This window comes from Hemibagrus wyckioides, linkage group LG16 (genome assembly GCF_019097595.1).
Source record: "Hemibagrus wyckioides isolate EC202008001 linkage group LG16, SWU_Hwy_1.0, whole genome shotgun sequence".
Classification (NCBI taxonomy): Eukaryota; Metazoa; Chordata; class Actinopteri; order Siluriformes; family Bagridae; genus Hemibagrus; species Hemibagrus wyckioides.
The window spans coordinates 19,042,389-19,167,500 of record NC_080725.1 but is presented as its reverse complement, the minus strand read 5'-3'; the positions used below and the strand labels follow the sequence as shown (position 1 = coordinate 19,167,500).

The following is a 125,112-nucleotide window of genomic DNA, read 5'->3' as shown; positions in this document are numbered from 1 at the left end:
GCCATCCATCCATTCATTCATAAGGTCATCTGTCCAGACATCTATATGTCTAGAAACCTTTTTTCTAGTATTTTTCTACCCATCCATCCATCCATCCATCAATCCATCAATTAAGGCATCATTCAGCCATTCAATTAGCTGTTTAGAACATTTTTGTCAAATACCTAGTCATCCATACATCCATCCAAAATGTCATACCATCAACAATGGACAATGCCAGCCATCCAACTACCTGTTTTAAACATTTGTCCTAATATCCATCCATCCATCTGTCCATCCATCCATCCATCCATCCAATCTATCCATCTATCCATCCAACCATCCACCCATCTATCCATCTATCCATCCAACCATCCATCCATCCATCCATCAATTAAGGCATCATTCAGCCATCCATCCTTGCTTCCTTCAATTAAGGAATCATTCAGGCATCCAATTAGCTGTTTAGAACATTTTGTTCAAATACCTAGTCATCCATCCATCATCTTATCCAACATCCATTCAACTATCTGTCTTGAACATTTTTCCTAATATCCATCCATTCATCACTGTCCATCCATCCACCCATCCATCCATCATTTCATCCAACATCCATCCAACTACCTGTCTAGAACCTTTTTTCTAATACCTGTCTGTCTGTCCGTCCACCAATCCACAATGTCATCCAAGTCAAGTCAAGAAGCTTTTATTGTCATTTCAACCACATATAGCTGATGCAGTACAGTGGAATGAAACAACGTTTCTTCAGGACCTGGTGCTACATAAACAACATATAACTACAACAGACAACAACACAGAGCTAGGACAGAAGTTTGTCTTATCTGACTAGCTGTCCAGAATTTTTTTGTCCTATAATTTATTAATTCTACAGATGTCATCCATTCTTTCTTCTATCCATCCACCTATCCATCCATCCATTCCTTTAGCTGTCCGTCCATCTGCCCATGTCCGTCATGTCCTCCACATGGGATTTATAATGCTATTCATCCAATCTTACATCTATCTGATTAGAATCTGTTATCTCCAGGGCATCAGGAAACAAGGACGCATGTGAATGTGTTGCGGAAAATCTACAAAAACATGGAACAGCAGCTGAGAAAAAGTGAATTTAAAGCATAAGTTATAAATAATAAATATATAAAATTAAACATTAAGTACGACGTTTTGCTCTCATTGGCTCAGGGACCTTTCCAGAGACCTTGTATTATTCATCCAGCTATAGCCTTCACTCATCCATCCCTCCATCCATCCATCCATCCATCCATCCAGTTTAATCTTTCCATCTCCAGCCTACATCCATGCATTTATTTATAATACCTACTATCTATCAACCCTTCTGCCTTCCTTTTCCGTCCATCTCCTACGTAATCATCATCACTACTTCTTCCAGTCAGTAAGAACTCACTATCTGGAGTTATAGTGAAATGGAATGGAGGTGGAATGGTGGAATTAGGACAGTTCTCAGCAATGGACTATGACGTCTGGACCTGACTGTGTCTGTGTGTGTGTGTGTGTGTGAGTGTGTGTGTTCAGAGAGAGCAGCATGTTTTCCATACTGCAGTGATGATTAAAGTTCACGAAGAGCTGTACTCCTGTGTACGGGGAAAAATTGGAATTTAAACTGCAGCAATTTATCATGACTGACAGTCCGGCAAAAACGGGGAGAAATCTGACAAACGCAGTACACATCTTATCGAGAAAAAAAAACCTGGCTTATGAAGAGTGATTACATCAAACATACTTTTCTTATTTCACATAAAATGCACACAGGCTCTGTCGACACTGAAAAGTGCACTGAAAAACTGCACTCAGGTAATAAAAACACTTCTCGATACTCCACTTGAGCTCGAGAGTGGCTGGCTCTTTTCTGATTTCTGCATTGCTTTGGTCCAAAAGTTCCATAGAAATGACTAAAATTCTAAAAAAAAAGAAAAATTATACAAATTCTACTTTTTCTCCCCCCAAAAAAACGAACTCTGAATGACCTTTTAAACGATGTATTTATGTTAATATTAAGTGCAAAGGTTTACACGCCCCTTGTTTCATGGAATATAAAACACCAACTTCTTTTTGACTTTTTATCTACAAAATTAATGTTCACTTTAATTATTTTTAAGCCTGTTCCTGTATTTTCTTCTGCAACCGAAAACCTTCACATCACACAACCTAAATATTACAGCAACAAAGTCTGAAGTCTAGCTTTTTTTCCCCTTCTTAGCAAGCTCCGAAGCTTCCTTATCAACATTCTCCAGTTAGTTTATTTGAACGAGCTTCATTAAGGTGTCTAACGGCTTAAGACAGTCAACACTTTGTTGATCGCACTTTTTTAAGGCATGAAAAGTTCAAATAAGCTCAAACTGGCATGTGATCTTCTGTACAATTATACAGGGAAAAAAAAAAAACGACAAATGATAATTAAAACAATCACAGAGGTGGAAAATAACTGAAAAGAAAATTGCTGGCAATATGGCAGAAATTCTGTCACATTTAGAGATAAATTTTGATTGTTTGACTTCAACACAACACTAAACATGACACATACAGATTTTCCTGAAATGTGTTTGGAGTAGAAATTGAAAATACAGTAGTACAATTTGCATAATTTATCATTTACATATACAATTTACATAAAATGACAATTGTTTTGTTTGTTTTTTTGCTCTGAATGACAGAGTCGCAGCTTTCCTGTCGTTTGGTATTTAAAGGAAACAGTACAGGAAAGCTAGTAGAGCAGAAACAGATTAGATCCTAAGGGGAAAAAAAAGAAAGAAGTCATGAAAGCTGCTGTCTATTTTTAAACGTGTAAAATTTACCGCTTATCATTTTTATTATGCCGTTAATGAGACTTCATGATATAATCTATTGCTCAACACTAATAGTCCCATTGCTGAGCTACTGATAGATATTGATAGAATGAGGGACTCTTAGCTTCCTATCTAATTTCTGCATCAAGCCAGCACTGGTCGTTAGGTATAAGAGGCTACGTAGATAGACGTCATGATGATCTTTCACCTTCTAGATTCTGGACAGATCTCGAGGCCATATATGTCCTTCGGGGCTTTATTATTTATTATTAAATTGGTTTTAGTGCAAAGAGGTCTCTGTGTGTGTGTTGTGTGTTTGGGAGGGATTGTTGTAATAGCCACATTCTCAATGAAATGTGTATCGCTTTTGTCTCTGATTGTCTAATTAAGATACACTTCAAGTTCTAACTCCTTTTGCTATTTATGAGGTCTTTTATACTATTGATTTCAGTGTGATGTATCTGTCGAGTAGACCCGGTAATAAAGAGAAGATTGCTTAGATGGTCATTTTATTACCAAAACTTAAGGCTATTTTTGTAGTTTTATTTTTTTATTTATTTTTTGTACTTTTAAATGCTTGCGGTTTTTAATATTCCTTTAAGTATGTTCTAAATGTTACTTTGTCTAAGCTTTATCTTTCTTTTCTACACCAACTCTATTGGATAAGCAAAGAACTGGTTCTTGTCTGTCGGAGGTTTCTTCCCTGGGCTACAGTTATGTTCATCACTTGCACCTCAAATGGCTAAGAGGTTTAGTGGCTCAACTGGCTGATGTAGTTTATGATGCTTTTTATAAGACATCCAGCCTCAGTTCAAATCACAGCTGCTGGTTGTACATGTTGAGAGAGCAGGTTTGCTCGAATCACCACCAGTGTGTAAAGCTGAGTTGCTGATGTGCGATCCAAGCAGTGAACTCCTTTGTTCCTTACAACCAATCACTGATTACGATTCTTACTGATTACTAATCACTGATTACCCATTTTTCCAGGCATCTAATCATTGAGCACTACTCTTCCGAAAGACGAATGTCTGATCACCATTCTTCCTAACAAACAATCACTGGTCACCACTGTTCCGACTGACTGATCACTGATCATCACTGTTCCCAAAGACCAATCGCTGATCACTACTGTTCCCAACAACCAATCGCCATTATTTTCAACAACCAATCACCATCCTTCCCAAAAACCATTCACTTATCACCATTATTCCAAACAACCAATCACTTATCACCATTATTCCCAACAACCAATCACCATTATTCCCAACAACCAATCACCATTATTCCCAACAACCAATCACCATCATTCCTAACAACCAATCACTTATCACCATTATTCCCAACAGCCAATCAAAATGATTCCCAACATCAAATCACTTATCACCATTATTCCAAACAACCAACCAATTCAATTCAATTCAATTTATTTTGTATAGCGCCTTTTACAATGAACATTGTCTCAAAGCAGCTTTACAAAAGAAGAGAAACGGAGAAAGGGGAGGGGGAAAAAATGAAAATAAAAAATATAAAAAATAACTAAATACCTAGAAATAAGAATTAATTATTAAACTGTTTTATTTTATCCCTAATGAGCAAGCCTGTGGCAACGGTGGCAAGGAAAAACTCCCTGGGATGATATGAGGAAGAAACCTTGAGAGGAACCAGGCTCAGAAGGGAACCCATCCTCATTTGGGTGACACTAAACAGTAAAAAATGTAACTGTAACTGATTAATGTCCTTTCTACAACAGCAATCAATGGCCCATGGGGAACTATTAGGTCAGTGTAGTTTCTGAGGTTATTATAGACATTAGTTCTTTGCTTTCAGAAGCTGACAGATGAAATGGCAGATCTGTGATGGTGTGAAAGTCCCCAAGTGGCTCTGTCCATGGCTGTCACCTGGTCCACACAGATCCATCCACAGCATCAGTGGGCACCACCAAGCGACGAGACTCCGACCAGGGGTAGGGCAGTGGTCACAATGGAAACTGGCAAACACTGGGAGCTCAGGAGTGTGTAGCTCGACAGAGAGTAGACAGAGAGAGAAAGAGAAAGATATGAAGTATGATTCTGATCATGTGATGTTTAAGGACAATGCAGATTATGTGTAAAGTGCAGGCAGGGACTGCGGTAAGACTAGCTATGACAGCATAACTAAAAGGGAGAGCCAGAAGGTGACAGACATGAAGGCTTCCTGGGACATAAGGTGTCGAACCACTTCACAGTCAGCAAACCTGAGCGACTTGTGAGGGTGGTAAGGTGACAGCATCCAAATAGGATAGTGTGGTCAATGGTGTCAAAAGCTGCACTAAGATCCAGTAGTACCAGTAAGGAGACACAACCCTGATCAGAACCATTATTCCCAACAACCAATCACCATTATTTTCAACAACCAAACACATATCACCATTATTCCTAACAACCAATCACCAATCACCATTCCCAACAACCAATTACCATTTGTTATGAAGTGCTTTGAGAAGCTGGTTCTAAGTCGCCTCAGGGCATGTCTCCCACCTACACTGGACCCACACCAGTTTGCCTATTGCCCAAATAGGTCTACAGTGGATGCTATTTCCACTGATCTTCATCTTGCTCTCTCCCACCTGGACAATAACAATACATACATTCGGATGTTGTTCATTGACTTCAGCTTTGCTTTTAATATAGTTGTCCCTAGTAAACTGATCACTAAACTCAGTGACCTGGGTATCTGCACATCCATATGCAGCTGGATTATGGACTTTTTAACAAGAGGTTTTTAACATAAGGTTGGGTAATCACATATCCTCAACCCTCATCCTGAACACTGGTGTCCCACAAGGCTGTGTGCTGAGCCCACTGCTCTACTCCCTGTTCACCCATGACTGTGTTCCACCGCATAACTCCAATGTTTTCATCAAATATGCAGATGATACCACAGTTGTTGGCCGAATCAGCAACAACGATGAATCGGCCTACAGGGAGGAGATCCATAGACTGTCAGCATGGTGTTCCATGAACCTCACCCTCAATGCCACAAAGACCAAAGAGCTCATCGTGGAGTTCCGGAAATCTAACAGCAGCAGACACTCCCCTATTTACATCAACGGGTCTGGAGTAGATTGTGTCTCCAAGCTTTAAGTTGCTGGGCGTCCACATCTCTGAGGATCTGTCCTGGCATCTGAACACCTCAACTCTGGTTCAGAAGGCGCAACAGCATCTTTACTTCCTAAGGAGACTGAAGAAAGTTCACCTATCCCCCAAGATCCTGACCAACGTTTACCGCTGCATCATTGAGAGCATCTTGACGAGCTCCATCACAGTGTGGAATGGCAGCTCCACAGTGTGTGAAAAGAAATCACTGCAAAGGGTGGTGAAAACCGCCCAAGGGATCATCGGCACCCAACTACCTGCCATTGAGTCTCTTCACCACAATAGTTGTCTGCACATAAAATAATCAAATCACATAAAATAATCAAAGACTCCTCCCACCCGAGTCACAAACATTTCATAGATTACACCTAGTTTTTTTTATCTATTTGTCTATCTATTTATATACATTTATATATACTATATTTATACATACTATATACTTTCTGTATATTCACTGTATATTATCTGTTACTGTTGTACATACATTGTACATAATGCACACATTTTTAGCACAATTATAATTTTACACTTTATCTGCTGTAAATACTACCTGCACATACTTCTCTATACACACTCTGACATAGCCTTTTTTATCGATGTACATATTTACATATTTATCTGCACTTGTTCACTTGCACAATTTCTACTATTTGCACTTCTGGTAGATGCTAAACAGCATTTCGTTGCTATGTACCTGTACTCTGCAATGACAATAAAGTTGTATCTATTATTCCCAACAACCAAACACTTATCACCATTATTCCTAACAACCAATCACCATCATTCCCAACAACCAATCACCATAATTCCCAACAACCAATCACCATCATTCCTAACAACCAAATCACTTATCACCATTATTCCCTGCAACTAACCACTATCATTCCCAACAACCAATCACCATTATTTTCAACAACCAATCACCATTATTCCCAACAACCAATCACCATCATTCCCAACAACCAATCGCCATTATTCCCAACAACCAATCACTTATCACCGTTATTCCCAACAACCAATCACCATTATTCCAAACAACCAATCACTTATCACCATTATTCCCAACAACCAATCACCATTATTCCCAACAACCAATCACCATTATTCCCAACAGCAAATCACTTATCACCATTATTCCCTGCAACTAACCACTATCATTCCCAACAACCAATCACCATTATTTTCAACAACCAATCACCATTATTCCCAACAACCAATCACCATCATTCCCAACAACCAATCACCATTATTTTCAACAACCAATCAGCATTATTCCCAACAACCAATCACCATCATTCCCAACAACCAATTGCCATTATTCCCAACAACCAATCACTTATCACCATTATTCCCAACAACCAATCACCATTATTCCCAACAACCAATCACCATCATTCCCAACAACCAATCACCATTATTCCAAACAACCAATCACTTATCACCATTATTCCCAACAACCAATCACCATTATTCCCAACAACCAATCACCATCATTCCCAACAACCAATCACCATTATTCCAAACAACCAATCACTTAGCACCATTATTCCCAACAACCAATCACCATTATTCCCAACAACCAATCACCATCATTCCCAACAACCAATCACCATTATTCCAAACAACCAATCACTTAGCACCATTATTCCAATCAACCAATCACCATTATTCCCAAAAAACAATCACCATTATTCCCTACAAACAATCACCATTATTCCCAGTAACCAATCACTTATCACCATTATTCCCTACAACCAATCACTATTATTTCCAATAACCAATCACTTATCACCATTATTCCCAACAACCAATCACCATTATTCCCAACAACCAATCACCATCATTCCCAACAACCAATCACCATTATTCCAAACAACCAATCACTTATCACCATTATTCCAAACAACCAATCACCATTATTCCCTACAACCAATCACCATTATTCCCAACAACCAATCACCATTATTCCCAACAACCAATCACCATCATTCCCAACAACCAATCACTTATCACCATTATTCCCAACAACCAATCACCATTATTCCCTACAACTAATCACCATTATTCCCAACAACCAATCACCATTATTCCCAACAACCAATCACCATTATTCCCAACAACCAATCACCATTATTCCCAACAACCAATCACCATTATTCCCTACAACCAATCACCATTATTCCCTACAACTAATCACCATTATTCCCTACAACCAATCACCATTATTCCTCATAACGAATCACTTATCACTATTATTTCCAACAACTAATCACATGAATTGATATTTTTCTGCAAAGCTGCTTTGTGACAGTGTCGATTGTTAAAACTGCTGTATAACTAAAATCAAATTAAATGAAACATTGATACCTGTGCTGTTGAAAAAATGTATCATCATCCTCTCTCACATATCCCGCTGGAACATTTAACTAGGACTGGATGCAAGTCACAAAGAACTTGGTACAATATTCCTCACCTCCGTGTTTCCTCAAGCTACCAATCGAAAGCTCATCGCTGTGCCGTTATCACGTGTGTGCCCGTGTCCTAAATTTCCCCGTCCTTCCTTCCTCGGGCTGCGGCTGCATTACGTCCACGTTAATGATGGCAATTTCCTCAGCACCGAAGATTCCCTATTTCCCTTGTCAGGAGGAGTGATATGTTCAGACCATTTCTTTGAAAGTCGTCGATATGAATACGAGGAGAAGCAGATATTTGGGTTGCTACTTCAGATGATGTATAATGAGATAGAAAAGTTCTAATTAACGAGCTTTCCTAACACACTGCCTCTGAGTCTGAGATTTAATTGAATTTAGTTCATCTCTCCACTGGGAAAAGAAGATAAAGTTAATTAATTTTTGCATTTCTATGCATTTTTTTTTTTATGTTGAATATCTCTGTTGATTTTTTTTCTAACAACAGGAAGCATATTATAAGTTTTATAGATGTCTATTATTTTTTCATCTGTGATAAAGTAGTTTGAACGTTTCAGCCCAGAACTGATGATCACAATATACTCAATCTACTACGCTCCCATTTCTATAGTAACAAATCATTCTGAAAATAAACCAGTTCTACTCGATATTTAACAAATTTGTAGATTGAGTAAAATTTCCTTTAAGGGAAAAAGTTGAATCTTTTCTAAGTTTCTCAGAAAAAAAAAAAAACAGGAAATGTAACAGGAAATGGATAAAAGGTATAAAGTGTGGTTTATGTAAGGAATCACACACGACAGGCCATGCTGTGACTGTGCTGCAGTATTTCTGCAGGGTCTGGAGTGTGTTGTTGCACTTATACCACAGCCTTTTGTCTGTGATTACAATGTTTCATGTATTAATGAATGACGTTTAATTTATTTTAGTAGATTATAATTCGATTTAATGTTGTGGAATGCCTGAGAGGCAAATTAGCCCCTTTTCTCACTTATGTTATAGCTACAATAAAAACTGTTATTCCCTCACCAGCCTCCTCCTCCTCCTCTCTCTCTCTCTCTCTCTCTCTCAGACACACACACTTTCTCTCTCTAATTCTCACTCTTTCATACAGTGTGATCACACACACACACACACACTCTCTCTCTCCCTCGCTCCCTCTCTCTCTCAAACACACACACTTTCTCTCTCTAATTCTCACTCTCTCATACAGTGTGATCACACACACACACTCTCTCTCCCTCGCTCTCTCTCTCTCTCTCTCTCCCTCGCTCTCTCTCTCTCTCTCTCTCTCTCTCTCTCTCTCTCAAACACACACACTTTCTCTCTCTAATTCTCACTCTCTCATACAGTGTGATCACACACACACACACACTCTCTCTCTCTCTCTCTCTCTCTCTCTCAAACACACACACTTTCTCTCTCTAATTCTCACTCTCTCATACAGTGTGATCACACACACACACACACTCTCTCTCTCTCTCTCTCTCAAACACACACACACTTTCTCTCTGTCTCATTCTCACTCTCTCATTCACACAATCTAATCACACACACACACACACACACATTCTCTCTCTCTCTCTTTCTCTCTCTCTCACACACACACACACACACACACACAAACACACACACACACACTAAAAAACTGAGTTAAAGTGTTACTGAGACTGACTGAAAGCACTTAAATCACAGCTTACATAATTGTCTCCTAACAAAGAAAAACTCTTTTTTAGCTTTTGCATTTTTTTTGCTTTAATCTTTGTTAAACCAAAGCATCAAATCTTATTATATTATTATCAAAGTATATTATTACTCTTATGAAGTGTCTATAACACTTTACAATAACTGTCCATGAATAATCATGTGCTGATACCTGAATTAATTTATTTTCACACACACACACACACACACACACACACACACACATATATATATGAACTAATGTTGATTAAGACATGGACTAATCACTATCTACTGAAGAGCCTTCAGTACCTTAACCTTCAAGTACCTTTCTATTCTACTCTTGTTTTTTTTTTTATTCGATTTTTATTTTTATATATTGTATAATGATAGTTTATATTATATTTTGTATTATATTCTTATATTCTTTTTATACTTATTTATTTTAGATTCTTCTAGTGCATCTTTTATACATTATATTTTAGTTGCATTTCTTATATTTTATACTCTACGTTTACATTTTTACTTCCATTATACTGTAGGACAGTCGAAAAAAACATTTCACATAAATGAATTCCACCTTAAATACATTCCACCTTAAATACACCTTATTTAATATATTCTTTAACTTGTAGAGCTAAAATAAATCAAACATGCTCTATGAGTAAGAATATGAGTTAACCTGCCCTATGCAGCTGCGTACATAATCATCACTGTATGGTGCTGGATTACTTATTACACTGATGATCTCCTCAGCATGGCACCTGTTAGTGGGTGGGATATATTAGACAGCAAGTGAACATTTTGTCCTCAAAGTTTAAGTGTTAGAAGCAGGAAAAATGGGCAAGTGTAAGGATTTGACCACGGAGCAATGGAAGAAGGTGTCCTGGTCTGATGAATCACGTTTTCTTTTACATCACGTGGATGGCCGTGTGCTTCACTTACCCGGGGAACACATGGCACCAGGATGCACTATGGGAAGACGGCAACCCAGCGGAGGCAGTGTCATGCTTTGGGCAATGTTCTGCTGGGAAACCTTGCATCCTGCCGTCCATGTGGATGTTACTTTGACACACACCACCTACTTAAGCACTGTTGCAGACCATGTACACCCTTTCACGGAAACGGTATTCCCTGATGGCTGTGGCCTCTTTCAGCAGGATAATACGCCGTGCCACAAAGCAAAAATGGTTGAGGAATGGAGTGATGAGCACAACAATGAGTTTGAGGTCTTGACTTGGCTTCCAAAGTCCCCAGATGTTCTGGACAAACAAGTTCGATCCATGGAGGCTTCACCTGGCAACTTACAGGATTTAAAGGATCTACTGCTAACATTTTGGTGCCAGATACCACAGCACACCTTCAGGGTCCATGCCTCCACATATCAGGGCTGTTTTGGCAGCAAAAGGGGGACCAACACAATATTAGGCAGGTGATCATAAAGTTATGCTTGATTGGTGTACGTGTGCACAATAATCTGAGTTGTTAGGTGGCGATGTTTCCGAGATGAAACCCACTATAAAGTGTTCAATCTTAATGTTTAGCAATGTTTAGAAAGCAACAGCCTCCTTTGCACCAGTGTTGTTTCAACCAGAACTTCATGCTATTAAAAAAAAAAAAGACTTTCAGCTCATTATCCAAAGCACATCCATGTCCTTGAGTTTGTTGTGAAGATGAACTCACTCGAGTGCTTCACATCTATTTCTCTGTGTGCCCTTGCTTATGTGTGGATTTTACACTCTTCATTTCATTCAGCACTATTTTATTGCCACTATATTTATGCACAAGTGCACAGTGTAATTAGCTTCTCGCTACTGTTTTGCAGCAGTAAATGAAGTACGAAGTGAGCATCAGATATCTAGTTAATGAGCTGAGTGTGTGACGGTATAGCAGTGTCAGAGAAATAATTTATGGTGCAAGAGTTTAACTCTGAACATGTAGGATGTACCAGCAGGTGATATCATGTGGAAATGTTTAGGATGTCATCTGTGGTGTACTGACACGTAAGTGCTTAAAAAATGGAGCTACTAGCTACTTAATAACGTAGCTATTATACTACTAGCAAAGATGTAGCTACAGTCATTTTCCTCGGGGCTCTCCTGAAATTTGACACTAGAAAATGTCAAAATCTCCAAAAAAACCGAACTCCCCTAAAACCTGTCATGATACGAAATGTGGCATGTTGTTCATATGCTTTCCCATAGAACATATTCACCCCACGTGTTAATTATACGTTAATTTTACATTAACTAACGTGCTTAAAGTGGTATAGGAAAGTAAAATAAAATATAATAGATTATTGCCATTGTATAAAGTACTAAGAACTTTAAGGAAACCAAGTGAAGGCTCACAATGACCCAAATTATGCAAAAGGTTACACAGATAAAATGTTCTAATCTTTAACTTAATTTAGGGATGAGCTCAAACGTGAGCCATCTTCCGTCTTAATCGGTGTCACTTGCCTCATTTACATTTACATTTCTGCCATTTGGTAAGTCCCTAAGTTGTGAGGTGGGGCCTCTACGGATCACACTTGTTTGTCCAGCACATCCCACAGATGCTCAGTTGTATTGAGATCTGGGGAATTTGGAAGCCAAGTCAAGATCAACAACATTTTGCTTTGACGGTGCAGTATCCTGCTGAAAGAGGCCACAGCCATCAGGGAATACCGTTTCCATGAAAGGTGTACATGGTCTGCAACAGTGCTTAGGTAGGTGGTACGTGTCAAAGAAACATCCACATGGATGGCAGGACCCAAGGTTTCCCAGCAGAACATTGCCTAAAGCATGACACTGCCTCAGCTGGCTTGCCTTCTTCCCATAGTGCATCCTGGTGCCAGGTGTTCCTCAGGTAAGCGACCACATGCACCCGGCCATCCACGTAAAAGAAAAAGTGATTCATCAGACCAGGACACCTTCTTCCATTGCTCCATGGTCCAGTTCTGTGCTTACATGCCCATTGTTGACACTTTTGGTGGTGCACAGGGGTCAGCATGGGCACCCAGACTGGTCTGCGGCATAGGGTTATACACATAAATTGTGATGCACTGTGTATTCTGACACCTTTCTATCAGAACCAGCGTTAACTTCTTCAGCAATTTGAGCAACAGTAGCTCGTCTGTTGGATCGGATCACACAGGCCAGCCTTCGCTCCCTACGTGCATCAATGAGCCTTGGCCGTCCATGACCCTGTCACTGGTTCACCACTGTTTCTTAAATGGACCAGTTTTGATAGATACTGACCACTGCAGACCGGGAACACCCCACAAGAGCTGCAGTTTTGGAGATGCTCTGATACAGTGGTCTAGCCATCACTATTTGTCCCTTCATCAAACTCGCTCAAATCCTTACTCTTGCCCATTTTTCCTGCTTCTAACACATCAACTTTGAGGACAAAATGTTCACTTGCTGCCTCTAATATATCCCACCCACTAACAGGTGCCATGATGAGGAGATCATCAGTCTTATTCACTTCACCTGTCAGTGGTCATAATGTTATGGCTGATCTGTGTATATATTGCACTTATTATAAAACCATTAGAGGGATACTGCACATTGTGTAAGGTGTTCATTATTCACACATGGATTCCTAAGACTCATTGAAGTTAATAACGCTTCATTAGTTTGTGATTAGTACATGTATTAAATCATCATTAGTTTCCAGGGTTATTCATGTACTGTTATTGTAACATGTTATTAATTTATGTAAAATACATCCGAAGGCATGTGTATTTGTGTGTGTGTGTGTGTATGCATGTAAACCTCCACTTTATTCAATTATCTGATAATCTGAGTGCAGAAATGTTTACACACTTCTGCATGAAATGTTTACACACTGTATGTAATGTAAGCACTGATTGTAACTGAATAAACTATTTCTGAGTATTTGTGCATATGTCGTCCATTATCTTTTGAAATATCGGTAAAGAAAATACACACGGTAATAATTTCTCACTTTTAAGCATTTTGTATAAACACAATAAGCTTATTCCAAAGAGATGAACTATTTCAGGACACTACAGGAAATGTTAATGAAGACTATGAGATGTTAGATAATATTACAAAGTTCTTCGGGAATAACTCTGTAATAATGAAAAGTGAATATCCATCTCATTTTTCTAGCAGATCAGATTTTTCTTAGCAAAGTATTGGACAGTAAACAGTAAATTTTCTTTATTAAACCAGACTCTCCAGACTGCTTTACTGACACAACAAGCCCCAAAATACAAAAAAGTCAGTAAATAATTTTCATTGTAGGTTCAATGTCATCATTATGTTATATTTGTACTTCTGCTCTCTTCATTCTGAGATCGGGAAGATTTTTATCTGCATAAATCAATTCATATGTACAGGCGTCATAATCATATTTAATGGTGCAGCCTCCAGACACACTTGATGGCAAATAAAATAAATATCAGAAATATCAGATCAGATTTTCCTCAGGAAATATTGTACAGAATTTTCTTTATTAAAACCAGACGCTCCAGTCTGCTTTACTGAAACATCAAGCCACAAAAGTAAGTCAGTAAACAATTTTTTTTAATTATAGGTTTAAAGGCATCATCGTGTTATATTTGTACTTCTGCTCTCTTAATTTTGTGATGATCCTTAATCATCTTTCAGTTGTTATAATCACTTTCCAACAAAGCGACAGGAAACATTTTCATTGACACGAATCACTTCATATGTACAGGTTTTATAATCATATTTAATGGTGCAGCCTCCAGATGCACGTGTTGGCCATCTGTCAAAAAATAAAGGTTTTAAAAATGTTAATTACTTAATAAATGGTATAAGTAGTTTAAAGGTTTCAAAAACGATTGATGAAAACCAAGAAAAATTACAAAAAAACAAACAAACAATGACACTACAATTTCAATCATGCAAAACTGGGATGCAAACCTTTGGCTGAGCAAAATACTCAATTATTAATTATAATTTTTTTAATAAGAAGTGAGTTTGATTTGATGCCTGAATGAAGAAATCAATTGTGTTTATTAATAAACATTACTTGAAGTCATGAGACTGTTTAGCAGTGAAATGTTGTGTCTAATGAAGTGAAGAACGAAGGATGTACTATTACTACTAGCTTGACAGCGAAAGACCTGGGTGTAATATTAGACAGCAACTTGTCCTTTAAAAAACATATTTCCAACACTGCAAAAGCAGCCTTCTTCCACCTTAGAAATATTACCAAGCTTAGAAACATTTTATCTGTATCTGATGCAGAAAAGCTAGTTCATGCATTCATGACCACGAGACTGGACTATTGTAATGCATTACTAGGTGGTTGTCCTGCATCTTCAATAAACAAGCTACAGTTAGTCCAGAATGCAGCCGCCAGAGTTCTTACCAGGTCAAGAAAATATGGTCATTTAACCCCAATATTGTCAGCCGTACTGGGTCTCTGTTAAGTTTAGAATTTATTACAAACTAGCACTATTTACGTACAAGGCACTAAATGGTTTAGCTCCCACATATCTAGCTAGTCTTCTAACATGCTACAATCCGTTATGCTCCTTGAGATTGCAAAACTCTGGACTTCTGGTAGATCCCAGAATATCAAAGTCTACGAAAGTGCGTAGAACATTTTCGTATTTAGCTACTAACCTTTGGAATAGTTTTCCTGACAGTGTTCGGGGCTCAGACACAGTCTCCCAGTTTAAACATAGATTAAAAACATCTCTCTTTAGCCAGACTTACACATAATATATCCCATTACCTTGTACTCCAGTGCATCTGATTAAATTCACATTATCATCTAGTGCTAGCTAATATTATGAACAGCAGCTACGCTAATTCCTTTCCACTTGTTTCCTTTTTTCTACCCATCGCGAGATACACTATATTGCCAAAAGTATTCGCTCACCCATCCAAATAATCAGAATCAGGTGTTCCAATCACTTCCACGGCCACAGGTGTATAAAATCAAGCACCTAGGCATGCAGACTGTTTTTACAAACATTTATGAAAGAATGGGTCGCTCTCAGGAGCTCAGTGAATTCCAGTGTGGAACTGTGATAGGATGCCACCTGTGCAACAAATCCAGTCGTGAAATTTCCTCGCTCCTAAATATTCCACAGTCAACTGTCAGCTGTATTATAAGAACGTGGAAGTGTTTGGGAACGACAGCAACTCAGCCACGAAGTGGTAGGCCACGTAAACTGACGGAGCGGGGTCAGCGGATGCTGAGGCGCATAGTGCGAAGAGGTCACCAACTTTCTGCAGAGTCAATCGCTACAGACCTCCAAACTTCATGTGGCCTTCAGATTAGCTCAAGAACAGTGCGCAGAGAGCTTCATGGAATGGGTTTCCATGGCCGAGCAGCTGCATCCAAGCCATACGTCACCAAGTGCAATGCAAAGCGCCGGATGCAGTGGTGTAAAGCACGCCGCCACTGGACTCTAGAGCAGTGGAGACGCGTTCTCTGGAGTGACGAATCGTGCTTCTCCATCTGGCAATCTGATGGACGAGTCTGGGTTTGGCGGTTGCCAGGAGAACGGTACTTGTCTGACTGCATTGTTCCAAGTGTAAAGTTTGGTGGAGGGGGGATTATGGTGTGGGGTTGTTTTTCAGGAGCTGGGCTTGGCCCCTTAGTTCCAGTGAAAGGAACTCTGAATGCTTCAGCATACCAAGACATTTTGGACAATTCCATGCTCCCAACTTTGTGGGAACAGTTTGGAGCTGGCCCCTTCCTCTTCCAACATGACTGTGCACCAGTGCACAAAGCAAGGTCCATAAAGACATGGATGACAGAGTCTGGTGTGGATGAACTTGACTGGCCTGCACAGAGTCCTGACCTCAACCCGATAGAACACCTTTGGGATGAATTAGAGCGGAGACTGAGAGCCAGGCCTTCTCGTCCAACATCAGTGTGTGACCTCACAAATGCGCTTCTGGAAGAATGGTCAAAAATTCCCATAAACACACTCCTAAACCTTGTGGACAGCCTTCCCAGAAGAGTTGAAGCTGTTATAGCTGCAAAGGGTGGACCGACGTCATATTGAACCCTATGGATTAGGAATAGGATGTCACTTAAGTTCATATGCGAGTCAAGGCAGGTGAGCGAATACTTTTGGCAATATAGTGTATCTAGAGATTGTGCCAGCTCCAGTACACCTTCAGTGAGAAGAGGCCAACCTTGCAAGGATCCCGAGGCATCCAGAGATGGACTGGCTACAGTTGGATTCTGCTTCGTGAGGATTTGGGTATTCAAATTAACAATGCCAACCATATGTGGACTTTAAGGATGACAACAACCTCCTAATTAATACTCACAATAACATTCTGTATATGCTGTATCTGCATCAAACAACTGCATCTGACTGTACATGACTGTAGAAAGGACATTGTTCATAATCACACTCTCTGGTGTCACCCAAATGTGGATGAGGTTCCCGTTTTGAGTCTGGTTCCTCTCAAGGTTTCTATCCTCTTTCCATCTAAGGGAGTTTTTCTTTGCCACAGTCACCTCAGGCTTGCTCACTAGAGATGATTTTGTCTAACATCTTGGACTTTTGTACTTTGTTTCTTATGTTATTTAAAGCTGTTTTGAGACAATGTCCATTGTTAAAAGTGCTATACAAATAAAACTGAATTGAATTGAATTGAAAAGAACGTGATGAAGTAAAGAATGTTTTGTTGCAGTATGTTGTGTGTCTTTACATGTCACAACAATGGATCCCATCCACACCACATATGCATCTTGCGCACTTGCTGTTTAACCATTCAGCTCCGATCGGGTGCCAGGTCTCATCCTGACCGTCTTGACAATGAGTCGCACCTACAGTAAAGAAAGTCGATGCTCAATTACAAAATGCAACACACACTTGCTGGCAACTTTATTAGAAACATGCGTCTCTTCGGTCGGCTGACCGTGTTGCAAAATCATGAAGCTACAGTTTCAGGTAATGTTCACATCAAACATTAAAATCAAACCTCATGATTAGAAAATTAGAAATGTCTTGCTAAATCTGTATCTGATTTCTTTTTGAGTGTCAGATTCCTGTTTGCTGCTGACAGGAGTAGAACCTGCCATCTGCGTCAATGATTGGCATTTTGCCATACTTTTCTATTCAGAATGGTTGTAAAGACTAGCTATTTTCACTACTGTAGGTTTTTTTTTCAGCTAAAAAAACACTCTGTCCATTCTCCTCTGACCTCAGGAGGTTCCTCCAGGAGTAGTTCAGATCTTTTGTTTTTGCTGCCACCTGAATGGTTGAGTGAACAATATCACAAATGAGCAGGTGTACAGGTGTTCCTATTAAAGCATGCCATTAGCATGACATACTGTTTAATGCCAAACCAGAGACCAGAGATTAAGGATTAGTTTGTGACTAAAAATAAGCCAGATGCTGTGGTTATGGATTATTATTATTATTATTATTATTATTATTAATAATATTATTATTATTATTAATTTATTTTTTTTTGTTTTTTGTTTTCTTTCTTTTTTTCTTTTGTTGAGCTTCCAGATTTGAGTATACAGATCGCTGTGCAGCACATCATGTGATACCAGACAGTTCTAGTAACTTCTAAAGTAAAGATCTGGTTCCTTGTTCACAAAATTTGAATTTCTTTTAAAAATCTGTGAGTGAAGTGAGAATGCTTACACACTGTTATGGTCATTAATAATTATGTTATTGAAACTTCCTAACAAGAATAATAAATAAAAAATATCTACCAAAACTGGGCAGTTGATGCCAGCAGGCAGCATGAATCAATGGGACGAGAGCAAGCAGGACAAAACCCACAAACAAAGATCGCTTCATCATGGACTTTGGAACCGAAAAAAAAAACAAACAAATAAAGAAAGAGAAGATCAGAGAAAACTTCACTCACAACTCATAACTACTCGCTCATTGAACATTTCCACATTTTATTGTTTTACAACCTTGAATTAATATGACTTCATTGGTATTAAAGGTCATTAGCCTATACAAAATAAAATAAAAAAATACAAATAAAATTCTGCCATAATATTGAAGCATGCAAAAAAAATCAATATAGCTACAAAAATGATTTACAAATAAAAGCACAAAGGTAAAAATGAAAAAGTTAAAGTTACATGTAAATGTTTCTGAGGTTACTATAAAAAATTGAATTATTATTAAATAATTTAGAGATAAGTATTAAATAATTTCAAGTCATTAATGATATGAATAACTAATAAATAATGCAAATATCTGCAATACATGAACCCAATGCAAAAAACATGCATTTCTCATTTAGCAATTTAAAAACAATAAGATCTGGGCAGTTGATACCAACAGGCAGCATGAATCAATGGGATGAGAGCAAGCAGGACAAAACCCACAAACACAGACCTCTTCATCATGGACTTTGGAACCAAAAAAACAAATAAAGAAAGAGAAGATCATGGACAAGATACAAACATACAAACAAACATGAGTCTTCACTCTCATAACTGCTCGCTCATTAAACATTTCCACATTTTATTGTTTTACAACCTGGAATTGTAACGACTTCATTGGGATTAATCTATAAAAATAAAATGAAAAAAAAAATACAAATAAAATTCTGTCATAATTTTGAAGACTGCAAAAAAAATCAATCTAGTTTCAAAAATGATTTACAAATAAAAGATATAATATGAATAAATAATGCAAATATCTGCAATGCATGAACCCAATGCAAAAAACATGTTTAAAGAATTTAGATTTCTGGATTTCTGTAAAAATACATCAAAAAAATCTCTCTTTCAGGCATTTTGTATAAAAACAATAAGCTTATTTTAAAGGGATAAGTTATTCTATTACACTGTAGGAAATGTTAATGAAGCCTATGAGATGGATGATAATAATATATAATAATCTCTATATTATTGAAAAGTGAACTTACCATTATTCTGATCTTTCAGAAACTCTGACCTGAAGCAGATACTCCGGTTTAAATAGAGCAGAAAGAGGGTTGGACCTAATGGCATCACGCACACTTAACCAAGTTAAACCGTAGCCAATGAAGAGTCGTGGTAAGGTTGATTCATTTACTGTCACTTTTCCTCATTAACATTTGCGGTGAAAACTGTAACAAAACTATACAGCAATATTCAGTGCTTGTGTCTTGACAAATATTGCATTATAAATGACTATAACACAAACCTAAATCACTGATCTCCTTGTAGTAGCAGTTACAATGGCTATTAGCATCACTGAAAGATTGAACACAATGGTAAACAACTGTTTTTAGCAACTTATCAAACATCATCTTTTTAACAAACTCATTACTAATATATGATCTTTAACATGTGTAATGACATATAAATGAACTTTCGGCATTGCCTCTATGATGTTTTTAGTGGATGCAATGGATTATCAGAGAGAGCACAGCATGTCTGTCTCATTGTTTTCATGCAGAACGCTAACAGAAAGTGACTGAACAGGAAGCAACTTATCACATGAAACAAACAATATAAATTTTACAAATGTGGTAGATTAAGGGAAAGTAATAGTGAACTTCACATTTTCACATTTTCTTAAAGGGCAACACACTTCCAACCTGACCTGTGTAAGGTCACTATGAACTTGTGAGCAGGCTAAACCTTAGTCTCTAGTAGCAGAACAACTTATGCAATTGGCCTTAGAAAGGTTTTTATATTGCCTTGGTCAGTTGTTGTGACCTCAACTTTTCTTACATGTCCATCCTTTCCAAGGAATACAGCAGAAATTCTGGCTATGGGCCAACAGTTGCGGGCTATCTGCTTGTCCCTGAGCAGAACTAGATCTCCCACTTGATGGTTTCTGTGAGGTACTGTACACTTTTGTCTGTATTGCAAGCAAGGTAAGTATTCGCGGCTCCAGTGGGTCCAGAACTGGTTTGCAAGAGCCTGAACTTGTTTCCATTGCTTTATGTACAGGTTCTTGTCCGAGAAATCTCCAGAAGTGGTCGTGCATTAATAATAGCAGTAACCTCTGCCATTAGCATGCAAAGAACTTTGTGGATTAAGCAAGTTTTCAGCTGCATTGAATCTAGGATTCTTCTGGCAATGCCAATCAGGCGCTCTCATGAGCCCCCCATGTGAGAACTGTGTGGGGGGTTGAATTCCCAGCTGCATCCTTGCTCAATGAGGTACCTTTGCACCATTTTGTCCGTTCCAAGCTCTTTGCAAGCCCCGATGAAATTGAGCTGTTTTGCAGGGAAATAACCACCTGAGAGCGTTTATGGATCTTGATGCATTCATAGACTCAATGACCTCACTGTGCACAGCTCTCAAACTCATAAAGCAGAACATGATGGCCCGCTGCTTGCTCTCCGCCTGTCCTCCTCTGGTGCTTGTGACAGACCAAGGTCCAAATACATCAAGCCCCACATATGTAAAGGGATGGCAGATTTCAAGACATTCAGATGGCAGGTCTGCCATGTGCTGTTCTTCAAGCTTTCTACACAGCTTGCGACAGGTTATGCATTTGTGGAGTAATGAATTGATTAGCAACTTGCCTCCCAAGATCCACAGTCCTGTGCTTTGAATGCTCCTTTTGTCAGGTGACGGCCTTTATGTTTCACCTGCTCATGGTGACGTTGAACGAGCAGCAGGGATATGTGGCTGTTTTTGGGAAGAATTATTATCGTTCTTTTCTGCAGTTGCAACCTCAGAGTACTTTAGTCATTCTCCAACACAAATGAAATTGTCCTCCATGATCAGACTGAGTTTCAGCAAGTGGCTACTTTTTGATACAGCTTGGCTAGCTTGCAGAGCTGACAGTTTTTTTTTCTGCAAATGCAGCCTTTTGTGTAGCTTTAAGGATAACATTCCTTGTTTGGTCCATTTCATCTGGAGTGCAAGGTTAGTCACATCTGTGCCAACCTTTGCACTGGCTGTTATGGTTTGTGTGCTTGAAGGATGTGAACTTGAAGTGCTACTCCTCTTACTAGGAAGGTGAAGGTGGAGAACCGTTGAAATTGGTGAGAGGTAAGCTCTGGTTCTTCCAGGTTAGTAGCACATGTTTATACCTGTGGATGGATTTCTGAGTCGTTTTCAGGTTCAATTAGCTCAAATGTCTCAGTCATATGTGTTTTTTCTGCAGATGGCTGATGCAGGAAGGAGGGACTGGTGAACCAAGAAGTCTGCACAGGACAGGATGCAAGTAAGGATTGTGACACATGATCTGCAGGGTTTTCTTCTGTACATATATAGTGCCACTGCTCAGGTCTCGAGGACTGATGGATGCACTGGACTCTATTGTGAACATACACGTAGAATCACTTTGACTTGTTATAAATGTAGCCGAGCATGACTTTGCTCTCTGTAAAGAACTTTATGTCATTCAACTCTAGATCTAGCTCATTCTTAATGAGATCTACCATCTCTATTGCTAAGACAGACAGCACACAGCTCAAGCCTTGTGATTGTGGGTTCAGACAGGGGTGCTAGTTATGACTTGCCCATAACAAATCCTACTTTGACTTGCACAGCTTTCTGAAGTGCTTTCAAATACGCCACAGCACCTATGGCCTTAGTCGATGCATCCGAGAATACACACAGTTCCTTGTTCTGCTTCAGTTAGTGAGGTTGTGGTGTATGTATGTGGGACATGAAGCTATTTTTGGTCTTAGGAAGAATCTCTCTAGGCTTCCCATTTGCTTAGTTTGTCCTCCGGGAGGAATGTGTCCCATGCTGACTGTTCAGAAGGATGTTCTCTGAGAACGGCTCTTCCCTGGATTGTGCCAATAGACCCAGAGGATTGAAAACACTGTTGATACTGGAGAGGACTCCACAGCTTGACTGTATCAGCACCATGCTCCTATGCACCTTCTCTGATGGCTCTTTCCAGCCTGTAAAATTCCACGGCAGGACATGGCTGATTGCCGAAAACATGGACCTTCATTCGGTACTCAATAATTTCCTAGTTGACTTCACTGTCCTTGTGCCATAGAAAATGGAGGAAGTTTCGATGGTCATCGCGCACCAAGAAACAATGGAACATCTGCTGAATGTCCGCTAGGATTGCAACCTTCTCTTTACAAAAGCATAGCAAGACGCCAACAAGGCCGTTATTGAGGTCAGGGCCTGTGAGGAGCACATCATTAAGAGAGATGCCGGAGTATCGAGCACTGGAATCAAAGTCCACCCTGATCTGATTGGGTTTTTGAGGATGCAGGACACAGACAAGGGAGTTATTGAGGTTGGGGCCTGTGAGGAGCACATCATTGAGAGAGACCATGTGTTGACCATTGGCTTATGTACGTTACCCAGGCACATCTCTCCTATTACTGCCCAGCCCAGGTCCAGTCATTGGGCAAAGGGGGCATTGTTTGGTCCATTGACCTGCTGCCTGACCTTGTGTGCCCTAATCACGTCTCTTCCAAGTAGCAACAGTATTTCTGATTCCGGTTCTAATTCTGGAATGTGCTTGGCAATTTTTTTACAAATGTGGTAGATTAAGGAAAAGTAATAGTGAACTTCACATTTTCACTTGAGAATATGTACCAAAAAAATTTAAAGCTGATATTTGAAAGTTACATTTCTTAAAGGGCAACACACTCCATGTAAATAGAATGTGTGTAACAACAGATTTTACTCAAGGCTCAAAAAGAGAGACACAAACACACAAAGCCAAAGATACAGTTCAGGAAAAGATAATAAACCTGAGTAAATACTTACAGGGTTACTCTTACAGAGAAATCATAGATTTTACATCATTATCATCATCAGGTTTCTCCACATGCAATTAGTTGAGTAATTCACTTTTATGTAACTCTAAGAAATATAGTCTATCTACAGAAATAAATATAAATATAAAAGAGGCAAATACAGAAAGTCAAAGGTACAATCCAAAAAAGTAATCTCTTTTAAGAATAAATTAATATTAAATTTAAAAAGATAAACACAAGAATACTTAATATTTCTCTCTCTCTCTCTCTCTCTCTCTCTCTCTCTCTCTCTCTCTATACATCCCACTCCTGAGCTCCCAGTGTTCAGTTTCCAGTGTGACCACTGCCTCTACTCCTGGTTGGAGTCTCATGGCTTGGTGGTGCTCCCTGATGCTGTGGATAGATCTGTGTGATCTGTGACCAGGAGACAGCCGTGGACAGAGCCACTTGGAGACTATCACACCGTCACAGATCAGCCATTACATCTGTCAGCTTGTGACAGCAAGGAATTAGTGTCTATAACAAACTCAGAAACTACACTGACCTAATAGTTCCTCATAGGTCCTTGATTGCTGTTGTAGAAAGGACATTAATTACATTACAATAGTTACATTATTTTACTGTCCAGTGTCACCCAAATGAGGATGAGGTTCCCTTCTGAGCCTGGTTCCTCTCCAGGTTTCTTCCTCATATCATCACAGGGAGTTTATCCTTGCCACTGACTCCACAGGCTTGCTCATTAGGGATAAAATAGAGATAATATAGTTTAATAATTTAATTTCATAATTTTTTTTCCGCCTTTCTCTGTTTCTCTTCTTTTGTAAAGCTGCTGTGAGACAATGTCCATTGTAAAAGGCGCTATACAAATCCACTGAATTGAATTAATTGAATTGAATAATCATTGTTATTCACTTCACCTCTCAGTGCTCATAATGTTATGCCTGATCGGTGTATATATTACACTGTATATACTGAGATCTATATATTGCACTTATTATAAAACCATTAGAGGGATATTGCACATTGTATAAGGTGTTGGTTATTCATGCATGAATTCCTAAGACTCATTGAAGTTAATAACCCTTCATTAGTTAGCTGTGATTAGTAAATGCATTAAATCATTATTAGTTTCCAGGGTTATTCATGTACTGTTATTGTAATGTGTTATGAATTTATGTAAAACGTATCAGAAGGCATGTGTATGTGTGTGTCTGTGTGTGTGTGTGTGTCTGTGTGTTTGTGTGTAAATGCATGTAAACCTCCATTTTATTCAATTATCTGTTTATCTGAGTGCAGAAATGTTTACACACTTCACTGAAAATGTTTTACTGGAGTTGTTAAATAATTCAATAGAATTTAATGAAAAAATTTATGGATATTACTCTATGTAATGTAAGCACTGATTGTAACTGAATAAACGATTTCTGAGTATTTGTGCATCTATATTCTTGCCAGTCGTCCATTATCGATTGAAATACACACTGTAATATTTTCTCACTTTTAAGCATTTTGTATAAACACAATAAGCTTATTCTAAAGAGTTGAACTATTCCAGGACACTGCAGGAAATGTTAATGAAGACTACGAGATGTTAGATAATATTACAAAGTTCTTCGGGAATATCTCTGTAATAATGAAAAGTGAACAATCATCTGATTTTTTTAGCAGATAAGATTTTTCTCAGAAAAATATTGTACAGTAAACAGGATTTTCTTTATTAAACCAGACTCTCCAGTCTGCTTTACTGACACATCAAGCCACAAAATACAAAAAAGTCAGTAACTAATTTTTTATTATACTTTCAGTCATGTTTGTACTTCTGCTCTCTTAATTCTGAGATTTCAATTTCTTGATTTCATCTTGGCAATCACTTTCCAACAATCATACAAGGAATATTTTCATCCAGATGAATCAATTTATATGTACAGGTTTCAAAATCATATTTAATGGTGCAGCCTCCAGACACACCTGGTGCTAATCTGAAAAATAGGGGAAAAAATATCAGAAATATCAGATCAGATATTTGTCAAATTACTGATATAAGTAAATAATATAGGTAGTTTAAAGGTTTCAACAACAATGAATAAAAACCAAGATAATTAAAAAAAAAACAAAAAAATAATGGCACTACAATTTCAATCAGTTGGGATGCAAACCTTTGGCTGAGCAAAACACTGATAAACTATAATTGTTTTAATAAGAAGTGAGTTTGATTTGATGCCTGAATGAAGAAATCAATTGTGTTTATTAATAAACCACACTCCAGCTTGAGCGTTACTTGCAGTCATGAGACGTGAATACATCCGACTTTCTAGCAGAGAAATGATGTCTCTAATGAAGTGAAGAACGTGATAATGTGTAGAAAGTCATGAAGTGAAGAACGTGATAATGTGTAGAAAGTCATGAAGTGAAGAACGTGATAATGTGTAGAAAGTCATGAAGTGAAGAACGTGATAATGTGTAGAAAGTCATGAAGTGAAGAACGTGATAATGTGTAGAAAGTCATGAAGTGAAGAACGTGATAATGTGTAGAAAGTCATGAAGTGAAGAATGTGATAATGTGTAGAAAGTCATGAAGTGAAGAATGTGATAATGTGTAGAAAGTCATGAAGTGAAGAATGTGATAATGTGTAGAATGTGATGAAGTGAAGAAAGTTTTGTTGCAGTATGTTGTGTATCTTTACGTGTCACAGCATTTCATCCCATCCACACCACATATGCATCTTGCGCACTTGCTGTTTAACCATTCGGCTCCGATCGGGTGCCAAGTCTTATCCTGACCGTCTTGACAATGAGTCGCACCTGCAGTAAAGGAAGTCGATGCTCAATTACAAAATGCAACACACACTTGCTGGCAACTTTATTAGAAACATGCGTCTCTTCGGTCGGCCGACCGTGTTGCAAAATCATGAAGCTACAGTTTCAGGTAATGTTCACATCAATTCACATCTGTTTGTTGCTGACAGGAGTAGAACCTGCCATCTGTGTCAATGATTGGCATTTTGCCATGCTTTTCTACTCCGAATGGTTGTAAAGACTAGCTATTTTCACTACTTCAGCTAAAAAAAATCCATCTGTCCATTCTCCTCTGACCTCAGGAGGTTCCTCCAGGAGTAGTTCAGATCTTTTGTTTTTGCTGCCACCTGATTGGTTGAGTGAACAACATCACAAAGGAACAGGTGTATGGGTGTTCCTATTAAAGTGGCCAGTGAGCATAAATAAGCAGAAAGTATTACAGTATAAAATTCCTGTCTGGATAAACGACAGCGAGCATGCTGTTACTGTTTAATGTTAAACCAGCATTTGAATTTCTTTTAAAAATCTGTGAGTGAAGTGAGAAATGCTTACACACTGTTAATAAGAACTTCCTAATAAGAATAATAATAAAAAAAAATATATCTACCAGATCTGGGCAGTTGATACCAACAGGCAGCATGAATCAATGGGATGAGAGCAAGCAGGACAAAACCCACAAACACAGACCTCTTCATCATGGACTTTGGAACCAAAAAAACAAATAAAGAAAGAGAAGATCATAGACAAGATACAAACATAGAGTCTTCACTCTCATAACTGCTCGCTCATTAAACATTTCCACATTTTATTCTCTTACAACCTGGAATTGTAACGACTTCATTGGGATTAATCTATAAAAATAAAATGAAAAAAAAAATACAAATAAAATTCTGTCATAATTTTGAAGACTGCAAAAAAAATCAATCTAGTTTCAAAAATGATTTACAAATAAAAGATATAATATGAATAAATAATGCAAATATCTGCAATGCATGAACCCAATGCAAAAAACATGTTTAAAGAATTTAGATTTCTGGATTTCTGTAAAAATACATCAAAAAAATCTCTCTTTCAGGCATTTTGTATAAAAACAATAAGCTTATTTTAAAGAGATAAATTATTCTATTACACTGCAGGAAATGTTAATGAAACCTATGAGATGTTTGGATAGTAATATATAATAATCGCTATATTATTGAAAAGTGAACTTACCATTATTCTGATCTTTCAGAAACTCTGACCTGAAGCAGGTACTCAGGTTTAAATAGAGCAGAAAGAGGGTTGGATCTAAGGGCATCACGCACACTTCCAGTTAATTCTCCATGTAGTGTGTTGAAACTCTGACTAAACACCAAGTTAAACCGTAGCCAATGAAGACAGAGTCGTGGTAAGGTTGATTCATTTACTGTCACTTTTCCTCATTAACATTTGCGGTGAAAACTGTAACAAAACTATACAGCAATATTCAGTGCTTGTGTCTTGACAAATATTGCATTATAAATGACTATAACACAAACCTAAATCACCGATCTCCTTGTAGTAGCAGTTACAATGGCTATTAGTGTACTGTGGCAGGCAAAAATACATAAGGTGCATTGACAAAAGACTCAGGGAAGCATCTGCATTCAGAACTTCCCGCGCTATTGTTGTGTGTCTCTATTGCCAGGTATGACTTTAACTCTGTAACTTGTGTTTTTCATACTATGCTGATCCTTTTAATTGTTACTGTGTTTGATATTTTTCTAATTGAATAGACTGATTTAAGTGGAACCGGCCTGGCAAAATAAAATTGTTAATCTTGACTTATTCTGAGCCTATGGAAACTCATTATTATACACCTCTTTAATCTTAGATTGTGAACTTAAATCAGAACGGAGAAAGCCTAGGTTTAAGTTGGAATGGAGTAGCCTCGACTTAAACTTGAACGCAGAAAACCTCGGTTTAAAGTTAAATTAGAACAAACTGAAACTTAAGCTTGTATGGAGAAACCCAGGTTTAAGTTTAAACAGAGTTATGTTCAATCATTTCAGTTTTCTATCTACTTAATAGATTTAGAATAGTCAATCCTCTAAATCGTGATCAACATCACATTATACTTATATTAATTATTGATTGGAGTCAGATTATCATTATACACAGAGCTCAAAGAATGAAGCCAAATTCTAACAAATGAAGCCAACTCTTCTAGAAGCGCAAAGGAAAGGTAGGACATGAGATCCCTTCACCCACGCCGCTGGATTCCGTCGTTGGGCCGGTGGGTGGTCCTTACATGAGCATCACTGAAAGCTTATACATAATGGTTTTTAGCAACTTATCAAACATCATCTTTTTTAACAAAATCATTACTACTATATGATCTTTAACATATCTAATAACATACAAATGAACTTATGGCATTGTCTCTATGATGTTTTTAGTGGATCTAATGGATTATCAGAGAGAGCACACCATGTCTGTCTCATTGTTTTCATGCAGAACCAGGAGCGCTAGAAAGGAGTGACTAAACAGGAAGCAACTTATCACATGAAACAAATAATATACATTTTTACAAACGTGGTAGATTAAGGGAAAGTCATAGTGAACTTCACATTTTCAATTGAGAATATGTACCAAAAAATATTCAAAGCAGGTATTTGAAATTTCTTAAACGGTAACACAATCCATGTAAACAGAATGTGTGTAACAACAGAGTTTACTCAAGGCTCAAAAAGAGAGACGCAAACACACAAAGCCAAAGATACAGTTCAGGAAAAGATAGCAAATCAAAAAGCAAATAAATTTAAAAAGATAAACACAAGAATACTTAATATCTCTCTCTCTCTCTCTCTCTCTCTCTCTCTCTCTATACATCCCACTCCTGAGCTCCCAGTGTTCAGTTTCCAGTGTGACCACTGCCTCTACTCCTGGTTGGAGTCTCATGGCTTGGTGGTGCTCCCTGATGCTGTGGATAGATCTGTGTGATCTGTGACCAGGAGACAGCCGTGGACAGAGCCACTTGGAGACTATCACACCGTCACAGATCAGCCATTACATCTGTCAGCTTGTGACAGCAAGGAATTAGTGTCTATAACAAACTCAGAAACTACACTGACCTAATAGTTCCTCATGGGTCCTTGATTGCTGTTGTAGAAAGGACATTAATTACATTACAATAGTTACATTATTTTACTGTCCAGTGTCACCCAAATGAGGATGAGGTTCCCTTCTGAGGACCTTCCTCTCCAGGTTTCTTCCTCATATCATTACAGGGAGTTTTTCCTTGCCACTGACTCCACAGGCTTGCTCATTAGGGATAAAATAGAGATAAAATAGTTTAATAATTTAATTTCATATTTTTTTTTCGCCTTTCTCTGTTTCTCTTCTTTTGTAAAGCTGCTGTGAGACAATGTCCATTGTAAAAGGCGCTATACAAATCCACTGAATTGAATGAATTGAATTGAATAATCATTGTTATTCACTTCACCTCTCAGTGCTCATAATGTTATGCCTGATCGGTGTATATATTACACTGTATATACTGAGATCTATATATTGCACTTATTATAAAACCATTAGAGGGATATTGCACATTGTATAAGGTGTTGGTTATTCATGCATGAATTCCTAAGACTCATTGAAGTTAATAACTCTTCATTAGTTAGCTGTGATTAGTAAATGCATTAAATCATCATTAGTTTCCAGGGTTATTCATGTACTGTTATTGTAATGTGTTATGAATTTAAGTAAAACATATCAGAAGGCATGTGTATGTGTGTGTCTGTGTGTGTGTGTGTCTGTGTGTTTGTGTGTAAATGCATGTAAACCTCCATTTTATTCAATTATCTGTTTATCTGAGTGCAGAAATGTTTACACACTTCACTGAAAATGTTTTACTGGAGTTGTTAAATAATTCAATAGAATTTAATGAAAAAATTTATGGATATTACTCTATGTAATGTAAGCACTGATTGTAACTGAATAAACGATTTCTGAGTATTTGTGCATCTATATTCTTGCCAGTCGTCCATTATCTTTTGAAATATCTGTAAAAATAATACACACAATAATAATTTCTCACTTTTAAGCGTTTTGTATAAACACAATAAGCTTATTCTAAAGAGATGAACTATTTCAGGACACTGCAGGAAATGTTAATGAAGACTATGAGATGTTAAATTATATTACAAACTTCTTCGGGAATAACTCTAAAATAATGAAAAGTGAACAATCATCTGATTTTTCCAGCAGATCAGATTTTTCTTTGCAAAGTATTGTACAGTAAACAGGATTTTCTTTTTTTATTAAACCAGACTCTCCAGTCTGTTTTACTGACACATCAAGCCACAAAATACAAAAAAGTCAGTAAGTAATTTTTTATTTTAGGTTCAAAGTCATCATGTTGTATTTGTACTTCTGCTCTGATTTTAATTCCAAGATTGTTTTTATCTCAATTTCTTTATTTCATCTTTACAATCACTTTCCAACAACCCCACAGGAAACAAATTTATTCAGATGAATCAATTTATATGTACAGGTTTCATAATCATATTTAATGGTGCAGCCTCCAGACACACCTGATGGTAATCTGAAAAATGGGGGAAAAAAAGATCAGAAATATCAGATCAGATATTTGTCAAATTACTTATATAAGTAAATAATATAGGTCGTTTAAAGTTTTCAACAACAATGAATAAAAACCAAGATAAATACAAAAAAAACAAAAAAAACAATGGCACTACAATTTCAATCAGTTGGGATCCAAATCTTTGGCTGAGCAAAACACTGAATTATTAACTACAATTGTTTCAATAAGAGGGGGGATTGATTTGATGCCTGAATGAAGAAATCAATTGTGTTTATTAATAAACTACACTTGAGCTTGAGCGTTACTAGCAGTCATGAGACGTGAATACATCCGACTTTCTAGCAGAGAAATGATGTCTCTAATGAAGTGAAGAATGTGATAATGTGTAGAAAGTCATGAAGTGAAGAACGTGATAATGTGTAGAAAGTCATGAAGTGAAGAATGTGATAATGTGTAGAAAGTCATGAAGTGAAGAATGTGATAATGTGTAGAAAGTCATGAAGTGAAGAATGTGATAATGTGTAGAAAGTCATGAAGTGAAGAATGTGATAATGTGTAGAAAGTCATGAAGTGAAGAATGTGATAATGTGTAGAATGTGATAAAGTGAAGAATGTTTTGTTGCAGTATGTTGTGTATCTTTACGTGTCACAGCATTCCATCCCAACCACACCACATGTACATCTTGCGCACTTGCTGTTTAACCATTCGGCTCCGATCGGGTGCCAAGTCTTATCCTGACCGTCTTGACAATGAGTCGCACCTACAGTAAAGAAAGTCGATGCTCAATTACAAAATGCAACACACACTTGCTGGCAACTTTATTAGAAACATGCGTCTCTTCGGTCGGCTGACCGTGTTGCAAAATCATGAAGCTACAGTTTCAGGTAATGTTCACATCAAGCATTAAAATCAAACCTCATGATTAGAAGATTAGAAATGTCTTGCTAAATCTGTATCTGATTTCTTTTTGAGTGTCAGATTCCTGTTTGTTGCTGACAGGAGTAGAACCTGCCATCTGCGTCAATGATTGGCATTTTGCCATACTTTTCTATTCAGAATGGTTGTAAAGACTAGCTATTTTCACTACTTCAGCAAAAAAAAAAACACTCTGTCCATTCTCCTCTGACCTCAGGAGGTTCCTCCAGGAGTAGTTCAGAGCTTTTGTTTTTGCTGCCACCTGAATGGTTGAGTGAACAATATCATGAAGGAACAGGTGTATGGGTGTTCCTATTAAAGTGGCCAGCGAGCATAAATAAGCAGAAAGCATTAGAGTATAAAATTCCTGTCTGGATAAAGACAGTGAGCATGCTGTTACTGTTTAATGTTAAACCAGTGACCAGAGATTAAGGATTAGTTTGTGACTAAAAATAAGCCAGTAGCTGTAGTTATGGATTATTATTATTATTATTATTATTATTATTATTATTATTATTATTATTATTATTATAATACTTATAATAATAATAATAATAATAATAATAATAATAATAATAATAATAATTATTATTATTATTATTATTATTTGCGTTATTTTTCTTTTATTTTGTTGAGCTTCCAGATTTGAGTATACAGATCGCTGTGCAGCACATCATGTGATAGATCTTTAAACTTCTAGATCTGGTTCCTTGTTCACAAAATTTTAATTTCTTTTAAAAATCTGTGAGTGAAGTCAGAATGCTTACACACTGTTATGGTCATTAATAATTATGTTACTGAAACTTTCTAATAAGAATAATAAATTAAAAAATATCTACCAAAACTAGGCAGTTGACGCAAACAGGCAGCATGAATCAATGGGACGAGAGCAAGCAGGACAAAACCCACAAACACAGACCTCTTCATCATGGACTTTGGAACCGAAAAAACAAATAAAGAAAGAGAAGATCATAGACAAGATACAAACATAGAGTCTTCACTCTCATAACTACTCGCTCATTAAACATTTCCAAATTTTATTCTCTTACAACCTGGAATTGTAACGACTTCATTGGGATTATATGTCATTATTCTATAAAAAATAAAATAAAAAAATACAAATAAAATTCTGCCATAATATTGAAGCATGCAAAAAAAAATCAATATAGCTGTAAAAATGATTTACAAAGGTAAAAATGAAAAAAGTTACATGTAAATGTTTCTGAGGTTACTATAAAAAATTGGAATTATTATTAAATAATTTCAAGTCATTGATGATATGAATAAATAATGCAAATATCTGCAATGCATGAACCCAATGCAAAAAACATGTTTAAAGAATTTAGATTTCTGGATTTCTGTAAAAATACATCAAAAAATCTCTCTTTCAGGCATTTTGTATAAAAACAATAAGCTTATTTTAAAGAGATAAATTATTCTATTACACTGCAGGAAATGTTAATGAAGCCTATGAGATGTTTGGATAATAATATATAATAATCTCTATATTATTGAAAAGTGAACTTACCATTATTCTGATCTTTCAGAAACTCTGACCTGAAGCAGATACTCAGGTTTAAATAGAGCAGAAAGAGGGTTGGATCTAAGGGCATCACGCACACTTCCAGTTAATTCTCCATGTAGTGTGTTGAAACTCTGACTAAACACCAAGTTAAACCGTAGCCAATGAAGAGTCGTGGTAAGGTTGATTCATTTACTGTCACTTTTCCTCATTAACATTTGCGGTGAAAACTGTAACAAAACTATACAGCAATATTCAGTGCTTGTGTCTTGACAGATATTGCATTATAAATGACTATAACACAAACCTAAATCACTGATCTCCTTGTAGTAGCAGTTACAATGGCTATTAGCATCACTGAAAGATTGAACACAATGGTAAACAACTGTTTTTAGCAACTTATCAAATATCAACTTTTTAACAAAATCATTACTAATATATGATCTTTAACATGTCTAATGACATATAAATGAACTTACGGCATTGCCTCTATGATGTTTTTTAGTGGATGCAATGGATTATCAGAGAGAGCACAGCATGTCTGTCTCATTGTTTTCATGCAGAACCAGGAGCGCTAACAGGAAGTGACTGAACAGTAAGTAACTTATCACATGAAACATAAAAAAAAGTGTTTCAAGATCACACCGGTGAGGTCAGCTGCCATCACGACTGCTCCGACCACACTTTGTTTGTTTTTGTTTATTTTCTGCACTAAGGACAATAACGGACTACAGAACATCATATTCCAGAACGGTGTATGCAGACGCTTCTCTGGCAGAAGAGCTAAACACCTATTACCCCATTTGCAGCACTAACAGCACGATAAGCAGCACACAGACCACAGGCAGTAAGGGTGGGCAACCATGTCTCACCCTCATTCACCCTCAGCACTGTAGCCCCCCACGGTTGTGTTCTGAGCCCCCTGCTGTACTCACTGTACACCTACGACTGTGTGGCCACTTCCAGCTCCACCAACATCATTAAGTTTGTGGACGATACTGTGATGGTGGGCCTGATCTCCACCAATGATGAGACGGCCTACCTAGGGGGGATTGAAAACCTGGAGACATGGTGCCAGGACAACAATCTCCTCCTGAACATCAGCAAGACTAAGGAGCTGATAGTGGACTTCAGTACAAAGCAGAAGAAGAATTACCAGCCACTCACTATCAATGGGACCCCAGTGGAGAGAGTGGACAGTTTCTGGTACCTAGGTGTTTACATCATGCAGGACCTGTCATGGTCTTGTCACGTTAACATCCTGGTGAAGAAGGCCCAGTAGCGTCTGCCCTTAAAGGTGCTAAAGACATTCTACACCTGCAGCATTGACAGCATCCTGACGGGAAGTATCACAGCCCGGTTTGGAAACAGCACCAAGCAGGACAGACAAGCTCTCCAGAGGGTGGTGCAATCCTGAGCTTCCTGACCTGGAGACCATATACAGCAAGTGGTACTGGACCAAGGCCAGGAAGATAATTAAGGCAGCCCAGCAATGGACTCTTCTCTCTGTTGTGGTCATGGAAACGTTTCCGCTCCTTGAAGACAAACACAGAGAGAATATGGAGGCACTTCTTCCCACAGGCCATTCGGGCCCTCAACCAGAATACCTAGACCTGGACTTTCTGGACTTCTTCTCTGGACTTCCTCACACATGTCATTCTACCTCAGCAGATTGTTGTACACGCATAAAAGCACTACTTTGCACAGGTTAAATAATTTATTATATTATTTAAAATTTCTATTAATCTAACCATGGGGGTCACAGTCCAATGACTTCTGTGCTGGTCCCAAGCCCGGATAAATAGAGAGGGTTGCATCAGGAAGGGCATGTGACGTAAAAATTGCCAAATTTAAACATGTGAATCGTCAGTACTCTGAATTTCATACCAGATCGGTCGAGGCCCGGGTTAACAACGACCGCCATCGGCACCATTGACCTACAGAGCCCCGGTGGAAATTGGGCTACTGTTGGTCGAAGAAGTAGAGGAGGGAGGAGAGTGCGTACACAGAGAGAGAGAAGAGAATAGGAACTCTGAATGTTGGTACTATGGCAGGGACAGGTAGAGAGCTGGCTGATGGAGAGAAAGAGGGCGGATATACTGTTTATACAGGAAACCAGGTGGACGAGTAGCAAGGCTCATAGTATAGGAGCAGGATTCAAGCTGTTTTATTATGGTGTGGGTGGTAAGAGAAATGGGGTAGGTGTGGTCCTGAAGGAGGAGTTTGTGAGGAATGTTCTGGAGGTGAATAGAGTGTCAGACAGGGTGATGAATCTGAAGTTAGAGATTGAAGGGGTGATGTTGAATGTTGTTAGTGGTTATGCCCCAAATGTTAGTTGCGAGTTAGAGTTACATGTTGGTGAGGGGAACACAGGTGATAAGGAGGTGATGGGCATGTTTGGAGTTAAGGAAAGGAACCTTGAAGGACAGATGTTAGTGGACTTTGTGAGGAGGATGGACATGGCTGTGATTAACACTTATTTTCAGAAGAGGGAGGTAGGAGAGTGGAGGTAGGAGCACACAGGTAGACTACATCTTACATAGAAGAGGCAATCTGAAAGTGTGTGTAGCCAGACAGCATAGGATGGTGGTGTGTTGGATGACTTTGATGGTCTCTAAGAAGAAGAGGTCAAAGATAGAGATAGAGAAGAAAACCAAGTGGTGGAAGCTGAAAACGGAGGAATATTGTGAGAAATTTAAACAGAAGTTGAGGCAGGCTCTGGGTGGTCAGGTAGTGCTGCCAGATGACTGGGAAACTACAGCAGAAGTGATCAGGGAGGCAGGAAGAAAGGTTCTGGGTGTGTCATCTGGAAGGAGGAAAGAGGATAAGGAGACTTGGTGGTGGAATGAGGAAGTTCACGATAGTATTCAGAGGAAGAGGTCAGCCAAGAAGAAGTTGGACATGGACAGGACTGAAGAGATTAGACAGGAATACAAGGAGTTACAGCGCAAAGTGAAGAGGGAGGTGTCTAAGGCCAAGCAGAAGGCGTATGACGAGTGGTACACTAGGTTAGACACTAGAGAAGGAGAGAAGGACTTGTACAGTTTGGCTAGGCAGAGGGATCAAGATGGGAAGGATGTGCAGCAAGTTAGAGTTATTAAGGATAGAGATGGAAACGTGCTCACAAGTAAGGAGAGTGTACAGAGGAGATGGAAGGAGTACTTTGAAGAGCTGATGAATGAGGATGGAAAATGAGAGGGAAAAAAGAGTAGAATGGGTGAACTAAGATTAGAAAGGATGAAGTCAGGAAGGCTTTGAAGAGGATGAAAAGTGGAAAGGCAGTTGGTCCTGACGGCATCCTGGTGGAGGTTTGGAAGTGTCTAGGAGAGGCAGCAGTGGAATTTTTAACTAGTCTGTTTAACAGGGTTTTAGAGAGTGAGAAGATGCCTGAGGAATGGAGAAGCGTATTAGTGGCGATCTTTAGGAATAAGGGTGACGTGCAGAGTTTGAGCAACTATAGGGGGATAAAGTTGATGAGCCATACAATGAAGCTATGGGAAAGAGTCGTGGAAGCTAGGTTAAGGAAGGTAGTGGAAATTTGTGAGCAGCAGTATGGCTTCATGCCCAGAAAGAGCACAACAGATGCAATTTTTGCTCTGAGAATGTTGATGGAGAAGTATAGGGATGGTCAGAGAGAGTTGCACTGTCTGTTTGTAGACTTGGAGAAAGCGTATGACAGGGTGCCAAGAGAAGAGCTGTGGTCCTGTATGAGGAAGTCAGGAGTAGCAGAGAAGTATGTCAGAGTGGTGCAGGACATGTATAAGAGGAGCAGGACAGTGGTGAGGTGTGCTGTAGGTCACACAGTGTTCAAAGTGGAGGTGGGACTGCATCAGGGATCGGCTCTGAGCCCCTTCCTGTTTGCTATGGTGATGGACCACTGAAAATGTTGTACTGGAATTGCTACATAATACAATAGTAGTTAATGAAAAGTTTACGGATATTACTGTATGTAATGTAAGCACTGATCATAACTGAATAAACTGTTCGTGCATCTATATTCTTGACAGTCATCCATTATCTTTTAATATATCTGTAAAAAAAAATAAAATAAATACACATGGTAATATTTTCTCACTTTTAATCATTTTGTATGAATGCATTAAGGGGATGAACTATTCCAGGACACTGCAGGAAATGTTAATAAAGCCTGTGAGATGTTAGATAATAATAGAAACTTCTTCAGGAATAACTCTGTAATAATGGAAAGTAAACAATCATCTGATTTTTCCAACAGATCAGTTTTTTCTCAGCAAAGTATTGTACAGTAAACAGGATTTTCTTTATTAAACCAGACTCTCCAGTCTGCTTTACTGACACATCAAGCCACAAAATACAAAAAAAGTCAGTAAGTAATTTTTTTTATTGTAGGTTCAATGTCATCATTATGTTATATTTGTACTGCTGCTCTCTTCATTCTGAGATTGTTTTTATCTCTATTTCTTTATTTCATCTTTACAATCACTTTAAAGAAACAGCACAGGGAAGATTTTTATCCGGATAAATAAATTCATATGTACAGGCATCATAATCATATTTAATGGTGCAGCCTCCAGACACACGTGTTGGCCATCTGTCAAAAAAAATAAAGGTTTTAAAAAATGTAAATTACTTAATAAATGGTATAAGTAGTTTAAAGGTTTCAACAACGATGAATGAAAACCAAGAAAAATTACCAAAAAAAAAAAAAAAAAGCAATGGCAAGTGAAGAACAAAGTGTAAAAAATGACAAAGTGAAGAATGTGATGAAATGTAGAATTTGATGAAGTGTAGCATGTGATGAAGTGAAGGACAAGATAAAGTAAGGAACATGATAAAGTGTAGAATGTGATGAAGTGAGGAACGTGTTGTTGCAGTATGTTGTGTGTCTTTACATGTAACAGCATTCCATCCCATCCACACCACATGTACATCTTGCACACTCGCTGTTTAACCATTCAGCTCCGATCGGGTGCCAGGTCTTATCAAGGCCGTCTTGACAATGAGTCGCACCTACAGTAAAGAAAGTCGATGCTCAATTACAAAACGCAACACACACTTACCAGATTCGAGTATACAGATCGCTGTGCAGCACATCATGTGATACCAGACAGTTTAAACTTCTAGATCTGGTTCCTTGTTCACAAAATGAACAGGGAGTGAGAATGCTTACACACTGTTATGGTCATTAATAATTATGTTACTGAAACTTCCTAACAAGAATAATAAATAATAAAAAATATCTACCAAAACTGGGCAGTTGACGTATACAGGCAGCATGAATCAATGGGACGAGAGCAAGCAGGACAAAACCCACAAACACAGACCTCTTCATCATGGACTTTGGAACCGAAAAAACAAATAAAGAAAGAGATCACAGACAAGATACACACATAGAGTCTTCACTCACATAACTAAACATTTCCACATTTCATTCTCTTACAACCTGGAATTGAAATGACTTCACTGGGATTATATGTAATTTTTATATATATATATATATAAATAATACATAAAAAACAAATAAAAGTATTACATAATATTGAAGTGTGCAAGAAAATCAGTATAGCTGCAAAAATGTTACAGATAAAAGCACAAAGGTAAAAACGAAAAAGGTTACTATAAAAATTGAAATTATTATTAAATAATTTAGAGACAATTATTAATTAATTTTGAGTAATTACTGATATGAATAACTTATAAATAATGCAAATATCTGAACTGCATGGACCCAATGCAAAAAAAAAAAACATGTTTAAAGAATTTTGTTGATTAATCTTTTAATATTTACAGTCAGATTTCAGGATTTATCATTTAGCCATTTTTGTAAAAAAAAATAAATAAAAATACACCAGAAAATCTCTCATTCAGGCATTTTGTATAAAAAAATAAGCTTATTTTAAAGAGATAAATTATCCTAGTACATTGCACAAAATGTTAATGAAGCCTATGAGATGTTAGATAACAATATATTATACAGTAATCTATTAAAAAGTGGACTTACCATTATTCTGATCTTTTAGAATATCTGACCTGAAGCAAATACTCAGGTTTAAATAGAGCAGAAAGAGGGTTGGACCAAATGGCATCATGCACACTTCCAGAAATACTCCATGTAAATACAATGTATGTAACAGCAGAGTTTACTCAAGGTTCAAAAAGAGAGACACAAACACACAAAGCCAAAGGTACAGGTCAGGAAAAGATAGCAAATCAATAGCAAATAATAAACCCGAGTAAACACTTACAGGGTTAATCTTACAGAGAAATAATAGAGTTCACATCATCATCATCATCATCATCATCATCAGGTTTCTCCACATGCTATTAGTTGAGTAATTCACTTTTATGTAATTCCAAGAAATATTGTCTATTTACAAATATTGTCTATTTGGTCTAGCCATCACAATTTGGCCCTTCGTCAAACTCGCTCAAATCCTTACCCTTGCCCATTTTTCCTGCTTCTAACACATCAACTTTGAGGACAAATGTTCACAGATTTTTCTTAGCAAAGTGTACAGTAAATAGTATTGTCTTGTATTAAACAGCAATACAAAGACATTTACGTTATTTGGCAGATGCCATTATCCAGAGCGACTTACATTTATTATATTATTATTATTATTATTATTATTATTATTATTATTATTATTATTATTATATAATTTTATATTATTAAATGTTATATTTATTAATATTATTATATATTCCTATTTATATACAACTGAGCAATTAAAGGTTTTGGGCCCCGCAGTGACAGTGCAAGATTCAAACTCACAGCCTTCTGAGCATAAGGCCCATGTCTTAACCACTAAGCTACCACACCCTACCTCATGCTGGATTGCTTCAATGACACATCAAGCCACAAAATACAGCAAGCAGTTAGTAAATATTTTTTTAATTATAGGTTTAAAGTCATCATCATGATACACTATATTGCCAAAAGTATTCGCTCACCCATCCAAATAATCAGAATCAGGCGTTCCAATCACTTCCATGGCCACAGGTGTATAAAATCAAGCACCTAGGCATGCAGACTGTTTTTACAAACATTTGTGAAAGAATGGGTCGCTCTCAGGAGCTCAGTGAATTCCAGCGTGGAACTGTGATAGGATGCCACCTGTGCAACAAATCCAGTCATGAAATTTCCTCGCTCCTAAATATTCCACAGTCAACTGTCAGCTGTATTATAAGAACGTGGAAGTGTTTGGGAACGACAGCAACTCAGCCACGAAGTGGTAGGCCACGTAAACTGACAGAGCGGGGTCAGCGGATGCTGAGGCGCATAGTGTGAAGAGGTCACCAACTTTCTGCAGAGTCAATCACTACAGACCTCCAAACTTCATGTGGCCTTCAGATTAGCTCAAGAACAGTGTGCAGAGAGCTTCATGGAATGGGTTTCCATGGCCGAGCAGCTGCATCCAAGCCATACATCACCAAGTGCAATGCAAAGCGTCGGATGCAGTGGTGTAAAGCACGCCGCCACTGGACTCTACAGCAGTGGAGACGCGTTCTCTGGAGTGACGAATCGCGCTTCTCCATCTGGCAATCTGATGGACGAGTCTGGGTTTGGCGGTTGCCAGGAGAACGGTACTTGTCTGACTGCATTGTGCCAAGTGTAAAGTTTGGTGGAGGGGGGATTATGGTGTGGGGTTGTTTTTCAGGAGCTGGGCTTGGCCCCTTAGTTCCAGTGAAAGGAACTCTGAATGCTTCAGCATACCAAGACATTTTGGACAATTCCATGCTCCCAACTTTGTGGGAACAGTTTGGAGCTGGCCCCTTCCTCTTCCAACATGACTGTGCACCAGTGCACAAAGCAAGGTCCATAAAGACATGGATGACAGAGTCTGGTGTGGATGAACTTGACTGGCCTGCACAGAGTCCTGACCTCAACCCGATAGAACACCTTTGGGATGAATTAGAGCAGAGACTGAGAGCCAGGCCTTCTCGTCCAACATCAGTGTGTGACCTCACAAATGCGCTTCTGGAAGAATGGTCAAAAATTCCCATAAACACACTCCTAAACCTTGTGGACAGCCTTCCCAGAAGAGTTGAAGCTGTTATAGCTGCAAGGGGTGGACCGACGTCATATTGAACCCTATGGATTAGGAATGGGATGTCACTTAAGTTCATATGAGAGTCAAGGCAGGTGAGCGAATACTTTTGGCAATATAGTGTATATTTGTACTTCTGCTCTCTTAATTCTGAGATTGTTGCTATCTTAATTTCTTTATTTCATCTTTACAATCACTTTGAAGTTAACATACAGGGAACATTTTCATCCAGAACCTTCAATTCAAATGTACAGGCGTCATAATCATATTTAATGGTGCAGCCTCCAGACGCACTTGTTGGCAATCTGAAAGAAAAAAAAATAAAAATAAAAAATCAGAAATTTCAGATCAGATTTTTCTAAGGAAATATTGTACAGTAAACAAGATTTTCTTTATTAAAACCAGACGCTCCAGTCTGCTTTACTGACACATCAAGCCACTAAAGTAAGTCAGTAAGTAATTTTTTTATTATAGGTTTAGTCATCATGTTATATTTGTACTTCTTCTCTCTTAAGTCTGTGATGATCATCTTTCAGTTGTTATAATCACTTTCCAACAAAGTGACAGGAAACAATTTCATCGACACGAATCACTTCATATGTACAGGTTTTATAATCATATTTAATGGTGCAGCCTCCAGACGCACGTGTTGGCCATCTGTCAAAAAATAAAGGTTTTTAAAAATGTAAATTACTTAATAAATAGTATAAGTAGTTTCAACAATGATGAATGAAAACCAAGAAAAAATACAAAAAAAAAAAAAACCACAAAAAAAACAATGGCATTACAATTTCAATCAGTTGGGATGCAAATCTTTGGCTGAGCAAAACACTGAATTATTAATTATAATTTGTTTTAATTAGAAGTGAGTTTGATTTGATGCCTGATGGAAGAAATCATTTGTGTTTATTAATAAATTACACTCCAGCCTGAGCATTACTTGCAGTCATGAGACGTGAATTGCAGGGAAATGTTGTCTCTGATGAAGCGTAGAACGTGATGAAGTGAAGAATGTGATGAAGTGAAGAATGTGATGAAGTGAACAAAAGGTTTGTTGCAGTATGTAGTGTGTCTTTACTTGTCACAGCAACGCATCCCATCCAGAGCACATGTGCATCTTGTGCACCTGCTGTTTAACCATTCGGCTCCTATTGGGTGCCACGTCTTATCCAGGTCATCTTGACAATGAGTCGCAGCTACAGTAAAGAAAGTCGATACTCAATTACAAAATGCAACACACACTTGCCGACAACTTTTTTTTTAGAAGCGTGTCTATCCAGTTGGCCGACCGTGTTGCAAAATCAGAACACTACAGTTTCAGGTAATGTTCACATCAAGCATTAAAATCAAACCTCATGATTAGATGATTAGAAATGTCTTGCTAAATCTGTATCTGATTTCTTTTTGAGTGTCAGATTCCTGTTTGTAGCTGACAGGAGTAGAACCTGATGTGGTAGGCCATCTGCCTTAATATTTGGCATTTTGCCATGCTTTTCTAATCAAATGGTTGTAAAGACTAGCTATTTCACTACTGTAGCTTTGCTTTCAGCCAAAAAACCACATGTCCATTCTCCTCTGACCTCAGGAGGTTCCTCCAGGAGTAGTTCAGATCTTTTGTTTTTGCTGCCACCTGATTGGTTGAGTGAACAATATCATGAAGGAACAGGTGTATGGGTGTTCCTATTAAAGTGGCCAGTGAGCATAAATAAGCAGAAAGCATTACAGTATAAAATTCCTGCCTGGATAAACGACAGCGAGCATGCTGTTACTGTTTAATGTTAAACCAGCATTTGAATTTCTTTTAAAAATCTGTGAGTGAAGTGAGAAATGCTTACACACTGTTATGGTCATTAATAATTATTGAAAATACCTAACTAGAATAATAAATAAAAAAATATATACCATAACGGGGCAGTTGATACCAACAGTCACCATAAATCAATGGGATGAGAGCAAGCAGGACGAAACCCACAAACACAGACCTCTTCATCTTGGACTTTGGAACCAAAAAAACAAATAAAGAAAGAGAAGATCACAGACAAGATACAAACATAGAGTCTTCACTCACATAACTACTCGCTCATTAAACATTTCCACATTTTATTCTCTTACAACCTGGAATTGTAACGACTTCATTGGGATTATATGTCATTATTTTATAAAATAATAATAATAACAATAATAATAATAATAATAATAATAATAATAATAATAATAATAATAAATAAATAATACATAAAAAACAAATAAAATTATTAACTAATATTGAATAATAAAAAATCAATATAGCTGCAAAACATTTTACAAATAAAAGCACAAAGGTAAAAACAAAAAAGTTAAAGTTACATATAAATGTTCCTGAGGTTACTATTTTTACTTTTGAGTAATTACTGATATAAATAACTTGTAAATAATTCAAATATCTTCAGTGCATGAACCCAATGCAAAAAACATGTTTAAAGAATTTTGTTGATTAATCTTTAATATTTAATGTCAATGATTTTTAGATTTCAGGATTTATCATTTAGCCATTTTTGTAAAAAAAAAACAAAAAAACATCAGAAAATCTCTCATTCAGGCAATTTGTATAAAAACAATAAGCTTATTTTAAAGAGATAATTTATCCTAGTACATTGCACAAAATGTTAATGAAGCCTATGAGATGTTAGATAACAATATATTATACAGTAATCTATTAAAAAGTGGACTTACCATTATTCTGATCTTTTAGAATATCTGACCTGAAGCAAATACTCAGGTTTAAATAGAGCAGAAAGAGGGTTGGACCTAACGGGATCACGCACACTTCCAGAAATACTCCATGTAAATACAATGTATGTAACAGCAGAGTTTACTCAAGGTTCAAAAAGAGAGACACAAACACACAAAGCCAAAGGTACAGGTCAGGAAAAGATCGCAAATCAAAAAGCAAATAATAAACCCGAGTAAACACTTACAGGGTTAATCTTTCAGAGAAATAATAATTTAAATAATAGATACTGACACATAAAAGCCACAAAATACAAAAAAAAGTCAGTAAGTATTTTTTTTATTATACGTTTAAAGTCATCATCATGTTATATTTGTACTTCTGCTCTCTTAATTCTGAGATCGTTTTTATCTCAATTTCTTTATTTCATCTTTACAATCACTTTCCAACACCCCCACAGTGAACATGTTCATTCTGATGAATCAATTCATATGTACAGGCGTCATAATCATATTTAATCTCGCAGCCTCCAGTCACACGTGGAAATCTGAAAAATTGAAAATAAAAAAAAATATCAGAAATATCAGATCAGATTTTTCTCAGCAAAGTATTGTACAGTAAACAGGATTTTCTTTATTAAAACCAGACTCTCCAGTCTGCTTTACTGACACATCAAGCCACTAAAGTAAGTCAGTAAGTAATTTTTTTTATTATAGGTTTAAAGGCATCATCGTGTTATATTTGTACTTCTGCTCTCTTAATTTTGTGATGATCCTTAATCATCTTTCAGTTGTTATAATCACTTTCCAACAAAGCGACAGGAAACATTTTCATCGACACGAATCACTTCATATGTACAGGTTTTATAATCATATTTAATGGTGCAGCCTCCAGATGCACGTGTTGGCCATCTGTCAAAAAATAAAGGTTTAAAAAAATGTAAATTACTTTTATTAAAAATAAAACACGAAAGAAAATCACATAAACATTAGTATTCACAGCCTTTGCTAAATACTTTGTTGAAGCACCTTTGTCATCAATTACAGCCTCAAGTCTTTTTGAGTATGATGCTACAAGCTTGGCACTCCTATTTTTGGGCAGTGTCTCTCATTCTTCTTTGCAGCACCTCTCAAGCTCCATCAGGTTGGATGGGGAGTGTCAGTGCACAGACATTTTTAGATCTCTCCAGAGATGTTCAACTGGGTTCAAGTCTGGGCTCTGGCTGGACCACTCAGTGACATTCCCAGAGTTGTCCCCTAGACAGTACTTTATCTTGGCTGTGTGCTTAGGGTTGTTGTCCTGTTGGAAGGTGAATCGTCACCCCCAGGTTTTCATCAAGGATGTCTCTGTAAATTGATGCATTCATCTTTCCCTCAATCCTGACTAGTCTCCCAGTTCCTGCTGCTGAAAAACATCCCCACAGCATGATGCTGCCACCACCATTCATGCTTCTCTGTAGGGATGGTATTGGCCAGGTGATGAGCACTGTCTGGTTTCCTCCAGACATTATGCTTGCCATTCAGGCCAAAGAGTTCAATCTTTGTTGCATCAGATCAGAAAATTTTGTTTCTCATGGTCTGAGAGTCCTCCAGGTGCCTTTTGGCAAACTCCAGGCAGACTGTCATGTGCCTTTTGCTGAGGAGTGGCTTCCATCTGGGTACTCTACCATACAGGCCTGATTGGTGGAGTCCTGCAGAGATGGTTGCTCTTCTGAAAGGTTCTTCTCTCTCCACAGAGAAACGCTGGAGCTTTTTTAGAGTGACCATCAGGTTCTTGGTCACCTCCATGACTAAGACCCTTCTCCCCAGATTGCTCAGTTTGGCCGGGCGGCCCGCTCTGGGAAGAGTCCTGGTGGCTCCAAACTTCTTCCATTTATGAATGATGAAGGCCACTGTGCTCATTGGGACCTTCAATGCTGCAAAAAAAAATCTGTACTCTTCCCCAGATCTGTGCCTCCATACAATCCTGTTTCAGAGATCTACAGACAATTCCTTGGACTTCATGGCTTGGTTTGTGCTCTGACATATACTACTGTTAACTGTGGGACCTTATTTAGACAGGTGTGTGCCTTTCCAAATCATGTCCAATCAACTGAATTCACTCAAGTTGTAGAAACATCTTAAGGATGATCAGTGGAAACAGGATGCACCTGAGATCAATTTTGAGTGTCATGATAAAGGCTGTGAATACTTATGAAACGTGAAATTTTTATTTGTAATAAATTTGAAAAGATTTCAATTTTGTGAAATTGTTTTACAATTTCAATCATTTGGGATGCAGACCTTTGGCTGAGCAAAACACTCAGTTATTAATTCTAATATTTTTTTAATAAAAAGTGAGTTTGATTTGATGCCTGAATGAAGAAATCAATTGTGTTTATTAATAAACTACACTCCAGCTTGAGCGTTACTTGCAGTCATGAGAAATGTTGTCTCTAATGAAGTGAAGAACATGATGACGTGTAGAGTGTGATGAAGGGTGGAACGTGATGAAGTGTAGAATGTGATGAAGTGTAGAGTGTGATGAAGTGTGGAATGTGATAAAGTGTAGAATGTGATAAAGTGTAGAGTGTGATGAAGTGTAGAATGTGATAAAGTGTAGAATGTGATAAAGTGTAGAATGTGATAAAGTGTAGAATGTGATAAAGTGTAGAATGTGATGAAGTGTAGAGTGTGATGAAGGGTGGAACGTGATGAAGTGTAGAATGTGATGAAGTGTAGAGTGTGATGAAGTGTGGAATGTGATAAAGTGTAGAATGTGATAAAGTGTAGAATGTGATGAAGTGTAGAGTGTGATGAAGGGTGGAACGTGATGAAGTGTAGAATGTGATGAAGTGTAGAGTGTGATGAAGTGTGGAATGTGATAAAGTGTAGAATGTGATAAAGTGTGGAATGTGATAAAGTGTAGAATGTGATGAAGTGTGGAATGTGATGAAGTGTAGAATGTGATGAAGTGTGGAATGTGATGAAGTGTGGAATGTGATGAAGTGTAGAATGTGATGAAGTGTAGAATGTGATGAAGTGTAGAATGTGATGAAGTGTGGAATGTGATGAAGTGTAGAATGTGATGAAGTGTGGAATGTGATGAAGTGTAGAATGTGATGAAGTGTAGAATGTGATGAAGTGTAGAACGTGATAAAGTGTGGAACGTGATGAAGTGTAGAACGTGATAAAGTGTGGAACGTGATAAAGTGTAGAACGTGATAAAGTGTAGAACGTGATAAAGTGTGGAATGTGATGAAGTGTAGAACGTGATAAAGTGTGGAACGTGATAAAGTGTAGAACGTGATAAAGTGTAGAACGTGATAAAGTGTGGAATGTGATGAAGTGTAGAACGTGATAAAGTGTAGAATGTGATAAAATGAGGAATGTGTTGTTGCAGTATGTTGTGTATCTTTACGTGTCACAGCAATGCATCCCATCCAGACCACATGTGCACCTTGTGCACCTGCTGTTAAACCATTTGGCCCCGATCGGGTGCCACGTCTTATCCAGGTGGTCTTGACAATGAGTCGCACCTGCAGTAAAGTCGATGCTCAATTACAAAATGCAACACACACTTGCCAGCAGATTTATTAGAAACACTCATACAGTACACATGGATATTCATGTGGCTATCCTTATGGTCGAATATGTTGCAAAATCATGAAGCTACAGTTTCAGGTAATGTTCACATCAAGCATTAAAATCAAACCTCATGATTAGAAGATTAGAAATGTCTTGCTAAATCTGTATCTGATTTCTTTTTGAGTGTCAGTTTCCTGTTTGCTGCTGACAGGAGTAGAACCTGCCATCTGCGTCAATGATTGGCATTTTGCCATGCTTTTCTACTCAGAATGGTTGTAAAGACTAGCTATTTTCACTACTGTAGCTTATTTTCAGCTAAAATACAGTCTGTCCATTCTTCACTGACTTCAGGAGGTTCCTCCAGGAGTAGTTCAGATCTTTTGTTTTTGCTGCCACCCGATTGGTTGAGTGAACAATATCACAAATGAGCAGGTGTTCCTATTCCTATGAAAGTGGCCAGTGAGTTTAAATAGGCAGAGGAATATTGTGTGTTGTGTCTGAACAAACTAATCCTGCATTTACTGATTCTTCCTACATTAAAATAGAGAAGAACATTCAGCATGGAAGTCAGAAATGGTCACATTTAATAACAATGCATAGAATTTGAATTTCTTTTAAAAATCTTGGAGTGAAGCGAGAATGCTTGCACACTGTTATGGTCATTAATAATTATGTTAATGAAAATTCTGGACAAGAATAATAAATAAAAAAAACAAGTGTGTGTGTGTGTGTATGTGTGTGTGTGTGTGTAAATATCTACCAGGACTGTTCGGTTGAGTCCAGCAAGCAGCACGAATCAATGGTACGAGAGCAAGCAGGATAAAACCCACAAACACAGATCTCTTTATCATGGACTTTTCACAGACTACTTGCTCATTAAACATTTCCACAGTTTTACAGTCTTACAACCTGGAATTGAAATGACTTCATTGGGATTATATGTCATTATTTTATTTAAAAAAAACAAAAAAAAAACAAACAAAAAAAAACAAAACATAAAAAACCCAAATAAAATTATTACACAATATTAAAGCGTGCAAAAATATTTACAAATAAAAGCACAAAAGATAAAATTAAAAAGTTAAAACTACATGTAAATGTTCCTGAGGTACTATAAACAATTGAGATTATTATTAAAAAATGTAGAGATAATTATGAAATAATTTCGAGTCATTACTGATATGAATAACTAATAAATAATACAAATATCTGCAATGCATGAATCCAATGCAAAAAACATGTTTAAATAATTTCTTTCTATTAATCTTTAATATTTACAGTCAATGATTTTTAGATTTCAGGATTTATAAAAAAATACATCAAAAAATTTTGTAAAAACACAATAAGCTTATTTGAAAGAGATAAATTATTGTAGTATATTGCATGAAGTTTTTAAGAAGCCTATGAGATGTTAGATGATAAAAGACCGGTGGAGAGCATGGAGCCAAAATGCTTGCAAATCGGGGTTATTCCACCAAATACTGATCTCTTAATGTTATTTAGCCAAAGCATTAACACAATATGTTTACAAATTATTTGCATTTTGTTTTATTTGAGTAATTAAAGCTCTGCATGATCTTGGGTTATTTTGATGTCTTGTCATTTCCTTTAAATATACACTCTAAATAACAATAGTTATATTTTGAATTTAGGAGAAATATTGTGAGCAGTTCAGAAAAAATGAAACAAAACTGTATAGACAGAGCTGTATATATATATATATATATATATATATATATATATATATATATATATACATATTATTAAAAAGTGGACTTACCCTTATTCTGATCTTTCAGAACCTCTGACATGAAGCAAATACTCACGTTTAAATAGAGCAGAAAGAGGGCTGGACATAAAGGCATCACACACAATTCCAGTAAATACTCCATAGAAATAGAATTTACGTAATTGCAGAGTTTACTCAATGCTTAAAAATAGAGATGCAAACACACAATGCCAAAGGTACAGGTCAGGAAAAGATAACAAATCAAAAAGCAAATAATAAACCCGAGTAAACACTTACAGGGTTAATCTTTCAGAGAAATCATAGATTTCACGTCTTCATCATCATCATCATCATCATCAGGTTTCTCCTCATGCTGTTAGTTGAGTAATTCACTTTTATGTAATTCCAAGAAATATTGTCTATTTACAAAAATACATATAAATATACAAGAGCCAAATATACAAAGTTGAAGGTACAATCCGAAAAAATGAAAAATTTCAATATTTTCCAAAAAAAAAAGGCTTTACAATTTTCTTTTCCCATCCAAATTATTTTGGCGACGCAAGCTTTTGCCTCAGCAATACATAGAGCATACACCGTACACAACTCTATCATTAACATCTTTTAACATTATTTTTAGCAGCTGTGTTTGTTTTGATTTGATGCCTGAATGAAGCAAACTAATTGTGATTGTGTTTATTAATAGTGTGACGCAGTAATCTACATTAACGTAATAATAATAAGGCGTTGGACTACTGATTGGAAGTTTGTGACTTTGAATCCCAGATCCACCAAGGTGCCACTGCTAGGCCCTTGAGCAAGGCCCTTAAGTTGCTCTGTATAAGCGCATCTACCAAATGTCTCGAGATACAAATATGTCCTCTGACTCGCCAACAGTGAAATGTTTTACATTACATACAAACATGTTGCTGCAGTACAGTATCCAGTGTGTGTTTAAGTGTCACGGCATTCCATCATTTCCACAGTGCATGCTTACCCTGCACACATGCTGTCTGTCCATCTGGATAAGACCGGGTGCCGTGTCATGTCACATCCACGTCATCCTGACAATCGATTAGTGGCATTACACATACTTCCAGTGATCACTCCAAGTCAACAGACAAAAAGTCAAAGGTATAATCCAAGAAATGTGAACCCAGAAGCAGATAATAAACCTGAGTGAACACTAACAGAGTTACCCTTACAGAGAAATCATAGCTTTTACATCATCATCATCATTAGATCCTCATCCTCATTTTATTTAAAAAGTTTTATATACTTCATTAATATACTTCATGCTCAAATTCCTGGGAGAAACAAATATAAAAACTAATAGATGAAGATGGGTTCGTTTTTGCGTCTGGTTCCTCTCCAGGTTTCTTCCTCATACCATCTCCTTCATCACCTCTGGCAGCATCATAAGGGATACATTTATTCATTTAAAATGTATATCCTGTATTTATTTCTATAAAGCTGCATATTGACATTGTCCATCTTTACAAGCACCAAACAAATAAAATTGAATTGAATTAATGTGATTTTTAATTAAATATGTGATTGATAAAATGTTCAAATTTAATATGGAAACATGAATGAATCAAATTTTACAGCTTGCAGCTCAGTTTTTTGGAAAGCAAATCCAAAATGCTTTGCTTGTGTAAACTGTTAGAGGAGGTGAGGTGAAGGTAATGATCCTGCATCCTGTTTTCTAGCACACTCACACACGCGCACACACACACACACACACACACACACACACGTTCTCATAAACCCAGGACAACCAACTACCATGAAAACCTCAAACTGTAGTGTGAGTTCTTCAAAGGAGACATTAAAGACTCAAACTAAACATCGACTTGGTAATGTTATCTTTATTAGTAATCATTGATAGAATAATAGAAAGAAACAAAACTAAGAAAGAAAGAAAGAAAGAAAGAAAGAAAGCTATTTGGATTGCCTTTATATTTGTCTCTAATGTTTAGCATATCGTCTGACTTACGTTTCTTTGCCCATCCATGGTGATTTATTGGTGCTATCTCTAAATTTAGCTAGTCAGGTCTCGAAATCCAGATGATCAAGGCATAACACCTTTTCAAAATGTTTCTGCCTTATTTTTTGGATTGCTGTTAAATTGTACATTAAATTTTGAACGTTTTGTAAAAGGATTACAAAAAACAAATAGATGTAACTTTTTTGCCATTCCTACAACAGATAGAATATTTTTATTTTTGAAGCTAACTAATTTCATCATTAAGCACGTTTTAATTAGGCGGCTAAAGTGAAATAGTTAGCAAGCCATCAAACTGGTTCAAGTTCAAACTATCAGTCCATTTATTCTTAATCTGTACTGGGTATCATACACAGGGTCACAAGGAGCCTGGAGTCTATTCCAGGGGAGCCAGGGGAATCACACACACACACACACACACACACACTGTGATTAACTATGCCACAGCTGATTTCAAGCTAACCCTAGAAATGGTTTGTGTTGCACATATTTTGGCTGTAAGAGCATTATACTAGCCTGTGCGTATTTACCCGATAAAGCAGCTTTGTAAGCAGACTTGCACGTGCAGCGATGACAAATGCTGTTTCTCCAGTTGGTTCCAATCGGATAGAACATTTTATCAAATTCATCCTTACAATGACCCACACCTGAGTCAGTGCTCAGCATCATGGTGTAATATACACTCATTCCCACTTTATTAAGAACACCTATACAACTGATCATTCATGCAGTTATTCAATCAGATCATTCTGCAGCTGCAGAACATGTCCATTTACAGCATTTCTTCAATCCTCCTTATCCAGAAGTGATCTGAAGTCTGTATCAATAAATACACCCTGATACCGGTTCACTCTGTCAGGAGGAAATACAGTAAGCACATAGACTAGAAGGTTTTAAGTGCTATATTAAGTTCTCCATGAAGACTTTGGGTTTTAGACGCTGTTTCAAGACTGCCACTGTTTGAAGACTCGGCTGTTTGGACATCTTTTTTATCAGTGTTAGTACTGGAAAAGAATAGGGGTTCCCTTTCAATGGAACTCGATGCTGTGTCATGGCTGATGCTATGGGAACACTTCATTGAGGAAGAGTCTGAAGCTCTGTGAAGCACTTTAATATCTCAGATATAACATGTGATGAAGGGAATACGTGCCTACAAGTCCATATAAAGACATCTATGTCACATTACTCCAGCTTCTTTGTTTTCAGGAAGTGCTCTGTGTATGTTTATGTCAATTGTTTGTCCTGTCTGTCTAGACTAGGAGAAAAAAGATATCATAGCGAGAAAGCAGTTTAAGAGGTGTATGCATCCGTGCCCGATATATCATGGAGGACAACACATAATCTCTTTGCATTGATTGTTTGGGAGAGGAGCATTCCTGGTTTGCTACTGAGGGGGCCGGTTGCATGCATTGTGAGAGGATTAGTCTTCACAAGTTCCAATCCCATTTGACTGTATTTTCCAGCCAAGCTTCTGTGCCATGCAATCAGTGAAATTCGAGGAGCTCACCATTGCTAAATTACATTTAAATTGGCCTGAGGAGGAAGTTTGGGTCATTTGTTCTAAGCTTCAGGCCACCTTCCACCCCCATGCAGGCAACTGACATTTTTCCCAGACTTCCATGCTGAGGTATTGAGATCCTAGGGGAATCCCTATTCTGCCCATTTTAATTATTCAGCCATTGTGGGGCTTATTATCTATGAATATGCAGCCTTGCCTAGGGTTGAAGAGATGCTTGCAAGCTATCTCTCCCCTACATCACCCATATCCAGAAAGCCTGCACTCCCTTCTAAGCCATGTAGAGCCACCTCAGCCACTGTGGGGAAGGCCTACATGGCAGGCTCTGCAAAGCCACAGATCTCATACTCCGTGCCACGAAGCAAACGGCCCTTGCCATAGGCCATTCTATGGCTGTGTTAGTTGCCATGGAAAGGCACCTGTGGGTTAATTAAACAGGGATTAAATAAGTCCTTTCTCCTGGACACCCCAATTTCACCCAAAGGCCTGTTTAGTGACACAGTGAATACTGTTGTTGACAGGCACCTTGAGGTAAAGTGCTAGTCGGTGGCATTCAGGAAATTTATCCCCCACTGCAGTAAGCAGTCTGGGATGTCTTCCAGCTCCAACCAGGCGAACACCAAACCTTGTTCCTCCAAGGGAAACTTCTCTCATTTCTGAGGAAAATGGCCATAGAACATGTTCCCCTCCCAGATCAAGACTCAGGCTTTTACAGCCGGTGTTTTGTTGTTCCCAAGAAAGATGGGTGGCTAAGTCCAATTTTGAACCAGCGGGTTCTGAACTGTGCACGATATTCAAGATGCTCACACACCATCTTCTTGCATCGCAGATTATGTCTGAGGACTGTTTGTGACAATAGACCTCAAAGATGCCTATTTCAACAGAGGCATTCTGCCAAAGCAGAGGAAGTTCCTCTGGTTTGCTTTCATGGGCAAAGCATACCAGTATTATGTTCTACATTTTGGTCTAGCCCTATGGTCACATACATTTAGGAAGTGCATGGATGCTGCCCTGGTGCTGCTGTGTCTTAAGAGCATCCATGTACTGAATTAACATTCTCATTCTGGCCCAGTTGAAGGCTATGGTGGCCAGCCATTGAGATGCTGTGCTTGCCCATAGGAGGCCAAAGCCTCTCTGTCACTGAGATGCAGATAGTGACAACCAATGTTATCCATTTAGGCCTGCTTCACACAAGGCCGTGTGAGCTTTCATCCCTGGTGGCATCACCTCAGGGTAATAAGGGTCATGTGCCATGGCTTCATACTCTTCTAATATGGAAAATACCCCGGGTCCCACTTTAGGGGCGGGTCATCGTCACAAGACAATTTCAACATATGCCTCACTTTCTGGCTGGGGAGCAGTCTTGGCAAATAAATTGCCAGAAAGTGAGAGTCATGTTTCTAGCATTGTAACACTTTCTCCCACACCTCAGGGGCTACCATGTGTTAGTGTCATCAGGGAGGGCTGTGTTCGTGCCCCCTGTTTAGGTTGAGGCAGCAGATTCTGCTATGGGCAGAGGCCAGGTTTCTTTCACTGAGAGCAATTTTCATCCCAGGGCATGTAAATCGGGATGCAGACTTCCTGTTGAGGCAGATGCTGAGGGCTTAAAAAACAAGGCTGGCCCCTGAGGGGGACCAGTTCCTAGAGGCAGGCCTCTCATCTAAGGTAGTGGAGATTTTGTTGAACACTAGGGCTCCCTCCACTAGAAAGTTGTACATTCTTAAGTGGAGGCTTTTTTGCCACTGGTGTGATCAATGTTTTCAGGACCCAGTTCACTGCCCGGTTGTTACAGTGCTGGAGTTTCTGCAGTCTTACCTTTCTCAGGGGCTGTCCCCCACACTTTAAAAGTGTTTGTGGCCACCATTGCGGCGAATCACAAACCTGTCCTTGGGGCCTCCTTGGATAGGCAACCTCTGGTCTCTGGTTTTCTGTGCTGTGCCAGGTGGCTGAGCCTGCTTAGAATTTGCCCCTGGCATGTCGAAGGCTATCCTGCACCCTAGGGCAAAATACATCCCCAAGGTGCCCAGGATGGTCAGTTGTCTGGACACCTTGTAGGCCTTCTGTCCTTTGCCCCATGAGTCAGCGGAACAGGAGAGGCTGCACTTGCTTTGCCTGGTAAAGCCTCTGAGAACTAATGTCCTTCACTTGAGCTTGTGGCACAAGTCCTCCTCTTTGTTTGTCTGCTTTGGGAGCCAGAACAAGGGCAATCCGGTCTCCAAGCAACACTTGTTGCACAGTAGAGGCAATTACCCAGGCCTCTAGGTGTCAATGCTTATTCTACTAGGGGTATCACCACATCTAGTGCCCTGGTCAGGGGTGTTCCTCTCCAAGAAATGTGTGCTGCATCCTCTCTGCACACCTTTATCAAGTTCTATAACCTGGACCCCACTTCAGGTACCCAGGTCCTTCAGGGCTAATTGATGTTCTGGTTCCGGTTTGCTTGTACTCTCTCATGGACTCTGGGACAGACATCAACCAGCATGTGGCAGCAGGGGTTTTGATGTTCCCATAGCATCAGCCATGAAGGGAACTACACCAGGCTACGTATCTAACCCTGTTCCCTGAGAAGGGAATGAGTCGCTGTGTTGCTTGTCACATCCTGGGCATCCAATCGCGCTACACAAGTTGAAGCAGGAGTAATGTGATGTAGATGCCCTTATAGGTTTGGAAAAAGTACAAAGGCAAACTATATAAACTATAGAAACAATAAATATTATTAGCTTTTTCTCTGAATTTAGTTAAAAGCCAAGTGTGGGTGTGTAAATATCTACTTTGTCGTAGGGTTTCCATCTAGAGCAAGCAGGGAAATTCCCACAAACACTGAGCTCTTTATTATTGGGACCAAAAAAGCAAATAAAACAAAAAAAGTCTCTCTGTTTCTTTAAGAGATCTCCAGATCCTGAAGTTAAGATTTCTTTACCCTTACGGTACATTATTTATCAACTCTCAACTTCACAGCCATTACAGCACCTTACATAAGTATTTACCTCCCTGAGGTTTTACACATCTTGTTTTGTTATAATGTGGAACTGTAAAGGATTATATGTCATGAATCTACACAAAAATACCCATGACAATAAAGTAGAATAAAATACGTATATATTCCAAAATTTTATACAATGTGTACAATATAAAATATAAAAGTGCATAAACATTAATTCCTGTTGCTGTGAACAGGTTTCACTGGACTAAATAATTGTAATAGTTATATCATCGTAGTTGCTGATACTTACTGTATGTTATAATTCTTCATTAACATGATTAACTGAACTACCAATGGGCACTTTTTATAATTCATAACTATTAGAGCAACCATTTCAACAAATGCATTCACAAAACTTGCCATTCTGTATGAACCAAGATTAACACATCCACTTAATATCAGGAAATGTTAATGAAACCTACGAGTCATTACATGTAATAACAATCTACTTTGGGAAATAACTCCTTATAATATTGTTAGGTCGACTCATAATTTCTCCAAATTGAGACACTGTAATTATGTAAATCTAAATTAGTGGCATGGGTTTAAATACAGCATAAAGAGGACTGGGGTCGTTGGCATGAAAGGCGATGGCAGTAAACAGCAAGGTTTGTGCAATGCTGTACTTAGAGAGTTTCTTAAGTGAAGAAAAGAAAAGAAAGATGCAGAGAGCAACTATGAACAAAAATCAATACCAATGAGTTTGAGATGCGTTTGCTGAGCCAAGAGAACCCTAGGTTAGCTACGAGAGCGGAAAATGTTAAATGCATTCCACGCGTGGTCTTTATACATGGCATCTTGTGAGTCGTATGTGATGAATGGGGCCTAAACAAAATCATAAATGTAATCTTGTATGAAATGAGATAAAAATGTAAGTCACTCTGGAAATGTAAATAAGGGATAAATAAAAAATTTACGTCCTGTATTTATTTCTATAAAGCTGTTTATTGACAGTGTACATCTTTACAAGCACCAAACGAATAAAATTTAGCTTGTAAAGCACACAGCTTTTTTTTTATTGAAAATCCAAAATGTTTGTTTTATTCCAAGTGTGAAGGGTTAGAGGAGGTGAGGTGGAGGTTAAAATCACATCCATCTCCACCACACATCCAGGAGCCACCATTTCATCTCCATCCTCCATCCAGACTTCCCATCATTCACCCTCACCTGAACTCTAACGCTCCTGCTTCCTGTTTTCTAGCTGATCTCCATTAGTTAAGAGAACTCTTCATTACATCCTTCTGGTTTTGGTCTGTTTTTGCTTCACTATTATCACTATCTTTCTTGCACCGACATCCACCTGTTTGAGTTCAGGATCAGTTCATCTGATTTTTCCAACAGATTACATTTTTCTCAGCAAAGTATTGTACATTAAACAGGCTTTTCTTAATTAAACCAGACGCTCCAGTCTTCTTTTCTGACACATCAAGCCACAATATATATATAAAAAATCAGTAAGTAAATCTTTATTATAGGTTCTAAGTTATCATCACATTATATTTGTATTTCTGCTCTCTTAATTGTTTGATATTAAAAACTCTCAGTTTCTCTCTCATCTTTACAATCACTTTCCAATAACCATACAGGGAGCGTCTTTATACAGGTGAACCACTTCAAATGTACAGGTTTTAAAATCATGTTTAATGGTGCAGTCTCCAGATGCACTTGTTGGCCATCTGAAAAGAAAATTTTTTTTTTTTTATATATTACTACATATGTATATTGTAATGAACAATAATAAATTAGAAATATTAATCTTGGCTAAAGACAGAACTGAAAACATGGCAAATATTTGCAAGTTTATCACTCCAAAAGGGACATAAAAACAAACAGTTATCCAAAACAGTGTTCCATATGTGTTTTACAGACGTTTCTTCATTATCACACGTAATAAAAATTGCTAAATGGTGAACAGTATGTTAAGATATTAGTCTAAATCATTGATTGAAATGGACCAGGGTTGTGTGTATTTACCCGGTACAGCAGCTTTTAAAAGTGGCTTTGCATGAGCAGCGTTCACACATGCTGTTTTTCCAGGTGGTTCCGATCGGATGGATCGTTTTATCAAAGTCATCCTCACATCGAGTCGCACCTGGAACAGAGTCAGTGCTCAGCATCATGGTGTAATACACTCACTTGCCACTTTATTAAGAACACCTATACACCTGATTATTCATGCAGTCATTCAATCAGATCATTCTGCAGCAGCAGCACAATCCAGTTTAATTTCCATTTACAAAATAAAACAAAATGAAAAAAAAAATGTTTGGAAAAAGAACAAAGCTAAAAGCTTGTTTACCTTTGCTCAAATTTAAAAAAAAAAAAAAAAAAAAAGAAGTAAACATCTACCTTGTTCTAGCTTCTCAAACTTGCATCCAGCATGGATCACAGAGACGAGAGCAAGCAGGAAGATTCCCACAAACACTGACCTCTTCATCATGGACTTTGGAACCAAAAAAGCAAACACAAAACTGATTGAAAAGAAGAAAAGAAAAAAAAAAACAAAAAAAAAACCCCCATCTCCTGTAATGTCCGAGACCCCCGCCCTATGCGGGGCTCGACCCCAGACGCCCGTGGTGTGTGCGCATGCCAGCACACGGTGTAATGAGACCCATGTGCAGGATTCAGCGAAGCACTGCTTTTATTACATTTAAGTAGTGACATAGGGAAACAAACGTAACACTAGACATGGCGTGGTTAACAAAACAAAACCTAGACCTTAGCTTGGACATGGAACCAACAGAAACCACGGTACAGATAACAATCATGGACAAGGACACAAACACAAGGATCCCTATTTATAGGGGTAGACATTAGGGCTAATGGAATACAGGTGACAATCAGGATAGGAACAATAGGAAGGGCGTAACAAAAGACACACAAAGAAGCAGGCTTCCAAGGTTCACCTGCCAGCGCCCTCTCTGGGCCTGGCAGGGAACTGTCCAGCTGTTCCTGACATAACCCCCTCCTCTAAGGCGCAGCTCCCGAAGCGACCAACCTCCGCCTAGGGGACGCCTTAGGAGTAGGCGGAAGATGTAGTTCATAGAGGGGAGATGCAAGGCCTGATGTAGTTCATAAATGCAGTCTACGGCAATGCCCCAGGTCCCAGGGGTAAGTTGACACCCGGCCCTGGAAAGAAATGGGAGGGAAGCGTCTTCCACCCTTGGTGCCGAGCGACGTCCTCCACGGAAACTCCATCGCGGAGCGGCGTCCCCGACTGACAAGGTGGTGGAAGCCCGCCTCCAGTGGGACCGATAAAAAGGGGGTGTCCCCCATGGCCTGAAGTCGAGTGACGTCCTCCTTGTAAATTCCCTGGGGGAGCGACGTCCTCGACCATAACGAAGATGGGGACACCTCCCTGGGGAAACGGGGAAAAGGATCCACCGGATGCCATCCACCGGTTGTCCAGGGCTCTAGCCAGCAGACTGCAAATCCTTACCGAAGACAGGAACTAGCTGGGAATCCCGCTGGGTCTCAGAGATGGTCCATGATTCTGTAACGTCTGGGACCCCCGCCCTATGCGGGGCTCGACCCCAGACGCCCGTGGTGTGTGTGCGCACGCCAGCACACGGTGTAATGAGACCCATGCGCAGGATTCAGCGAAGCACTGCTTTTATTACATTTAAGACGCGACACAGGGAAACAAACGTAACACTAGACATGGCGTGGTTAACTAAACTAAACAAAAACAAAACCTAGACCTTAGCTTGGACATGGAACCTAGCAAACAAAACCCCAACAGAAACCACGGTACAGATAACAATCATGGACAAGGACACAAACACAAGGATCCCTATTTATAGGGGTAGACATTAGGGCTAATGGAATACAGGTGACACAATCAGGATAGGAACAATAGGAAGGGCGTAACAAAAGACACACAAAGAAGCAGGCTTCCAAGGTTCACCTGCCAGCGCCCTCTCTGGGCCTGGCAGGGAACTGTCCAGCTGTTCCTGACATCTCCCTACATAAACTTCAATAAATTCAACAAAGTTCAGATTTATTTACCCTTTAAGGTACACTATTTATCAAATCTCCTAACTTCACAGCCATTACAGCACCAAGTATTTACCTCCCTGAGGTTTTACACATCTTGGTGTGTTATAATATGGAATTGTAAATTATTATACATCATGAATCTACACAAAAACACAACAGTGAAGTAGAAGGTAAAATAAGTATATATATTCCAAAATTTTATACAATGTGTACAATATAACATATATATAAAATTTTATTTTAAATCTTTAAAATTTCTATTCTAACTCCTTATAATATTGTTAGGTTAACTCACCATTTTTCCAAGTTGGGACACTGTAATGATGGGAATCTAAAGTGTATGCCTGGGTTTAAATACAGCAGAAAGTGGGCTGGGGTCATCGGCATCACAGGCGATGGCAGTAAACACACCATATCAGCATGGTTTGTGCAATCGAGATGTATAATGATACATTTGATGCAGAGAACAGCTCGGCTGGAAGAGAACATCAGTACATGGATATTTATTTACAGTGTCTATGTGGCATACAAACAGTCCCAAAAATATTTACAAAGTATGTACAGTTCTTGACAGGAATGCCTGCTAGTCTTGTACATGGGCTGGCATGGTGGTTTAGAGGTCAGCATGTTTGCCTTGCAGCTCTGGGTTGACAGGATTGATTTCTGCCTCTTTGGTATCTTCTCCATGTGCTGGGTTTTCTCTCCTACTATAATTCAAAAATGCATTGTAGCCCAATTGGCATCACTGAACTGTCCATAATGTTTAAATGGGTCTGTGATGGGTTAGCACGACATCCAAGGTGTCCCAAGGAGTCTCCTTTGATAGCCTCCAAACCCCCTATGACCCTATGTAGGATAAGTGCTACAGAAAATGGATGGATAAATGGATAACAAATCAACTTTCCACCAAATGTAAGTGAGCATCCTGCTTATATGCCGAAACTCCGCCCCCTCGGGTTGACCATCATAAGAGCATGTATCACGTAAATATCAATACAACAATTTTAACACACCATGTCATCAGCTTGCTTGATTATTTGCACAGGAGCATTGCACAGGACCACTGAATGTAGGTGAGCATTCTGCCCATAAGCTTAAACTCCGCCCACTCAGGAACCATTATGAGAGTATGTATCACCTAAATATCAATACAACAACCCACACATCATGTCTTCATGGAACTTGATCATTTGCACAGGAGCATTGTCATGCTCGAGCGGTTAGAGATTATTCCCAAACTGACTAAGTGTTTTTACTTATCAGTTTCATTAACATTTCCTGAAGTGCACTGGAATTGTTCATCTCTTTAATAGTCCAAATGCATTGTATCGTGTAAAAAAGTAAAGCATCTGAGCTCAAAATCCTTAAAAATGTATATATATTTCTATATATGTTTTTTTTTTTTATCTGGAGGCAAGGTTGACCCTTAAGTGTGCACCAATTAGGTACATTCCCTGCATCTATATGGGTCATCAAATGTAAAAAAAAAATTTTTAAAAAAGACTTTTTTTAACCATTTGAGGCCATTCACTGCACACCACCAGCCTCCTGGCCATTGTCTCGTCACCGCTTCTCACTGAGCACACAGACAAGCAGGAGAAATGCTGCCACTTTATTTTCTGACCTTCACTCAGAATATAACCTGCACTAATTTAATAAAATTGCACCTTTTTATTCAAGATCCCTGTCTCTTGTGTGTCTGCTCTCATACAGTCACCACATCTGATATATGTAAATGGGGGATGTGGTAGCTTAGTTGTTAAGGTGTTTGAACTAGTGATTGGAAGGTTGTGAGTTTAAATTTCAGGTCCACCAAGCTGTTACTGCTGGGCACTTGAGCAAAGACCTTAACCCTTACTTGTATAAAATGTCAAAAAATGTATAAAAGTCACTCTGGATAAGGGTGTCTGCTAAACGGACGTGTATAACTGTGTTTTAAGTTTCAGTGTAAATTTTAAATCTTAATCTAAATGTTAAATATAAATACAGTCTCATATGCTAATTGCCCCACCCTATCAGAGTGTGTTTCACAGCACCCCCAAGCTGCCTGCGCACTTGAGCAAGACCGTTAACCCTCCCTGATCCAGGGTGCTGTATCATGGCTGACCCTAACATTCTAAGATATACAATCATCCTGAACCTTTTCTGTTCCAAGACTAGCACAAAATGTGTAAAACTCTACCAATGCTGTATTTTCTCAGTGAAACTTACTCTGACAGGGTGGGAAAAATTTGCATATTATTTGAACATTCAAGAACTACACTTATCATGAACAAGTAACAGTTAGATATACACTGAAACCTACAGTTTAATTTAGCTTATAGTGGGAACACTGGAAGATATGGTGGGAATATATACAGTATAGCATGGAACATCAGTCCATTGAAGCTGCACTGTCACACTCTCATTCACAACTAGAGGCACTTTAGTGTAGCCACTTCAACCACCAGCATGTTTTTGGACAGTGGGAATGAAGTGGGAAACCCACAGGAAGCCATTCAGACACGAGAAGAAGCGAGGAATCTAGAGGTATGAGGCAGCAAAGCGTGAATTTTTTTTTTTCAAGTTTTATTCATCACAAATGACTTAGAAGATGCCATGGACTATGTGTCCATGAGGACTATGTCCTAAGGACTATGTGTGGAATGCATTTAACCTTTTCTGCTCTCATGTAGCTAGTCATCTTCTTGGCTCTGCGGTTGGAATTCAAACTCGATGCAGTCTTAATTTTTTTCATAGTTGCTCTCTGCATCACTCTTTTCTTCCCTTCACTTTGAATATACTCTCTCTATTGCGTAAACCATGCTGATATGGAGTGTTTACTGCCATCGCCTGTGATGTCGATGACCCCGGCCCTCTTTCTGCTGTATATAAACCCATGTGTCCACTTTAGATTCCCATCATTACAGTGTCCCAACTTGGAAAAATGGTGAGTTGACCTAACAGTATTATAAGGTGTTTTTTCCCAAAGTGGATTGTTATTATTACATGGAATGACTTTATCATTAAAATTCAATGCAATTCAATTTTATTTGTATAGCGTTTCTAACAACAGACATTGTCTCAAAGCAGCTTTACAGACCCTAAGAAATATAGTACAAAATTTCAAGATTAATATTAGACTTAATCCACTCAGTCCATTGAAGCTGCACAGTCACACTCTCAATTAAAAAATATGAGGAAGAAACCCTCAAAAAGAAACCCATCCTCTTTTGGGTGACACCATAGAGTGTGATTATAAATAATGTCCTTTTTGCAACTGTGTATAATCAGGTGGAGTTGGTGGAGATTTTGAGCTGAATACTTATGCAAGGTGCTGTAATGGCTGTGAAGTTGATAAATAACGTAGCGTAAAGGGTAATGAAATCGGAACTTTGTTGAAGTTTTCTTGAAGAGACAGAGAGATGTTTTTATTTTTCAATCTTGTTTTGTTCCAAAGTCCATGATGAAGAGCTCAGTGTTTGTGGGAATTTTCCTGCTTGCTCTCGTCTCTGTGATCCATGCTGCCTGCGTTCATGAGAAGCTAGACCCAGGTAGATGTTTACACACACACACGCACACACACACACACACACACACACACTTTTAACTTGGTTTAGAAAAAAAGCTAAAGGCATTAAAATGGAAAATTTTCATAGTTTTCAGCTTTGCTCATTTTCCAAATCAGATTATGAATTATTTAAATTGATATAGCTAGAGATGATAACATGCTAACCCTTTTTTAAAATGAATTTCAAACATTAAAAAAATACAAGAAAAGTACTTTTTTAACAACACGACACACAAATCTGCAGCTTTGACAAAAATCACATATTGCAAATAAATTATAAAGTACCAAAATTATTCAAATATGTGAAGATTTACATTATTAAGAAAAAAGTCTTTTCCAAACACAATTGCGATCTTTTCATCTATTTTTGTAATCACCTGAATTTAGTTCATTGAACCCAAATCTGGTAAGTGATTCAACAGTGATTACAACATTGTTCAACAGCTCATAAGGAACTATGCAGGAACAAATCAGGAACGAGTGAGCAGAACTTCCCCTAGACGTCCAGACAGCTGACTCTTAAAACTCTGGCAGTCTTGAAACCTGAAGTCTTCATGGAGAACCTAATCTAGCACTTAAAAACTTCTTCTCTGTGTGATTTCCTTACAGTATTTCCTCCTCACAGAGTTTTTAGATTGATTCTGTTCTTTGTCCATGACCTCGTGAACTGGTATCAGGATGTATTTATTGATACACACTTCAGATCACTTCTGTAATTCACTCTGGATAAGAAGGATTGAAGAAATGCTGTAAATGGAGATGTTCTGGATTGTGCTGCTGCTGCAGAATGATCTGACTGAATAACTTATGAATGATCAGGTTTATAGGTGTTCCTAATAAAGTGGCAAGTGAGTGTATATTATACCATGATGCTGAGCACTGACTGTGTTCCAGGTACGACTCAATGTGAGGATTACTTGGATAAAACGATCCATCCGATCGGAAGTACCTGGACAAACAGCATGTGTCAACGCTGCTCGTGCATGGCCTCTTTCAAAAGCTGCTGTATCGGGTAAATACACACAACCTAATAAAACATGCAAAATGTGGCCAATGCAATTCAAACCTTTTCTCTACAAGATACTCAAAGGATGTGGGAAAATTCCAGGAACACTCAAACTTTTTCACTTCAAGATAAAAATTTCTAATAAACGCATTTAGTGTGCTTTATAGGTATGTAATACATAATACATAGTACATAATAATCTTTACTTATTTGACAGATTGCCAACATGTGCATCTGGAGGCTGCACCATTAAATACGATTATAAAACCTATACATATGAAGTGATTCATGTAGATAAAAATGTTTCCTTTGTTGGGAAGTGATTGTAGTGATTAAAAGATGATTAAAGATCATGGCAGAATTAAGAGCAGAAGTACAAATATAACAAAAAATACTTGCTGACTTACTTTTGTGGTTTGATGTGTCAGTAAGGCAGACTGGTTTAAAAAAGAAAATCCTGTTTACTGTACAATACTTTGCTGAGAAAAATCTGATCTGACGTTTCTAATTTCCTATTTTTTTTTGTTTCATTACCAGATGGCCAACAAGTGTGTCTGGAGGCTGCACCATTAAATATGATTATAATACCTGTACTTTTGAATTGATTCATCTGGATAAAAATGTTCACTGTGGGGCTGCTGGAAAGTGACTGTAAAGATGAAATCAAGAAACTGATATAATTGAGATAGTACAAATATAACATGATGACATTAAACCTATAATCAAGGTTTACTTTACCTATTTTGTATTTTGTGGCTTGATGTATCAGATACTGTGGGAATACATACTGCATGGGTCATCAGTCCATTGAAGGGTACTATGTGTATGTACAGTCACACTCTCATTCACACCTAGAGGCACTTTAGTGTAGCCATTCATCCACCAGCATGTTTTTGTACAGTGGGAGTGAAGAGGGAAACCCACACGAAGCCATTCAGACAGGAGAAGAACCGAAGAATCTGGAGGTATGAAGCAACAAAGAACGAATAATTTCTTTTCACGTTTTATTCATCACATATGACTCAGAAGATGCCATGTATAAATACTATGTGTGGAATACATTTAACCCTTTACACTCTCATGTAGCTAGCTGTTTTCTTGGCTCGGCACTTGGAAGTCAAATAACACTTAAAAACTCAATGATTTTTTTCATAGTTGCTCTCTGCATCACTCTTTCCTTCCCTTCACTTTGAATAAACTCTCTCTATTGCGTAAACCATGCTGATATGGAATGTTTACTGCCATCGCCTGTGATGCCGATGACCCCGGCATTCTTTCTGCTGTATTTAAACCCATGCGTCAACTTTAGATTCCCATCATTACAGTGTCCCAACTTAGAAAAATGGTGAGTTGACCTAACAATATTATACGGAGGTATTTCCCAAAGTGGATTGTTATTATTACTTGTAACAACTCGTAGGTTTCATTAACATTTCCTGGTATTAAATGGACGTGTTTTATTCTTGGTTTATACAGACTGTCAAGTTTTGTGGTAGTTCAGTAAATCATGTTATTAAAGTATTATAACATACAGTAAGTAGCAGTAGTTAGTCCAGTGAAATTGTTTACAGCAACAGGAATTAATATTTATGCACTTTTATATTTTATATTGTAGACACTGAATAAAATGTAAGATTTTGGATTATATATGTATTTTACCTTCTACTTCATTGTCATGGGTGTTTTTGTGTAGATTCATGATGTATAATCCTTTACAGTTCCGCATTATAACACAACAAGATGTGTAAAATCTCAGGGGGGGTAAATACTTATGCAAGGTGTTGTAATGGTTGTGAAGTTTTGAGCATTGATAAATAACGTGCCATAAAGGGTAAAGAAATCTGAACTTTGATGAAGTTTTCTTGAGCAAACAGAAAGATGTTCTTTTTTATATTAGTGTTGTTTATTTGCTTTTTTGGTTCCAAAGTTCATGATGAAGAGCTCAGTGTTTGTGGGAATTTTCCTGCTTGCTCTTGTCTCTGTGATCCATGCTGGATGTGTTTATGAGAGGCTAAAACAAGGTAGATGTTTACACACACACACACACACACACACACACACTTTTATCTCAGTTTTGAGAAAAAGCTAAAGGCATTTAAAAAGAAATCGTTCATAGCTTTCAGCTCTGTTCTTTTTTTAATTTAATTTAATTTAATTTAATTTAATTTAATTTAATTTAATTTAATTTAATTTAATTTAATTTAATTTAATTTAATTTAATTTAATTTAATTTAATTGTGACTTATTCCCACATTTTTTTTTTATAGCTAGCACTTTTTCTTTTCCAAAACTAACACCATTTATTTAACTGTGATTATAACAAACAGAAACCAATACAATACTTTTTGATTAAAAAAAATCTAAGCATTGAAATAAATTTCTAGCATTTCAAAAAAAAAACCCCAAAAAACAGGAAGTACTTTTCTAACAACAAGACACAAATCTGCGTTAAAATAAAAGTATAAAGTACTAAATTTATTAAAATAAATGTAAAAATTTTCCAAACACAATTTCAAACTTTTCATCTACTTTTGTAAAAGCCAAAGTTGTCATGGAGAACCTAATATAGCACTTAAACACTTCTTGTCTGTGTGCAGTCCTTACAGTATTTTGTATAGTTGTTAGTCAGGTTTATAGGTGTTCATAATAAAGTGGCAAGTGAGTGTATATTATACCATGATGCTGAGCACAACTCACTGTGAGGATTACTTGGATAAAACGATCCATCCGATCGGAAGTACCTGGACAAACAGCATGCGTCAACGCTGCTCGTGCATGGCCTCTATTAAAAGCTGCTGTATCGGGTAAATACACACAACCTAATAAAACATATACTGTATGTAAAATATGTACATGCAGCTCAAACCATTTCTCTACAAAATACTCAAAGTATGTGGGAAAATTCCAGGAACATTCAAACTCAAATTCTAAAAATTTCTAATACTAGTATTTAGTGTGCTTCATAATGTATGTAATATTACAGATTTGGACAAAATGTTTGGTACCCTTCCAGTAAAGAAAGAAAAGCCCACAATGCTCACTGAAACTACTGACAAAAGTAACAATAAATAAAAAGTTACTGATTGCCAAATGAATTTTGCTTTTGAATTATGGTTCAATAGAAGCATTTAAAAATCGAACTAAATGAAACTGGCCTGGACAAAAATGATGGTACCCCTAGAAAAGATTGAACACAGTTTGACCATAGGGACTTATCAAACTAAAGTGTGTCCTAGGGTGAAACAGGGTGAAGTAGTCTCTGTGCTGTTTGGTATCATGGTGTACACCACACTGAACATGGACCAAAGAAAGCTAAGGACAGAGTTGTTTCAAGAGATTAGAAGGAAAATTATAGACAAGTATGTTTAAGGTAAAGGCTATAAGACCATCTCCAAGCAGTGTGATGTTCCTATGACTACAGTTGCACATATTGAGCCAACCTCCCTGGACATGACTGCAAGAGGAAAATCAATGAGGAGCTACAAGAAGAAGGTAGACCTGATTGTGGGACACACTGGCTAGGACTCCCGGAGAAAAGGTTTACAAGCATAGCCTCGGCACCATCCACAGGAGACAATAGTTCCACTCCTTGGAGGCACACAGATCCACTTACGCACGGCTGAAAATATGCCAGATGCACTCCACCACTCCATGGGTCAACAGGAACAGGAAGTCTACATCCTGATTTATATGCCCTGGGATGAAAATCACTCTCAGCCCAGAGCAGAATCCGCTGCCCCAACCTGAACACAGGGCGTGAATGCAGACCGCCCTGATAATTGATATAGGAAACTACTGTAGTGCTGTCTTTGCGCACCAAGTCGTATAGAAGCCACCTGAGCAGGAGACAGACATGCCTGCATCATGCAGTGCTCACTGCACTGAGGGATAAATTCCCTGAATACCCCTGACTGGTGCTTCACCTCTTGGTCCCTGTCTACAAGGCCCTGTTGTGAAATCGGGCCCAACGACAGCCAAATAATTAGTGGAGGCCGGTAAAAAAGATGTGCAGACTAAGGATTCCCCCAGGATCTCGATACCTCGGCATGCAGGTCGGGAAAAAATGGCAGCTGCCGGGGTAGGGGTGGGAGTTTGCATGGCCTGAAGTCAGGAGGGGGTCATCAAGATTAGAGCAAAGTGCTAACTTCCTATTCAAACATCGGGGAGCTCCTTGAGTGCCACTGACAGTGGTAGCAGATTTAGAGAGGAATGCTCCTCCTCACCTTCATCGAGCTACTCAGAGCCTGATGCAGACAACATATCCTCTTCCAGATCGGGGGAAATCGCTCGGATCCCAAGCGGGGATATCGGAATCACAGAACCACAAGGTGCAGATGCTTGGCTGGAAAATACAGCAAAGCGAGATTGAAGCTTACAAAGAGGAAACCTCATGCATTTCATACAGCTGGCTCCCTCGAGAGCACAGACCTCTTAAAATTCTTGCTTTCCATAATATCTTTCTTTTTTTCTCCTAGATTTTAAATATCTTCTTTTTTTCCCCCCACGTATAGACAGACAGGACAAACAATTGACACACATAGAGTGCTTCCTGAAGACCAAGAAGCTGGAGTAATGTGATGTAGACATTCGTCACATGTCCTATCCAAGCCTTTAAATTGGGCTTCAGAGCTTCAGACGCAACTTCCTTAATGAAGCGTTCTCATAGCGTTGAGTTCTCTCGAAAGGGAACTGGAGCTTTTTGGCAAGTCATATCAGCTCTATGTACACAGATGCAAAAATGAAGCATATAAAGAAAAGAGCTCTGTACTTACTGTGAAACATAGAGAAGACTGGGGCTGCTTTACTGCATCTGGAACAGTGTGTCTTGAATCTGTGCAGGGTACAATGAAATCTATGAAATACTTTTAAGGCATTCTGGAGTGAAATGTGCTGACTAGTATCAGAAAGCTTGGTCTCAGCCTCAGGTCATGGGTCCTGCAAAAGGATAATGACCCACATCACACCCAAGAATGGCTAAGAGCAAAATATTGGACTATTCTGAAGTGGCCTTCAATGAGCCCTGATTTAAATCCTATTTAGGATTTGTAGAAAACACTTATCAAACCTGAGACAGCTGGAGCACAAGGAGGGGGCCAAAATACCTGTCAACAGCTGCAGAAGTCTCATTGAGAGTTATAGAAATTGCTTGATTGCAGTGATTACCCCAAAAGGTTGTGAAAAAAAATATTATGTAAGTTAAGGGTACCATAATTTTTGTCCAGGCCAGTCATTTTTTTTTGAATGCTTCTGTTGAACCACAATTCAAAATCAATGTCTGGTTATTCAGTTTTCAGTCAATTTTTGTTTATAACTTTTGTCAATTTAAAGATATTTCAGCAACCATTGTGGATTTTTCTTTCTTTAATGGAAGGGTACCAACAATTTTGTCCATGTGTGTAATCGTTAATTTTTTTGACAGATGGTTAATATGTGCATCTAAAGGCTGCACAATTAAATATGATTATAAAACCTATACATATGAAGTGATTTACATAGACGAAAATGTTCCCTGTCACTTTGTTGGAAAGTGATGTGTCAGTAAAGCAGACTGGAGCGTCTGGTTTAATAAAGAAAATCCTGTATACTGTACAAAACTTTACTAAGAAAAAACCTGATCTGCTGGAAAAATCAGATGAATTGATCCTGAATTTTCTTTTTATTATTTTACAGATGGCCAACTGGTGTGTCTGGAGGCTGCACCATTAAATATGATTATGACACCTGTACATTTGAATTGATTCATTTGGATAAAAACACTCCCTGTAAGGGTGTTGGAAAGTGATTATAAAGATAAAATAAAGAAATTGAGATAAAAACGATCTCAGTATTCAGAGAGCAGAAGTACAAACAGTACATGATGACTTCGAACCTATAATAAAGATTTACTTACAGACCTATTTTGTATTTGGTGGCTTGATGTGTCAGCAAAGCAGACTGGAGAGTTTGGTTTATTAAAGAAAATCCTGTTTACTGTACAATACTTTGCTGAGGTAAATCTGATCTGCTAGAAAAATCAGATGAATTGATCCTGAACTCAGAAGCAGGTGGATGTAGCTGCAGCTAAGATCTTTGAAAGTGAAGCAAAAACAAGCAGGATGAAATGACAAAACTCTATGAAGACGCTTGTGAAGAGTGAAGCAGGAATGTTAGAGTTCAGGTAAGGGTGAAAGCTGGAAAGTCTGGACTGGGATTGGGAGATGAAGTGGTGGCTCCTGGATCTGTTCTGAAGGTGGATGTGATTTTGACCTCCACCTCACCTCCTTCAGTTCGCACGCATCCCTGAAGGAACGAGCAAAACATTTTGGATTTGTTTCAAGATTTAATGAAAAACTGTGAGCTGTGAGCTGCAAAATCTGTTCCAAGAGATGCCAATTAGCCTACTTTGGACTAGAAAATGTGACTCTAGAGGAAACCCCTGAAGCACAAGTGTGCAAACTCCACACATACAGGAACTATACATGATATAAACACTTTACGCCACAGAATGTTCTTGCTCATATACTATATAACCAAATGTGCTTGTTGAACATCTCCTTCCAGATTTATTTCCCTTTTTTCTTGTTATAATAATCTCCATTCTTCTCTTCTAGAAGGTTTTCCACTAGATGTTGGATGGTGGCTGTGGGGATTTGTGTTCATTCAGATACAAGAGCATTACTGAGCTCATATACATATAAATATGATCCTAATATGAATATACATATTAACCACCTACTAAATGTTCATTTCAATAAAAAAATGAAATGAAGCCGCACAACCCACAAGCACATAAAACCTTAAGACAGTCCAGCTGCCAGAGGAATGTTTTAGAGTTTTGCATCTAAGAGTATTTTGCTCTTATTGTTGAGTAATTTCCTGTTGTGTTGCAGCATAAAACGTAATCGGTGCTACATCAGCAATTTTCACACTTGCTGTTTGTCCATCAGGATGCAACCAGGTGCCAGGTCTTATCCACACCCTGTCTATAAATTGCACTTAGAGTCCAAATAGACACAGGAATATTGGTTTTGTGTGACAACATGGCAGTAGCAGCTACATGAGCATGTGATTAAACACACTAATCCCAAGAATACACAAGAAAGTTCAGCAAATAGTCTTATTAATGATAATAGTTGCTCACGCCCTGTATTGTAACAATACATTGAAACTTGTTTTAGCAGAAGTTCAAATGTAACATGATAATGTGTTAGTAAAGCAGACTGGAGAGTTTGGTTTATTAAAGAAAATCCTGTTTATTGTACTATACTTTGCTGAGAAAAATCAGATGAATTGATCCAGAACTCAGAAGCAGGTGGATGTCAGTACAAGGAAGATCTTTAAAAGAGTCTTATTAGTGCCGATTGCTCATGTGCCTTGTTGTTACAATACCTTGATACTTATTTCAGCACAGGAGTATCCAGTAAAAATTTCTAAAGCTCCAGCTACTTAAAATTCCTTGATTATAAAGGCCTGGATGAGTGACTAGCAAGACTGAATGGTGGCAAAATGTTCAGTCATTACTGAATAGTTCATTGCACTTGGAAGTGGCTGTGCTTTTTTTCCTTGTAAAGCTTCACATTACCGGCTTTCACTAACACTATGGACTTTAAACAGATTCATCAGATTTGATTAGCCGTGGACCTTCTGAATAAACACACGTGTCTCTGTGCAAATGTTCTTTTTTTTGCTGTAATTGTCACTTCTTCAAGCAGACCTGAGAGAGCTAAAGAACAAAAAATCATCTGTAAAATATCTTCCTTTTTCTTAGCTACAGTCTCTAGTCCTTTAGCTATAGCTAGTCTCATCTGATGAGCTGCAAACATCTAAAAATTTTGGATTATGAACAATTTTAGCCTTTTATCTGTAGAAAAAATGGATACTGAGGTTAAGGTTAGGGTTAGCATAGCATTAATTAGCTGTAAAATTGTTATCATGTCATAATCTCTAGCTTTACCACCAAAATAATAATAATAATAATAATAATAATAATAATAATAATAATAATAATAATAATTAAGTAAGTCATATTTTGGTTTTGGAAACTGAAAACTATGAATAGTTGCCTTTTAAATGCCATTCATGTTTTTTTCTGTGTGTGTGTGTGTGTGTGTGTGTGTGTATTTTAAATATCTACCTGCTTTGATTTTCCGATGCCCGCAGGCAGCAGGGCTCACTGGTCCGAAAGCAGTTAGAACAAAATCCACGAACACGATGCTCTGGACTTTGAAATTAAAAAGCAAATAAACATTTTGAGCAAATAAACATCGCTCTATCGCTCTACCCCTTCTGGAGAACACATTTCAGATGCCTTTTAATAGTTATTGAAGAAACTATTTAATTTCACACAGATGATCAAATCTGAAAACTCCCATAAGCCATCAAGAGGTCAGATCCTGTACAAACCTACATTCACCTCCCTGAGACTTTCTATACTTTGTTGTGGAAACAACTGGAACATCATGAATCTACCACAAAGTATCCTGGAATGTAGGATATAAGTGAAGGATACAATTTATATGGCAAATTATTTGGCTCATTGGCTTGTTATTTTCCATCATTGACTCTATTCGCTGCTCTTATTAAATAATCGTTAAAGTAACTGAAACCTTTTATAACATTATAGCGTATTGTCGATAACACACATATAGCAATTCCACAAGACCTCTGAAGGTGTGCTGTGGTATCTGATACAAGATGCTAGCAGCAGATCCTTTATGAGGTGTGAAGAGGGGTCTCCATATGGATAGGACTTGTTTGTCCAGCACATCCCACATCCTAGACACCAGTTTTGTGGCAGGAAGAATTATCCTACTGAAAAAGGACACTGATTTTCGGGAAGAGCAGTGTTTAGGTAGTCAGAGTGTCAAAGTAACATCTACATGAATGCCAGGACATCAGGTTTCCCAGCAGAACACTGCCCCTGCTTCCACAGACATGCCTTCTTCCAATCATGCATCATGGACAAATCTCTTCCCCGGGTAAACAAATCACCATACAGGAACCTGGACAGCAGTAGGGCTGTGCTGCAATATGAATATATTTTTGGGAATTTTTTATTTTTTATTTTAATAATTCCAAACTGACTAGAAGCATTTTTTAATAATTTATGTTTAAAATTTACTTCGAAAATATATGTTTATAAATCAATTTCTTTAAAAACATAAATAGAAATAATTGTTATATATTTAAATATAAAGATGCAAAAAAATAGCTAACATGCAATAACATATTTTATTTATTTATTTATTTATTTATTTATTTGTTTGTTTGTTTGTTTGTTTGTTTGTTTGTTTGTTTATTTATTTATTTATTTATTTATTTATTATTATTATTATTTTTTGCATTGCTGGTAAAACTATTTGCAAATGTATATACTGTGATACATATCAAGTATCGTAGAAAAGCTTCAAGAATCGTATAATACTTTGCTCTTTCTCTGTAATGTGACCTTCACCGAAAATCTGTGTAATTGGCATTGGAATATTTTTCTTTGATGAAAATTTCTTATTCTTTAACTTTCACACTCTGTATATATCTAACTTTTACCAGAGTATTTATTAAGATGAATAGTTGTACTTTTACTTGCGTAAAAAAAAATTCAGCTACCTCTTTGAAGGTGAATGATGTATCCAGGTTTATATCTGAACAGCTGGATTAGATTTTGCTTCATCATGGTCAAACTTTGTTAAGGTGGATTAATGATGAAAATAACCAGTTCTCAGGAGTCATACTTCTGGAGCATGAGCCACTGAAGACTGCATATGCAGACTGAACATATTTTGCAGGAGGAGAAAAAAATAAATGGCAGCATCAGCAAAGCAGCATGGGTCAGCGTGGCAAAGAATCGCTGAGCAAGTGGATGTGTGTTTTTGCAGAATTTCACTCACCAGCTCCTTATAGTCTAAGGTTGAATGGTTTTGGGTGTAATGTACGCTTTTAACCCCTTAAAATTTCAGGATCTGTTCCTCATTGTTTTAAAAACGTGCCTTTACTATGAGTTTCATTGTAGTTGCTGGATAATTCAGGGCCATTATAGCGAGCTGTGGGACTGTGATCAGTTACGCAACTGAAACTCGATCTCATCAACGTTGTTTTAAATGAATCTTAATTAAATGTAGTCCATTAAAAACATTTCATTTGGTTATCTAGCCAGATAGCTATTTATTTATTTATTTATTTATTTATTTATTAACTTTGTAGATAATATAAAGAGATCATCTGTCACATTGCAACACGTCACAAACTCTGCTTCACCAGCGGCCTACAGACACAGACTCCAACTCCCAGCAACCACCTGCACTCCCACACCCTCTGGCTTCATCGTTCTGATTGGTTTCACCTGTGTTTACTTCCGTATGTTTGGTTACGCACGTTATCTTTATCTTTGTTGCGAAGTAAAGGTTATGTACATAGGTGATGTTTACCAAGCCTGCTTTTTTTTTCTCCTCTGTTCCTGGTTACTGGATTATGTATGGTTTCTGTTCATGAATCTGACCATGTCTAGTTCACAGTGGAACCTAGATGGGATGTGGTCAAGGTGTTGGACTACTGATTGGAAAGTTGTGAGTTTGAATCCCAAGTCCATCAAGCTGTCACTGCTGGGCCCCTGAGCAAGGCCCTTAACCCTCAGTTGAATAAAATGAGATAAATTGTAAGTGGCTCTGGAGAAGTGCATCTGTCAAATACTGTAAATGTATTTGGTTTTAATCTTGTTCTCTGTCTGAATGAACTATTTTTTTCTGATGTTGGATTGTTCACTAGTTTAATTTCACTTCATTTTTGTATTTGCCTCCTACCTCTTTCTGCTTCCTGACACCATCGAATGAATATTTACATAAAAGTTTTTAAGGACCCCCATTCATCTCACTGTTATAGTGTAAAATTTCCATCCATCCATCCATCCATCCATCCATCCTTTGTCTATACCCACTTTATTCCTAATTAGGGTCACGGGGGTCTGCTGGAGCCTAAAATTTCCATAGTATAAAATTCTAAAATTCTTTGAGGTATTAATGTCTTAATTTCAGCTTGTTTTGGTTGCTGGAAAAGCCAAATTCATGTAGTTGTTTGGTTTAGTTTGGTTAGCTTTGTCATGTTCATGTCAGTTTGATTGCTGTTGTGTCTGATAAATGCTGTGAACATGTTAGGAGGTGCAGCAGAGGAAGCAACATAATGACAATAAGTGCACACGTGCCCTCTGAGATTGTCATAATATGATTTAGGGGGCAAACTCGTACACAGCATGACCGTAATCTACCTTCATAAACGAACATCATCTGACGGTGTTGTTTTTCATATTGCCATGTCTGCCACTTCTTTTTCTTTCTAATGACTTCTTTCAATTATTCATCTTCATTACTATAAAAGAAAAAAGTCAGCTTCTTCAGAAAGAGAAGACGCTGTACAAGCCTACTGAGGTTTATCTTGAATATGGAGTAAGACCTTGTCTGATTAATGGGTCTTTTATTAAAACCTCCTGTAAAACCTTTTGGAGCAACGCTGTAGACTTTCTAAAGCAAAAAAAAAAAAAGTGTGATCTCCAGATGGACCACATTAAGCTCCAAATGAGGAAGATAAGGCTAGAAATTAAATTAGTTAAGCAGAGGATAGAGGTGTGTAAAAACGAAATGAAAAGAAATAGGAAGTGAAAGCACGGTCATTTGCGATTGTTGGAATCTTGAAAGTGAATGAAAATGAAAGCCGTGCTGAGAAATGCTGGATTGTTTGATATTCAATTCAATTTGATTTGTATAGCGTGTTTAACAATGGACATTGTCTCAAAGCAGCTTTACAGAACATAGTGCAAAAAGTTTTATTTGTATTTATCCCTAATGAGCAAGCCTAGGGCAACTGTGGCAAGTTAAAACTGGTAAGATGGTAAGAGGAAGAAACCTTGAGAGGAACCAGACTCAAAAGTGAACCTCATCCTCCTCTAGGTGACACCGGAGAGTGTGATTATAAATCATTATAAACACTGGAGATTGTTATTATGAATAATGTCCTTTCTACAGTCAGTTGGAGTTGTATAAGGATATAATTATTATAATTCTAAAAGGTTGGGATCTCTTGGAAATGTCGTTGTTTTCCGAAGAAAAACCCATTTTTATCCATTTCAAAAACAAAATTAATCAGATGATTTTTAAAGAATGATCTATTGCCTATTATCAGAAATCCTCTGGTTCAATCATGTTATGTTTACTAATCCAAGTCAATGTTATAAAGCTTACTGATTATTACGGAAACCCTTTTGCAATTGTGCTGAGAACTGATTGAAGTACTGATCTTGTAGTAATTAAGGAAGCAATAAAAGTGACCTTCTTTAGGTTAGTTTAATATCTGTAGTATCAGGAGGTGTGGGATTGTTTACAGGCTTGAAATAGCCAGAAAGAAAGAACTTCGTTTTCTTGGTCTTTGCCATCTTTCATAGACCAACACAAACTGGTTCTAACCAGAATAGAGGAAGGAGTGGGAGGAATGGATGACCCCAGTGCATGACTGGAGAAAGTGATTATGGGCAGTAGTGTACATCTAAATGCAGCACTATGGCTCGGACACTCCTAGTGTTTTATATCTTCTGCAGCCTGTACCAGGTTACTGCTGTAGTTACATTTTGTCTTCCACGGTTATGAGTCAGTGTAATCAATACAGATTTAATTCATTTCCCGCTACTAAAAAACTCAGACCTCGTTTCTAATAGAAGTCTAAGTGCAGTCACTGAATACAACCAGTGCACAATAAAGAGGTTTATGAATGACACAAAAATATTTGTGCAGTAAAAACTGTGAATCAATGACATTTCTTGGTTCAAAGATAAAGCTGCTGGGTTATGTCGATCCTGATGGCACATGCATCCAAAAAGTAACCAGAACAGATTTATATCGTATTCCTTTATTGATGTTAAGCAAGTGTTTGAATGAATTTATCCTACCTGAAATCAGTCTAAAAAGAGTGTAGCTTCAAATTGACTTCATGCTGTATATTTTGAAATGGTGTTGATGAGTAGAAGGTATGAGGTATGAAATGTCCTTCTGTTTTTGTTTTTTTTTAAATAAAAATTTATTGAGTATAAAACTTGCTGGACAGTGCCTTTCCATTGTTTTATTTATTTATTTATTTATTTATTTATTTATTTATTTATTTTATTTTATTGAATTTTTTTAATTACTTTTACTGAGTAATTTTTACTTTTACTGAGTAACTTTTTTCTTTTTTTGTTAACGTTGTTGAATGAGTTCGAATGATGATCATAAACTTTCCTTCTGTTTTTTTTTTTTTTTTTTTTTGCTTTTTTAAATAAATATTTATTGAGTATGAAGCTTGCTAAGCGGTGCCTTTCCTTTGTTTGTTTCTTCTTCTTCTTATTAATTTATTTTATTATTTTCATTTCATTTCATTGTCTGTACCGCTTATCTGATCTATCTTCATTACCATCATTAAATGTTTTATATGGTGAAATACTGATAAAGAATGACATTTTACTGTAAAATTACTGACAGTACTGATACTCCGCGTCTGGTGTTCTGGATTTTGCCTCTTGCATCAAACTGGGAGTTCTGGTATTACACATAGGGATATAATTTGGCACAAACTGCTATTTTGTGTTTCCTGTGTGTCAGTGACCCAGCACTTTTTCTGACCAACATAATATGTTGCTAGTTTTGGATTTAAAACCATTTGAACATTTCTACTTGCTTGGAACAATGGTGAGGTTTATCTTCTTAATTATTAGAATTTATTCCCAAATTCATTTGTGTTTTGTCCTTTTAATGCTTCTCTAAGTAAATATTTCATTTGTGTTTATTGTATGAGAATTCTTTACCGGTTGCATTATAATCAGTGCCAAGTTCCTGAATTTTTCCTTTTTTCATAGCTTTTGTTTTATTTATAGTATTTTTATAGTATATATTTTATTAATGTCATATTTTATTTATAGTATATGTTTCCTGATTCCAGATATTGCGATGTTTTCTCATTTTTTTCTATAAGATGATACTGTAGCTGGATAAACTTTTGAAATGTATTTTAGTTCAAAACATTTATTTCTAACACATTAAATAGAGTGAACATGAAAAATAAATGGAACAGAAGTCAGTGTGAAAGGAACCTGGGAGAGATTTTTTATCTAATCCATCTGCTCATTTGCTGTTTTGTTTTGAAGTCCATGCTGAAGAGAGCAGCGTTTGTGGGTTTTGTCCTGTTTGTGCTTATTCCTCTGATCCATGCTGCCTGCTGGTCAGAGAGATTGAGATTAGGTAGATATAAACACACACACACCACACACACACAGAGCTGCACACACAGACAGTCGGATAGACACATGCATATACAGACACACATACACACACAGTCAAACAGACAGACTAACAGAAAGACACATGCTTATACAGACACAAACACTCACACACACACACACACACACACTCACACAGGCACAGCCCCCTTAAACACACAGAAATCTCTCTCTCCATCTCTTTGTCTATCTCACACACACACACACAAAAAGGCACACGGTCAAAAAGACAGTCAAACAGACAGACAGACACACGCATATACAGACACACATATACACACACGGCCATAGCATCCCTCCACATGCATACACAGACACAGCTCCCCCCAAGCACACAGACATCCAGACAGACAGACATCCAGACAGGTGCATATACAGACACACACACACACAGTCAGACACACAGAGCCACAGTGCCCACTGTGTTGTTGTCTATTGATATATGTTTCTCTCTACACCAGGTGTGAGTCACTGTATTGATAAAACGGATAAAACCTGGCACCTTGTCGGATCCAACTGGAGGAACAGCGTATGCGAAAAGTGCACATGCAAAACCTTGTCCATGGAGTGCTGTGACGGGTAACAAACCAACACAACACGTGCATAATATACGAACGCACAAACATCCATCATTACAGCGAGAGCAGGAAAAGCAGCATTGTGTTATTTACTGAGGTCCTGTTCAAATCCCTGAACTGCTGCTCTGAGGGCCGCTCTAAAGTTCCGACACAGGGGTACCAACACAAGCGTGGCGTTTATTAGCAAACAGTTCAAAAGCACAAATCCGCTCGACGTAGTCAAGAACAATCCGCCAACCTTCAACACGAGTAAACAGGATCATGCGGGAAATCCAGTGCGCAAACACAGCCGGTCAGACAGGGGTCAGCTGCAGAGGAAATCTGGCAAGGGCTAGTGAATATCTTCCATCTAGAGATCGTTTAAAGAATAATAATCACAGTAGTAATTGTATGCAATCTAAATATTCAAATATTTGAACTGTACTTATATTTTATTGGACGTAATATCTTGTTATTTGAAAGTTATTGAAAATTACACTGGTGGGAATTTAAGAAATGCCCCTTGTACACTGGTGTTCCAGTCCACCGGTGGGATGAAAATGGACTTATGGGATATTTTCAATCAGCAGAAATGAATGAATGATTTTCTGGCTGTGCGTCTGATATAAAATGAGTCTGTTGGCTTTCAGTGTGTTTAAGACGTGTGTTTTTCCCCCCCTCTGTTGGAGAACCTTACACAGAAGATAAACACCTTCAAATTTTAGATGTTTATGAACAAGCACTCGGGGCGTCTCAGAGAGCAGAAATGGGTTTGATATCAACGTTTACTTTGAACATTTGTGTGGAAAAAAATTTAGGTTTTTTGGAACTTTTCCATGAATATTTCGCCTCTAGTATGACAGAAAAACAGAAATACTTATGAAACACAACAAAGTCCTGATTGTCTACTTTCATATGAGCTTCATATTAGCCACCACTGTGGAGTGGAACATGACAAAGACATTCAGTGCTCAACATGGACACAACAAAAACAGGAGCAAAATCCATTTGTTGGCCTCTGGGGAAAGGAGTTACAGTACATACAGAAAGTTACATATATGCTGTATTGTAAAGGATTCGATATTTTAAATGTTAGACTAAAAGTACCTACACAAATGCAAATGTTACACCAAGGAGGTGTCAGTGGCGTGAGTAAATAATTAGTTAGATCACAGTTCCATAGAAGTAGATATTAAATATAGCTAACATCATACAAAGAAGTATCTTAAAAGTAAATGTCAGGTCAACTCCGACTTTGAACTCCAACTCCATCCACCCACACGCTCGCTGCCAACAAGAGACATCCGTTCACACAACCTTTTGCGAAGTAAACACTAAGCCGTGAACACACTCTGACTTTACCAATCCTTTTTTTTTTTTTTTTTTTTTAATTCCGTTTCCTGGTTTTTGTATTCTGGCTTTTGCTACGATATCCTGTTTGCTGATATGTTCATTGAAACTCTAAATGAATTTGTATTTATCTAAGCCTCTCCATTGTGACAATAAAATAGCTAATTTCTGGAATAATCACAGCTCTTGTAAAAAAAAAAACAAAAAAAAAAACAAAAACATTGTAAAACATGGGTTGTTTGTGTAGTTGTGGTTCAGGAGTTTCCTGCATTTTATTCACAGCTCATTTCATTAACCACTTTAAATGAACACACTGTAAACTGATTACATGAGGACCTGTGTATTATTTCCGATGTATTTTTGTCTGCTTGTTTGCTTGCAATATGTTCATACATCATCTATTTCTGTTACAGATTCCCAACGCACATGACTAAAGGCTGCGTCATGGCATATAATTTCCGAACATGTACATACACATTAACCAGTATAGACCCAAGTGTTAAATGTTCCGTTATTGGAAAATAAAAATAAAAACACATCACAATATACACACTCTGTGTTTTTCAAATAAAGCATTACTGAGTTAAAGAAAAAAAAATAAAGAAACAGTTGCTGAATCCTTTGTGCAGTTGTAAAATGGTTGGATGAGACCGGAGATGATTTGTGGAGGGGAAAATGCACTTTGACATCCTGTGGTCAACCGATTTGTAATGCATTCACCTATTCATGGTGCTGAGCCATGTGATTTTCTTTCAGTCTCTCTCCATATGCTTTTGTTTACATTCAGTTTTGATTCATTTCAGTCTCCTCCCCCTGCCTTGTTTAGCTATCAGTTTTGTGTCTTTGTTTTGGATTTGTCCTGATGTAACCTCTATGGTCTCTTGGTGCGGTCAAGTCGAGACGGAAAGATTGTATTTTTGAGTTGAATGCACATGAGTGCCACAACAAAGTCGTACTTACGAGTCGGATGTTCTATATATTACGAGTTTCCGAGTTGGGGGCGTGTCAGTAAGAAAACATTGTACATTTGCTATATATGAATGAAGTTTATATAGTTTATATGGGTTCTGAAATTTAGAAAAAATCAAAAATCAAAACACACCTAATGCACATTTGTCTTTATTTTATTCATTTTAAGTACAGCGAAAAAAACATGCTAGCTGTTTTAGTTTGTACTTAATTAAGAGAAAGTTTCACCGCCATCTCACTCCGACCAAAATGACTTGAACGCACCTGAGGTGGTAATTAGGAGTTAAATTAAACTCGTAAATACTTTCCTACAACGGACAGAATGTGTCTGTGAATTGTTGCACATCCTCTAGATCTTTTTGATCTTTGTCCTGTCTGGTTCCGAGAACAAGTCTATTTTATTGTCACAGTTCAGATTATTTAGTCATGGTTTTATCTTGATCCCAGAACATTAACGATGGCTCTGAAAATTCATCAGATAATATCAAACATTTTTTCATGTCATTTCATTTTATTGTCTGTACGACTTATCTGATCTCAGGTATCATCGGGCATCTAGGCAGGATACACCCTGGACGGAGTGCCAACCCATTGCAGAGCACACACACACACTCATTCACTCATGCAATCACACACTACAGGCAATTTAGAGACTCCAATCAGCCTAGAAGCATGTCTTTGGATGGCGGAAGGAAACCCACCATGCAAACTCCACACACACAGTGAGCAGGAGCAAGACTCAAACCCAGGACGCTAGAGATGTGAGGCAAACGTGCTAACCACTAACCACCATGCTGCCTATAGCGTAAACATGCCAAATATAAAATGCACTGATGCTATATAATAGATAGATAGATAGATAGATAGATAGATAGATAGATAGATAGATAGATAGATACTTTATTCATCCCAAAGGGAAATTTGCAGCTTCCAGCAGTATCCACAAGTATACTGTAGGTAATAAATACAATAAGAAAGAATATAACAAAAAATATAGCAAATAACAAAATATAATACAAATATAACAAAATATAATAAAATATATGACAAATAACCTATAATAAAATAAATATAACAAAAATGCTAAGTACAGAGGGTTAAAAAATATATTTAAGGAATATAAGATAAAGTATTGTGCAAAAAACAAGAGTTTAAAGGTACAGACATAGTGAGGTGATGTGCAAAAACCGGGTATGTGCAAAAAGTGCGTGTTTATGAGTCCTGTGCAAATCTGTGTATTGAAGAGTTCTGTGTAAACCGGAGGGTATGGTGTGTAGTGTATAGTTTGTTGTACCCCAGTGGAGTTAAATAGCATGGGGGTGGAACGACCTCCTCAGTCTGTCAGTGGAGCAGGGCAGTGACAGCAACCTGTCACTGAAGCTACTCCTCTGTCTGGATGTGATGTTGTACAGTGGATGAAGTAAATGATGGACAGGAGCCTGCTCAGCACCTGTCTCTCTGCCACTGATGTCAGACTATCCAGTTCTGAGCCCACAATCGAGCCCGCCTTCCTAACCAGCTTGTCCAGATGTGAGGGGTCCTTCTTCTTGATGCTGCCTGCCCAGCACACTGCCGCATAGAAGAGGGCACTCGCCACAACATTCTGATAGAACATCTGCAGCAGTTTTTTGCAGATGTTAATGGACAGCCGGCTCTGTCCTCTCCTGCGCACAGCGTCTGTGTTGGCAGTCCAGTCCATTTTATCATCCAGCTGTGCTCCAAGGTATTTGTAGGTCTTGACAAACTCCACACAGTCACACTGGTCACAGGCTCCAGTTGAGGCCTTGGCCTCCTGAAATCCACCACCATCTCCCTGGTCTTTGTGGTGTTAAGGTGCAGATGGTTACAGTCACACCATGCAACGAAGTCCTGTATCAGTTTTCTGTCCCTTCCTGACACAGCCAACGATAGCAGTGTCGTCTGTGAACTTTTGCACGTGGCAGAACTCTGAGTTATACTGAAAGTCCGACGTATGCAGGGTGAACAGGACCGGAGAGAGCACAGTCCCTTGTGGCGCTCCCGTACTGCTGACCACAGTGTCAGATCTGCAATCCCCCACTCGCATGTACTGAGGTCTGTCTGTCAGGTAGTCTGTGATCCATGCGATCAGGTGTGAGCTTACTCCCATCTCTGTTAGTTTATCTCTGAGGAGCAGTGGCTGGATGTTGTTGAATGTTGAAATCCAAAAATGTTATACTCACAGCCCCACTGCTGCTGTCCAGATGAGAGAGGGACCTTCTCCTGGTATGCAAACTGCAGAGGGTTGAGGGCGTGGTGGACCTGTGGCCTAATGTGTTGTCGCAGCACCCGCTCCATGGTCTTCATTATGTGAGACGTCAGGGTGACTGGCCTGAAGTCATTCAGCTCTCCAGGGCATGGTTTCTTTGGGACTGGGTTGATGCAGGATGTTTTCTACCACTGAGGTACCCTCTCTTGCTCCAGGCTCAGGTTAAAGATGCCCTGTAGAGGGTCTCCCAGCTCCAGTGCGCAGACCTTGAGTGGTCGTGGAGATACTCCATCAGAGCCTGCTGCTTTGCTGGGATGGAGCCTCCTCAGCTCTGCGCACACCTGGGCTGCTGTGATTGTGGGTGGAGGAATGTTCTCCTCCTCTGTGCTACAGTTGGTCTCAGTGGGTAGATTGGAAGCAGAAGTGTGGGTGGGGGGTGCAGTGTACTGAGGTGTGAATAAGCAAACCAGGAAACATTTTCATCTTTTAGCCTATGACTTTTGTAAAAAGATTAAACATGACTGTGGCAAGACGTAAATACACTGAAAAACAAATTAATAATGACAGGAAGCTGTTTATTGTTAGCTTTTTTCTAAGCATTTTTGATAAGCAGGTAAACAGAAGAATTAGCACTAAGATTTACATTAATAATTAATCAGTCTTGTTTAAATGTATTATTTTGTGGCAGCAATCAATCAAATTATTTTATTACCTGTTTTTTTTTTTTTTTTTTTTTAGAGCAGCATTAATGATGAACCTTAAAATGATGCCCCTTTCTAAGCCTACGTTAAGGAATAACAAGTAAACAAATAATATTTAAAGGGGTAGCTGAACTTTGAGGAATTAAGCTAACAAGCTAACAGGAAATAACAGTATTATTTTTGGTGAATTAGCTTGTCTAGTTAAAAATATATTATGTAATGGATTTATTATTTCTAATAACCACAGTATACAGCATCTATGTATATGCGTATGCTATAAAATATCAAATAAAATGTCTTTTGGGTAATGTCATGGTGTAGCAGAGCATGAAATATACTCCAGCTCATATAAATGAAATGCCTTCAGGTTTCAGATTCAGACACAAAAGAAGTCTGACTCCATGATGATGGAAGGAGCTACAGCCAATCAGAAGTGAGAGAGACAGAACTCCCAGCTATTAGAATGACCCAACTTCCCATTTCTAAAATGGTAATTCTGAGTATGTCGTTTTTTTGTCTGAAATAAAATGGAACATGGACGACACCGGGTTCATTCATACGAACTTCTTTTTTCTTTTACTTTATTTGGACACCCTAACACACCCATTACTTAGGTAGCAAAATTATCTCAGAGTTTTTTAGTCATAATTATGACTTGGGGTGTCAACTTCCTAGTTGGAAACTCGTAATTATGATCATTCTGATTGCATGTAACGGCAGGGCTAATGAAACTGGCTACTTTTGGAATATAAACACAGGCAATCTGTGCATTTTTAAAACCTCAAGCAAACTTGAGAATACATATACCAACATATATTTTATGCACAATTAAGCAGTTCGATCAGTGACGTCATTGATCATTGAATTCGATCCAAATTTCTTTGCCCGGAAGATTAATTTGCACCAGAGTCTTATCCAGAAAATCTTTTCCCGTATGGCTGCAGGCTTTCTTTCCATCTAAGCAAGATGCCTCACCTGATTTCCACTTGTCTAATCAGATCACCTTCATCGTCCATCAACTATCAGGTGTGCCGACGATTTGGCTGAAATGAAAGCCTGCAGCCATGCCGGCTCTTCACAGATAAGATTAAAGAACACTGATTTACATGTTTACAAGAAGCACAATTCATGTTAGAAAGTCTTTTTCCATGTGCAATCCAAGATCATCCAGATCACACTCCATGCTGGACATTACAACATGCTTTGAGTTGCACTTTATTGAAATTTATTCTCTACTGGTAAGCCATGATTCAGACATTTCTGTATATCTTTGCTGTATTTTCTCCTATAGATGCTTTTCTCAGTCTGTGTCCTAGTGAAGCAGTATCAGGATGTATTCAGTGATAGAGACTGACAGTGACTTCAAATCACTTCTGTAAGTCGCTCAGGATAAGAGATTCTGCCAGACACCATAAATATAAATGTGAATGTAAATTCTAGGAATCTGATTATAATTCCTTTCCTGCATTATACTTAATTTCCTGTTTCTGTCTCATTGTCTCAGTGTATTTTTACAGTTCTTCCATTTATGAGGACATATTCTTAGTATAAGTATACTAGATTTGGCTGCGTCTCAATCTGCTGTCTTGTTCACTACTCAGGGCACTGATCAGGGATTCAGCCATTTTAAGAGCTCTCTCTCTCTCTCTCTCTCTCTCTCTTTCTCTCTCTCTCTTTCTTTCTCTCTCAATCACAAAATCCCTCTGAGCCCCTGGAATTCCCAGAATGCACCACAAAAACCAGGAAGCATCCTGACTGTGTTCCTTTACTGGAAATTATGTCATAATTTCTAAAGCGTCTCAGCTCAAATAAGTTGGTGGATAAACCAAACGACTGGACAAACCAGGATTACTTGCAGTATGTTAACTTTATTTGTCGTCCGATATATACGGTTAGTTTGAGTCGAATGACCGGTAAGTGTTTAATGATTTTATAAAAATCCCTTAGCTAGCTTACAGTCCTGCTTGAGGTATCAAGGCAGAAACCTGTGTGATTACGCTAACACGTTTATATGATGTATAACTCTTAAATATTTTATGTTTATTGTCTCCAGAAATCTGAGACTCACGACCTAGGGAGCTAGAGAGCTGATTGAGACACTTTCCAAGGTGTCCATCCAGCCATCACTTTCAGCAGCAATGTTTTCAATTTTCAACCCAGTGAAAATCTCTCTCTCTCTCTCTCTCTCTCTCTCGCTTCATCATTCCCATGAATGCACATGGTTTCCTTTTTTTTCCCCCACAACAGCCGCAGTAATAAACAGAGTTGTTTTTGGCCAGCGAGGCATTTACACGTCTCACAAAAGCTCTGAGGCAGTACTAAGCGGTGTGTTGACAGTTGATGATGGAATAGATTAGAACAGTAGCATGTATAATGACACATTACAGGCTTGTTAGGCTCTTGCTGATGCAGCTGTGTAATCTGGTAGGTGACCGCGTGTGTCAGTATCAGTAACAGCTACAACGTTTGATAAATCTATCAATGATACTGTGATAAAATTTTGTAAATAAAAAAATGTTCTATTTGTCGAGAATTTATATTCATATTAGATATATACTGTATATATATATACATATATTGTGATCACGATAATCAGCTACAGACTGTGCCATCGAGGGGTGGGGCTTAAATTGTTCAGCCAATCACAAACTTGAATATGGCCTTTTCACTTCTTCATCTCAGTGTACCGCTCGTTATTAAGCAATGATTTAAATTATACATTATACATATATTAGCAGCATTAGCAAAGCTAGCCAGCTACCTAATTATAGCACTTATTTAATAGTACTTAGTATAGTACTTATTGAAACTGTGAGCTTAGCTATTGCAAGACTGCTAATCTTAGCAGTCTTGCAATAGCTTTAAGACATTATATTTACACAGTGGCAGGTGATGCATTTCGAACCTAGGCCTTCACTGGTGTCCTGCCACGGCAATAGGTACTAATCAATCATTAAATAGCAAAGTAAAAAAGAAATTATACTACAGTATTTCACACCTCACAAGGAATAGTCCATTTTATTACTTTTCTCAAAAAAAGACATGCTTGATGACGTATGCAGCAAACTGCAATCTCCGGAGGACGCAGCATGAGACGCAGTGAATATAGAAACAATGTATAACAGTGCGTTGTGTCACAGGCTCTTGTAGCGAACATGAATAAAATTACATTACAAATAGCAAAAAAACAAATTAACACAATTCAGTCTCACAAGTTTTCTTTCACTGCAGCAAAAAAAAAAAACCATGGTCCACCCCGGGGATCTGGAATGAAGGCAAACTCTTTGTTTTGTGCAAAAGAAAACCCAAAAGCATAAATGGTTCTTGAAAAAGCTCACCAACTATTTTGAAGGATCAAAAGGATTTTCTTGAAAAGTCTGCCTTGAAAATGCATTTGTAAGGATGTCTGCGACCAAATCGATTTCTTCTCCTCTGTCAGCCATTGTGAGTTAATATATATATATATATTTTATTTAGTTTGTGCGGTTTGCTGCCTCTGACTACTCCAATTATCCAATCAAAGGACGGGAAATTGCTGACGTAATTGTATGATGGCCCCAGTGACACCAACTCGAAATCTGATTGGTTAATGGATCAGTTTCATTGCCATTTATTTTAAGCTACGGGCGCCTGCACTATTGATTCTGAAAGCCTTAAGGTCGGGCAACACATGATGTCAGCCACTAGCTGAAATATGATTGGATAAATACTCTTATCATAAATATACACTGCTGGAAGCAGCACAACCGAGAGAAAAGCTATGAAATGTAGAGAATAGACTATTGGGAATAATTTCATACACATTCATGGAAAAATATATTAAATATATTAACATGCAAGTCAGTGATTCAGATCACTGCTGTTTAGGCCAGCAGAGAAGGTCTTGCTGGCCCTGACGGTCTGCCACTGTATTTACATGTCTAGCATTTAGCACCCTTATCAAGAGCGAGTTATATCTTATCTCATTTTATACAACTGAGCAATTAATGCTTAAGGGCCTTGCTCAGGCACCCAGCAGTGGCAGCTTGGTGGACTTGGGATAAGAACTCACAACCTTCCAAACAACTTGACCACTAAACTTCCACTTCCCCACATTAGCTAGTTAGTCAAGCTGGTTACCTCCCTAAAATGAGGATGTCCAGGTTGGTAGTATGCTACAGTACAGCATCTAAGGAAGGAAAGAAGGACGTAGCATTGAATTTATGAGCTAATACAGTACTTCTCACTAGTGGACTTGGACTTTTTTGACCTGACTTTGCGTTATCCTCTGTGGCACTCCTCTAACACTGTAAAGTTAATCTCTGTCCGCTCCTAAACGTCCACGGGTAATGAAACTCGAGTAATTTCTTTCATTAGCTCATCTCCATGTTAATATGGAATTGTAATTTAGTGCTGTATCTGGAGTGAAGACATTTTACAACGACTCCCATAAGGAACATGGCTCAAGATAAGCTCAGGGTATTACAGCCATTTCATTTAGTCCTACTGTGTGTGTGTCTCAGAGAATATAATGAACAATATTAAAAATGTTTGTGTGATCCTAGTGCTTTATTAAACCTCCAGCAATTACTGAATGAATAAAACAAGCATGAATATGACATGAGCTCAGATGGCTGACTGAACTGAGTGAGGACGGGTCAAATGGGCGTGGCTTAATATTTGAATTTTAGCACCCATGTGACCAGTTTACTGTCATTTAAAGGGAAAAAGCCTATTTAAAGAAAAAATTAAAATAGGATCTAAAATAGTTTTTTATTGATGATGATTTATTATTGATGATTAGTTATTGATGATGATTACTTATTTATGGTGATTGATTATTAATGACTGATGATGATTATTGAGTATTGATGACTGATGATTATTGATGACTGATGATTATTGATGACTGATGATGAGTATTGATGACTGATGATTATTGATGACTGATGATGAGTATTGATGACTAATGATGATGATTATTGATTATTGATGACTGATGATGATTGATTATTGATGACCGATGATGATGATTGATGACTGTTGATGATGATGATGATTGATGATGATGATGATGATTGATGATGATTGATGACTGTTGATGATGATGATGATGATGATGATTGATGAAGATGATTGATGATGATGATGATTGATGATGATTGATGATGATGACGATGATGATGATTGATGACTGTTGATGATGATGATGATTGATGAAGATGATTGATGATGATTGATGATGATGATTGATGATGATTGATGATGATGATGATGATTGATGACTGTTGATGATGATGATTGATGATGATTGATGATGATGATGATGATTGATGACTGTTGATGATGATGATGATTGATGATTATTGATGATGATGATTGATGACTGTTGATGATGATGATGATTGATGATTATTGATGATGATGATTGATGACTGTTGATGATGATGATGCTGATTATGATTGTTGACTGTTGATGATGATTATGATTGATGACTGATGATGATTGATGATGATTGATTATTGATGACTGATGATGATGATGGCGATGACAATGATGATGATTATGATGATGATTATTATTGATAACTGATTAGTTATTGATTAATAATGACTGATGCTACTGATTGATTATTGACGACTGAATAGTTATTGATGATTGATTTTTGATGACTAATGATGACGACGAGGACAATGATCATGATGATGACCATCATGATTGCTTATTGATGACTGATGATGATTGATGGTAATTATTGATGTTGATTAATGATGATGGTTGATGATTATGCTGTTGATTGATGAGGATGATGATGATGATTGATGCTTATTGATGTTGATTGATTGACTATTAGAAAGTGGAGTGGAATGGAGAGGATGAAAATGTTGTGATAGAAAGCAGACACTCTAATTGTCCAGGCAGTAATACAGGGACATGTCTAAACTCACAGAAACAGGAAGTTTGTGTGGAGCGAGTGTGCGAGGCGAGGCGAGGCGAGGCGAGGGTGGTATTTAGAGATGGCGTATTTAAACACATTGCACAGGGTGATTTTTCTGCCCCAGTTACTGCAGACCAGCCATCTGTGTAACACTCTGCATGGAAAACAGGTGTAAGTGGGAGTATTTCTTCGAAAAACAAACAGATTTGGAAATCTCACATACACACGGCTCTGAAACTAGCAATTAGGGGGACGTCTTGCTCGGGTCGCTGCTCAGGGCATTTTGTTTCTCCCTGCAAATGGAATCATTTTTGTGAGTGTGTGTAATTTCTGCTTGTTTTTCTCTACTCAATCATTTAAAAAAAATAAAAAATAAATCATGCGACTTTGTACGTTTTTTTCCTGTCTCTTTTGTGTTTTCTCGAACACAACTGATCCATCTTGAGAATGAATCGATGAGGTGTGTGTGTGTGTGTGTGTGATTTATAGAGATAAATGGAGACGTAGGTATGACGCAGTTAAGCAACAATTCCCCACACTTGCCTTGATTTTTTTCAGTTTGACAGGAAGTAGCAGAGACCGTTGGTGCCTCCGGTGAGTTAGACTTAGCATGCTTTGCTAATCTGACAAGAAAGCTGGTATGTAGCGAGGCAGAGAGTCATGAAAAACACACTTGACTACCTCTAAAAATATGTTTTTACTTAATGCAGTCAATCTGCAGTCAAGTTCACGTTGTCTTAACATCACTTTATCTTTTTTGGCATAGTGAAGTCTTACAATTCTATTCTACTTTCAGAGTTTACTGAGGTCTGAATCTAAGTGAGATTGTTCCCAGTGCTTCCACAGCGTTGGCCTTGAGTATTTGCGTTCATCTTACATCATCCAAAACGTGCACTGAGAGCACAACCATATCGACTTATCATATTTACCCATCCATCCATCCATTGTCTATAACCGCTTATTCCTAATTAGGGTCACGGGGGTCTGCTGGAGCCTATCCCAGCGCACATAGGGCGAAAGGCAGGGGTAAACCCTGGACAGGTCTCCAATCCATCATAGTCATCATATTTATTTATTTATTATTTAATTAATTTGGCTCTATTATACACAATAAGACATCTCATCTTACTCTTCTGTGGCCTACATCATTCACTTGTCACTCATGCTACACGTGTGTTGTAGAAACTAATGATGTGAATGATGTGGTTTAGTGGTGGACTACTGGTCAGAAGGTTGTATGTTCAAATCCCAGGTCCACCAAGTTGTCACTACTGGGCCACTGAGCAAGTCCCTTAACCCCCAATTTCTCTGTTGTATAAAATGAGATAAATTATAAGTTGCTCTGGATGAGGGCATCTGCCAAATGTTGTCATTGGCTAAAACACACACATGTACAAGTTCCTGAACAAGTGTTGATCTGAAGATGACCTGCATTCAGGAATCACAGCACACTTCCAGAGCAACCTGAACTCCTACCACAGGAAGTCTCGGGTTCAGTAACATGCTTCACTTCCTGCCCCATATGGCAGCTTTTACATTTCCGATTTTCCACATGATTTTTCAGTGATCTGTTTCAGAATAAACTGCCAGAGTGAAAGCTTCCTTTAGAGTCTGATTTAGACTAGATCGGATGAGCCGGAGTTGAAAACCACAGGTCATTATTGTTGTGGAAAAATTGCACCCTCCATCTAGTAAAGCTTCTTATTAAGCTAGAAAGAGAACAGGAGCTTCTTTGCTGATTTATAGAAAATGACACGTCGATGTATTATCTTAGATGTTTATTATAGTTAGGGGTTTTTTTTTCTTTATCATGTCTAAGAAATGCATTGATGCAGGAAATATAATTTGTAGCTCTGAAAATCGTACTTTAATTCAGTCTTTGCTGGTGTTTATCAGCATGAAAATGATGGGATGTAGGACCCAGGAGGCATTATTTTCAATTTAAAAAAGAAGAAGAAAAAGAAGAAGAAGAAGAAGAAGAAGAAGAAGAAGAAGAAATAAAACAACGCTTCAATATTTCAGTGCTTTTGACTCACTAAAGCTCAACAGTTTTATGCTCTGGCACAAGTGTGTGTGTGTGTGTGTGTGTTAGGTGCAGCCTCTGTCCCTCTCTCTCTCTTTCTTTCTCTCTCTCTCTCTCTCTCTGTCTCTCTCTCTCTCTCTCTCTCCCTCTTTCTTTCTTTCTTTCTTTCTTTCTTTCTTTCTTTCTCTCTCTCTCTCTCTCTCTCTCTCTCTCTCTCTCTCCCCGCTTCAAGATGTTCTGTCCTTTCTGAAAGGACAAACAAATACACACATAAACTCGCCGTAATCTCACACACTGCCACAGTGATGTCTTACAGGTGAACTAATAAAAATGAACCACTAGTCCGCAATGCATTATGGGTACTAAACACAATCCTATTATAAGCATGAACAACACTGATATAAAGACTCTCACATCAAACTCAGCACTGTCATTCTGTAGCTGAACTCTAAAAAGACTAGTGTTTGAAATAAAGCCAGATTTTTGAGCATGTATTATACCATTCAACAATTAAAGCGCCTCGGCTGTAATTTTTCAACATGCCGGAATGTTCCACCAATACTTTTTTTTTTTTTTTTTTACATCGCTATTTGTCTCTGCTAGACGAGATTAAAAAAAAAGCCATTGAAACCCCTCTGATGTTTGATTTCATTCGCCAACATCCCAATTTCCTTAAGTGTTGGGAAATATCTGCTAGTTTTCAAGCAAACATCAGAAGGGTTTGAGGCTTAATTATTGCTCAGGCTTAATGAAATTCGCGCTCTGTGCAAATGACGGCTCTGGCTCTCTGCAGGGGATTGATGCAAAACTTGACAGCACTTTACTTTTCTAATTGCAACATGGTCTTTTTCTCTCTGTGCTCTTTATGTTGCCAGGAGTGACAGCAATGATGGAAAAAAGTCATAATTTAAGCAAAGTTTAAGCATGTTCTGTGCACAGGGTCTGAATGAAAATGTTTAGCCATGTGCCTTTGTAAGGGTGTGTTTACTTCCTGAGTCCAAATCTGACCAAAATGAAAAGTTTTGGTTCATGGTATGGTTTGATTTCCAAGGAAAAAAAACTCCTCTTTTTAATGCAGCCTTCACATGTCCTATTTCCTGCTTGTGAGCTCATAATTATACTGTATGTATGTAAGCGCAATGCTGAATTTTCTGCTCTACTATACATGCTGAACTCCCTGAGCACTTTATTAGGAACACTAATACTAGCCTCTCTGCAATTTCTCCTCAATTTTTCACAAGATGTTGAAAAGGTTCCTGTCCATGTTCACATGACGTTGTTACCAGGAAATTCCTGCGTGAAAAACTTCCTGTTGGTGATCTACTGGATTCAGTTCTCATGACTGGGAAGGTTACTGAGGAACATTGTGTTTCATGTTTATGAAGCCAGTTTGAGATGACGATGATGCGTTATCAAGCTGGATGTAACTATTAGATAGATAGTAAATTGTGGCTATTAGGGGATCCACACAGTCAGCAACAATAGTCAAATAATATGTGGCATGTCTGAGTCTAGTCAGAGTGAGGTTAAGTTTTAAATATGATTTAGGACTGGAGACAGAACAGTACTAATTTAGACACTTCCTTTGTATATATATATATATATATATATAGGTATACCCTGTAAATAGTAAACCCTGCACACAATCCACACCTTATGGGAGACTGAACCTTCCCCTGACATTCCCCACACCATTACACCACCTCCATGGACTAAATAAACTGTTGACATGTTATTGATGGCATCAAATTCTTACTCTACCATCCAGAATCCAGACTCATCAGACCATGGAACCATTTTTCCAATCTTCAGCTGTCCAGTTATGCTGAGCCTGTTCCCAGTGCAGCCTCAGCTTTCTGTTCTTGTCTGACTGAAGTGGAACCCAACATGGTCTTCTGCTCTCTGAGCTCATCCGCCTCATGGTTCAACATGAAGTGCCTTCTGAGATGCTTTTCTGCTCAGCACCATGGTACAGAGTAGTTATCTGAGTTACTGTAGCCTGACTGTCAGCTCAAACCAATCTGGACATTCTCCATTAACCTTTTTCATCAACAAGGCGTTTCATTGGATGATCAGCAGTGACTCAACCCAGAGCATCTGGCACCAGCAATCGTGCCACAGGTAAAATCATTGAGATCATATTTTTCCACATTCTGATGGTCGATGTGGTCATTACCCGGAGCTGCTGGCCGTATCTGCATAATTTTATGCAGATACGATTGGCTGATTAGATAATTGCGTGAAGGTGTTCCTAATAAAGCTCAGTGAGTGTACATAAAGTATATAGAAAAATGACGACTACTGATATTGTTCATTCCACTGCCTTATTTGTTTATGCTTGGGTATCTCATATACTCATAAAGTATCAATGTGGTAAAGAAATAAGGTACTATATAGAATTAACACACTAGATACACTACATACCCATATGACAGAGTAATATTGGATATTATCATCAGCTGTTTCCTTAACTATATATATATATATATGAATAATATGGATTCCTCACACACAATAAATAAAACTTGGATTAAAATAGGATTCTCTCATACCCTCTTATCACCTCCATGACATAATTAGACATCTACACTTGATAATGATATGCATTAAGCTGTGAAACAGTTCATTTCACTGCAGTTTCACTATTAAAGCATTAATGAGTGCAATCATTTTCATTTTGCTCTCGAATCTGAAGGCTTGATCTCCCCCAATAGCACTCACTTAGTGCCTTTTTGTATCTCCGTCTCTCCATTTAACACGTTGCCAAGATTGTTGATTGCTACCTTGAGCCATGAGTTCTGAGAAGCTGATTACAGAGGAAGTGCTCAATGCTCATACACATCAGTTCATCTGAGCTGTGTTTACACACTGACAATACCTCACTCTGGAGCTTTATGCTCATTTTAGACTGGATTTGTTTTTCCGTTTTAGAGACTCTGTTCGGTGAAACATCCTGCTCTTCCAGTCTGTTTAATCCTTTTTCATTCCTTTTTCATGAACATTTCTGTTCATTTTCATGTCATCAAAATGTTGTGACATGAGATTTTGTTTTTGTCATAACACATGTACACGTCGTAACACGAAGCGGAAAGTGCTGGTGTCTGTTAGGGCTATGATACAACAAGGTCAGGTTGAAAGTTGCACTGGAACCCACCACATGAATGACCACTCAAAGCTGAGATGTAATTTGTTGTAAATAATAAAGAACCGGAGCAAAACCGAAGATCTGTATCACTGGAAATAGACAAAGTATGTTCCTAAATGTAACATACGATAAGAAGCGTGACGTGAAGCTCAATGCTTTATCAAGTCAAATCCATTATTCAAAACTACTAGTTAAAACTCAGGTAACAGGTGAACTCAGATGAACACAACCAGACAACAAACCAATGACAGGAACAAACTAAGACAAGAACAAAAACCAAAACAAGCAGCAAATTAAACACTCCTGTTTGCCATGTTAAAGGAAAGTGAAGAGAAAAACAGATTTAATCCCACTGCAAATCTTATTAAACATCGATCGCCAATTTTGTTGCAAAACTACACTAGCAAAATCTGTACACAGAGGAAAGTAGCTAACGAATGCTCAAGAGGTTTCCAGAAGTTTCTGGATGATGTTGAATTAATTTACATGCTAACTGAATTGTGGTGAATATAAATAATCATGTGTTAAATGAATTACAGTCATCCCATATTCATCCCACAGTATTGAAATTGCACCATTTCATATGATGAATTTATTAATGTTCTGTATATTTGTTTTTATACTGCTAATTTATTTCATTTGCTACTCTAATTTGCACAATCAAAATGTGTTAAATTTCAAATCTACTTATCAAACTGCAAGACAGTCACTAACAGTGGCTCAAAAATTTGTAATGTTTGAAATGAAATTGTAAAGTTGAGTCAAAAATGAACTCAGTTTTCACACACTCCAGCTAGCATCCAGTAAGGCGGAGGGCTTCCATGTGCTACCTCAGAGACCCATGAAGCTAACTATGCTATGTTTTTTATTATTTTTTTCCAAACAGCTGCTCATGCTGTGCCACAGAGCTGCATTACACAATCAGAGAAAAGCAAAATCTACTATTTTCTGTAATTTCGAGCTCACAAACTGCCACAATGGGCTTTCTCTGATTTAATAGGTTAGACATTAACCCACTCCTCTCGTCCTGAGAGCATAGAGAGTTTTGCTCTCAATCTCTTGATGACAGGGCAAACGATAGTTTCATGTTCAACCACTCAGGACACCAGAGATAACACGTTTTTGTAATATGAAGTACAAGTTGCTGTAGTTTTAATAGAATTCCTCTCAGGAAAGAACCTCTACAGCACAATGACGAGGCTATGGAGGGCTACGTTAGTGTTCGTTTGCTAGCAGCCATGCTATCTTCTCCCAAAGATGCTGATTTGACTAAAGAAATAACACCTCACTCCACTTCTCCAGGCATCCACACTGCATTAAAAACCTACCTTTTTTGGTACTTGTATAACTGTAATTGACAAATATTGCATTGCCTTTTAATATCTGATGATATCAGCTCTTACTAGAACTATTTGTCCCCAAGATGACAGGTTGATGATTCAGTAAGCCAGAGGGATGAACAGAACATTTCTCTGCTGATTCCACATGAATGATTCACATAAGAGAGTGAGGTATTTTCTTCCACCGCTGCAGAACTATAGGGCTTTTCTCCTTCAAACGATAAGAGAAATTGCACTGCGACTCCCCGAGACTCTGATGTACAGCTATTACGTTTTTTTCCCTTCCAATAAGAGCGACAGTTAAACTTCAGCTTCACGTTTTATCTATAAGTCCTTATAATGTATAGAAATGAATGCAAATATGGAAGCATTCTATAATTCCCAGAGGAGAAAAGTTGATTTAGTGCTTTGGCTTCTTAGAGAAGAAAAGGAGTTTCAGATTTACAGTGATTTTCAGAGGCATATGTAGCATGTATAAATGGAATGAATCACTGAAATTTTCTGAAGGTTATATGAACTCCTAATGACTTGATCAGCAATCTGTATGAAAGGCAACTTAATTAAAATGATACAATTTAGAGATTCACATTTAAAAGGGCTTTGAAAATGGATGCAGGTACTGAGGCCAGATTTCATTCACCTTCAAGAGTACAGATGCCATAGAGTACAAAGCAGAGAATTTTCTTTGAGAGAAAACTTAGAGTATTATGTGAAAGGGACTCAAGTAAAGTGCAGATACTCTGAAAAACAGACCCAAGTCGACATACGCAATTGGATTTAATAAAATAGCCAATAAATTTAGTTAACATGAACTGGGTGAATCCACGATTGAGAGACTCATAGCTCTTGTAGCTCTTAAAAAAATGAATCGAAATCTTAAGGTGTTTTGACATGACCTGTCATTTAGTCTTATTTCAGTCCTTGTGATCAGATTTTGACTGTCCTTTGAATCAGACTGTCCTTGGACTGTATGTGCAATTCTCCCTACCACAACACTTTTGTACTCTATACAATGCTTACATTGCTTACATTGTCACTAATCTTTACTTGCTATATGATGTTAATAATATCTCCCACATTGTCTCACTCTATGACTACATTGTTTATAGTTTTCTATTCTACTTTGTCGCACTAGGTCTGCGTAGGAGTGTACAACTCTAAAACAAGAATTTTACTGTATATAGATTCTAGACTATACAGACTACATTAATGCTTAAAGCACATTTTATGCAATTAATGTCTTGTCCATTTTTTAAACTGACTATTTATATTTATAAACTATTTTTAGAAAGTTTAAACTTCAAATATTCAAGATTTTTAATATATTTAAATATTTTTAAGGACAGGGCAATATGCCCATAAAACACATATTAAATATATTTTCAGTACTTTGGAGTACTGGATTATGTAGACCAGAGTCTTTTGTGTTGGGAAACCCATCTTGTTCATTCATTCAAATCAAATAATCATTGTTTTTAGAGGCAGCGTGTCAGGGATCCCAATGATCCACCCTCTTGTCTAGTTAACTCACCCCATTAACCAGTCAACCCACCTCCTTAACAAGTCAACCCAGCCCTTTAACCACTTAAGCCACCCTTTAACTAGTTAACCCACCTTCTTAACCAGTTAACTGACCCTTTAACTAGTTAACCCACCTCCTTAACAAGTCAGCCCACCCCTGTAACCACTTGACCCACACTTTAACTAGGTAACCCACCTCCTTAACCAGTTAACCCAATTTTTTAACCAGTTGACCCAACCCCTTAACCAGTTAGCCCACCTCCTTCAAAAAAAATCAACCCACACCTTTAAACACTTGACCCACCCTTTAACTAGCTAACCCACCTCCTTAACCAGTTGACCCAACCCCTTAACCAGTTAGCCCAGCTGCTTAACCAGTTAACTCACCCCTTTACCAGTTGATCTACCCCTTTAAATAGTTAACCCACCTCCTTAACATGTCAACCCACCCCTTTAACCAGTTGACCCAACCCCTTACCCAGTTGACCCAGCCCCTTAACCAGTTAGCCTAGCTTTTTAAGCTGTTAACCCACCCCCTTAACCAGTTAACTCCCCTTTAACCAGTTAATTAAAAAATGTTTTTTACAAGGTGACAAGGTCTTTTTTTTTTTACTGATGAGTGCCTTGTTTTGCTCTTAACAGGCTTTTTTTTTTTGAAGAACATTATTAGCAAGGAATGATGGTATTGTGACATTAAAGATATTCAGATGATTGCATTAGAATATTTTTTAAATTAATAATTTACTTTCAATCTATAAATTGAATGATAGGCTTATACTTTAAAAGTGACCTCATCAGTGACTATCACAATGTCATTCAAATTAATGAAACAGAAATGAGAACTTACTTTTCCTCTTCCTGTTGCATGATGCAGCTTCTTGGGGGGGGATTTTTTCTAATCCTCTGTAGGGGAAATTCAAGTTCATGCAGCAGTGCAAGTAAGAGGTGTATTATCAATGGAAATCAATACAGTTGTGTAAGATAAAAATAGTGAATGTTTTCAGGTCTGAAAATGGAGTGAAAGAACTAAAACTAAACATTTTTTATGAACTCCCACATAAAAAAATATTAAATTTTAATTAATAAGGACTAGAGCTGAGTGATATTTTTAAAGTCCTGTATCTATTTTTTTTATTAATGTTTTAAATGATTTATCATACACATATCAAATATTTACATATTTTCAGCAGTAATTCAATTTAACGCATATTATGAAATGTAATATCAGAGGCACACAAATTGCACCACAGTACCACATTTGAATTAAATTCTAATGTATGACCTAAAATCTCATTTTCTTCTTTTTGTTTATACATTAAAACATTAGTTTACTATTTCCTTTACTCACAGGTAAAATAAAATAAAGCCATCATCCGTGCGAGCTTTTAGGCATTCATTTCTTCGACTTGACCTTGGATTTCCTTTTAAGACGTGTTTTATGTTTAATGAACGTCTTCGTTCCTCGTTGTCTGTCTTCCCACTTATCCTTAGAGCAATCATGCGCTTACGTGTAATATTAATTTTTGCACACGAATATTACGCATCATGCGTAATAAGGAAAGAACAGGAGTATTGCGAACCTTCTTTAATTAGGAGCACACAATACATCCATTAGCATTTTGATGAGAGCTGTTGGTTGCGCAGGCCGAGAGGAGTGACGGCTTGCTGGAGAGCGTCGCGTGTGGATCGAGAAGCACATTAATCATCACACTCGGGTCTTTTTGTGCAGGCACTGTTCTGCTTCATTATTTCAGGTAAACGAGGAACATGAAAAGAGAGAGGGGAAATGAATACGGCTGCTTTTCTCACTGTGGCGATTCACACTCTGATGGATGCACACACACACCCACCCACACACACACACACACACACATATCACACACAGGCTACTTCGTTTACCTTCACTTGATTATTGATTTGATATAAATGTCACACTGGGTTTGAATTTCTCTTTTTTACCCCACTGTGTATTTTTGCAGCATATCACTTTATGTATATTTTATATTCAGAATATTTTCATTCTCCTCATGAATGGGTAAAAAAGTGTCTGTATTTCACGATGTTTCGCTACAAAACATTGACATGCTCTTCTCTGCAGAGTCAATTTCATCACTTTTGGTCAGTTTTCCCTTTGCTCTGATGTTTGGTTTGGACAGAAAGATTTGGGAGCAGGCAAAAACAAAAAGGACCTAAAATGAGACGTGTATTTTAGCCATTTATTAGACGTTTCTTTCAGTGTCGGGGATAAATCCGGTTCTCATTGTAATTAAACTGCTCTAAGGTTCACTAAAGGAGCTTTAAATGAGGTTAACTTCAGGACTTGAAATAACTCCCCTGAGTGATTATAAACTCTGAGTAAACAGAATCCTGGGTTAAGTTGTTTGACGTTTCACCCTGGTCATGCTTTACCCCGGGGTTAACAATTAATCCTCAGTATTCATAATCTGACGCTTCACACTGTACATTGCCTAACCCTTGATTAACCTTCTCATTTGCATATTTGCTGTGTCAACAATCATGATTGGATAAAAAGCTTCTTAAATACTCGGTTATTTCTGACTCTTCCATTAAGTTGATGCTGAATATAACTGTAAAAACCGTCTCTTCTTTGCTCCAAATGACGTAACGACCGGGGATGGACACTGCCGATGGCATAGTCGAAAACGGATCTCCCCCGTAAGCTTGATTGCCTGCCATAGCAGATCAGACCCAAATTCATGGATTCAGTACATGCACTGCTTTTGGTTAACAAAACAAAATAAATAAACCATAACTATGATATGGAAAAAAAAACATGACCATGCCGTAAAAACCTGGATAACACGATGTCCGGCCTTATGACACACACACACACACACCATTACATCAACAAAGTCAACATATACTGTATAAATATAATGACTGACCATGACCAAGAGAGCAAGACAGACATATACAGAGCAGCATATCAAGCGAAAACAAGGGACAGGTGAGAAAGTGGGAAAACACATTAGAAAAGGGCGTAGTGATACATAAATAAACCACCAGGGGGTCCTGGCAAGGACCTGTCCCAGTAACACCTAACAGATGTTACCATTTAGCATTAATTTTTTTGCCCTCAAATGCTGCAATTACTGTTTACACATCACTCTGACTTTCTGTGACTGTTCAAAACACGTGATATGAGGCACACATGCTCTGTTCAATTTCTGATTGGTTGTCTGTTGCTAGGCAACTAGTTGTAACATTCTCACATCGCATCGTTTTACAGTATACACGTTTAGCACCGAAATGTGGAGTTAACACTGTAAAAGTTTGTAATCCTGTTTCAGAGCAGAGGTCCGTAACCCTGGGGTAAAAAGCCGCATTAACCCCGTGTCACAAGGCAGCCTGTACGTGAACACCAGAGGGAGCCCTCGCCTGAGTATTAACCTTCTCTGCCCTACTTCCGGTACAGAGGGGTATTTAAGCAGCGCGCCACCTTCACCCCAGTGCAAAGCATTGTTTCCGTTTAGTGTCACTTGCCAAGCCTTTATTCTATTCTCGTTAGCTACATTGTGTATGACCTTGCCTGTTTATTCTCTCCTACAAGTTTCGGATTTGCGATTTTGTCTAGTTTGCTTAGTGTTAGTCTTTCTGGTATTTTGACCTTTTGCTTTCGTTTTCCTGACCTCGATTACCTGCCTGCTGTTATTCAATAAATCTGCTAATGGATTCTAATACACTGGCGCCTGACGATTCCTTACACCCCGCCATGTATAAAACCTTGTTCTTCTACCTGGGGTTAAAAGCAGTGTGAAGAGTGCAATACTGACCCTTGATGTTGGTTCAGATATGTTCCACATGCTTTATTTTAAATTGGTCATGTTGTGGATTGTCTTCAAAATAAGCCCCTGATATCAATCCCACACCAGCCTCTCTTTTCTGTCTCGCTTTAAATTATTAAGTAACTAATAAGTTTCTGACGTTCCTGTGTCAGAAAGTGTAAAGTTACTCCAAAGCACTGACGCTGGAGACTCCTTCCAAAAATGCTTTTAAAAAATGCACCATATCATTTTTAATCTCTTTATGTGGCTTTATTATATCTGACCAAAATTCCATTATCATCAGCAAACCATCACACTGGGTTATATATGTTATGGCATCATCCATGTTTTATATTCTTTATGACAATAAAGCACATGAACACAACATACTCGTAATTACCACTTCAGAAATGGGAAGTAGGATCATTAAGAAATCACATGAAGGTAGCATTAAAGCAGTTTTATTCTTGTTGTTTATTTGCTTTATGGTCCCTTAGAGGTCACAAAAGCCTCTCGAATTATCAGCATGTCTGAAATGTTTGAAATACCCCCCCCCTTCTTTCCCCCATCCAATAATGAAAGCATGATCAGCAAATGAGGGTCCCAGATGGTCCACACTACCCACAGCAGGCAGTGTTAATTCCCACTCATGATACCTTTGATCAATTACGTTGACCCGTCCTTATGCGTCCTGCTCTAGAACATACAAGTTTATGTAGAAAAGAAGAGCATAGTTTATCCACACTGCACTGTGTGTCATTTGTATTCATTTACATGCAGAACAGAGAGACTTTCATGAGCTCTGGGAGGAACCGAGTGACTCCCAAATGCTTTGCTACTCCTGATATAAGTGCACTATATAAAAATAAAAATGCCCCATAGGGAGCCATTTGTGCTTCAGCAAATAGCTCTAAATGCACTACATGCATCTTAGGAAAGAAAAAAAGGCTCCTCAAGGCTTCTTTGGACAGTTAATTGTCGTGGCTTTTTATACATTTTCTAAAAGGCAGAGCTTCTGTTGTAAGATTCTGTGTAGCACCTTTAAGGGTTTCCTCAGAGGAATAAAGCAAAAGATTGTAAATATGTAGGATATGTTTTAGAGTTCTCACACTGTGACACCATCTATCTATATCTGTTTGGTGCTCCAGATATCCGTATCATTTCTGTGTGTGTGTTTGTTCAGATTTAAAGCAGAAGTGGGTGTAGCTTAAACTGGAAGGATTAAAAAAAGAAAAAAAGAAAGAAGAAAGAGAAAAAAGTCTTCCCCCAGAAAACACTTGGAGAGAAGCCTGGAGGTGGAAATGCCAGCAGCGTGAATTCTGGCTCTAACAGTTCCTCAACCTCAGCTACATCACTCAAGTACATAATTGGTCTCAGGACTTGTGTCTAGTGTCTAGACGTATTTTTTGTACCTGCTCATGATCTTTTTTAAAAAGAATTTAATTTACTGAAATATCTATAAAGTTTTGGCCTAATTTTAAGCCACCAACCAGCAGCTGCTCTTAAGGATGCTGTAAATTCAAGACACAGTGTTCCATATTCATGCTAATGAACACTCGTTTTAACGCCTTCGTTTGTCCCGTGCCCTTTATATCTGATACCTAGGTCACGCCCACATAAAAACCTTCTACTTGTCCACCAAATTTCCAAAAAGCATTTGCAACACAGCCCTCTACTGTCTATACAAATGCACTACTACTGGGACTAGATAGGGAATAGGGATAGACTATGTCTATTAATAATTGGGTTTTACACCATACATGGACCCCAACAGCCAATTGAGAACTATTTGGGACACAACCCATTACTATGTACCATATATAAACCACAAAACATAGAAGATGACATAAAGGCACCAGCTAAAGTCTTTAAACGTCCAGTTAAGAGTGATTTGGGACACAGCCCATTACTCTGTACAGTATATAAAGACATAAAGTACACTACACAGGGCATGGCATAATGAACAAAAATCCAATGAAGAGATAGATGCCCACTTAGGATCCATATTAGAGACAGTCATCTACTTTCTATTATATATAATGTGCACTAAATGGGGTATGACATAATGGCAAAACCTTGAGGTGCTCAAGCATCCAGTTGAATGCCATTTGGGACACAGCCTCTACTTTATTTGATGTTCATAGAACTGAAGTGTTCTACCACCTCATACAGTAGTTAAATGTCCACATGGGATCCATATGACAGACAGACGTCTACTCTCAAGAATATATCAAGTGCACCATGTAGGGTAGGACATAATTGCAAAACCTTGTGTAGTGCTCAAACTGCCTATTTGGGATAATTCCCATCCCTCTGTACAGTATAAGTGCAAAACATAGGACATGACATAATGGCACCACCTAAAGTGGTGGTTAAATGGCCAATTGAAAGCCATTTGGAACACAGCCCTCTATTCTGTATAAATACAGTATATACAGTACACTACACAGGGCATGATATAATGGCAAAACCCTATGTAATGATCAAAATTAAGAGATAGATGCCCACTTAGGATCCATTAGGATCTATTATATATATAAGGTGCACCATATAGTGTATGACATAACGGCAAAAACCTGTAGTGCTAAAATATCCAATTTCCAAATGGAACACAACCCTCTACTCTGTACAGTATATAAAGTGCATGACATATAGTAGAGTATGACATAACCTTGTGAGATGGCATAACGGCACCACTGAATGTAGTGGTCAAACGTCCAATTGAGAGCCATTTGGGACACAGCCCTCTACTCTATACACGGTACATAAGTGCTTTATGTACAGTAGACTATGACATTGACCTTGTGTAACTTTTAAACATCCATTTAAGAGATATTTAAGACACACCCCTAAAGTTCACTATACAAAGTATTGTATGACATAACCTTGTGTATCCTTGGCATAATGACACCACCTAATGTAGTGGTTAAACGTCCAATTGAGAGCCATTTGGGATGCAGCCCTTTACTCTATATGGTATATGAGGTGCATTCCATTTAGTAGGGTATGGCATAACCTTGTGTAACTTTCAAACATACAACTGAGAGATATTTGCGACACACCCCTCTACTCTGTACAGTGTATATGGTAGGGTATGACATGACCTTGCGAGATGGTATAACAGCATCACCTAATGTAGTGGTAAACATCCAGTTGAGAGATATTTGGGACACACCTATCTACTCTATATGGTATATGATGTGCATTAGGTTTAGTAGGGTATGACATAACCTAGAGATATTTGGACACAGCCCTGTGCTCTTTATTTTTTTTTATCTACTAAACTTGCACTTTAATACAGTATATAAAATACGAAAGTGCACAACATAATAGCACCACCTTAAGTAGTCACTAAATGGACCATTGGAGGGCATTTGAGACACAGCCCTCTAGTGTGTACAGTATACTGTCATGTATAATGTCACCACTAGTGGTCAAAAGCCCAAAATAAGTCATTTGTGGTTTTGATCATTTGCACTTCATCTTCTCAATGTACACTATATTGCCAAAGGTATTCGCTCACCCATCCAAATAATCAGAATCAGGCGTTCCAATCACTAACATGGCCACAGGTGTATAAAATCAAGCACCTAGGCATGCAGACTGTTTTTACAAACATTTGTGAAAGAATGGGTCACTCTCAGGAGCTCAGTGAATTCCAGCGTGGAACTGTGATAGGATGCCACCTGTGCAACAAATCCAGTCGTGAAATTTCCTCGCTCCTAAATATTCCACAGTCAACTGTCAGCTGTATTATAAGAACGTGGAAGTGTTTGGGAAAGACAGCAACTCAGCCACGAAGTGGTAGGCCACGTAAACTGACGGAGCGGGGTCAGCGGATGCTGAGGCGCATAGTGCGAAGAGAGAACTTTCTGCAGAGTCAATTGCTACAGACCTCCAAACTTCATGTGGCCTTCAGATTAGCTCAAGAACAGTGCGCAGAGAGCTTCATGGAATGGGTTTCCATGGCCGAGCAGCTGCATCCAAGCCATACATCACCAAGTGCAATGCAAAGCGTCGGATGCAGTGGTGTAAAGCACACCGCCACTGGACTCTAGAGCAGTGGAGACGCGTTCTCTGGAGTGACGAATCACGCTTCTCCATCTGGCAATCTGATGGACGAGTCTGGGTTTGGCGGTTGCCAGGAGAACGGTACTTGTCTGACTGCATTGTGCCAAGTGTAAAGTTTGGTGGAGGGGGGATTATGGTATGGGGTTGTTTTTCAGGAGCTGGGCTTGGCCCCTTAGTTCCAGTGAAAGGAACTCTGAATGCTTCAGCATACCAAGACATTTTGGACAATTCCATGCTCCCAACTTTGTGGGAACAGTTTGGAGCTGGCCCCTTCCTCTTCCAACATGACTGTGCACCAGTGCACAAATCAAGGTCCATAAAGACATGGATGACAGAGTCTGGTGTGGATGAACTTGACTGGCCTGCACAGAGTCCTGACCTCAACCCGACAGAACACCTTCGGGATGAATTAGAGCGGAGACTGAGAGCCAGGCCTTCTCGTCCAACATCAGTGTGTGACCTCACAAATGCGCTTCTGGAAGAATGGTCAAAAATTCCCATAAACACACTCCTAAACCTTGTGGACAGCCTTCCCAGAAGAGTTGAAGCTGTTATAGCTGCAAAGGGTGGACCGACGTCATATGGATTAGGAATGGGATGTCACTTAAGTTCATATGCAAGTCAAGGCAGATGAGCGAATACTTTTGGCAATATAGTGTATATAGTGCACTAAATAGGGTATGGAATAATGAAGTTTGCAGCCTATATAGTGCCCAAGTACCTGATTTAGAATATGTGTTCTCTATATACAGTACACACAGTACAATACAGTATGTAGTGCCCAAATTCCCAACTGGAACGATTTGAGATACAGCCTGCTACTCCTTATATGTAAGTGCCCTGCATGTCCATCCAAGACTCATTAACACTCCAGCTACCTGTGTGCTTAACAAGTCAACAACCATGCAAATGATTTACTCTGCAATTAGCTCTTTAAAAAGTATCAAATCTCTTATGATTATTTGTTTTTCAAATTTAATTTACTTCCTGAAAACCGCCGCCCACTAGGCATCTCCAAAACACGCCCACATTCCCACAACGCTCATAATATCAGTCATTTATTTTAAGAAAAGAGGATTTTTTTTTATTTTTATCTGCACTGCACAACAAATCATTGTCAAGCGCTATACACGCCTGAGTCGAACCTCCCAGTAATTATAACTTCGTCTAATTTGCAAAGCGATAACTTTTCAAAGCATGTTGTCATAGCAACAGAGCAAGGCAGTGAGCGTGTCTGTGTAAGGTCATGGTTTTATGAGCAGGAAAAAAAAAAAGGAAAGGTTTACACGCAGAACTCTTCTTGAATAACTGATTCCAATTACACAGCTTAGTATCCGGGTTCAATTGGTGAATAAAACACTAAACCTATATTTTTCTCCAGAGGTTCGTACGAGGTCGGGTTAGTGATGTCACCAACCACCAGCAGACAAACTTCATAATGTTTGTCGACCTTGCAGTGTCTTTTTACTTAACTCATGAATAAGATCCTAATAAACTGCTCTGCCAGGGGCAAGGTCTGTTTATACCCACCTGAATGGACCGTCCCACTCTATTTCATGTGAAACCCACAGGATCAGACTTCCACGTGTTCATCCCAGCTGCTTCACACACACTCTAATACTCCATACTCCATACACCATACTCCATAAACTCTATACTGGCCTCGGTGTAACGTACACGACTTAGGATATGTATAAGCCTCCATGTGTGGGAGGTTTATTCAAAATCTAATCTCAAATCTCCATCAGCTGATAATTTCAACAATACAGACTTCATATTCAAAGTTGAATGAACCCCCTGCTTACAAAATTACACTTTTTGACTTTTTGATATAGTGTACAATTCTAGGAGGAAAATTAGTTTATAATCACACTCTCCAGCTCCCTTTTGAGTCTTTTCTCTGAAGGTTTCTTTCTCATATCGTCCCAGGCAGTCATTTTTAAGTCACACAGTTCATTTATTTTCCTAACATTTTTACAATTCATTTTTCTTTCTTTCTTTTTTTAGATTTGCAGATGATTTGCATATTTTTTACATAATTCATTTATTTTCAATAAGATTTTTCAAGATATGTTTTTTTCCAGTTCTGATTTTTGCTGATCATTCCTTTTATTTTAACCTGAATTTTTTTTCCCAAATTTATTAATTTAAAATAATTTTCATATCTGATTTCTTATATAATTCACTTATTTCCCTATGTCATTTATTTATCTACTTTTTTTTTTTTTTTTACATAATTCATATATTTCCATGTGATTTTTATGTTTCTTGAAATTTCATGTGACTTTTATTAAATAATTAATATTTTCATGTGAGTTTTAGGTTTCATTTATTTTTTGTATGTGAATTCCTTTTTTCTCATTCTTTTTTTTTTTTTTTTTTTTTTAATTTTCACAGTAACCTTTCACAGGTAAGAGATTATTCATTATGGATTTAATTATCACATTATTCACATGTCATGTCCTGTCAATGACTCACATCTAATCTCTCATCAGTTCTAATCACATTACAAACCTACGCTCGTGTGAAATGTATTATGATTTATCTGCCAGTAGAGTAAAATAAATCCAACAATGCAGCATAGGTTTTGCAAAAAGCCATGTAGAATAGGAAAAAGGTAAAAAAAATAATAAAAAAAACCTAGCTGTTGGTAGGATAATGTGTTTCCCCTGACCTTTGGCTGTTGCCTGGAAGCGTAATCTGATTGAAGCGTATCTGTTGGAGAGCTCGTGTTTGGAAAAGGCTTACAAACACATCAATCTTACAAGTGTGACTGCATGCCAGTATCCGGTTTCTACAAAAATGAAGGATGGTTTTTCGGGATTCTGCTGTCTGGAGGATGAAAATGAAGAGTTCAGATTTTGAAATTAGTGGAACAGATGCCTGGGCCTGTTTTTCGTTTTCTTTAACCCCCCCTTTTTACCTGTACGCTGGATTTCTTTTCCCCCAGTGGAATGCAGATCGAATTATTTCAATCAGTATAAATGAATAAATGATTTTCTGGCTGTGAGTCTGATATAAAATGAGTCAGGACTTCAGTGCGTTGGATAAAATTACACAGAATTTTAGTGGTTGAAGATAAACACCTTCACATTTTAGATGTTTATGAACAAGCACTTGGGGCATCTCAGAGAGCAGAAATGAGTTTGATATCAACATTTATTTTGAAACTTTTGTGTAAAAATATGTATTCATTTTCTATGAATATATAGCCCCTAGTAGGCTAGGGAAAAACAGAAATACTTATGAAACACTAGAAATTCTTAAAGTCCCGAGTGTCTACTTTCATCTGAGCTTCATATTAACCACTACTGTGGAGTGAGACATTCAATACTGAACATGGACACAACCAAACAGGAGCAAACCTCAAGAAAGACATTAATCAAAAGGAAGGTTCTTTGTTTTCTGTATCTCAGATGAAGTCCTGCTACAAGACGATGAGTTTATTACCATGAAGCACTAATTATGATCACTGAAACAAATAGATGAGTGTTTATTTGTCTCCTTTTTTTAGTATCAGATATATTTAACCAACCTGTGCATAAGATAATATCCAGGCTGTGTGCAGTGAGCTCTAGCTAATTCACTAATTACGGGCTATTACTTGGATTATTATGTGTTGTTGCAGCTTTGGCCGTTATTGAGGGATGTTAATTAAGTTAATCGACTGGGTTTTAATCAGTTTTGAATGTTATAGGATTGCATTTTTTTTTTTTTTTAATTGTAAGTCGTAAATAAAGACACATTTATATTTTGTCCTGTCTGTTTAAGCTTGGTTGAATCTCTGACTGAATGTAAAAAGGAACAAATCAAACATTATTATATTCTTTTACTGTCATGTCCCATGGTTTGGTTGCGACAAATCATTTTACACTGAGCCTTTTTTTTTTTTTTTTTCACTTCCTGTAACAAGAACCGGAGATCACTTTCCATATTGTTGCCTAAAAGTCTGCACTTGTATCCGTCGCCTCTACAAATCTATGACACAAGCCTAGTGTAAGTTGTCACACTAATGACAGACGACACGGACTGACAGCGATCGGGATGTATATCATGATTAATGCTGACAGTCGAAACAAAACAGACTGCAAAGTATTGTCTGTGAAGATATCAGGAAAAGGAACCACACTGTCTTCCGATGATCTGAGTAAGCTGATTGAACATGTTTACGGTGTTTCAATAATAAAAAAGTACAAGCATTTATCCACACACACTTACAGTTTATAGCCTGGACTCTACTTTGAAGCTACTCCAGGCTTTTCAGACTGAGCTTAACCCCCGGGTTATAGTCACTCCTCTAAACCTCGCTTTTAACCCCGGGTTATAGTCGCTCCTCTAAACCATGCTTTTAACCCTGCTTTTTTAGAGGAACTTTTCACACTCGTAAATTAAAAGCATGGCATTTAACCCAGGGTTACGAAACTCTGCTCTGAAGCAGGATTAGCAGCTTTTGCAGAGTTAACTCAACATTGCAGAGACAAAAGTGTACAATTTGAAATGGAGTGTTAAAATGTGACTTAAATCACGTGAAAATCAGAACGTAGCTGAACAAGACTTAACCAAAAGAGCTCGGTAGACAGAGTCAGGCAGACACTGAGCCAAATATAATGTTTCATGATGCCACTGATGGAGTAATAATTAGCAAATGGATTATTATTTTATTCAGAATCAGGACCCATTTTGATGAGGACCAAGAAAATGTACCAGAACTTCAGTCTGGAGAAAGTGAACAGGATATAGAAACAGATTTGGCATAAATGTGATGACAAATATAACCTGAACAGCTACAAGAAGCTCACTCGGTGGTTAAGCTGTTGGACGACTGAGCAGAAGGTTATGGGTTCAAATCCCACAACCGCCGATCTGCTACTCCTGGGATCTTGAGCAAGGCCTTTGATTTTCAACTGCTCAGACGTGAGATACATATAATTTGCTCTGGATATGAACAAATGGCAAGTTTTACAGCAAATTGTAACAAACTGTTAGTGGGGTAGCATCTACAAATGCTGAGATCCATAAATCCTTAGGAGACATCAGTGAAAATGTTAGCTAATCATGATACTTTTTTTTATTTATTTATTTATTTAATAAAATGTTATATAATTTTATTTTATTATTTGTTTATTTGTTTTTATTTTTCTTATTTTTCTATTTATTTTATTTGGTTTCCTTAGTGCTTGTGAACCGATGCACCCGACTCCGCTTAATCCCCGCATCGCAGCACCACCACCGCTGTGCCTTTAATGAGAGAATACATCAGTTCAACACCCTTCTCGTCTAACTACCCTGATCTAACATTAGCAAGCTGTCAGAGGAAGAAGCGATTGTTTTCCAGGTATCACACAGAGATCCCTCCGCTCTGTTTTGACCTCTCTGAATGTCACTTGCTATTTCCGAGCCGAGACAAGAGTTTTTTTTTCTTTTTTTTTCGAATCCACCGATACAGACTTTTGGTGGCAGATTGACTTTTCAGAAATGGTTTTTTAAAAGCTTTTTGATGACAGCTAAATAGCAGCAAATTGCTTTTTGAATGACTGGCTTTGTTTTGAATCCTGCCACAATCACGGGTGTCTCGACGCATGGCAAGAAAATTGCCTTAAAATATGCGTGTGTACATCTCTCAGGATAAAAAAAAAAAGAAAAGTAAACGAAAAAAATGTGTTCAATATTTATCACAATTTTCCATCAAGTGGCAGCGTTTAAATCTTCTCAAATATTTAGATGGACGTAACGATGGCTTCGGGAGCAGAAAACAACGGACATTGTGGCTGTTTGTGGTATTCAATCATCATCATCATTGTATCATTATCCTGCTTTTAGTTCAGGAACTGTAAAGAGAAGTTTAGCTCTATAAGTAGCAAGGACATGTGGGTGTTTACAACACAAAATCTGTACTTGAAGCTGTGTTAGCGCAGTGGTTAAGCACGCTTTGTGCTGTAGGATTAAAAACGCTGACGCTGCCAGCAGCAAAAATCACAATATCTGCCCACGGTTGGAAACAAGCGAAATGCCGAGGCCTAAAGACACCCACGGGAATCATCTCCATCTCATATGAAGCTTTTAAGCGACTGCTTTTATCCTCACACTTATCAAAAAGATTGATTATGAAACCAAAGCATTAGTCACATATGCAAAAGCTAATGTGCTTTTACAGGTACGTAGGCTAAAGCTTCGATATGCAGCGCCGACCGGTTTTAGCTCTGCGAGGATGTAGATAACAGCGTGTCATACAGGGGCAGGAAGTTTATTTGTGAAAGTATCTTTGGAAATCTATTAGAGCCTCCGGTCCATCCTGGGTGTATGACGTTGAAACAGGAAGTTTCATCCCTCTCGGCTCTTAGCGAACCTGTTAATGGCTTAACAAACCGGCTAATATAGCTTTAAATAGAACTTCTTGCTACCAATTAGCATATTGTGACTTGTTCATGTTCGTTATTCTGGAGTCGTGCTGCCTTCGACGCGAAGCTGAAACCTGAAACTTTTACAACCCACTGAAAACCGGGTAATACAGTGACGTCAAATCGACATATAAACAGTATTAGCTTTAGATCAGTTAATATAGACACAGTACTGGGTTAAATCTATAAAACTGCACATGCTAATCACTGTAAGATGCTAATCACCAGAAGAGTTTACTTATTATCATTAGCCAGCTAGCTTGTGGCTAATGTTGCTCCATGTTGTCTGTTGTTGGTGTTGTGCTGTGATTTCAGAAAACAAAGAGCTGTTTTTTTATTTCACTGATGAAAAGCTTGGTTGCTCTGGAACTGTGCCGAGATTCCCGTGAATGCAAACACAACTTCAGATGTGTAATTGTTCGGGAAGTAATGTGTGTTTTAGCCGATAATGACATCATTAGTTTCTATGGCACATTTGTAGCATGAGTGACAGGGGAATGTCATGGGCCACAGAGGAGACAGGAGCCTTACTGTGCATAGTAATAATAATAATAATAATAATAATAATAATAAATATGGTGAGTCGTGATATGGTTATGTTCTCCATATGTGTTTAAGATGATGTAAGATGAACACAGTGTATGAATCACCTGGATTCAACAGAATAGCATCAAGTGACCAAGACAGCAGGAGGCACCAGGAACAATCACCCTCGGAGTCGGAAAAACACAGCATCACACTGATACACTCAGGATACAGTCTAAGAAGATCCTTAAGGTAAAGTCCTACTATGAGGACTGCATCTACACAAGCACTGCTTTCTTTCTTGGCAGATAAAATGCTTTTTGAACAGACGTGAGTCTTTAGTCCTCGTCTGAAGAAATCTAGTGACTCAGCTGCTTGAACCGAGAGGAGAAGTGCTGGTGCTTGTTTTGCTCATATCTTGAGGAATGATGGGTTGAGTCACGATGTGGCTGTTAGCTGGTGCAGAGCAAGGCTTGATAAGTGTCCTCAAGTGGGTGTGGGATGATCTACTAATGTCACTCAGTTTCTTACTGGAGTGCACATTCTTATCTAAAAAAAACAAGAAGCCCATCGTTTCCCAGATAAAAAGAGAAATCCATCCATCTATCCATCCATCCATCCATCCAAACCCACCATCCACACACCCCTCCATCCACCCAACTTCCACACACCCCTCCATCCACCCAACTTCCACACACCCCTCCATCCATCCATCCGAAAAACCCACCAACCCACCATCCACACCCCCCCATCCATCCTTCCATCCATCCTTCCATCCATCCTTCCATCCATCCTTCCATCCATCCTTCCATCCATCCTTCCATCCTTCCATCCATCCATCCATCCATCCATCTACCCACCCATCTTCTATACCAGTATCCTACCATGGGTCACAGGGAATCTGGAGCATATCACACTCTACATTGGTTTACGGATATATTTTGTAAAGAGAGTGTATCTATTCTCTAATCTGCTGATCACAAGTCTATAAATTTGTATTATTCAAAACTGATTATTATTAACTGCAATAATTTATGCAACAGTGAAGAATTCAGTGGGGTCCAAACATCTGAATCTGCCAGTGCTTCAATTTTATTTATTTTTTTCCTGATCTAACAAAACGGTTCATTCCTTCATTAGAAATGATATTACCTGTGTGAGTCTTGACACAAATTCATTAATGGCAGATTTTCTTAGTATTCAGTTTGTCCCCTTTTTGTTTTAACGACAAGTTTGTGCAATATTAGACCAAATCTTTTAGTGCGGTCTGATCACACGCTCCAACAGAAGAGATGAGACATGACGAAAATCTGAGCTTTAGTAAAAGAAGTTAATATGGTCAATAATAAGATATTTGCTTAGATTTAAATCGGTGACAGACAGACATGGGGTGAAATCCTGAATATTAAATATTCAACAAATATTTCTTTATTTATTTATTTTTTGCTTAAAATGTTTTTGAAATGCAAAATTTAAATGAGACAAACATTCAATATAACACTCTTCTTTCTACTGTCCCTCTCTCTCTCATGCCTTTAGGTCTTTACTGCTTCTGATGCATTAAAAATAGATTTTTAAGCCTAGGACCCTCAATTATTCTTGTTTTATTCATCAAAAAGAAAATTTCTACAAAGAATTATGTTACAGACTAGATCTTCGGTGAACAAAAGTCTCCTGTAAGTGTAATGAAAGTAATTACAGAGACATTGAATTAAAAGCTAGAAATAGTGTGGATATTGAATGTTAAATAGTCAAAAAATGAAACTTTTGTTTAAAAAAAATAAATATGTAAATGTCTTTCTGTTTATTTCACTTTAAAACAAAAAAAGAATAATAAAAAAAAAAAGCAGAAGTTGTTGTCTCAGACTTTTGCACCCGACTGTATCTCCTTCTTTATTCTCTGACCTTATTTTCTTCTCTTCACTCTGCATTTTTGTAGGTGAGTGATTTTGGAATAGACGATTACACTATAATATGCTCTCAGACAGCTGATTGAAAGTCACGATCAAAGACTTCTTGTCTGATGTGTGATTTTTGTCTGAAACTACAAAATCAGTCCATCAAACGAACAGCGCAAAGCCAAAAGTGGGGGCTATAGACTCCATCACGTTGGAACTTTCCGGAGTTGATTAATCGTGAGGTCGTATAAGAACACGTTCTGCAATGTTTCCACTGAAAAACATTACCTGTGGTATTCATGGATGAACTTTTTGCCTTTAGACAATTGAGGCACACTGTCACACTAGTGATGTGAGAGGAACATGTGCCGTGTGGACTGGATGGATGGATGGATGGTTGCTATGCGACTGGTTTGAATTCTAGATGATATTATTCCAGGCCATTTCAATATATATATATATATATATATATATATATATATATATATACATATATATATATATATATATATATATATATGCAGGTTGAAAAATGAATGTCATCTGTGCCTGGAATTTGACTTCAAGGCCAAATTAGAACAAATATCATATCTGAATTGTTTTTTTGAAACAAACCTAAAAACATACTTGATTTATACTACATTTCTGGTATTTGGCAGAAGCCACTATGTGTAAAGGTGTCAGAATATTCAATGCAGTGCAGTTTGTTTTGCGTATGGGGCTGCATAGCCACAGACCAGTCAGGGTGCCCATGCTGACCCTTGTGCACAACCGAAAGTGCCAACAAAGGGCATGTGAGCATCAGGACTGGACCACGGAGCAATGGAAGAAGGTGGCTGATGAATCACGTTTTCTTTTACATCACGTGGATGATGGGGTGCATGTGTTTCCTTTACCTGGGGAACACATGGCACCAGGATGCACTATGGGAAGAAGGAAAGCCAGGGGAGGCAGTGTCATGCTTTGGGCAATGTTCTGCTGGGAAACCTTGTGTCCTGCCATCCATGTGGATGTTACTTTAACATGTACCAAGCATTGTTGCAGACCATGTACATCCTTTCATGGAAACGGTATTCCCTGATGGCTGTGGCCTCTTTCAGCAGGATAATACGCCATGCCACAAAGCAAAAACGGTTCAGGAATGGTGTGATGAGCACAACAACGAGTTTGAGGTCTTGACTTGGCCTCCAAATTTCCCAGATCTCAATCCAGTTGAGCATCTGTGGGATGTGCTACACAAAGAAGTCCAATCTATGGAGGCCCCACCTTACAACTTACAGGAATTAAAGGATCTGCTGCTCACATTTTGGTGCCAGATGCTGCAGCACACCTTTAGGGATCTAGTGGATCTCATGCTCGTACCCTCGGTCCTCATACACTTCCTCGTATAGCTGTTTGGCTTTGGAAGGCAGCTCTGTGTGTGAAGTAATAAATGACATCCTGTGGACTGTCCAAAAAAATCTTGTTATATAAAAGCAGTATCATACTCTCAGTCTGACATTAACGCGGCCGTGTTTCCCTGCGGTCTTTCTCTAAAAGACCCCTCTTGCTGGTATAATATTTCTTAATTATAAGTGAGGGTCAGCGAGGGCAGCTGAGAGAAACGGCGGTTTGTGTTCACCTCTGACTGTAGTCATCATGCAAGCGGTGGCCTTTGGGCAGGTTTTTTCTTTCATTTTTTTCATTCTATTTCTATTAGTATTTATCTAACTTTTGTTTGTGGCTGTTTATCTAGAAGTCTGAGTGTTGTCATCTTCCTTTTTTGTGTTTGTGTCATCCTTTTGTTAATACTGAGGTAACGCTAATGTTCCTAGCAGGCTCTATAGGTCACAATGCTAATGCTAATGTTATTAGTAATATGTCTTCCTATGTCTTTCTCTCTGTCTTTGTCTCTTTCTTTGTCTCTGTCTCTCTCTCTGTCTGTCTCTCTTTCTCTCACGCTGTGTCTTTGTGTGTGTCTCTTTCTTTGTATCTCTCTCTCTCTCCCTCACTCTGTCTGTCTCTCTGTGTGTCCTTGTGCGTGCCTCTTTCATTGTATCTCTCTCTCTCTCTTTCTGTGTCTTTGTGTGTCTCTCTCTCTCTCTTTCTCTCATCACACTCATCAGCTCATGTCTTTAGGTTGCTGTCGTCTGGACTCTCAGGGCTAGGATTAGGGTTTTAAAAATAGATTTTTAAGCTCAGGACACTCAATTATTATTATTTTATTTGTCAAAAAAAAAATCATACAAATAATTAAATTACAGGCTACATCTTTGGTAAAAAAAAAAGAAAAAAGTCTCCCATAAGTGTAATGAAAGTAATTACAGAGAAATTGAAGTAAACAAAACAGTAGGTTTAGCTGCTGAAAGTAAAACAAATTACAGTCGGCGCCCTGGAGAAGTAAACACAGTTCACACAAATTACAGTTAGAGACCCACAGAAGTAAGCAAAGAAAGTTAGCATTCAATTTCTGTTAATGTCCCGCTGGAGTAGGAGAAGTTAGCATAAATTACTGCTAGCATCCCTGAGAAGTATAATTAGCGTAACTGAGGGTCTAGTAGCCTTTAAAACAAATGTCCTACAGACATATTGTGAAATAAGAATCGATAGCTCTTAATGTACCACAGAAATAAGTGGAGTTATTTCAAATCTATGATTTCATCTTCACAGCTAGCATAAATTTCAGCAATTATCCCTGGAAGAAAAGTTAGCAGAGCTCATTTTTATTGTCAGTGTCATTCAAGAATAAACAACTTCACCGTGAACTTCTGTGAGCATCCCACAAGAGTTAAAGACGTTAGCATGAATTACTGCTAGCATCCCTGAGAAGTATAATTAGTGTGAGATTGAACGGCCTTTGAAATTAATGCTTCACAGCTGTATTGTGAAACGACAATGTTAGAGTTCCTAAGTTAAAACAAACGGATGTTTTTATCTTATCGAAGTTAGCACAGTTAGCATAGATTTTTGCTACCATCCCTGGAAGAAAAGCTAGCATATATTGGCAAAGATATATGAAACTAGCACATAAATAAATAAATAACATTCACATTAAATGTCACACAGGAGAATGAGAAGTTAGCCATCTGTTATTGGTCCTCTTAGGGAAGTTCCTGTTAGCATTCCGCCAGAGCAGTGGCCATCTCTCAGAAGTAAGTGAAGTTACTATACAATTTAAGAAATGCTTTTCGATGCTAGTTTAAATCACTGTTAGCATCCCATAACAGTAAACAAAGCTAGCACAGGCTGCTGTTAACATTCCACAAAAAATAAACCCATTAATATCCTTCTCTAAACACCACTAATGGTGCTAGCCTAGCGTTTCTCTCGTTAGCGCTAATGAATACCCCATCATTCTGAGTGCATCTTTTAACTCAGGCCTTGATCCCCTTGACTTAATCAAGTGACCCCTGCTTTTTTTTTCTTCATTATTTCAAATCTGCTCAATTATTAACAGTCAGCTGTGCTCTCATTAAGAGGCCAGGGTTAATTGATCGAATTGCTTAATCGGATGGCGTGTACGTTTGGAAGGAATCGAGGTGAGTGGGAGGTTTAATGAATTTAATCCAAAGTCTAAAATCCAGAGTCTACAACTAAAAGCTAGTTTAGTTTCATCAGATGCTAATAAATCGTGTCTGTGAAGTGTTTGTGGTTGTTTACTCATTTATATATAATCAGTGAGAAACAGGAAGATATTTGAATATCTGAGGCTGAGCGTCTCAAGTAGCATCCCTGCTGTGTGTGTGTGTGTGTGTGTGTGTGGGTTGGTTTGAATGGGTTTTTTTTGCCCTGCAAGGGTTAATTACATCACTGTAGGTTTACTAGCCTGCTGAAACAATTATCAGGATAAAGGATAGTCACATTCTTTTACACACACACACACACACACACACACACACACACACACACAGCCTCCCAGTCTTTTTTGTTGCATTATGTGCACGACTGCACTGAAAGCACGGAATACAAAAGCATGTCATTATATAGTCCAGGAAACACCCTTCAATTAGCAGTTAGTTAAAGGAGCAGCAGCTCCCTGATACCAGATGTGTTTATTTCTGTCTAGACGGACACCGTTTCTTCAGATACCATTTTTAAAAAGTCGGGTCCAAACTTCCAAAGTCTGTTACTAGAAATTACTAGAAGTTTTGTCATTACACTTTTTTTGATTTTTTTAATTGTGTCAGGATTTGTTCATGCTCAATGTTCATGTTAACTAAGTGGCTGGGATTAGCAGTGAAAATGATCTATAAATGTCTATAAATATGAATTAATCCTTCTAGAAAACCCTGTCATATTAGCTTGTTAGCTAGCTGCTCAGCATTACCATGAGGATTATAAAGAATTATGAAGGTCTCCACATTAAAACACATGAAATAGGCTTTAATTGGAATTGTTGCCATGTCATTAGCAATTATCATGCTAATTTGTTGGTTGGTGTTGTATTTTCCATTATTTCTCTGAGAAGTGCTAGTTATAATGGCTTATAATAAGAGAAAAAATAAAAACCCAATGATCTCAAACATACACAAAAAAGGATCAGGTTTAGCATTTTTCAGTGATATTCAAAAACATATTTATGAGTTGGACCCAAAAGTCCCAGCTATATATCACACTGAGTTATAGCAGAGAAACAATTTGGCTACAAAAAGACAAACCTCATGCTATTGAAGGAATATTAGCATGAAAGTTGTGGACACTGATGACAGACGTTTAAACTAAAAAAAAAAAAAAAAAATCTTGTCAGGTTAGCTTGTGTTAGTCAGCTAGCTAGCATTAGCAGCATAATGATGATGAAATCCACGCAGGTTAGCTAATGTTAGCTAGGTATATGACATTAGCAAGCAGTAGCCTGGAAGGTATACACACTTGATGATGAATGAGAGAGATGAATGGGCCTTCAAAGCTTCTCAAAATTCCTGTCAGGTTAGCTAATGCAAGCTGTCAACATTTCCGAACATAGTAGAAACCCAGTGACTTCCTTTTTCCTACGGAATACTTAATGTGTTTTCTAAAATGTTGGCCATTTTGCTACATAGCTTAGGATATAATTAAATATCTGAAAATAATATAAACTAAAATAAAGGCAGTATTTCTTCTGTGATTTGGGCCTGATGCTTTCTTCTGGTTGAAGGTTAAACAAATTGACTTGTACATGTGTGATACATCATGCTGTGGTTTGAAATGTAATGTCACTTCCTTCCTTCATCCCGAGATCCTCCACACTGCCTAGGCCTCTGACCTGAATTCTAAGAGTCTTATTTCTCTTATTTTTGCTCTTTTCCCCCCTTCTGGCTCATGTTTAATTCTTCCAGAGAAGCTGCAGTTTGACAGTGAGGGAAATAGAAAAGTTTGTGTGTGGTGGCCATCACATCTGATCAGACATCATGCACTTCATATATCACAGCCTTTCCAGAAGCTAGCTGCTTGCTAGCTAAGATGAATTACAATTTATCTCATTTTATAGCAGTTGAGGGTTAAGGGCCTTGCTCAAGGGCCCAGCAAGCTTGTTGGACTCACCTTCAGATTAGCAGCCCTTAACCACACAGATAACATATCCCTTAGCAAATAGCATATGTTATCTTAGCAATTAGTGATTTAGTGTTTAGCGATTTACCTATTAGCATATGTTTTCTTAGTGATTAGCAATTTATCCATTTATCGGCGACTTGGCTATTATGTCACAAAACATGACTAGCATATGTCACAAAGCATATTGTGCATAAAAAATGTTGTCATTTCTGATTAAAACTCATTTAGCTTCATGTAATGCAGTAACCAAAACATACCAAAGGATTATATATTCGACTGTACGCTATTTTTTTTAAAACTCTTATGAAAAGAACTTAGATGTTTGACAGTGTTTTAGCTAACAATGTAGCTAAGATGAGGTTATAAAAGAGTTTAGTTTTTAATTTCTGTAGCTAATATATATATATTCTTTAAATATTAAAAATGTCAAATTAATACAGTGATTATTACAGATGCAACATTTATAGTCCTAAGAAGTTTTAAGAATCCTTTATTTATAAATGTCTTTATTGTGACCTTAAAGTACGAGTTGTGACCTAAATATTATAAAACTTCTTCCCTTTCGGGCAAGTCTTTGGCATATTTAGATCTGCCCTCATGCTTTTGCTTTACATTTTCTTCTTCTTCTTCTTTCTATAAATATTATTTTTTTTATACTCTCCTCTTTGATCTGTTGCCTACATTCATGCAATGTGTCTGCTGTGCTCTTTGGCATATTTGCTTCTCTACATGTGGGCCGCTTTCTTTGAATAGCTCTCAGTGCAAACTGTAATGTTATAGTGTTTTATTTCCAAAAGCAATGCTGAATGTCGCTACCCCAAAAAAGCATGACACTACTGAATCAACCATGTCACTACCCAAACAGGTATGTCACTACTGAATCAATATCACTACTGAAACAACGTCACTACTGAAACAAGTACATCACTACTGAATCAATAATGTCATTTCTAAAACATCACCACCAGTGCTGAACCAAGCATGTGACTACCAACACAAGAATGCCACTACTGAACCAAGCATGTGACTACCAACACAAGAATGCCACTACTGAACCAAGCATGTGACTACTGAAACAAGCATGTTACTACTGAAACAGGCCTATGACTCCTGAAACATGCATGTGACTTTCAAAACAAGCACACATCTACTGAAACAAGCAACTGACTACAGAAATAACATCACTACCAACACAACCACGCCACGCCACATCACCAATACTGAAACAAGCATGTCACTACTGAATCAAGAATGCCACTACTGAAACAGGAATATGACTACTGAAACAATCACATCACATCACTATTAAATGAATATAGATAAAGATTCAGAAGCATACAGATTCCAGGAAGCTCTCTAGCCTCATGCTAGGTGTGTGCATCATGATCCTACACAGAAAAAAAGTTTATCTTTTCAACAATTTAGGGTCCAGCTGAAATTCCCACTCTGATAATCACACAAAAACATTTGACACTAGACAAGCTAGACACCAGACACCATTTGACACTTGACCCCAGAATGCTCTGCTGATGTACTATAGGTGAGTTTGTCTTTTTCTCAGCCCTTTTGTGGGAAACAAGATAACGGTGCCATGTATTTCCGATACCTGTCTACGGTACACGCAAAACCTGGCAACCCTGCTTGCAGACTAGGTATCATTAAATGAATCAGAGATGCACTATGAGGGCTATTTTTGTATCAGTACTTCGCTCCACCTGATCACTGCCTTCCTGAGCTCCAAAATAAAACCATATTTCTACAACATCTTTATACAGACAATAGAAATGCTTTTATTTCTTGCCCTCAGTAGCCTGTGACCTAATGCCTCTTTAACATCTATGTACCGAATTGTTTTCCTAGTTTTTCCCCATGAGCATGTGCTCAGAATTTCTATTCATGTTGATTGAATTGTCTGTCTATTAATTCAGTACTTTATTAGGTTCTATGCGAGTATGATTAATAATAATAATAATAATAATAATAATAATAATAATATTATTATTATTATTAATTGTGTCTGTTATTCTACTAGTTAAAGTTCTAGTTTTAAGATTTCTGGGACATACCGTGATTTTATCTTTATTTTATTTTCAAAAGCAAATGTTTGAATTATTGAGTGGTTGAATTATTGTATTGATATACATATGTGTATATGTGTTTTCCCTTTTATCTCCTTTTTAAAAGATTTATTTTAATATATATTTTATATGGATTTTTTTTAAATATTGTGTATATACATTTAATTAATTTTATTATATATATATATATATATATATATATATATATATATATATATATATATATATATATATATATATATTTATATATATATGTACATACACACATTTGATTTTTATTTATTCATTTATTTATTTATTTATTTATTTATGTATTTGTTGTTTACTGTATTTCTTATTTTTATTTATTTATTTTTTTTGCATCCATTCATTCTCCAGCACCAAACAGTAACTCATCTGCCATACAGTTAGGATTTATTTTTTATTATTATTTGTGATAAAAACTAAATTAAATCAACAGTTCCTAATGTAAATGTTAATATGACAGAGGTCTGCTGCTGTCTTTCAAACCTAAGCATTTCTTTTGTGTCTATATCAGGAGAAGGGACTTAATGATGTTGAATATGAATTCAAATAGACTTAATAAGCCGGGTTATTTAATCCGCTGCAATTTCGAGAAGCTCACAGAGAGGAAAACACCAGACAGATGCTGCGTTGTGCTGAACATCCTTTAATTTGGGTTTCTATAGCAACCATCTGGGAGTGCATCCTCTCTCTTTAACGGCATGTGCGTGTGCTTGCTAGCTGCTTCACCATGTTGCTCTCTTGTGTGTGTGTGTGTGTGTCTTCAGGGGGGAATGTTGGCAGTGGTACACTGTTATTCCCTACGGCATCATTAACTGTGTATGCCTGTGTGTGTGTGTGTGTGTGTGTGTGTGGTGCTAGCAGCTGCAAACAAAAGCCTTTCCCCTGGCAGAGAAAAACCTGGCAATCATGTTAAGCAGCATGGGATTGGACATGAATAAATCTGTTGGTGCAAACATTTCAGTGTGATGCTAACAGTTCTTTTCGATAGGGAAAACTATCGAAAAAAGAAAGAATGTATTAATATTAGTACTGTAACTGTATTATAATCTATATCTATACCCAGGCCTGTTGTACATAATGCACTGCCTGGCCCATTTATAATGGGACCCCAAGGATACACAGACACGCACAGCCTCTAAAGTGTAAACAGTTGTAACTCGATCAGACTGTCGCTCATTCAAATTCTCACACCTTTCTTCACTTTTGGGAAACTTTCATTTTCAAAAGTGTCTAATATCCTGCATATAATTAGCCACTAATATTTAAGTAAATGCCAGAGATCATATGCAACAATTTTACAAAAATAGTAGAAAGATTTAAATATTTTATATTCATATATGTGTGGGTTTTTTTTATTTTTTATTTAATATATATATATATATATATCTGTAAAGCTGAATTGTGACATGTCCATGGTAAAAAAAAAAGTGCTACTCAAATAAATTAAATTGAATTAAATAGATATCTGACCATAGTTCAACATAATATTCCACATGATTTTATTCCACACAGGAATAGCTTCACTATTTCTCCCCTTTGCAGGAATGCAGGATGATTTATCATGTTGCACCTTTTTAATTTGCTCATATAACATACTTTATGTGAGAAAAGGTTCAGATAGGCTGCACATTTCACTCATGTGAATTTTCTTAATATTCATAAGAAAAGTGAAAATTTGGAAATCTGTTTGATCCTGAAAATGGATGAAATTTGGAAAGAATCAGAATACAGAATCAGGAAAGAAAGAAAGAAAGAAAGAAAGAAAGAAAGAAAGAAAGAAAGAAAGAAAGAAAGAAAGAAAGAAGGATGGATGGAAGCTACAGAAAATTAATAAATGGGTGAGAGCTACAGAAGATGGATGGATGGATGGATGGAAACTATGGCAATTGGCTGGAGGGATGGATAGATGGATGGAGGGAGGGATGGGTGGATGGAGGGAAAATGGAAGGATAGAAGCAACAGAACATGGATGGATGGATGGTTGAATGAATGAATGAATGAATGAATGAATGAATGAATGAATGGAGGGAAGCTACAGAAAATGGATGGATGGATGGATATATGGATGGATGAATGGATGAAAGCTACAAAAAATTGATGGATGGATGGATGGATGGAAGCTATAAAAAATAGATAGATAGATGAACATAAGAACTTTGAAACACAGAAACTAGTTAAGAAGAGAAACTTGTAAACTTGAGAACACATTATGAAACACAGAATCTAGTAAATAAACGTAAACAAGAC

General features: G+C 37.9%; 5 protein-coding genes and 2 long non-coding RNA genes across 18 annotated transcripts; 2 read left to right on the top strand and 5 right to left on the bottom strand.

Annotated features, from left to right (window-relative positions):
* Window positions 1-16,924: 16,924 nt before the first annotated feature.
* On the bottom strand, window positions 16,925-44,629 carry LOC131367063 (beta-microseminoprotein-like). 10 transcript variants are annotated; one of them, XR_009206884.1, is made up of 5 exons: window positions 43,388-44,629; window positions 42,564-42,681; window positions 41,986-42,142; window positions 41,699-41,790; window positions 16,925-17,056 (listed from the first exon to the last, which is right to left on the bottom strand). XR_009206884.1 is itself a non-coding variant. In XM_058412270.1 (5 exons), the coding sequence occupies exons 1-5, from the start codon at window positions 44,198-44,200 to the stop codon at window positions 17,019-17,021; spliced, it is 345 nt and encodes a 114-aa protein (XP_058268253.1). In that variant the 5' UTR covers window positions 44,201-44,629; the 3' UTR covers window positions 16,925-17,018. The 10 variants fall into 10 exon arrangements, 5 of the variants coding, with proteins under 5 accessions (XP_058268253.1, XP_058268252.1, XP_058268254.1 ...); XM_058412270.1 differs by lacking the exon at window positions 41,986-42,142 and having other exon boundaries at window positions 43,388-43,481; window positions 44,198-44,629; XM_058412269.1 differs by lacking the exons at window positions 16,925-17,056; window positions 41,986-42,142 and adding an exon at window positions 41,365-41,529 and having other exon boundaries at window positions 43,388-43,481; window positions 44,198-44,629.
* On the bottom strand, window positions 26,405-27,929 carry LOC131367066 (uncharacterized). The gene is made up of 3 exons (XR_009206887.1): window positions 27,666-27,929; window positions 27,061-27,154; window positions 26,405-26,459 (listed from the first exon to the last, which is right to left on the bottom strand). It is a non-coding gene; the product is annotated as an uncharacterized LOC131367066 (long non-coding RNA).
* LOC131367065 (beta-microseminoprotein-like) lies at window positions 30,792-33,514 on the bottom strand. Its single transcript, XM_058412276.1, has 4 exons — window positions 33,462-33,514; window positions 32,773-32,866; window positions 31,661-31,778; window positions 30,792-31,017 (listed from the first exon to the last, which is right to left on the bottom strand). Exons 1-4 carry the CDS (start codon window positions 33,462-33,464, stop codon window positions 30,906-30,908), a joined length of 327 nt encoding a protein of 108 aa, XP_058268259.1. The 5' UTR covers window positions 33,465-33,514; the 3' UTR covers window positions 30,792-30,905.
* Window positions 44,630-47,594: 2,965 nt separating the features above from the next.
* LOC131367064 (beta-microseminoprotein-like) lies at window positions 47,595-60,416 on the bottom strand. Of its 3 annotated transcripts, none has more exons than XR_009206885.1 (7): window positions 60,292-60,416; window positions 58,347-58,440; window positions 57,972-58,089; window positions 49,788-57,673; window positions 49,542-49,691; window positions 48,522-48,670; window positions 47,595-47,712 (listed from the first exon to the last, which is right to left on the bottom strand). XR_009206885.1 is itself a non-coding variant. In XM_058412275.1 (4 exons), exons 1-4 carry the CDS (start codon window positions 60,292-60,294, stop codon window positions 57,562-57,564), a joined length of 327 nt encoding a protein of 108 aa, XP_058268258.1. In that variant the 5' UTR covers window positions 60,295-60,355; the 3' UTR covers window positions 57,440-57,561. The 3 variants fall into 3 exon arrangements, 1 of the variants encoding a protein (XP_058268258.1); XR_009206886.1 differs by having other exon boundaries at window positions 49,542-49,909; window positions 50,488-57,673; window positions 60,292-60,414; XM_058412275.1 differs by lacking the exons at window positions 47,595-47,712; window positions 48,522-48,670; window positions 49,542-49,691 and having other exon boundaries at window positions 57,440-57,673; window positions 60,292-60,355.
* A 2,445-nt stretch (window positions 60,417-62,861) lies between these two features.
* On the top strand, window positions 62,862-65,289 carry LOC131366576 (beta-microseminoprotein E1-like). The gene is made up of 4 exons (XM_058411156.1): window positions 62,862-62,925; window positions 63,436-63,529; window positions 64,441-64,558; window positions 65,090-65,289. Exons 1-4 carry the CDS (start codon window positions 62,923-62,925, stop codon window positions 65,199-65,201), a joined length of 327 nt encoding a protein of 108 aa, XP_058267139.1. The 5' UTR covers window positions 62,862-62,922; the 3' UTR covers window positions 65,202-65,289.
* A 2,076-nt stretch (window positions 65,290-67,365) lies between these two features.
* LOC131366577 (uncharacterized) lies at window positions 67,366-73,613 on the bottom strand. Its single transcript, XR_009206841.1, has 3 exons — window positions 72,666-73,613; window positions 69,325-69,383; window positions 67,366-68,894 (listed from the first exon to the last, which is right to left on the bottom strand). It is a non-coding gene; the product is annotated as an uncharacterized LOC131366577 (long non-coding RNA).
* A 4,472-nt stretch (window positions 73,614-78,085) lies between these two features.
* LOC131367093 (beta-microseminoprotein-like) lies at window positions 78,086-81,345 on the top strand. The gene is made up of 4 exons (XM_058412314.1): window positions 78,086-78,234; window positions 78,690-78,783; window positions 79,283-79,400; window positions 81,142-81,345. Exons 1-4 carry the CDS (start codon window positions 78,178-78,180, stop codon window positions 81,251-81,253), a joined length of 381 nt encoding a protein of 126 aa, XP_058268297.1. The 5' UTR covers window positions 78,086-78,177; the 3' UTR covers window positions 81,254-81,345.
* The last annotated feature ends 43,767 nt before the right edge of the window (window positions 81,346-125,112 follow it).

Coding starts and splice junctions, on each gene's coding strand:
- LOC131367065 (XM_058412276.1), bottom strand. Junction 31,779..32,772: donor GCGTCAACTGCCTAGTTTTG/GTAGATATTTTT, acceptor TCTTTACTGTAG/GTGCGACTCATTGTCAAGAC. Junction 31,018..31,660: donor GGGATGGAATGCTGTGACAC/GTAAAGATACAC, acceptor CCCATTTTTCAG/ATTACCATCAGGTGTGTCTG.
- LOC131367063 (XM_058412270.1), bottom strand. Junction 41,791..42,563: donor GGGATGCGTTGCTGTGACAA/GTAAAGACACAC, acceptor TTTTTCTTTCAG/ATTGCCAACAAGTGCGTCTG. Junction 17,057..41,698: donor TCTGGATGAAAATGTTCCCT/GTATGTTAACTT, acceptor CCTAATCCATAG/GGTTCAATATGACGTCGGTC.
- LOC131367064 (XM_058412275.1), bottom strand. Junction 58,090..58,346: donor GTTTGAGAAGCTAGAACAAG/GTAGATGTTTAC, acceptor ACTCTGTTCCAG/GTGCGACTCGATGTGAGGAT. Junction 57,674..57,971: donor TTTAAAAGCTGCTGTACCGG/GTAAATACACAC, acceptor TTTTCTTTTCAG/ATGGCCAACAAGTGCATCTG.
- LOC131366576 (XM_058411156.1), top strand. Junction 63,530..64,440: donor TCATGAGAAGCTAGACCCAG/GTAGATGTTTAC, acceptor ACTGTGTTCCAG/GTACGACTCAATGTGAGGAT. Junction 64,559..65,089: donor TTCAAAAGCTGCTGTATCGG/GTAAATACACAC, acceptor TTTCATTACCAG/ATGGCCAACAAGTGTGTCTG.
- LOC131367093 (XM_058412314.1), top strand. CDS start 78,178: ATGTTGCTAGTTTTGGATTTAAAACCATTTGAACATTTCTACTTGCTT. Junction 78,235..78,689: donor TCTACTTGCTTGGAACAATG/GTGAGGTTTATC, acceptor TTTGTTTTGAAG/TCCATGCTGAAGAGAGCAGC. Junction 78,784..79,282: donor GTCAGAGAGATTGAGATTAG/GTAGATATAAAC, acceptor TCTCTACACCAG/GTGTGAGTCACTGTATTGAT.